The sequence below is a fragment of the Pongo abelii genome, chromosome 2, assembly GCF_028885655.2.
Source record: "Pongo abelii isolate AG06213 chromosome 2, NHGRI_mPonAbe1-v2.0_pri, whole genome shotgun sequence".
In the NCBI taxonomy this organism is placed as follows: Eukaryota; Metazoa; Chordata; class Mammalia; order Primates; family Hominidae; genus Pongo; species Pongo abelii.
The window spans coordinates 143,615,661-143,759,839 of NC_085928.1; the positions used below are offsets into that span (position 1 = coordinate 143,615,661).

The following is a 144,179-nucleotide window of genomic DNA, read 5'->3' on the forward strand; positions in this document are numbered from 1 at the left end:
CTTAAAACCAATTCATTCTCTGAGCAAAACTCCTGCTCAAAATGTATGATGAGTTGATGATTTTTACTAATTGAAATATAATGGGAGAAGGGCTTGCAATGGCTATTTTTTGTGTGCTGAGGCAATCTACAAAGAAACCAGTGGAACAAGTTGTTTTGCATTTTAATCCAAGCAAATGGACAACTTGTCATGCAATATGAAGCACTGTTATCTCTTCCTATAAGTGTGTGTGTAGAAGGGTCGGGGGTATCTAAACACTCTGGTAGAGGTTTCCTACTTTTGGAAGCTAGGGACAAATGTGGGCTTCCTGGTAGGGACCTGGACCAGTAGGAAGCAGGAAATTCTAGAATAGGCAAGAGAGCAGAAAAAAGCCTTCCCATAGCACAGGGTGTAATGGGCACTCAATGAATGGCAGTGACGATGATGGTAGTGCTGTGATGATGCTAATCAATGGTGGGGGTGTGGGAAGAGAAGAGAATTGGTAGAGATGATAGCAGCAATGGTTAACGGTGATAGTGATCAACAAAGTTGATCATGACAATGATGGCATGTTGTAGGAGTGGAGGCAAGTGAGGGCAGGTGGTTGGTGGTGATGGTGATGGAAAAGTCTTTACCCCTGGCGGGAAAATTGTGACTGGGTCCATCAAGGCCACAATGGCTAGGACAAAGAAACCCAGAGAGACCCATGCCACCCTGCCAGGGAGCTGAGTATAGGCTCTGTCTTAGTTCAGGCCTCACTGTCATTCACACTGGCACCCATCCCCTATGGTATCCCTCTGCTTGCATGGTCCATAACCCTCCAAACTGCAGTCCCACACAGCTAGGCATCCAACTATCTTAGCCAGGAGGCATTCAGAATCATCTGGAGAGTGAATGGAACCCCTGGCACTAGGGTCCTCTGACACTTGCCTGGGAAGAAACAAGAATGCCTGGTGCTTCTTCAGTGTCCCACCATGAGTCACAGACTTCATAGTACGAAGGGCCTTGGAGGAAGTAGTCTGAGACTCCAGGCCCTGGCTGGGCCCTGCCTCACAAGGCCATTACCTTGCTGTGTAGGAACACCTTTATACAAAACTGCATGGCCTAGCACAGCGTGAACCTAGCTCAGCCCTCCTGGGCTACGTGGAATTGGCCTGCTAATCCCACAGAAGCACACTGCTGCAGCTGAAAGGAGGAGGAGGGGTTCAGTCTTAGGGCTTGGTGCTGGCAGATGTGACATTCAGGAGCTGGAATTGCCAGGCTGCCCTGCATACCTGGCACGGCAAGGCTCTGTCAGCTCCAGGGAGGGCTGGGGGTCCTGAGTGAACAGAATAAGGAGCTCTGCACCATCCTTCAAGGCCTGCCCACACCGCCCAGGAAGTATCACTGATCTGTTCACCTGGGTCCTGTTCCACCTCTCAGGTAAAACTTGGCCAGTCTCTCTCTCTCTCAAACCACTCTCTTCTGGGTTGTAGCAATAAAAGTCAGTAACATGTATGGCGTTTTATGGCATACTAAGGCCCTCCTATCACTGAGCTCCTGGACTGGGCTGCCCACATCCCAGGGCCCTCCCCCAGCTCCGTGCCCAGAGCACTTTTAATTTTGACATCACTTTTTGCTCAAAGATTTGGGAGGACGACAAAGTTTTGTGACATTTTAATGTTAAATACAGATGTAATATAAAGTAAAAGCAAACTTCCTTAAAGCAGAGGCTTTGAGAATTCTCAAGCTTGCCAGGGACTCTTAGCTACATACCTCCTCACCCCCAAGGGCTTACCCCACTAGGTTCTTGGGCTGCTTCCAAGGAAAAGTATGACAGTGCTGTTTGACACCATCACACCAAATCCTATTAATAATCCAGATGATTTACACCACTATATCCATTCTCACAGTGAGGATGCTTGGGGTGGTCATGGGATTTGCCCAAACTCCCAGAGCCAGCAGAGAGTCATGACTGGTCTGCAAGCCTCCTCGTCCAGCCTCCTTCCAGGCTTCCGGCTGGCCTCCAGCAGAGCAGGCCCTCACCAGCTCCACCCATGGCTAAGTCCCACAGCCAACTCAGGAGCTGTCACATCTACTATCTTCAGGCCAAGGTTGGGCTAAGGGTCAGTGCCAAAGGGCAGCTAGATGGCCTCAAGCTCCCTATCTCCATAATGCCTCCCAATTCATCTCAAATAAAAATAATCATATGTGACAACGGATATTTTCTTAGTGTTATGGGCAGCATGAGATACCTTTAGGAATCCTGGCTATGTTTGTGGATCTGTGCTTCTTTGTGAATCAAAGAAAGAGAGTGCTGCTATGTGAACCCGGTTTCATGACCAGTCCCCCAGTCCGTTCAGATGCCACCCAGACCTTCTGTGCTGATATGGGTGAGTGAGATCATTCCATTTTTTGTCCTCAGAGCACTGCATACTTTTCAGTGGTGTTTATTACTTGTTATAATTAATTACCCCTTACTTTGAACAAGTGGGACAACACAGGGTACAAGCAGAAAACATTTTTATTCCTGCCCCTAAATCTCCAGTAGGTCCCATGGCTTTCCAAACCACTCTTGAATAAAAAGCCTTCCAGTCCCTTCTAGTCTCAAAATCCTACAATAAAGATGACCAGTCCAGTGCAATCATCAAAACTCCAAACTCTGTTAAAGGATAAGCCTTCTCTCCTCCTCAGCTAAGGCCTGCTGCAGCCTGAGGAGCCTGCAGTGGGTCCAGGTCTCTTTACTGTCAGCTTCTCCTACGCTGCCTGGCAAAAACTGGTGTTCTGGAAGTGTTTTGTGGGATGGATTCTCCATTCTCTAACCTGCAAAATGGAGGTATTACCACTTGCACTGCTTATCTCACAGGGTTGAGATGTAAAATAAGGAGGATAAAGTGGCTGAGCAAGTCATTTCCTGAATGTGTACCCTGCGGCATCTCTCCAGAATTCTGCAGTATGCTCTCCAGCTGGAAGACTACTTCCAAACCCCTTTCTCCTGGCCAACTCCACTCTCTCTAAAAATTCAGCTCTTGGAAAGCCTTCCTGACACTGACAACCCCATGCTGAGTCTGGAGCCCTGCTACCCACCATGCTGCTTGACCACTGTTTGTGCTTGTGTTTTCTTATTCTCTGAGATCCACCATCACATTCAGAAGTGGTGTTTGTTGAATAAAAGGAAGAAGGAAGGGAGGAAGGAAGGGTGGAAGGGAGGAAGGAAGGAAAAAAGGAAGGAAGAAAGGAAGGGAAGGAGGGGAGGAGAAAGGAGTATAATTGTCTTGTATCAATGGTGATGAGAATTTACCAATGTGAGGTTGGTATTATGTGCAATAAATAAGAAAGGGCAGAGGCAAGAAATAAAAGCAGAAAAAGGGAAGAGGCAGGGTAGGAGAGAAAGGGGAAGTGGAGAACCAGAGACGGAACCATTTTGTGCAGGAGAGATGAAGGGCAATCTACCAGGATCCACAAGCTTAAAGTGAGAATACAGTGAGCAGAGTGGGTGGGGACCAGCTGCTCCCTGGTTCTCCTAATGACCAGCAGTAGGAAAGGGGATGGAGAGCGGGGAAAGACAGGCTAGAGGGCTGGTCAGCTTCTTTCTTTCTCTGCTTCTCACCCTCCCTCTTGCTCACTGGCCTCAGTCCTTCTGGGGCTGGCATGTAGGCAAGTGGGTAGGAATTCAGAACAAGATTACCTCTAAAGAAATCCTCCAAATGCCTTCTTTCTCACCCTTCCCTCATATTCTTGAAATGGAACATTATGTGAACACTGTCTTGCAAATTCTACATGTGGTGATCTGTCTCAGACTTGCCTGGAATCTGTCACATTGCTGCTTCAGTCAAACTGAACAGGACAAGAAGAGTCCCATTTTAACATCTATTACACTAGTAAAGAATAGCAAAAGGAAATAAATATTATAGCACTAAGCGTGGGAGAGGGAACCCTCAGCAGAGTTTGATGGATATCAGATAGAACCATCCTAACGGACTAAGTGGGGCAGAGAAAGCAACAAGTAAAGGTACTGGAGGTGCCTGCAGGTGGTGAGAGCTGCTGCTCACCGAGGTCCTAGGGAGACTTCGTGGTCATAAGGTACAGGCACAGAGGGCAGGAGCCAGCAAGGAGGAAAAGTCAGGGTGAGTCCTGGAAGTGCTATATGCAAAGAGTTGTATCAAACAGCACATCCACGCTATGCTTGCCCCTCTCTTAAGGAGGAAGAACAACAGACTAAGATGGCATCTAGCCCAGGCCAAATCAGAGGGTGCCCTCTTATAGATATTTGACAGGATCCTCAAGGAAGACTAGGGCTTCTGATGCCTGTGTTGGCATCCCCAAAAAAGGCTTCTGTATTTTATCATGGGTGCATCAGGGGGTCCTGGCCATGGCCCCTTAATGGAATCCTGCAGGTCAAGATGCCCAAGCCTCCCACTTAGGAGAGAGGGCTGTTGAATCCCTCTCTACGTGACAATCCACATGGTGGTAGAGAAAACCAGCCATCTATATTAAACCACAAATCCTACAGTCACAGATATAAATGGACAGTCAAGGATCCTTAGATCTTTCAGTAAAACCAACAGCCCAACAAAAAAAGAATGAAATAGAAAAGTGAACTCAGGAGAAATAGAGATAGTTTAGGAAATAACTTTAAAAAAAACCTCCGTGTATCTTTAGTGAGATTCTAGGTTTTTCTTCCACAGACAAGAAAAAAAGAAATAAGAGAAAATAATAAAATGCTCTTAGAAATTAAAAATGTAATTGTCAACATTTAAAAAGCAATCAAAGAATGGAAGGACATATATGAGAACAGTGGTTCTCAAAATGTGATCCCCAACCAGTAGCATCAGCATCACCTGGGAACTTATTAAAATGAAAATGTCTGGGGTTCCAGCCCAGATTATTGCATCAGACACTTTGGGGTTGGGGCCCAGTGGTCTGTATTTTAATAAGGCCTCCAGGTGATTCTGATGCTCACTCAAGTTTGAGGATCACTGATCTACTTGGAAGGGAAAAAGGAGTTCTTGAGAAGGCAAGAGGGAGTGAGGACTAAAGAACAAATAGAGAGGCTGGCCTTTCTAAGACCAGGGACATCTTCCCATTCTAGCAGGAGAAAAGGCAAAAATGATAAAAAAATGGGTACAGATGGGTTTATAGATTTAATAGTAGAAAGGAAAAATAAGTTTCCTTCCTATGTCTTCTACACTATCCACAATAATAAGGTGAGGCTGAAAGTGAGGCAGAGGAGGAGAACTGTAAGAAAATGTTTGAAGAGAGAGATATAAAGTGTATTGAAATTGCCTAACAAAATGAGGGCCAATTTGAAGTTTGAGGTCTTGAATTAAAAGTGAAACCAACACCAAATAGGCTAATCAATCAATCCTTGGCAAAAAGAATACAACTGGAGGCATCACACTACCTGACTTCAAAATATACTACAAAGCTATAGTAACCAAAGCAGCATGGTACTGGCATAAAAACAGACACATAGACCAATGGAGCAGAATAGAGAACCCAGAAACAAATCTATGTATTTACGGCCAACTCATTTCTGACAAAAGTGCCAAGAACATTCACTGGGGGAAAGGATGGTCTTTCCAATAAATGGTGCTGGAGAAACTGGAGATTCATATGCAGAAGAATGAAACCAGACTCCTTTCTTTCACCATATATAATACAAAAGTAAAGTAAAAATGAATTAAAGACTAAAATGTAAGACCTGAAACTGTAAAACTATTAGAAAACATAGGGGATATGCTTCAGGACATTGGTCTGGGGAAAGATTTTATGGAGATCTCAAAAACACAGACAACAAAAGCAAAAACAGGCAAATGGGATGACATCAAACTAAAAAGCTTCTGCACAGCAAAGGAAGCAATCAACAGAGTGAAGAGACAGTCCAAAGAATAGCAGAAAATATTTGCAAACTATTCATCTGACAAGGGACTAATATCCAGAATATACACAGAACACAAACAACTCAACAGCAAAACAAACAAACAAACAAATAATTCAGCTTTAAAAAAATGGGTGAATGATCTGAATAGATACCTCACAAAGGAGGCATACAAATGGCCAAGTATATGAAAAACTGTTCAATATCACTAATTGTCAGGGAAATGCAAATCAAAACCACAATGAGATCTCATCCTAATTTGCATGGCTATTATCAAAAAGATTAAAAACAACAAATGCTCGTGAGAATGTGGAGAAAGGGGAATGCTTATATTCTCTTGGTGGCAATGTAAATTAGTAAAGCCATTATGGAAAACAGTATGGAGGTTCCTCAAAAAATGAATAATAGAACTACCATATGATCCAGCAATCCCACTATTGAGTATTTGTCCAAAGGAAAGGAAATCAGTATGTCGAAGAGATCTCTGCAGTCCCATGTTTACTGCAGCTTCATTCACAATAGTCAAAATACGTCATCAACCTAGGTCTTTTCATCAACCAATGAATGGATAAAGAAAATGTGGTATATATAGAGGAGTCCGTTCCAAGATGGCTGAATAGGAACAACTCCAGTCTGCAGCTCCCAGCATGATCAACACAGATGACAGGTGATTTCCACATTTCCAGCTGAGGTATCTGGTTCATCTCACTGGGACTGGTTAGACAGTGGATGCAGCCCATGGAGGGTGAGCTGAAGCAGGGCATGGTATCACCTCACCCGGGAAGCACAAGGGGTCGGGGGATTTCCCTTTCCTAGCCAAGGAAAGCCGTGACAGACTGTACCTGGAAAATCAGTACACTCTGCCCAAACACTGCACTTTTCCCATGGTCTTAGCAACCGGCAGACCAGGAGATTCTCTCCTGTGCCTGGCTCAGCAGGTCCCACGCCCATGAAGCCTTGCTCACTGATAGTGCAGCAGTCTGAGATCAACCTGTGAGGCTGCAGCCTGGTGGGGGGAGGGGCATCTGCCATTGCTGAGGCTTGAGTAGGTAAACAAAGCGGCTGGGAAGCTTGAACTGAGCGAAGCCCGTCGCAGCACAGCAAGGCCTACTGCCTCTATAGACTCCACCTCTGTGGGCAGGGCATAGCTGAACAAAAGGCAGCAGAGGCAGCAGACTTCTGCAGACTTAAACGTTCCAGTCTGACAGCTCTGAAGAGAGCAGTGGTTCTCCCAGCACAGCGTTTGAGCTCTGAGAACAGACAGACTGCCTCCTCAAGTGGGTCCCTGACCCCTGTGTAGCCTAACTGAGAGACACCTCCCAGTAGGGGCCAACAGACACCTCATACAGGTGGGTACCCCTCTGGGATGAAGCTTCCAGAGGAAGGATCAGGCAGCAATATTTGCTGTTCTGCAATATTTGCTGTTCTGCAGCCTCTGCTGGTGACACCCAGGCAAACAGCATCTGGAGTGGACCTCCAGCAAACTCCAACAGACCTGCAGCTGAGGGACCTGACTGTTAGAAGAAAACAAACAGAAAGCATCAACAAAAAGGACATCCACACCAAAACCTCATCTGTAGGTCACCAATATCAAAGACCAAAGGTAGATAAAACCACAAAGATGGGGAGAAACCAGAGCAGAAAAGCTGAAAATTCTAAAAACCAGAGTGCCTCTTCTCCAAAGGATTGCAGCTCCTCGCCAGCAATGGAACAAAGCTAGACGGAGAATGACTTTGACAAGTTGACAGAAGTAGGCTTCAGAAGGTAGGTAATGACAAACTTCTCCAAGCTAAAGAAGCATGTTCTAACCCATCGCAAGGAAGCTAAAAACCTTGAAAAAAGGTTAGACGAATGGATAACTAGAATAAATAGTGTAGAGAAGACCTCAAATGACCTGAGGGAGCTGAAAACCATGGCATGAGAACTTCATGATGCATGCACAAGCTTCAATAGCTGATTTGATCAAGTGGAAGAAAGGATATCAGTGATTGAAGATCAAATTAATGAAATAAAGTGAGAAGACAAGTTTAGAGAAAGAAGAGTAAAAAGAAATTAACAAAGCCTCCAAGAAGTATGGGACTATGTGAAAAGACTAAATCTACGTCTGATGGTGTACCTGAAAGTGATGGGGAGATTGGAACCAAGTTGGAAAACACTCTTCAGGATATTATCCAGGAGAACTTCCCCAACCTAGCAAGGCAGGCCAACATTCAAATTCAGGAAATACAGAGAACACCACAAAGATACTCCTCGAGAAGACCAACCCCGAGACACACAATTGTCAGATGCACCAAGGTTGAAATGAAGGAAAAAATGTTAAGGGCAGCCAGAGAGAAAGGTCGGGTTACCCACAAAGGGAAGCCCATCAGACTAACAGCAGATCTCTCGGCAGAAACCCTACAAGCCAGAAGACAGTGGGGGCCAATATTCAACATTCTTAAAAAAAGATTTTTCAACACAGAATTTCATATCCAGCCAAACTAAGCTTCGTAAGTGAAGGAGAAATAAAATCCTTTACAGACAAGCAAATGTTGAGAGATTTTATCATCACCAGGCCTGCCTTACAAGAGCTCCTGAAGGAAGCACTAAACATGGAAAGCAACAACTGGTACCAGCCACTGCAAAAACATGCCAAATTGTAAAGACCATCGATGCTAGGAAGAAACTGCATCGATTAATGGGCAAAATAACCAGCTAACATCATAATGACAGGATCAAATTCGCACATAACAATATTAACCTTAAATGTAAATGGGTAAATGCCCCAATTAAAAGACACAGACTGGCAAGTTGGATAAAGAGTCAAAACCCATCAGTGTGCTGTATTCAGGAGACACATCTCACGTGCAGAGACACACATAGGCTCAAAATAAAGGGATGGAGGAAGATCTACCAAGCAAATGGAAAGAAAAAAAAAAAAAAAAAGCAGAGGTTGCAATCCTAGTCTCTGATAAAACAGAGTTTAAACCAACAAAGATCAAAAGAGACAAAGAAGGCCATTAACATAATGGTAAAGGGATCAATTCAACAAGAAGAGCTAACTATCCTAAACATATATGCACCCAATACAGGAGCACCCAGATTCATAAAGCAAGTCCTTAGAGACCTACAAAGAGACTTAGACTCCCGCACAATAATAATGGGAGACTTTAACACCCCACTGTCAATATTAGACAAATCAATGAGACAGAAGGTTAACAAGGATACCCAGGAGTTGAACTCAGCTCTGCACCAAGCAGACCTAATAGACATCTACAGAACTCTCCACCCCAAATCAACAGAATATACATTTTTCTCAGCACCACGTCGCACTTATTCTAAAATTGACCACATAATTGGAAGTAAAGCACTCCTCAGCAAATGTAAAAGAACAGAAATCACAACAAACTGTCTCTCAGACCACAGTGCAATCAAATTAGAACTCAGGATTAAGAAACTCACTCAAAACCACACAACTACATGGCCGGGGAGAATGTGAGGTCACAGTCAAGCTTATGGACCATGTGAGAAAAGAGTCCACCATGATGAGAGTCAGCAAAAGCACAAGCAGCTTTAGAATTCCAAGAACTCGGCCAGACGCAGTGGCTCACGCCTGTAATCCCAGCACTTTGGGAGGCCAAGGTGGGTGGATCACGAGGTCAGGAGTTCGAGACCAGCCTGACCAACATGGTGAAACCCAGTCTCTACTAAAAATACAAAAATTAACTGGGGTGGTGGCATGCACCTGTAATTCCCAGCTACTCAGGAAGCTGAGGCAGGAGAATCGCTTGAACCCGGGAGGCGGAGGTTGCAGTGAGCCGAGATTGCACCACAGCACCCCAGCCTGGGCAACAGAGCGAGACTCCGTCTCAAAAAAAAAAAAAAAAAAAAGAATTTCAAGAACTCTAAGAAATGTAATTAACAGACTTAGATGACTTAAAAAGCCTGTTTACAATGATTAAAGAAACAATAAATGCTATAAAAACAAAAGCAATTACTGAGATTAAAAAGATAAATTTTAAAAGAAAACTTTAAGGAATGAAAAATATAGACATTGAACTTTAAACCCAAATGCATTAAACAGTAGAAAGACAAAACTGAAAAAAAAAAAAACTGAAAAATCAGAAGGTAGGTTGGAAAAAGTACACCTAGAATGCAGTACAGAAAGTTAAAAAGAGGAAAAATATTTTTTAAAAAGAGGTTACAAGATATGGAAGATAAAATAGGAAGGAACAATATTAGCTTTCAAAAATATTTTTCTCTCTCTTATTGTTAGACTTTAATTAACCCAACAATAAACTGTGATTCTAAACCCACAGCTTGACATTTTCTCTTAGACAACAGGAAGTGAATCAAATGCTAATTGTAGCAATGTGCTAGTTATAAAATAATATTTTCCTTAGATCTTCAAAAACACTTTCAGCGCAACTTCCTGGTATCCTGTGCCTAGATAAGACAGTGTATTTTTAACAAAGGCACTGTGTACTTTATAATTTTACTGCAAAAAATTTTTTTAAACTTAAAAATAAATCAAGGAACCTGATTCCAAAGGTGGGAAAGAATAACAGAAGTGTCATTTGTCATGAAATCACCTTCACAGTTGTTGGTACCTCCCTTTCATGGTAGGACAGCCAACAGTGTCAAACCTTCATAATGACACTCTAGGTGATGTTCGTGCTGGCGAAATAGAGTAAGGAGGGGGCGATTAGTTCATGCGTTACTTCCTTAGTGTCTCATGGTCACAGGCTGCAGCCCAACCCCAGCCAGTGCCCTGTGGTCTCAGGTCTGGGTCCAGAGGTCAAGGCCATTGGGCTGATGTTGTTACCACCACTAGAAAAGCAACTCTGGGACGCTGGCTGGATCATGTACATGCATAAGGGTAGGTTAAGTAAATAAACACTACAAGCCTGTGCACTGCCATGGGGACACAGCTGGGGGAAAGGCACTCCATCCGTGGGGCTGGTGTAAAAACTCCCAACACATGGCCATCTCGCCCTGTATGTAAACATTAAGGATATGTCCATGTCTGTATTTCTTTTGGGAATGTGTGTCTTAGAAAGTAACCCTGTCTCTGGCAGATCTTTCTCCAAGTCTTTTGAATGCATTTAGGCTTTTTCTCTGTCAGTAAGAACTCTTTGAATAACGAATTCCATATGTATATATTTCTGGGTAAGCTGTGGTAGGATTAGCTTTCTTTGGTCAGTAGAAGTACTCTCTCACTCCCAGAAATCATTATATTTAATAAAGCCTAAGTGCTACAGGAAGTCACAAAGAAGCGGGTGGAGTGGTCCGTGTTTCCTTGGGGAGCTTACAACATAAAATAGGCAAAAAACAAACAAACAAAAAAACCAGTCTTTTTCACATGATTTTATGCATCCACACTTGTTGAAGGAAAACCTTTCTCATGACAGTATTATGAATGTCTGAAATAAATGCTTGAGTGATATTCAAAACAGGAAAATGAAGGTAACTCTGGCAGGTAGTGTAGCATCGAGGAAAATGGGGACAGGAGGCCCAAACAGGATGTTACTGACAATGTCTGGGAAAGGGAGTGGAGAGGGTAGGAGAGGCTGGCCCCATCAACCCTGCAGGCACTCTCAAGAGGATTAGGGGCTGGACAGAGCTTGTCAGAGAGACCCCAAGCTCTACCCCAGATCACTCAGGAAACACAACGCAAGGAGTGAAGGTGGCTTCCTGGGTGGTCCTGGTAGAGGGCCGGGAAGGGAGAGGATAAGTTTAGCTGAGGTGGCTGTGTGACATCCAGGGGGACAATGTCAGGAAGAGATGTCCAGAGGTCCTGGACCACAGACCAGGTATGGGGTGCTGGGGACAGAGCAGTTATCGGAGCACAGTTGGAGTCACTGAGGGACAGATGTGAGGGAGAAGACTGGGATAGGGACCTTAGAAACCCCTGATATTTTGGGGAGTAGGAGAGAGGTGGAAGCCTGTGCATAAAGTGAGAAGAAGAAAAGCCCCAAGAGAGAGGCGTTGAAGGAAGAGAGGGTTTTAAGCAGGGTGATGTGGTCGGCAGTCAGGAGGATGACTGAGAAAAGGTCACTGAATCTGGTTAGCTGTAGTCTGGAGCCTGCAGAGGGAGCAGCTCCAGAAAGTGAGAGCACTGGCCCCAGGTCAGGGGAGTGGAGGGCAGGGGGCCATCACGGCCCCACTCACATGTAGACAAGAAGAGAGTGACCAAAAATGGGAAAATCACGGATAGAAAAGACCATAAATAGAACAAGGTCTGGGGAATCCAGGGTGGAAGGGGACAGTAGTATTCACAGGAGGGACACAAGGATGAGGACATTCTTCTGAAAGAGGGGCAGGCTGACTAGGAGCCCTGGATAGATTTGGAGCTGCTGACTAGAGCTGAGACAAGGCAGGGTTAAAGGGGAACGGGGGGAGGGTCAGAAAAGGAGGGTGAAGGTGACAGGAGAGGATGAGGGGGCCAGGCAGGGTGAAAGGGTGAGGGAGAGGACAAGGACGACAGTGATGAGAGTCTGTGGGATTGGATACCAACTGGACAGACCACAGCACAAACTCAAGAGGGCCCCTGGCCTTACCTGCTGCTTAGAAAATGAACCTGAGGTCACGCTGGGGTCAGCCCTCCTTTTTCTAGAGCCGTGGAGACCTTGAGGTCTACAGAGGCAACCACCCAGCTAGTGGCGGCTTTTCTGGGAACACTCCTGACAGCCCCCAGCCCAGTGAGTCCTTCTGGCTTCTTGGTTTGTTTCTGAGGCTTCCTCCCCTCACCCACAACTTCCAGGGCAGTGAGGTGGTTTCCTGTGCAATTCCTCCTGGAATTCCTGCCCTGCCTTGTGGGAGTTTCTAGCTATCCTGGAGAGTCAAGCTGTGCCATTCCTGCCCACTGTGATGACCTAGACAGGCCCTTGGATCCCCCCATGATGGGATGGCTCTGACAGCTGTGAGAATAGGCTAAAGTTGGGGAGGCTGGAGGCAGCCCTATGAGGAAGGGTTGTGTGGTCCAGAGGGATGGTGATGGAGTGAAGAGAAGACGGAGATGCAGAGGCAAATTTATAAGTAGTGGATTTAGTATGGGGTGAGAGAAAGAGAAAACAAGGCTGGTGTCATACCAGTGGCATTGGATGCTGTCATCTGGACGAGAGGCTTCTGAATGAGAAGTGCACTAGGTGAGCGTGTGACATCCGAGTGTGTTTTCTCCAAGCCTGGGAAATCTCAGGGAAGAGAGCAGATGTCTGCTTTCCTGAGAGAGGATGGAAGGTGAGCAGGGCCTCTGAACGACAGGATGGAGGCATGAGAGGGGCCACTTCTCAGGTCCAGTCTCTGCAGGGACTTTCCTGAGAGATTCGGGGCCAAAGTCTGAGCCCAGTTCTGGGGTGGCTCTAGGAGGCCCATGCTGGTTGGGACCACGTTGGTCCCAGCCCCCCATCTCCCAGCTCCTGCCCTGGAAGCAATGATAGCCATCTGGATCTGAAGGACTGGCCAGACCTCTCTCACTAACCCGAAAAAAGAAATCTCTTTCCCTGACCTAGTATGATTCAGTTTTCCACAAGAGCTTTTTTTTTGTTTTTACCTCTGCGAAATAAAGCATTTGTTTTCCAAGAAACTGATTCTTGGATTAAAAGACTGGGCTTTGCAAAAAGTTTTAATAAAATAAAACTTTTCCAGTTGATGCCAGAAGTGATCTCCTTACTCTCAGGCTGAGGCTCACTCCAGGGTGTGTGCAAAGCTGCAGTCACACCCTGAGACCAGGGCAGTATGAGGTTCAGAGATGCAATTTCTCACCACACTATTGTGTCCAATGAGAAAGCCATACTCAAGGACAGACGTGATGGCCACTTGCATGAAGATGGCCATGCATGTCCTGTTACAACACACAAACTCTAGCAGCACTCCCGTCCTAGAGGCAGCAGCTCAAGCAGTTCCCTCTTAGGGCAGGGGGCTGCCTCCCGTCCAGGGATCACCTGTGTTTCTGGAGATGCCCTCCCCATGTGCTTAGGCTTCCTAAGTTTTACCAGCCCTTTGGGGAAGGCTCTCTGGGGCTGAAACCCTGGGGGTGGCCACAGCTTCAGAGCGTCTCCTCCCACATACACTGTGCCGTAACTGGCTGGTTATATATCCCAAACCACCACCTTACTCCTCCCCGCCACCCCCACCAGACAGTGAGGACAGGATGGCCTCCTTGGCTTCTTCATTCCCAGGGCCTGGCAGAGCTCCTCAACTGTTCTAGTTTAATGAACAGACCGATGACTGAATTCTCAACCAGCTGATCAAATCCCTTTTGGTGTAGTATAAACTTACTGTTCCTGAGTGGCAAGGAGATACAGCCAACTTGCATCTCTCTAAAAACCCCTCCCACACCCAAGGGCTGGCAGAAAGATAAAGCAATGATAGGGCTGTATTCCTTTGCGCCTCTGCACCCACAGGGTCATAGGCTTGGCATTGAACCCAACATGGGGAGCAGCTGGGTTAGCAGCCATCTGCCCATTCTGTCCTGCCAGTGACCTGCTAGCTATGGTCCAGTGTGAAAAGATGTGATGAGTGGGGCCAATCAGATTGCCTGTCTTTGGGAATTTGGTGTGAAAATAAGCACAGCAACTGCCAGGTTGCAGCAGATATGTGGTGCATATGTAGTGGCTTAGAAAGGCCGGAACTGGTGGGATCGTTAATATTGAGTGTCAACTTGATTGGATAGAAGGATGCAAAGTATTGATCCTGGGTGTGTCTGTGAGGGTGTTGCCAAAAGAGATTAACATTTGAATCAGTGGGCTGGGAAAGGCAGACCCACTCTTAATGTGGGTGGGCACCATCTAATCAGCTGCCAGCGTGGCTAGAATATAAAGCAGGTAGAAAAAAAAAAAACGTGAAAAGACTAAATGGCCTAGCCTCCCATCCTACATCTTCCTCCCTGGCTGGATGTTTCCCGCCCTCGAACACTGGACTCCAAGTTCTTCAGTTTTGAGACTCGGACTGGCTTTCCTTGCTTCTCAGCTTGCAGACGGCCTACTGGGACCTTGTGATCATGTGAGTTAATACTTAACAAACTCCCCTTTTTATATACATATATATGTATATGTATGTATATGTATATAAAAGGACATATATATCTCCTATTAGTTCTGTCCCTCTAGAGAACCCTAATACAACTGGCCATATGTAAGCTTAAGTTACAAACTACAAAGAAGCAGAGAAAGATGCCAGCTGGTAGCCAGAGAAACAGAGTGGAGACTTTAAGAGCCTAGGGATCAAGAACAGTTTTGTGGGAGGTGGGTTTTGTAGGTGAGGAGGAGATACCCAGATGGACACGAAGTGGGGTGTGGTACAAGTATATGATGAGAATAGAGTATGTGTGTAGGCAGTGTGACTGCTGTGCAGGAACACCAAACATGCTCTGTGCCTGCTTCAACTCTGGAAACCTCCAGCTCACCATGGTTGGTTTCCCAAACCATGGCTTCACTCCAGGTGTTTCATCTCTCAGAACTATGCCACCTCTGGACTTCAACCCAGATCCTACTCTAGCCACAAATGACTAATCCCATTCCAACCACTTTCTCCCTTAGTCCCACATCTACTCTGCAGGGTTCCAGGTCCTCAATCTCCTGACCTAACTACCACGCCCAGTTGGAGCTCATGGCTGTCCACCTGAACTACATCTCACCAACACCCTAAAACTCTCTTGCCCCACTATCCTCACACCTGTCCAGAAAAACTCTAATCCTGCATTAACCCCACAGCCAGCCTTCTCTTTTGTAGCAGACAATTAGCTGGCCCCTCAAATCCATTATCTTCGTGTTCCATAGTAATAGTTTTAATTGGGAACCTGGATGCCAGCTAGACTCCTTTCTCAGAGGTCCTTGCATCTAGATGCCTAAATTCTTGACAATAAAATGTGAGCAAAGGTGATGTGTACAACATCTCTATTATTTGTGTAAAAGGAATTCACTTGCTTTTCACTTCTGCTCCTGCCCCCTCCCAGAAGCTGAGATGTGGTAGAGACTTAGCATTGGCCATGCAGCCACATTAACATGGCCTATGGGATGGCAGGACAAGATGGAAGGGAACTGGTATCCTGAATGTTTCTGGAACATGAACTACACCACCAGCCTGGGCCACTCTCCTCCCTTTGGACTCTCATATAAGAGAAAGAACATTCATCTTATTTAATCCACTCTGTTACAGCAGATTCCATTTCAGCCAAATTCATGGAGAAAAATGCCGTAACCAGTCAGGGCAGTACTGCTATAAATTCCTGTCTCTAACCTCAGCTGACCTCACTTGCACTGTTCTTGGTCAGCTCCCTTTCAGACTTCCCTTAGAGAAACCTTCGCACTCTTATGATGCTTACAGACTTCTATCCCACACCTCTCACTCTGAACCAACAATACCGTCTCTTATGTCATTAAATGTTGAGACCACCAAGTAGGCTCTCCTAACACATCCTTCAATTCTTTCCTCTCATCCTAACTGTACAGGTGTCCTGTGTGTGCTCTGGTCAGACTCCCTAGATGAGAATACAGCTCCACTATGACCTGTGCAATCTATCTCAACCTCCATTTCCTCAACTGGAAATTAGTAACAATTGTTACTAATGGAAATTAGTAACAATTGTTGTCAAGATTAAATGAGATCATGCATGTACAGCAATCAGTACAAGGCTGTATAGTAGGCAATGACCACCTGCTACTATCACTGCTAAAACAAATGTGACTGCATCACTACCTGATGAAAGCCTTTTACTGAATCTCCAAAGCCTCCAGAACAAAGTCTTAATATGTTAGGCTCTCACAGCATATCTGCCATTTACTCTTCGAATCTTCTGCCACCTCTGCTTTAAACACTATGCTCCAATACTACCAAACTCCACAAATCTATTACAAACTTCCACTTATTTGACAGACATATATTAAAATGCCCACTATTGGAGTGCTGGTAAGCACTCAACAAATTAATTTCCCTTCCTGGGGAGTTCCAACTACCTCCTAAAAACATGCCAACATGAAAAAAGGCCTATTTTCAGTCTCGTATCTAGGAAGTGATACAGAATTCAGTTTCCTTATTTGTAAAATAAAACAGGTAATCCTCCTTTCATCTCTAAAATGTGACGCCCTGCTAAGGTGGCTGTGGAAAAAACTAATCTTTATATCTACTTTAAGTCTTAATACGTTGTTTAAATGCACTTGAAGTACTACATTCTGTGGAAAGGGAATGAAGTTCCTTTAAGAGGGACATAAGGACAAGAGCCAGAAGGTGAGGCTGGCAACAGAGGGACACTAAAGAATAAAAGGTCCAGAGTGGACACAGAGGAAAATGGAGAAGGGGAAGCCCCTCATGGGAGCCAGTCCAGGTTTCCATGAAGCCTGGCAGTGCCAAGCTCCTGTCTCTTCCTCTTCCTGCCTTCCCAGAAGAGGTGAGAAGGACCCTAAGGGAGTACTTACCACAAGACAAGTCTGCTCAGCTGGCCAAGAATGCTTGTCAGGTCACATAAAGCTGCCCCTATCCTTTAAGCTAAGTTATCTGTGGGCCGTTCTGAGGACTGGGACAGGGGGAAGAGCAAAGGCCAGAGGGACACTGCTTAGAGATCCCAACACAAAACTTAAACACAGATTTATCAAGCACTGCACTTCCTGATAAAGAGATTATAGATAAGTCAAACCCATTCTGGCTTGAACCACATTGGGCTATAGGAACTTTTTTCAGGATATTAATTCTAGTGTTTTTCTAGAATGAGGGCCCACAACCAATTTGTCATAGAGTCTCCAGGACGGTATCCTGTTCTCTAAATTAGGCAATGTCTAAAGTGTTCTTCAGATGCCTATTAAGTAATGCTATGACCAAATAGTTATCAATTCAAAAGTCAAAAAACCTAGTATGAATGCAAGTATTGTCTAAATAAAGGCATATGAAATATAGTACAATAAATCTATGTAATAGATCATTAAATATTTTTTAAGCTCTTTTAATAAGACTTTCAGTGAACACACACAGCCAGTCTCTGGCTTACCTCTAAAGGCCCTAAACAGTCAGATCATGAAGCTAGCAAAAAGGTTCCTGGTGGTAGATACTGTATGCCAAATATTGAAGAAAATATAACTTTGCAAGCTCAAGTCCATAAAGTGGTGGCAGAATTACGAACAGGCGGAAAACAGTGGGCCAGAGGCCAAAGTAACAGCATTCACAATGGAATACAGCAGTAGAGTTTTCTGGTCAAAGACTTAGAAGCTAAAGGTGAGGTAGTAATTCCTACCAGGCTTTCGTCTCAAATAATGGCAGGACTCACCAACTTAAAACACCAAGCTGACTGGACACTCCCTACAGTCACTAAGACTCTTCACAATCACTGTACTTTGACAGAACTTTTGAAGCATTAAATATATTGCTGAAGGAAGCCAAATACCAGCACATTTCTGCAAAGGGGCAGACACTGCTAGCCGTTCCTCAAGAGCCATCGCCCTTTCCTTACCAATAGAAGCCCAATTTTGTCTACGACAAGAACGTGATCAACTCAAAACTCAATTTCTTCCAATATGCATTAACTGATGAATGGTTTATATCCATACAATGGAATATCTGTCAGTAATAAAAAAGAATGAAGTACTGATACATGATACATGAAGGAATTTTGAAAATCCTATGTGAAATGTAAGAAGCCAAACACAAAAGACATGTTGTGTGATTCCATTTATATGAATGGTCCAGAACAGGCAAATCTATACAGACAAAAAGTAGATTTGTGGTTGCCTAGGGCTGAAGGTGAGGGTGGAATTGGGAGTGACTGCTAATGGATATGGGGTTTCTTTTTAGGGTAATAAAAATGAATTAGATTGTGGCAATGATTATACAACTCTGTGACTACACTAAAAATCACTGAGAATTATACACTTTAAATGGGCAATACTAGAATTATATCTCAATAAAGCTGTTTTCAAAAAATAACAAAATCTAATTTCCTGGCATTACCTACCTGTAGCGCATGGAGTGCTCATGTGCGTTCAGGATATTAAGTTGTTGGTGGAAGCATACTACGGGAAGTTAGTGGTTTCCTCACAAAAAGGACTCAGCTAATTCATGCCTCTTGCTTTTTGCCCTTGCTCATCTTCCTATCTGGAGCAAGCTCTAGGCCCTTGGGGTCCCTAAGAACCACAGCATGCTAAAGATGGCAGAGCAGCAAAACAGGAGGAGACTGGCAATGGATGACACCCTGGGATCACTGCATTAGCATTGGTTTCTCTCTCTCTGGAGCTGTTATGGGAGAAAAATAGACCTGCATTTGGTTAAGTGATTATGGTTGAATTTTTCCATTACTTGCAGCTAAATGCTATCCCTAATGATACAAACCAATCTAATATCAGCCTATGCTTATTCTCAGAGCCAAGAAGGCAAAAAGCAAAAAAAGACTCAGAAAGATGTAAAAAAGTTTATTGCAAATGTAACCTTAAGGTACCATAGAGTTGATTTCTTTAAGGGTAAACAGTTATTTTATTTTCAAACTATATTTTTTTCCCAATTGTAATATACCCCCAGAGGAGTGCTCACCCCTCTAAAGACAAATCATTAAAACATGCTTTAGTGTTGAAATACTGAGAAACCAAGTATGAACAAATGATGTATTTGTTCAAAGAGAATAACGTTGAACATCATCAATCCCTATTTCCTTTTTTTTTAATAAGTTTTTATCAGTATAACAAGAACATCTGGTCTTTGAAAAGTTAGGAGACATCTCCCATTAAAACCTATAGAACTGGTTAGCCTTAATTTCTTAAAGAACAGCGCTGTCAGGGAGAAAGCAGAGGCTCACCCATACGGTTCACTTACATATAAAATGTATGTTGTCAATATACTTATACAGGATGTTTGTGTGTCTCAGAGAATTAAGTCCAATATTATCTTGAAATATTACAGGTAAAAATGAAGGTAGAAAAAATTATTAATTTAACAAGCAAGTATTTACATTTTTATTTTCTAGACCCATAAATTAAATCATCTCTTTTCTACTGTATGAGATGGGGGTGAGGCGCATGGAAGAATAACACCTGGAAAACAATCTTCCACTAAAATCAATGAATTACTTGACTTGGAATAATTATTGTAAAACTCCAAAAAAAGTTGACCTGTGGGAGTATGAAACAGAATTTACATCAGGCTTATTATTCCGGTGGCCAAAGAAAAAGCAGGTAGAATAAAGTAAAAAGGTGGTAGCTGGGGGCAGTGGGAGTGGACTTAAGCCAGTTTGGGGATAGGATATGGATGGTCTTTCCTACCAACCTGTCTCTTTTTATTTCAAACTTTATCAGTTTATGTTGCATCAAACTTGAACTCTTCAAATATGAGATAATGCTTTTAAGGAATTAGAAGACTTCCTTTCTGTTTAAGCCTAATTGCTCTCCTGTGCAAAATTTAGATATTTTCACTCATTCATTCATTAAATATTCACCCCTACCATGTATTGAACACACCACTAAAGCAATGGAGATTCAGATCTGAGTAAAACACAAGTTCCTATCCTCAAGGAGCTCACAGCCAAGTGGTGAAAAATAAACCTCCATCTTACCTTTGTTAAAGTTCAAACCCAGGGAAAAAGGCTGAAAAGCAACCACGAAGCCTGCAGGAGAGCAGTAAGGTGTGAGAGGCGCCTTCTTGGTCCCCGGGCGGCAGTGTGGGGAGTGCAGGGAGCACGTCATTCTCGGAGAAGGGGAAGGAGCATGCAGAGGGTGGGAAGCGTGCAGGCCCGAAGTGGGGAGCAGGAGAAACCGCAGAGCTGAGTGGATACTCCGCCTAGGTCTGAAGTCTGCTCTGAAGGCTCCAAGCAGGGACAGCGGCTCAGTTTTACAAAGTGTTACCTGGGCAGTTGTTGGCTAGAGGGGTTCAAGGCCAAGGCCAGGGAAGCAGCTATGGGGCAATCTGGGCAAGGAAACATGACAGCTGCAAGCACAATGAGGATGCCAGTCTGAAGTCCCAGGAAAGCCCCTCAACAGAGGCAGGCTGTTGGGTAATGGGACGGTGGCAGTTTTGTGTACCCCCTCCCTTATCTTACCTCCCTCACATTTCTCCCCCGACAAACACACAACCCTCACACAACAAAAGGGCTCGGGGCCAGAGTGAAAGGCTTTTATGCTTGTGGACCAAATGGCAAGGAAGAGCAGTGGCCCATACCCCAGAGGGATTTTTTCTCCCTCTACTGGATCATTCCCATGAGCCCATGAGACATTTTCTGGCACTGTACCTTCATCTGGAAAACACTCTTGTCCCTGTCCCTCTTCTCCCGAAAAACCCCCTTTGATCTCTAGTTATTGCTCCATTTCCCTTCACAGCAGGGCTGACAGTAGTAGGCCTTTACGTCCCCACCTGTGTCCACACTTTGACTTGCTCCAGTCCCCATGCTCCTGCCAGTTAACTCCATATTGCCAAATCTGATGGAGGCGTCTCCATTTTGAAACACGACCTTTCTTGGGCTCCTGCAACGCCTCATTTTCACTTTTTTGTTATTGCTTTTATCAATTACAGTGGCTTTTCCTCAGTCTTTGTTATCTCTTCTTCCTTTACTAGCTGGAACTGAAGGTTAGAGTGCTCAAGACTCAGTCCTAGGACCTCCTCTCCATCTATACACTCTCTCCCTAGCAACTCCATCCAGTACCATGGCTTTAAAAATAGTCTATATGCTATACTCCTACATTTGTATGTTCAATGAGACCTTCCCTGAGCTGCAGACTCTCATCTATCAAAAATCTCCATACAGATGATCAACTGGCATCTCAAACACAATCTACACCAAATTATGGATTTCTCTGGCCAATGCAAAATTCAGTTTCTCTTAGATTTTTCCCCATCTCAGTATATAGCTTGGCCATAAAACCAGACACTCAAGCACCAAATCAATTAGTCATTCCTGACCTCCCCGCTTCCTTCTTCACCCCACCATCAACATCCAATGGATCCAGGTCCTGGTGTATCTTCAAAACATATCTCCAATCTGCCCCTTCTCTCTGTATCTCCTCACTACTCAAAATGGTCCAAACCACTCTCTTTTCTTTCCTGAACTACGCAACAGCTTCTTAAAGGGTCTCATTACTTCTTCCTTTGAATTCTCACAATCCAATCTTCACAGAGAAGCTGGTACAACCTTTTCAAAATGACAAATCAGATCATATCGCTACTTACTTGAAAAATCCTCAAATGAATTCCCACTGTATTCAGCAAAAAAGATAAATGTATACCACAGCTTACAAAGACCTGCATCTTTGTACCACTCCCTTCCCTAACTATATTCTACCACGCTAGCTACCTTTCTCTTTTTCCAACAGCAGCAGCTAGAGAATGAATGGGAAGGGCTGAGATTGGAGGCCAGCTTGCTTCTGCTTTAAGGCTTCTGCAATTATGTGCCTTCTGCCTCTGTGTTCTCATGGCTGGCTGCTTCTTGCCATTCAGATCACAATTCAAATGCCACATAAATAAGATTAGCTTGGCAAATTATGACATCTAAAGTTACACTCTCTAATATCACTCTATTATTTCTATCATAGCACTTACCAAAATCTTATTTATGTTCATTACCTGTTTTTCCTAACTAGAATGCAAAATCTAGAAAGGGAAGAACCTCATCTATCTTGTTCCCTGCATTATCCCAAGAGCCAGGATACAGTGGGCACTCAATAAATATATACTGAATGAGCAACCCAATCCTCCTTCTACCAATAAAAAAAAAAACTTTCTAGAACAGGAGGATTACAAGAAAGAACAGAATAGAATGCACCTCTAGGTCACCAGAGCCAGCTTATAATACCACAACAGTGTTTTGTCAATTTGCTTCTTTTCCATAAAAATTATATTTTCTGCAAAATCAGTAAAATGTAAAACTTCAGTAACATTCACAATCTACAACAAAACTACTGGAAGAAGATGAGTCAGGGAAATCTTATAACTGCTCTTTCCTTCCCATGTCAAAGACTCCAAGTAGCTCAGCAAGAAAAATCCACTACAATAAAAATACATACATAAAATAAAAGTGCTCACAAACACAAAAGGATAAGGTTACAGGCACCACACCATCCACCAAACTGAGGACATTTCTTACTGTCTGCTAATTGGGGATAGAAGTCAGGTGTCAGCACTTATTTTTTTTTTTAATAGATCATGTACATGTTAATAAACTGTGATTTCTAAACAATGCACCCACTTGAACATGAAATAAGAATGCCCTGAATACTGGAAGGGACACTTGAGTTGAACCACTCCATGTGGAAAATACACAGTAAGTGCTGTAAATGTTGACTGAATGCCTTCTAAGAATGCAGGTTATGAATGAAAATATAATTTACAAATGGTTCAAAGGGACTTTTTAAAAAACAGTCCTCCAGGGACTGGCTTCATATGAGTATTTCATAAAACCAAAGAACTGTTAATAAATGTATACAGAAAATCATGCCCTTGGATTACTTGTGGAAAACGAGGTACTGTGTGAGCTATTTTTCCAGATGTGCTGCTGATTCATAAAGCTTTTTTAAAAGCAGCAAAAGCCTCCAACTGCTGCACATTCTCCCTTATATACCTGTGAAGATGGGAGCAGTGGCAGGTACCTGCAGGCCTAGCTATTTAGAAGGCCCATTCAACTCTGCTTTAGGCCAACTAAAACGGAGCATAAATACATACATAGCCCTTACTTGCTGGTTCTGGAGAAATGTTTCAGTGTTTTAATACTTCCTTATAACATTAATTTCAACTTTTTACTAGAACCTGGAGTCTGAGCCAGCTTAACTGTGCTAGGGCTTTGGAACTCGACTGGAACATCATGAAATAAAACACAAATGTCTAACTGTTGAATGTTCAAAGACTTACCAGACACAATAACCAATCATTCATTATGAAAAATAATTTCAATACTGTCATAATATAAAACAAATCCTTTAATTTTTCAAGTGTTTAAAAAACAATTTTATACTTAAGCCAGCCTTGAAGATAAGCACAAAATTTACCGTTTACATTTAAAAAAAAAAAAACAAAAAAACGACAACTCAAGCACCCGCTCTGTGCATAGCACTATTCTAGGTGCAATAAAAGGGAATCTTAACCTTAGAAATATGAGTTCACTTTCTGGAATTGTATTATCTCTTTTTCCAGAGAGTAAAAATAAATAAAATCACCATTGTTTACTACAGATCTGCCCCAAACCACGTCTGGTTCACAGAAAGGCTAATTTCTGCCAAATTAAAGACGTAATGAACTCAGTTCCTGCTTTCCCAAAAACACGAAAGCAGAATTCCTTTTCACTGAAAAAAATAAAGTTTTCCATGCAAGGGCAGTTTGCTTCTAATAAGTATTCAAAAAAAATTTTTTTTTCCTCTAGCTTTTCTTTAAATTTTCTTCCTCTAATATTGCCTTTTCTTGTACAAGGCAGACCAGGTACCTTTTTATGCTGTTTTTCCTTTACTAAGAAAACTATTGCATCTTGAAGACAAACCATTTCCCAGAGTAGTGATAAAAAATAACATTAAAAAAACTTTAAAGGTGAGTCACTTACATCACCTTGATGAAGTAAAAAAATAAAAAGCAGTTGGCACTAAGAGAGCTAATTCCAAATATCTGTGTCTAAACAATTTTAAAAACTGTTTATTTATTTTGTAAGAATGTACTCCTAGTCCAAAGTAACTATGTTTTAAAAAATTTTGGCCAAAAATTTTACAAAAACCCTTTCAGTTCAACCTAATAAAAGTTTATCTAGAAAATATGCCACATTATTAAGTCTGTCTTAAAAAGTTCAGATTCTAAAGCATTTCTAAGGCACAGTGTTCTGGAAGACAAATGTGCTTCTGTTGGCATTGTGTTAGATACAAAGCATCCATGACAGGCTTCAAGTGAGCCCCAACAGGCACCTTCCTCCTGATGCTGTGGGATTGGAGAGGACTCAGACGTAGGCCCCCAGGGCTGCATGAAACTCTGTTAGGCACTGTACCAGCTGCTGAAACTTGGGCCTCTCCTCCGGATCTAAGGCCCAGCAACAGGCCATCACAGCAAATCTGCAGAGTGACAAAAATGAAAATTTGGGCTAGTAAGGATACAGTATTCCTAAACTTTTGGTCAGTTTGATGCCAGTTATGTTGCCTGTCTAAAGGTGGGCATGGAGAGGATGATATATTAAAAATGGATCCATTTTACTATCTGTTGGCAGCTCTAGAAAGAAGCTAAAAGAAATTATTTGGATTACGTGTGAATTTCAATTCTTCAAGAGAGCATATAAAAATATTTCAGCAAATACAGAGATTTCATGTAAAAACCTAAAACACAGTAAGAAAAGAAGTAGTGTTTTCCTGTAGTTAAATTAAGAAAAAGAACTTGGAGGAAGAGAAAGTTTTATCTAAGTTCTATGAACCCTGGATCTAGAGTAAAATCAGTATAAAAGCTGCCACCTTGTCATGGTGCAGAAACCTTCAGGGGGTTCTGGAACTGAGAACATACTCATCTGTACGATCAATCACCCTGAATAGCCTCCTGTTTATCCCATTCTCATTACATGGTAAGATAAGCTATGTGATAGAAGCAGGAAACAGAAAGCAACTATTTGGCTTACTAGTCCAGATCATCTTCCCTGTATCAGCTGATACTAACTGACAAGGCAAAATGACAATGAGAAAGGTTTTTTATAACTACTACGTCCTTTATAACTATAGAAGTCAGGTATTCACTCTATATAGAATAACTGACATAGTACTCAATTTTCTTAGTACGTCCTCTCAGACTAATTTATAGTGCTTAGATTGTGCACTATAAAATAAAATGCAAGACGTTCTAATATCAAATGCATGAAAGAGTGAACGAATCTCCCTGACTTTGTGGTTTTTTATAAGAGTCTAATTTAAATCCAAAGAGTCATTATTCTCAAAAGGGAAGGCTCTGTGTGAATATGGAAACCTGCTTTTTCCTTTATTCCAATATAGTAAATGGAATAAAACTCGTGCCTTCAAGCTCAAAAAAACTCACAATTCATCAGGACAGTTGATTGGCTGGGCTATTCGGTAACCATCTTTCAGGTATGCGGCCATCTCGAAGGGGTCAATGTCCACGTAGGGCGTCTGGCCCAGAGTCATGAGTTCCCACAGCGTCACTCCAAAGGCCCACTAGGAAAGGAGCAGAAGCACAATGAGGGGACATTTAAAACAACAGTCAGGGGGCTAGTGCCCATAGCCAGCTACAGGACAAAAAATAACAGCTCAACTCATGCTTCAGAAAAGCGAAATGTTATTTACAAAAAGAAGTCTATCATACACAGTTAGTTTCCCTTGCTAAGATAAAAAAGAGTGCATCCAATATTAGTATTATAAATTCTAAGTAATCAGATCCATTGGAAGTAATAGTTTACTGTTGATTACAAGCTATGTATTATGAATTATGTCCAAGATTCTTCTAATATGAGAATTTGTAACTTTAAATATTATAGCTAGTCTGCATAATTGAGAAGTGGAAAATGAACAAAATTTTAGTTTAATTAAAGGGAAGAGCATCCTAAGTGAAATACGCAAATGAGGGAAAATATAAGAAGTCATGGATTTTTACTGTATTTAAAGTTTTAAATTAAAGGATTAAAAAAACTTCTAACCTTGCTTGAGTAAGCAATCAGGTTTATTTAAAATCAGCATGTAAACTACAGAAAGGAACAGGAATGGTAAACAGTGGCAACAGTGTCCATTCATGGTCCGTTCGGGGCTCCCCATTTTGGCCAATTCCTGGCTATACTTGGCTCCTGGAGAGTGTGCAGGGGACGGGGGACAGGCAACATGTCTACACAGAGCTGCTGCCACATGGCTGGGAAGGACTCAGATCCGGTACATCCACTGATCTGCCACCAAGTGTGAACCCTGAGGTCAGAACAACTGAACTTGGATGAGGAGGGGGATACCTGTGTACTGTAGTATCAGGTTTATGAGTACCTAAAAATTTGAGTCATTTTTGCATCCTTCAATACATTTAATTTCCTCAATAAACCTGTGAGAATCATTGGTAGCTCAATTTTACAGGTGAGAAAACTGAGGCTCAGAGAAATAGCTTGCCCCAAAATACATATTTTAATGAGTAAAAGAGAAAAAAGTGAAAAAAAGAAAAGGAAAAAAGAAAAATACCAAACGCAAGTGAAATACAAGTCTGTTTGTAAAATCTAAGCATGTTGCCTTAAATTTTAGGTTATTATTTTTCAATAACAACAAAATCCCAAAATACTTACTTTGTAAAATACACAGATTTTTTAAAAAGCCTTATAATAGTGAACAATAGCTACATTTCCCCCCAGAATCTATGCAAACGAGAAAACAATGAAATGACATATTTTAAAATATTTTAGGGCCAGGCACAGTGGCTCACACCTGTAATCCCAGCACTTTGGGAGGATCATCTGAGGTCAGGAGTTCAAGACCAGCCATGACCAACATGGAGAAACCCCGTCTCTACTAAAAATACAAAATTATCTGGGCATGGTGGCGCATGCTTGTAATCCCAGCTACTCAGGAGGCTGAGGCAGGAGAATCGCTTAAACCCGGGAGGCGGAGGTTGCGGTGAGCCGAGATCGCGCCACTGCCCTCCGGCCTGGGCAACAAAGCGAGACTCTGTCTCAAAGAAAGAAAAAAAAATTAAAAACTGTCATGGAAAGTTCTATATAGAGCCAAAATATACTTCAACAATGAAGATAAATACAGAGTTTTTCAGACAAATAAAAGCAGAGAGACTATGTTTCCAGCAGACCTGTAAGATGTATGAAAGCAGTTCTTCATGTGGAAAGAAAATATACCACATGGAAATCTGAGTCAACACAAAGAATAAAGAGTGCTGAAAATATATTAGTAACAACTGAACATATTCTCTGATGTTAAAATTTCCTTGACAGACTAAAGCAAAAACAGCTAACAATATATTGTGGGGTTTATAATATACAGAGAGGTAAAAGGTATGCCCACAAACAGTTTGAAGACTGGAAGGGGATGAGTGGAAACACTATATTAAACGTGAAATGATATAATATTTTTGGAAAATAGAAGGTTTACAATATAAAGCCTAGAGTAGGTTTTTTAATCTCACCACTACTGATATTGTGGGCTGGAAGATTCTTTGTTGTAAGAAGATGTCCTGTGCACTGTAGGATGTTTAGCATTCTCCCTGGGCTCTACCCACTAGATGATAGTAGCACATCCTCCAAGCTGTGACAACCCAAAATGCCTCCGGACATAGCCAAATGTCCCTTGGCACAGACAAATGTCCTTAACCAAAGCAAAACTGTCCCAGTTAAGAACCACTGTGTTAGACTGAACAACAACAAAAAATTTAAAATATCAGAAATAAAGGAGGGAACACCATCCTTTAAGACATCAAAAAATATTATGAACAATCCAATTTTATGCCAATAAATTCAGCAACTTAAATGAAATAAACAAATTTCTTAAAATACAAATTACCAAAACAGACACAGGAGTAAAGAGAACATCTATATAGCCCTACATCTATTAAAGATACTGAATTCACAATTCAAAACCTTTCCACAAAGAAAACTCAACATTGTTTGGTGAATTCTATCAAACTTGAAAGAAAATATAAATCTGTATTAGTTTTCTAGGGCTACCATAATAACATACCACAAACGAGTAGCTTAAACAACAGAAATTTATTGTCCCACTGCTCTGATAGCTAGAAGTCCAAATCAATGTGTCAGCGTGGCCGTGCTTCCCCGGAAATCTGTAGGGTGAATCTTTCCTTGCCTATTCCCAGCTTCCTGTGGTTGCCGGCAGCCCCTGGTGTGCCTTGGTTTGCAGCTGCAGCCCTGCAGTCCCTGCCTCTATCTTCACGTGACATTTTCTCCTCATGTGTGTGTCTCTTTTCTTAGGGTGGATCAGAGCTCATAGTAATTGAGTATGACCTCATCTTAACGTTACATCTGCAATGACCCTATTTCCAAATAAGGTCACATTCTGAGGTACTGGGGGTTAGGGCTTCAACCATTTTTTTTTTTTTTTTTGGTGGAGAGGCGGGACACAATTCAACCCATTACACACCCAACCCTACATAAACTTTCAGAACACAGAGGAAGGAATATATCTCAATCACTTTGACAGCGGCACTACCCTAAATACAAAACCAGGTGTTCAGCCTTTTGGAACCTATTATCTTTTTCATTAACAGTGATCATTAACATGGAGCAAAGCACAGCCTTGAAGTCTATGCTCTGGGAGGAGGAGGGGGCAGGGGACAGATGGAGAAGTGTGTATAGTTTCAAAATCTCCATAGAGTCTTGGAGGCTACTGAAATTTCCCTTACACCCACTGGGACATTCTATTCTGCTTAAAAATGGAAAAATGATTTCAAATTAATAAAAGTTAAAGGATGGTGCCTATTCACATATAGTTATTTGCCTATCTTTAAAACCTTACTGTATATGAAACTTTTTTCTGAGAAGCAACAAGATCTACATGAAATCTTAATACTGACAGTCATTAGTATGTGTAATGCTTTATATTTAAAATCATGTCCAACTTCCATAGAGAAGGTAGTTCCTTGCACAGATGGAACAGAGCCCAAAGAAATGAAACTGGTCGGAAGGGTGCTCCCATCCCTTCCTCCAGAGATGATATGATCCATTCAAACTAGATTTTGGAAGAAGAAACCATGGGAATTGGTGACAAGTGCATCCTGACCCTTTGTACACAGGGAATAACCCCATCCACTGACATTATATATAACACCTTCTGACTTTAAGGGACTTTGATATTAAAGTTGGTGGTATTTGAGATCTGGAGTTGAATGTAAGTATTACAGCGGCAATGTAGATAAGCTTTTAAAAATTACTCCCTTCCCACTGTTTTGTTCACATTATTGCCCAACATTTACCTAAGGTTTTCATATTACAACTACAACACTAAAAGACGCCATAAAAAAGAACAGTCAAGCCCAAGGGAACAATGCAGTTTCATTTCCTTAAAAACTAACAAAAGTGATTAATTACATGTTGGCAAACCAACCCTTAAAAAAAATAATCAAGACAAAATGGCACAGAGATGATTTGTGGAAAACTTGCTCTCTAAAGTCTTCTGATAACTGAACCATTTAAAATTTAGACAGACTTATTCTATAATTTCCTTCTGTTTGACGTCGGTGGAAAGGGGGCAATAAGAAGGTCATGCTGTTCTTTCCAGAGCTTTACGAAAGACTGTGGCTATCTCCATTTAAAGAACATTTAGATAATTACAATGCTATTCTATTCATCTTATTCCTCTCCCCAGAACATGTGTTATTTTACAGCTTCTATATATAAGATGTAAAATGGTTTTTCCACTAAAACATATATGAATGTGACTTGTCAAAAAGTATATAAGTAAAATTCCTTTTGTCTTTTAGTGCAGCATTAACTAAAGATGGAGCTACTGAATTAAGACAGTTCCAGTCATTACTTCAGGAACTTACAATGCAGGGCTCACTTCAGTAAACTATAAACTGAAAGGAAAATAATTCCATTCAATTGTAAATTATCTTATCTGACCACAGTGGAAGCATCATCAGGTGTTCCATGGCTAGGCCTTTCTGTTCATATTAGAAACCTAATATCACTTTCTCACATAAAGACATGGCTGCAGATTACTGAAGTGCAATTAAATGAACCTAGGTTAAGTGTTTTATAAGAAGGAGAAGAATTATCTGGGGTGCTTGCTAAAAAGTACAGTTCCTCTGTCCTATCTTAATAATTCTGAAGCCTGGATCACATTATTTTATTTAATTAATTATTTATTTGTATTTTTAGCAGAAATGGGGTTTCACCATGTTGGCCAGGCTGGTCTCAAACTCCTGGTTTCAAGTGATCCACCAGCCGTGGCCTCCCAAAGTGCTGGAATTATAGGCATGAGCCACCACGACAGGCCTGGATCACATCACTTTAAACAAAAGTCCTTGGTGGGTCTTAAGATCGGGCAAATTTAGCAAGTAGTCTTAGATTTGTTAGCAGCAGTGATCAGACAGTAAAGACAGTTTTCATTTATTTTTATTGTAGTACAGCTGACACATAAGAAACTGCACATGAAGTATTCAACTGGGTAAGTTCTGATATACATAAACACTCCTGAAACCACTGCCACAACCAAGATAAGGAGCGTATCTATCACTTCCAAATGATTCTGTTTTGATCCTTTCCTTCCACCCCTCCCTACCACCAGCACTACCATCCCCAAGTACCCACTAATCTGCTTTCTGTCACTAGATAGTTGGCGTTTTCCAGAATTATATAAATAGAGTTATTCAAGCTGTATACTGTTTTCCTAGCTTCTTTTACTCAGAATGATTGAGATTCATCCGTGATGTAGCATGTACCAACAGTTCATTCCTTTTTATTTAGTAGTATAGCTCATTATATGAATACTGCAGTTTACCCACTTACCTGTTGATGAGCATTTGCATTATGTTCAGCCTTAGCTATTAAAAATAAAGCTGCTATGAACATCTGTGTAGTGTTGGTAAGAACATGTTTTCATTTATCTAAGAGCAGAATGACGGAATATGGTACATACATATTTAACATTTTAAGGAATTGCCAAGCTGTTTCCCAAAGTTTGGAAATATCCCATTTTACATTCCTGCCAGCAGTGTAAAAGAGCTCTTGTTCTTTCATATCCTTGTCAATATTTGGTATGGTCAGACTTTTCAATTTTAGCCAAACCAAAAGTATCTCATTGTGGTTTAATTTTGCATTTCCCTAAAGAATGACTAATAATATTGATAATATTTTTCAAACTTGGAGAGAATATCTTGAGTTTTCTGACCAAGGCAAAAAGGGTGTACCTCTCCTATTGTGTATGTATTATTTAATTTCTCTCAGCCATGTATTGTATAGCTCTTCCACATTTTTTGTCAGACTTATTCCTGAGAACTTCTTATTTTTGATGTTCTTATAAACTTTTTAAAACTTTATTTTTCATTGTTAGTATTCAAAAATACAATTTATTTTTGTACATTGATCTTGCAATCTTTCTAAACTCACTTATTAGTTTTAGTAGCTTTTTTGTATATCATACTGAATTTTCTACATAAATGATCATACTACTCTGCAAATAGTTACTTTTTTCTATCTACTCTTTTCTTCCCTTAGTGCACTGGCTATAATCTTAAGGACAGTGCTGAGTAACAGAAGTGATATGGGCAACCTTGTCTTGTTCCTGGTATTAAATAAAAAGAATTCAGCCTTTCACCACTAAATATGTTAGCTATAGGTTTTTCTGTAGATGCCCTTTACCAGGCCTAGAGCAGATGTCCAGAGGGACATGCCTCCTCTTAGATGCCTCTTTAGGTCTGGTGTGCCCCAAGTGCCAAAAAAGGACCTCAGTGCCTCTGGGGTGGGGCCCTGGCAAACAGCCACTGAGGTACCTTCCCACCTAGCTGAAAGATGATGTTCCCACCCAGTGGACCTGAAAAGCAGAGTACTAAGCCAAAGTTAATTATTCTTGAGTCCTAAGGTTTAATATTGCTTGTTTGGTTAGGTTTTCAACTTATTTTAGATGCATTACTCCTTTCTTCTTTCCTATTTCTTCCCTTTGGAATGAGTATGTCTATCCATTACTTGTCCCACCACTGTATTTTTGAAGCACATAACTTGTTTGCTTTTATAGGTTCAGAGCTAGAGAGGAATTTGCCTCAGCATAAACTGTACCTTGAGGTTCATCCATATCAGATTTAGATGATATTTAAATGACACTTTGGAGCTGATGCTAGAACAACTTAAGACTTTTAGGGCTGTTGGGATGGAATGAATGTATTTTGCATGTGAAAATGACATAAATTTTGGAAGGCCAGTGGCAGAATGTGGTGGACTGAATGTGTGTGTCCCTGCCACCATTCATATGCTGAAACCTTAACCCCCAAGTGACGGTATTAGGAGTTGGGGCCTTTGGAAGGTGGTCAGGTCATGAGAGTGCAGCCCTCATAAATGGGATTGGTACTCTTATAAAAGAGACCACCAGAGAGCTCCCTCACCCCTTATGCCACATGAGGACCCAGAAGAGAGGATGGCCATTTATGAACCAGGAAAGGGGCTCTCAACAGACACTGAACCTGCTGGTACCTAATTTTGGACTTCCTAGACTCCAGAATTATGAGAATTCAGTGTTTGTTATTTAAGTTATCCAGTCTACGGCAGTTTGTTATAGTGGCCCCAATACACTAAGACACCAACTCAACTTCAAACATCAGCAATCTTTAAGCAGAGTGTTATACATGATTGAAAAGTGACTACTTCTGCTATGAATCTGCCCCACAATCTGTGATTAGGAAAGACAGAGGAGCCAACATTGGATGCTAACCAGGCCATTACACATATCTGTTATTTATGGCACTTTTTGCCACTGTATCAGATGCACAGACATTACTCCATCAGAACACTGGGGCTATCTGAAGGGAATATTAAACAGAATAAGGACAAGTCTCTTTAAAGGAATGTAAAGAGTTGTTTACAAGATTTTATCGGTAAATTATCCTGAGGGAGAGCCAACGACAGAAAACACCCAAGCCAACTACTTGATCACAGGACAGCAAGTGCTCACCTCTGAAAATACAGTAACTCTTCCTAAAGTAAATCCACTTATTCCTCATTCCAAGGAAATATTAGGATGAATAAAACAATACCATTAAATAAAACTAAACAATATCTTAATGTTAAATTTTAAATTTTTATTTCTTAAAGTCTGAAATAATCCTTGCACCTCTAGATTTTTCTTGTCTTTAGTATTTATTTCTCTTAATGTGAACTTAATACTTAAATAATTGTTCCAAGATTATTGTATATAAAATCTGCAACTATAAAGGAAACAAATATTAGGAATCTATGCATTACTCTAAAATTAATAATGAATAAAGTTTTCTATACTTTAAAAAATAATAAGCACTCCATGCTCATGGATAGGAAGAATCAATATCGTGAAAATGGCCATACTGCCCAAGGTAATTTACAGATTCAAAAACTACTTTAAAGTTCATATGGAAACAAAAAAGAGCCCACATTGCCAAGACAATCCTAAGCCAAAAGAACAAAGCTGGACGTATCATGCTATCTGACTTCAAACTATACTACAAGGCTATAGTAGCCAAAACAGCATGGTACTGACCAAAACAGAGATACAGACGAATGGAACAGAATAGAGCCCTCAGAAATAATACCACACATCTACAACCATCTGATCTTTGACAAACCTGACAAAAACAAGAAATGGGGAAAGGATTCCCTCTTTAATAAATGGTGCTGGGAAAACTGGCTAGCCATATGTAGAAAGCTGAAACTGGATCCCTGCCTTACACCTTATACAAACATTAATTCAAGATGGATTAAAGACTTAAATGTCAGACCTAAAACCATAAAAACCCTAGAAGAAAACCTAGGCAATACCATTCAGGACAAAGGCATGGGCAAGGACTTCATGTCTAAAACACCAAAAGCAATGGCAACAAAAGCCAAAATTGACAAATGGGATCTAATTAAACTAAAGAGCTTCTGCACAGCAAAAGAAACTACCATCAGAGTGAACAGGCAACCTACAGAATGGGAGAAAAATTTTGTAATCTACTCATCTGACAAAGGGCTAATATCCAGAATCTACACAGAACTCAAACAAATTTACAAGAAAAAAACAACCCCATCAAAAAGTGGGCAAAGGATATGAACAGACACTTCTTAAAAGAAGAGATTTATGCAGCCAACAGACACATGAAAAAATGCTCATCATCACTGGCCATCACAGAAATGCAAATCAAAACCACAATGAGATACCATCTCACTCCAGTTAGAATGGCAATCATTAAAAAGTCAGGAAACAACAGGTGCTGGAGAGGATGTGGAGAAATAGGAACACTTTTCACTGTTGGTGGGACTGTAAACTAGTTCAACCACCGTTGAAGACAGTGTGGTGATTCCTCAAGGATCTAGAACTAGAAATACCATTTGACCCAGCCATCCCATTACTGGGTATATGCCCAAAGGATTATAAATCATGCTGCTATAAAGACACATGCACACATGTTTACTGTAGCACTATTCACGACAGCAAAGACTAGGAACCAACCCAAATGTCCAACAATGATAGACTGGATTAAGAAAATGTGGCACATATACACCATGGAATACTATGCAGCCATAAAAAAAGATGAGTTCATGTCCTTTGTAGGGACATGGACGAAACTGGAAACCATCATTCTCAGCAAACTATCGCAAGGACAAAAAACCAAACACCGCATGTTCTCACTCATAGGTGGGAATTGAACAATGAGAACACTTGGACACAGGGAGGAGAACATCACACACCGAGGCCTGTCATAGGGTAGGGGGAGGGGAGAGGGATAGCATTAGGAGATATACCTAATGTGAATGATGAGTTAATGGGTGCAGCACACCAACATAGCACATGTATACATATGTAACAAACCTGCATGTTGTGCACATGTACCTTAGAACTTAAAGTATAATAATAATAAAAAATAATAATAATAATAATAATAAGCATCCTCCGTAACTCTAGCTTTCTCTTTGATACCACAGTAGTTCAGCAGACTACTCTTCATAGGTATATAATAAATGTCAGACTCTCCCACTCAGGTCGCTCAGGATACAAGCACTGGGCTCCCTCCACAGCACTGGGCAAACAGGGAGTTAAAAGAGTCATAAGTAGCAATGTGCTGCAGATGCAGTCTCTGGATAACTTCACATTTCCTTTTATTTTCGAGGTAAACATTGACAGTCACAAAATAAATAATGTAAAGGCACAAGCAACACATTTTGATGTGTCCTATCCCCTAAAAACTATTCAAATACTTTTAAAAGGATCACTTCATTGCCATAAACCACGCTGATAATATTTGGCATGGAAGTTATTTCCTTGACTTGTTTTTCTTAAGAAAATGCTTCTTAAACACAATGTAATACTATAAAGACAAGAAAACCAATAAGAAAGAAATTCCTGTGTACTCCTGATTACATTTAGTAATCTCCTAATAGAAGGTAGTTCTTAAGAGCAGAATTACGTTAGCTACTATAATTAGCTAAGTAATTCAAAGAAGATGTAAATCAAGAACTCTATTTTCAAATAAAGGAAAAGAAAGTCACATAAAAAAATTTATGGTGGTATCCACATCTGATGAAAACACAATAAAAACAATATCCAGAAATTCTTAAGAATGTCTACAATGATGTCATATCTTGGAATAATATTAGACATTTATAACTAGTCAAATCTTGATGTGCATAGTTCTTAAGCTCAACAGTTAAAAGTTGATGTTAACATAAGAATCTGGACATAATGAAATACTGAATCCTTTCAGTAAAAATTCTGAAAACACAACCTAGAGATGCAATGTATTATTTTTATGATGGAAAACATCAATGTATTTCTAAATAAATCATGTAGAATTTTTAATTATGAAGAATTGCAAAAATGTTAAGGATGTCTTAAAGGACCGAGAAAATGTTCCCTCCAAGGCAGCAGTATCATTTGTTGGGTGCTACATTTACATCTAAAAAACATATGTACTTCACATGTGTATAGACTCTGGTGGAAGTGTCCAAAAATAGAATATTAAATGTAACTTTTAAGCCCCCAACTTCACCCATAAAGAAAAAATGGTAACAGAACATAATGACTGTGTGTACACATTTCCAACCCAAATGTTAAAAAGCGATCTTCAACATGTGTGCTTTAAAATATTTTAAGAATTAAAAAAAATTCAATCCCAAAAAACTAAAAGGCAGGACTTTTACACGAACAGTCACATCATAGTCATGGAAAACAGAAGGGTGTTCCTAGTCCTTTCAATTCCAATTATCTAAAGCAAAGGCGATACATACATACATATGTGTGTGTGGGATTGTATATACACACATACATATATATGGAAACAAATTTATAATAATCTACAAAAGAAAAATGTGAGCATTTTCTAGGAGTTAACCACGTTAAATGCAAATCAAAGGATATTGTTAATATCACATGCTAAGTATAGCTCAGAAAATTTGGGTCACACAGCTATTTCAAGTAAGTTTATGCCAAAACACACTGAAAGTAATTATGATGTTAAAGTAATTCTCCTGTTGAGGTGCCTCTTTTGGAGGCAGCTAGCGTGAGGCTGGGGAATCACGAAGCTACGTGTCATGCCCTGTGCTGCCCAGACTCATGAACAATTCAGTCAGGGTGACTAAAAGCTACTCCACAAAACCAAAAGGCAAGATGTTTGCTTATGCCTTCTTTGTGCAGGCATACAGAGAACCTAAGAAGAAAAACCCAGAGATCCCTGTCAATTTTGCAAAATTGTCCAAAAGTACACTGAGAAGTGGAAGACAATGTCTGGGAAAGAGAAGTCTAAATCTGATGAAATGGCAAAAGTAGATAAAATATGCTATGATTCAGAAATGAAGCATTATGGACTATCTAAGGGAGGCAAAACAAAAAAAATAAAAAACAAAAAGGACCTCAATGTCCCCAGAAGGTCACTGTCCAGATTCTTCCTGTTCTGTTCAGAATTTTGCCCCAAGAATTCAGACCCTGGCATCTCTATTGGAGATGTGGCAAAAAAAGCTAGGTGAGAGGTGGAGTAATTTAAGTGACGCTGAAAAGCAGCTTTGCATCACAAAGGCAACAAAGCTGAAGGAGAAGTATGAGAAGGATGTTGCTAACTGCCAAGTCTAAAGGAAAACTTGATGGCGCAAAAGGTCCCACTAAAGTAGTCTGGACAAAGGTGGAAGAGAAAGGCAAAGATGACGAGGAGGAAGAGGCGGAGGAGGAGGAGAATGAATAAAAAACGTTATCTGTAATAACAAACTAAATAACTAACTAAAGTAATTCTCTTGTGAATCTGCTCACCATTAAGTTAATGGTGATATCTTAAAATAAAGCTGCCACATGAACAAGCAACTAAGTATTTGTTTTGGTATAACTGCATTCTGATGATGGCAGATTCTTACATAAAATGTGTGAACTCCTGCAAAATGTCATAACCATAAAAATAACCATCTCTGATATAATTTGAAATGTTCTGCCTAACCAAACCATGTATCCTCAACATGAACTTTGCCACCTAATACCCAGCTGAAGAGACTCAATGCTCTTGGAGCATCTTGCTTGGAGACTTATTATTAGCTATAGCCTCATTTGTTGAAAGTATATTATCTAACTTAATTTTCACTCTGTAGGTCCTACAAAATATTTAATCAGAAATATTACAAAAAAATAATTCCTATCATCGCTTAATTATACACTGGTATACCTACACAGAAATAAATATGTTAAATTAAATAATACAGGCTGGGTGCAGTGGCTCCCACCTGTAATCCCAGTGCTTTGAGAGGTCAAGGCAGGAGGATCGCTTGAGCTTAGGGGTACAAGATCAGCCTGGGCAGCACAGCAAGCCTCCATCTCTACAAAAAATAAAAGAATTAGCCACGTGTGGTGGCACACACTGGTAGTCCTAGCTACTCAGGAGGCTGAGGCAGGAGGACCACTTGAGCCCAGAAGTACAAGGCTACACTGAGCTATGATTGTACCACTGCACTCCCACCTGGGCAATAGAGTGAGACCCTGTGTCTAAGGAAAAAAAAAAAGTAATACATATTTTGGGGGCCTCCACTGTGCAAGCAAATAGCACTACTTGCCATCTTGCATACCCCTTTGAAATGCAAGCTATCAATGCTCCTTTTTCTAAGACAATAGTAAGATTTCCAACCTCTTCAAATTACACAAAATACTTATAGATTATCATCTAAGAATTATCTTCCATTTTCTGCCCATCGAACCAGTTTTGGTTCACCACAACTGCCATCTCATTTCAGCAAAGGCGACTATACTATATTTCAATAAATAACAAAATAAAAATTTTAAATCAACCACTGGAAATAAAAAAATTAACATTCCAAAGAGACGAGTGAATCCATCTTTTAAATCAACTATGGAATAAAATTTTCAAAGTAAACACTAAGAGAAGTTTACTTCACTTTTCTACATTTAAAAATGTTTAGATGTGAGCTTTTACTAAAGGAGTAAATTTGAGAATCACACTGCTCTAATTCAACTAATTTTATGGTTTAAAATTATGTTCTACAACCAAAGCCAAACCAACTCCTCCTGCCCCTTTCCCACTCCATGAAAACAGCTTTGCTTAATGTAGGGCTGGTAAACAGCTCCAGCTACAATTCAGAATTTCTCAATAAAGATTTGGCAACTCTAAAACCAAAAACCGTATCAAAGAGTAGAACTAGTCCTTACTGTCATTCACTACAGCAGCTGTGCATTGGTCTAAATCAAACTCTGCTTTCCCTTCGTATGTCATTTGAAAAAAATAAAAATCAAAACCAAAAACGTAACCCTTCTCTCCCTAAAAAAAAGCCCAGGTTCTCCTTAGGTAGCCGTTAAAAGAATATAACCTGCTTTGCATATTTGTACTGCTTTACTTGGTATGTTTAACTTCTAGACATTAATGCTAGAGAGAGATTTTTTCTTTATCATCAAAGCTCTGGAAAAACAGACCAGGACTAGTACCGCATTGTTCTATAAGCTGAACCCTGGGATTCAGTATCCAAGAGTCTGGCTTTATTTCCCTCATCCTGCCACCTATCACCCACCATGCCCCATGCCTCTCTGGCTAGGAGAGGCTGTGGACAACACGAAACAGGTTGTCATTCAGTGTTAGCTTCTGATCTGCTCTGTGAAGCAGATCACATCCCTTCTCATAATCATTCATATTTATTTTGTTCATCTCACAAATGTCAGATAAACTGTTTCTTTGAGAATAGTTTATCTTGAGTTAAAACAAAGTATTTTGAAGATATATACAATGAAAGACCTTGATTTTAACAAAATTAGCTAGGCATGGTGGTGCACGCCTATAGTCCCAGCTACTCAGGAGGCTGAGGCAGGAGAATCGCTTGAACCCAGGAGGCGGAGGTTGCACTGAGCTGCAATCGCGCCACTGCACTCCAGTCTGGTGACAGAGAGAGACTCTGTCTCAAAAAAAAAAAAAAAAAGTTTAAAAATTATATAAGTAGATTGCTCATTCACATTAAATGAACACATTTTATCAAAATACTTGGTATGTAAAAGGAGTGATATATCTGTATTAGTCCCTTCTCACACTGCTATGAATAAATAGCCAAGACTGAGTAATTTATAAAGGAGAGAGGTTGAATTGACTTATTTCTGCATTGATGGAGAGGCCTCAGGAAACTTACAATCATGACGGAAGGAAAAGAAGAAGCAAGCACCTTCCTCACAGGGTGGCAGGATGGAGTGAGTGTGAGCAGGGGAAATGCCAGACGCTGATAAAACCATCAGATCTCGTGAGACTCACTAAACAGCATGGGGGAACCTGTCCCCCATGATCCAATTATCTCCACCCTTGGTCCCGCCCTTGACATGTGGGGATTATGGGAATTACAGTTCAAGATGAGATTTTGGGTGGGGACATAGCCAAACCATATCAATATCAAATAGCACATAGTTTCTAAAAAGGAAAAAAAATTTATTTAGTAGTTACAGTTAATGAAAGCATTTTTCCCCTTTCTCAAATTATTCTCATTTTAAGGATTTTAAATTAGAATATCAGTTTTTCAGTAAAGAAATCTTAGATCATTTCAATTATTGACTGCAGTGAACTGAATGGTAGCCCCAAAGATATGCCCATGTCCTACTCCCTGAAACTTGACAAAACATGTGATTAAGGACCTTGAGAGGAAAAGTTTATTCTGGATTATGTAGGTGGGTTCTAAATCATATGTATCCCTTTAAGAGGGAGGCAGAGAGAGTTTGAAAGACGTATGTGAAGGAGAAAGTGGTATGAACTTGGAACAGAGAGATGGAACCACAAGCCAAAGAATGCCAACAGCCACCAGAGCTGAAAGAGGCAAGGACTGCTTCTCCACTAGAGCCTCTGGAGGGAGTCCAGCCATGCCTACACCTTGATTTCAGACATTTGGCTTCAGAAGTGAACCACGAGGGACTATATTTCTATTGTTCTAAGCCACCAAGTTTGTAGTAATTTGCTACAGCAGCCACAGAAAACTCATACACTGAGGAAATGAGTATATACCAATTAATATAATTAATTAGCGTACAGTAATACATGATTAAAAGATTAATCCTTAAAACATACTTTGAAACAAGAGTAGCCCTAAATTATAAAATATAGACACACAAAATACAATGATACAGTAAGCCCAATTCTTACAGTTGAAGCTTAGAAGCAAATTATTCTATAGGATTTTACATATAACACAAACAGATTATCACTGAGTGAACATATGTGGGACCCTATAAGCAGAAGTTTTACCTAATCCCTAAATATTCTGCAACAATAATAAAGTCTAACAGGCAAGAGACAGGAAAGTAAATTACGCTTAGTCTTCCAAATAAGACTAAGAAATCAAGTGACAGAAATTTTAAATGGCTGTAAAATATGAACAAGTGAACGTGGCTTCTGAAACTATACATCACAAAGGGCCCAACTATGATCTGGCTAAGTGGCAAAACCACCCAGAAACTTGACAAAAGGAAGAGGATGACGGGGGGAATTACAAATTTTACGGGCCATAACACTCAGAAGAGGTCATCTGAAAAAAAGAAAACATCTTTATGATCTGGCAACGATTTGGTCTGCCTCTTATATAAGAAAGAAATAATAATGAAATTACTGGAACCTGAGTCTCAAAATCCTCACCTTTAAAACTGGGATACCACAGCCTACCTCCTAGTGTTAACAGTGCTTCTGTCAATGGACGTGGTGGCTCACACCTGTAATCCCAGCACTTTGGGAGGCAGAGGCAGGTGGATCAACTGAGGTCAGGAGTTCAAGACCAGCCTGGCCAACATGGTAAAACCCCGTCTCTACTAAAAATACAAAATTAGCTGGGCATGTGCCTGTGGTGGCACACACCTGTAATCCCAGCTACCTGGGAGGCTGAGGCCGGAGAATCGCTTGAACCTGGGAGGCAGAGGTTGCAGTGAGCCGGGATTGTGCCACTGCACTCCAGCCTGGGCTACAAGAGTGGAACTCTGTCTCTATAAAAAAAAAAAAAAAAGTGTTTCTGTCAGAGCAGTACTGAGGATGAAATGAGATTACACACAGTGCTGGCCTATGGTCTGGGTCACAGCTCCTCTCCATAAACTGGTTGACTGGCAGCTAATTACACTTGCTTTCTGGATAAAAATTTCTGGGAACAGCTAGCAGATTTTTTAAAAACCCAAAAGACAAAAATAGTAAAACATTTAAAAACAGAAAGCTGTTTCTCTATTCTTTTCTATCTGGGGGTCCCGGCACTTACCACATCACTAGCGCTAGAGAACTCGTTATTAACCAGACTTTCAAGAGCCATCCAACGAACTGGCCTGTTTTCATTGTCCCCCAGACAGTGATAGTCCATGGGGAACAAGTCTCTGGAGAGGGCATTGTCTGTGATCTTAACTTGAAGTGTGTCATCAATGCTGAAAAGTAAAGACATGAACATCAAATGCAATCAGAGTATTAAAAAGTAGGGATCACCACCACCCTTAAATACAACACAAGTCCCACTGTGACTCGCAGAGAACCCCAAATCCAGGAAGCACTCTACATCAAGTGCAGCGTCAAGCTCATGGCACCTACACACAGTTCCTGGCAGCCAGGTCTTTGTGGATGACTTCCCTTCTGGCCAGGTAGCTCATTCCACAGGCAATCTGAATAGCCATGTGTACCAGGTCTTGCTGAGAAATTGCCTGTGGTAACAAAAAATAACATGGTTTGCAAATAGCACACAAATATGATGGCACTTTCTTACTTTCTTATTTTATTCCACAATCCTACTCCATCCAAAAATACTGCTTTAAACCTACACACAGAATTTTTAAAAGCTATTTCTTGACCAAGACTATGTTCCCATATATCCCTATACTTATATCAACTATAGTCCTTATTATTCTGTAATCTACCATTTACTCTCTGTCTCCTTTCATCTGTTAGATGTATCTCCCCAATATCCAGCACACAGAGCAGCTGCTCAATACATCTGTTCAGTGAATGCTGAGTTCGCAAGGTAATATTTCAAATGTTTATAATTCAGTAATCTTTTTTTTTCCCCAAAACAGTAGTTTTTATTAGGAGATTCTCTCCTTGGGATTATTTTCAAATTAACAAGTCTAAGCCTGGTGCAGTGGCTCATGCCTATAATCCCAGCACTTCGGAAGGCTGAGGTGGGAGGATCACTTGAGCCCAGGAGTTCGAGACCAACCTGGACAACATATTGAGGCCCTGTCTCTACACAAAATGATTTTTTTTTTTCAAATTAGCCAGGTATGGTGGCATGTTCCTGTGGTCTCAGCTACTCAGGAGGCTGAAGTGGGAGGATTTGCTTAAGCATGGGAGGTTGAGGCTTCAGTGAGCTGTGATCACACCACTGCCCTCTACCCTTGGTGTCTGAGATCCTGTCTAACGAAACAAAAAACAAAAAAACCCTGCGGCTGGGCGCGGTGGCTCACACCTGTAATCCCAGCACTTTGGGAGGCCGAGGCGGGTGGATCACGAGGTCAGGAGATCGAGACCATCCTGGCTAACACGGTGAAACCCCGTCTACTAAAAATACAAAAAATTAGCCGGGCGTGGTGGCAGGAGCCTGTAGTCCCAGCTACTCGGGAGGCTGAGGCAGGAGAATGGCGTGAACCTGGGAGGCGGAGCTGGCAGTGAGCTGAGATCATGCCACGGCACTCTAGCCTGGGCGACAGAGCGAGACTCCATCTCAAAAAAACAAACAAACAAACAAACAAAAAACACACACAAACCCAAAGTATAAGCTCCTAGCTTTTTCTGCTGATGGGTTCTTCTAGGTGTATGACAGTACTTGGGGCTGAGGAATAAAATCCTTCCCCAGGTAATGCACATGAGCCACAGCCTCTAACCACTTGTTGAGAATCCCAGCTTTAGTCTTGTCAATTTACAAAGCATATCATACATATTAAGCCAAATACTCAATGCAGCCTTTGAACCCACTTTCTCCTGGCAACTATAGTAAGTATACTATTATAAATCCTAAAGCAACTTAATGGGACAACAAGATACAGCTGACAGCAAAAAAACCCACTAGGCTTTACTACCACTACCATCATAATATGCTTGGTATCTGACCTTTGCTTTACAGTTATAAACACAAGCAGGGAAGAGAAACACTCTTAGACGACTGCCATCTTACAGCCAAGCATATTAACAATACATCCAATTAGCTCCCACAATCTAGACCTCCACTCATCACCAGCCTTTGGTATAGTATGAACCAAATGGCTCTAGAAAGTCTGTTTCCATTCCTAAGAGGAAGATCTAGTACCCTGAGTTATCAGGAAAACACCTAAGATGGTATTACAAAGGGTTTGAGTTGGTTATGAATAAGTACACAATGAAAATATAAGGAAAACTTCAGCATCAGCACAGTGTAAGCCTCAAGGCAGGAACATAAGCCAACATTTTCCTTTAAATCAACAGGTTATAAATACCTTGTAGTTCATTTTGAGGTTCTTTGTTGCAGGCCTCTAAACAGTTTATATTTAAGAATGTTAATATCTACTTTCAAAGACATTATCAGAAACTACTGGTAAATAATTGGTATTTGGGCAAATTTTTCTCACCTGTGGATTATTGGCCTCTACTAACTTGCACTGTCGTAAAAACAATTTAAGATTCCCCCAATTCATGTAAGGCAATATCACCATGGGCTTTTCTCCTTCTTCTATACACACATGAGTAATAGGAAGAAGATTTCTATAAAATAATAAAAAATTGGGAGAAAGACAAAGGAATCCAAAATGTTAGGGGCTTACTGCTAATAAAAATAATCTAAAACAAAACAAAATCCCCAAAATACTTAAAAACATGATTACCATTAAAAATGTAAAATTATAAGTGTTCTGTATTTTAAACCAGACTTAAGTGTTCCCCATATATGTGCATATATCCCCATATATGCACATTCTTGGTAGGGAAAAGTCATAAACTCAGAGTTGCTTCCTCTGGGCTGGATTCTCTGAAGGCACACTCTAACCACACTATATCTTTACTCCAAAGGGCAATTAATCAGTGACATCTAAAAACTGACTTGCCCATGAGTGTATTATGATAATAATATCCCACTTACTCCATTATCACACATGAAAAAAAAAAAGGCCCAATCCAGACTGTGGTCAAGAATATGATCACCAAAAAAGGTCTCTAAAAGGCTGAAACTGCCACAAAAGCCAAAAAGTCCTTAGCTGGTCACACTGGATTTAGAATCAGATTTTTGAATCCCAGATTTACCAATTACTATCAGAGTGACCATCTGTCTCTTGGCTTTGGTTTCCATTCTTATAACATAGGGACCCCACCAACCATAAAAGGTTGCTGTGATGTGCAAAATAAAACCAAGCATGTAGTGGACAATCCCGTTCCTATTTTAATTTCTATGGCATACATACATACATACATTTCATCCTATTGTCTAATAACACCTCCTCCACTGACATCTTGAAATAACTGCTAATTTTTCCCAAGGTTATGTAACTTTTTACATAATTATATCATCTTCCCCACTAAGCTAAAAACTGCTAGAAGACAAAAACTAAGGTACACGCAATTTTTACACCCAACACTTTGTATTCTATGCTATATAAAACAAACATTTAATAACAAATAACAGTAACAAATAGCCTTAAAACATTCCTATTCCTTAACTTAGCAAATCTTGCTTCTAAGGATGTTTAATAAGGAAATACATCAAACATCAAAAAGCTAGTTAATGAACAAAGATAGTGCAATATTAGTAAAAAGTAGCAAACAGCTTGAATGTTCAAAAGTAATGAAAGAATAACAGGATAATAAGTCACAATTGGTTACAATATGAGAATATGAGTAAAAGCTTATCTTACAAGAAAGTAAGATACAAAATTCACACTTGCAAGATAATTATAAAAATGGAGAAAAATAATAATAATACAGGTCTGCGTGGAAATATGCAAAGAGTTAAGAGTTGTCTTTAAGTTGTAAGACTATAGATAATTTCAGCTTTGTTTTCTGTATTTCCTAAAAATTGTCTTAATTGAGCATGTATCACATTTTAAACCCCAGTTATAAAACCGTGGCACAATCACCAGTGCACAAGTGGCAAAGCTGTGCACTCCCCTCATATTTGCAGGAGTTACTAACATGGAAAGCACTGACCCTGAGGAGGTGGGAAAATGAGGACTTAAAGATGAGTAAACCTGTAAGAGGCAACCTCTCTATAACTGCTCGAGTGGCAGCGATTAGGAGTTCCACTTTATATGCAAGGAAATCCATGCTGGGAGAGAAAGTTTAGGTAACCTGCCAAGGACAAAGAGCAAGTACACGGAGAAAAATATCAAATCTTCATCTGATTTAATACTCTGCATTCCCCTGGACCACTAGACTTTCTCTCCAGAGGAGCAAGGGAGATCACACGGGAGATTACAGAGCCTCCTTTCCACCAACTCCCATGAACACTAAAATGACTACAGGTTTACACTCAGGATTAACTTGGGCATACCATTAAACACTGTTGCCTAATCTATTTAACCCACCAAAGATTACTTCTGTTTCTTTCTTTGTGACTGAAATTCATTTAGCAGAGTTAAAGACATTTTATCCACTAGGTTTGCTGGGTGAAGTCACATCTTTTATTCCACTACCACAGGATTAAAAATCCACTGGTAGAGCTAACAAACTTCATGAAAATGTTTCAAAGTACAAATGGCTGTTTTTCATTCTGCCCATTTTGTAACGAAAAGGAGGAGAAAGGGGAAGGTCTGGATCTCTAAGAAGAGTGAATGAAAGCAGGAGATGCTATAGAGAAGAAAGAAGGTAGAGGAAGGGTAGGTTCTGTGGGGCTTGGCACAAGAACTGCCTCTAATTCTCAGTCTTGTTGAGGGCGCTTACAGAGGGAGAGCTGTGAGCCATTTGGCATAAGAAGTGTTCACCATCAGGCATCCTTGGGCCAATGAAGGGGCCAAACTATAAGGAGAAATAGCTCAAGAATACTTTGATATGAAGCACTTCTAATGAAATTAAAATAGGTAAATATCTTTTATGTATACAGCTATTTTAACTTATAATAAAATTATTTTCATAAATTCCAGTGGAAAAATGTGTGAAAAGAAAGGATTTCAAAATGCTTTAAAACACTTCAATACGTGTACAATCCGTAACCATGGATGTTAAAACATGAAGCAAACATGCTGTATTACATGCCACAACCAGCTAAAAAGGCAAAATCTAAAAACAGGTGTTTTTTCTTGCTGAATAAATTCTATATTCTATTGCTTGATAAATTCTATAATATGATCTCTGAAGATCATTTCATTTTCATTCTTTCTGCCTAACACAGTTCCAAGTGCAAAATGGGTACTGAATGAATTAAAGAATGAACAAACAAATACATAAGTATAGCTATGAACAGTCTACACATATCAGGGATCAAAACGAAATGTGTGATAGGCCCTGGTCACCTTAAAAATGAAATGAACTGCTACAGTGAATGGAAAGAATAATATACTTTCTACATGCTGACAATGTGTTTTATTCACTGTAACTAGGACTCCTGCTATCACCTCATAGAAGGAAGAACAATTAAGCATAATCAAGCTATAACCTACATTTACAAGACTTTCCTCAAAAGGACTGAATGCCCAGTATCAAATAACCCCAATTTAGTATGTCATGTCATTCAATTCCCTAAGGACCTCCTGAGACTGCTAATTCATCCTGGTGGGATGCTGCAAAACCTTACAATCTAAAACTGCATGAGACACAATACTGCAAATGCTTGCTCTGAGCATTTTTCAGCCAAGACATCTTTAAGGCTACAGTGAATATAAAACCGTTTCTTGGGAAAATCCTGGCTTTGTCTACATTTATCCCTGCTACTCACTTCTGTGCTGAAGTGATGCAAACCTTTCACTGGGGTAAGAACATTGGCTAGGTATCTAAGTAATAGGTTAACATTATATACTAAGATTAAACACCTTTGGCCCTTCTCCCTAGAGTCAGTGTAATAGACCATTAAGCACTTTCAACACTGCCAAAAAGGACAATATTCCAACTGTTTCTGTCCCTTCTGCTACTGAGATTATCAACTTTTAGCGTTTCCTTCACCCTTGGTTGCCCAGAAGCTAGGAGGTGTTTTATGTTCAGTCACAGTAAAAATATTTGTTCTCCTTACTGCTGGCTCATTTGTTTTCTCTTCTACCACCACAATGCCAAAAAACTCAGTTTCTTTTTCATTACCATTTTATTTATCTTACTGTGGCTGCCTTCCTTTTAGGTCCTCAAATCCTTCTGAATATGAACCAAAATATAACTAAATTTAAAAGTAAGGCTCTCGGTAGTCACCTTATTCTTCAGCAGAACTCAAGGAACTGTCTAAAGTATACAGAAACTATATTTTTTCAGAAGCCCATAAACATCTTCCAACAGAGATGACCAGTTCTTTTTTTAAACATATGTGATCAAATTTTCAGTAGACATACAAATTATGTTGACTCTATATAGTGCTTTAAAAAAAATTTGCTCTAATGTTGATACTGTCACACATTATGATGTTATATTTAAGTTGCTTTTCTGTCTCAAAAGGTAGAAGTTTTTGTTATAGTTCTGTGAACAGGACCAATACCAAGCTTTTAAAAAAGGTCTTCATGGCCGGGCACAGTGGCTCATGCCTGTAATCCCAGCACTTTGGGAGGCCGAGGCGGGCAGATCACGAGGTCAGGAGATCGAGACCATCGTGGCTAACACGGTGAAACCCTGTCTCTACTAAAAATAGAAAAAATTAGCTGGGCATGGTGGGGGGTGCCTGTAGTCCCAGCTACTTAGGAGGCTGAGGAAGGAGAATGGCGTGAACCAGGGAGACGGAGCTTGCAGTGAGCCGAGATCAGGCCACTGCACTCTAGCCTGGGTGACAGAGCGAGACTCTGTCTCCAAAAAAAAAAAAAAAAAAAAAAGGCCTTCATATAGAACTATAAGTAGTTTTTAAAAATCATGCTATGGCATAATGATTGTATACCAGAAATTAGTTAAATAAAATGTGGTACATCCATTCAGTGGACTGTTATGTAGCCTTTTTAAATGGCTACATGGATTTACAGTTGCCAACATCAGAAGTCAGATACATTGTTTTCTTAAATTAAGAAGCATGTTAACTTTGTCAAAGACAACAGTGATATTATGATTACAAAGAAAAATATCTTCTTTTTATTGAAAATACATGCTGGACATGCACTCAAAGTACTGAGATGTCTAATTTATTATAAAATATTTATATACTGTATCTAGAGATGTCTCTAGATACAGATGGATAAATACATAAACATACACAACACAGAAAATATGGCAAAATGTTAACTATCACTGAATCTAGAAGGAAGATTTATTCATGTTTATTATACTTGACTTTGAGGTCCTATACGTTTAAAAATCTCATAACAAATATTTTTTAACATATGTAAACCATCATCCTATTTTTTAAAGGGAAATGTGCACATAAATATGTATAAATTATTTCTGGAAAGATTAGCTAGATTAGCTATGATTATCCAGATGTGGGCTTACATACTATTCTTTGTTTTCTTTTATACTTTACTGTGTTTTTAAGTTTTGTGCAATGAGAATGCACTTCACTTTTATATTCAGAAAAAAAAATTAAGCTATTCCACAAAAGCTTTCAATTCAGAAGTCATCACAATGTTCTGCACATAAAAATGCGGCATCAAGTGTTGCCATGCTCAACACTGAAATGCTGCTGGTTTCTCCTCTCACCTGTGATGAAGACCTCGCAGCTTACAACTTTCAGTGAGCATCATTGTCACCTGAATTTCAGAAGCTTGATCTATAAATAAAGAAAAGAAAATGTCTTGAATAATAATACTACATATATGGCATTAACATTTTCTGCTATTAGTAAATAATTATCTTGAACTATAAGGTACATAGATTTTCATTATAAGTTACAGGTAAATCTAAATAGATCTAGATAAAAATTCTACTGCAGTCTCATTAAATAGGTCAATTTTCCCAGGAATTTTTATATTAAAATCAATTAAGTTTCCATAAACAAAGCAGAAAATGCAATAACAGACTGGAAAAATATATGCAACACATAAGGCATATATACTGCTAACTTCCTTTTTTCCTATTTAAATAGCTCATATAAATCAATAAGAAAAAGAGGCAGAGGATATAAACACACAGTTTACTGAGAAAATAAAAAACAAATGACACACAAGATTACAAAACGACTCACAGCCTCAGTCCTAAGTAAAGAAATGCAAATTAAACCAGTAGATGCCATTTCCCCTATCAAATTGAGACACAAAAAATTCCACTACCTACTATTAAGAGTTTGGGCAAGAGTGTGAGAAAACAGGTTCATCAATAGTAGCTTGGATAGATGGAGAAAGCAATATGTAACAAAATTTTGAAATGCAGATATACCTTGCATCATCAATCTCACTGCTAAGAGTCTCTGTTACAGATATAGTCACAAAAGCTCATCTAGGTACAATGTAATAACAGCACTGTTCAATGGCAAAAAACTCAACCACCAAAGTACCCACTAACAAAGAACGAATTAAATTGACACAATGGGATAATATGTGGCTACTTTTGAAAAATGAGATATGTACTGACAGAGGAAGATCTCTAAGGTATATTAAATTTCAAAAACAAGGTACAACTTGTGTTTACATATCCTAATATTTCTTACATATTAAGGAATTGTTTACATATGATGGCTACTTTTCAAGATGGGAGAATTTAGGTTTTGTACCTTTCTGTTCTATTTATACTTCCTAACCTAACAAACATTACAGGTATAAAATGACTACAAAAGTTATGACTGGAGATTATGGCCTATTCTGTTGCTTTCTTCTTTTTACTTCTCTGTGGTTAAAAACAAACAAAAAGAACTAATAATACAGTAGTAAAAATATACTTAACTTTCATATGATAACCAAAATTAGAATTATGCCATTTTAGTTTTAGTTTCTAAACTCATGGTTTTTGGTCCAAAGTAGCAAAACAGAACAAATGAACTTTTAGGTCAATGTTTTTGAAACAAAAACATGATAATGCAATTTACCAATATCTTTAAGTCTACATCTCCAAAGGAATTTTTAAGCCTTCAAATATTTGCACAAATCCACAAGGATTCCTCATCTTATAGGGACCACGACCTTAACAGTATAGAGGAATTTCTCCACTGCTTGAAAAGAATATTTCTATTATAAAATTGAAAATGCAGCCAGGTACAGCGGTTCACACCTGTAATACCACCACTTTGGGAGGCTGAAGCAGGGGGATCACTTAAAGCCAGGAGCTCAAGACCAGCCTGAGCAATACAACAAGACCCCATCTCTATTTCAAAAAGTGTTTTTAATTAGTTGGACCTGGTGGTGCACACTGGCAGTCCCAGCCACTGAGGGGGTTGAGGCTGGAGGATTGCTGGAGCCAAGGAGGCCAAGGTTGCAATGAGCCATGATTGCACCACTGCACTCCAGCCTGGGCAACAGAGCAAGACCCTGTCTCCCAAAATAATCATAATAAACAAATAAGAAATGAGTTTGAATTTTAAAAAATAGTTTTTAAATGTTAAAACAAACTTAATAGTATATTCTTAAAAACCCTTTCAAAGAAACCCATAACGAATTTTTACATCAGTAGTAAAAACAGCAATAATAATTTGTAAAGCTCAGGCTGGCAACATGGTGAAACCCCATCTCCACAAAAAAAAAAAAAAAAAAAAAAAATTAGCAGGGTGTGGTGTTGCACACCTGTACTCCTAGCTACTCAGGTGGCTGAGGTAGGGGGATTGCTTGAGCCCAGGAGGTTGAGGCTGCAGTGAGCTATGATTGTGCCACTGTACTCCAGCCTGGGCGACAGAGTGAGACCGTGTCTATAAATAAATAAATTAATTAATTAAATAATAATTTATAAAGCTTCGGACCAATGCAATAAGAGGAAGAGAGAAATGTAAAAGACTAGCAAAGCCAAGATTCATATTCTAGACCCATCTAGGAAAATGCTGAACCAACAATAAAACCCACCCCACTGAATTCAGATACTATGATTATCACATTTGGTCTTTAAATGTGGAACTGTCAAAGCTGAGAAATCTCAAATTTCATTTACTTCCACATCTACCCACTGGGATCTCATTCCTGCTTCACTTCCTCTTGCTTCACTTCCATTACTTGCTACTAAGTGTCCCCTTTCCAAGCAACTTCTCTTAGTTAAGACTTTTGTAGGAATGTAAAATGGGTAGACAAAAAGCCAAGGATCTGAAACATTCGGTACTTCTTTGGAAAAGGTGCTTCATACCAATGTCTGCCGGAATAAACTCTTAAGTGTCTACAAACTGCTTAAAATGTGGGATTTCTTAGTAAATGGCAGAATGTGCCTTTATCACTCTTTCTACAACCTAAATAATTTCTAATGAAATTATGGCCAGGACTACTGGAGGCTAGCAGGATCTTTGCAAGACTGAAAACTAGTAATAGTTGGAGGTCCCTGCCCAGTTAAAAAGACTTTTACCATTCCCTCAACTGGTAAGGAGATCTAAGTACAACAAACGGTAATTTCAGAATGTGTCATTTTGTACTTACTTTTTTGAAGTTTTTAATTTTGATAAGCATGTTCTATTAAAGCAAAGGACACTTGAATGATGATCTAAGAAAACTCAATTAAAGATAAAATAACTTTATCCATTTAGTAAGAAAAACTCATTTTCTTGGATTCCTTTCCCAGTCTCATCCTAGTCTTTTAATTTTACATAATGAAAGGTCTATCTTCAAGATGTACACATTTGAAAAGGGTACTATTAAATATATTCTAAAAGTTACAAGGATGCATAAAATGATTTTTAAAAACAAACACTTGCTTATTTACAAAACTATAAAAATTTAGTAGCTATAATAAAGAAAATAAGAACTTAATACCAGTAAATCCAAACTGATTCATTTCTTTTATGGAATTCAATTTCACAATATTTACTGTGTAAGATTCGGGTTGCTAATTTCAATCTCTGGAAATTTATACTGGAGTATCTATGAAGTCTCTGTATAAAATTATGAAAATTTTTAAAAGCCAAACTCCAATTTTCTGCTTATGCCTAAAGGCAAAGGTCAGTGCTTTCTAAAACACTTTTTTTTAATTTTATGCTACACTTCTAATTGTGCAACATGTAACAAAGCATACAGATTTGTGAAAGACCTTGGTCAGCTCTATGTGGCTACAACTAAAACCATAAAAACAGCATTCCAAAATAATCAACCTCAGAGACAGTCATGTGGCGCTCTCTCTCTAACAAATTTGAGGCAAGTATCCTGGTCAATGCACTTCCCCTCTGTCCCCGGTAAGGACTCACTGTGCTTTCTCTTATTTCCGCACAGCTCACAGAGAACATTATAATTACAGTGGTAAAGCAGAGGAACAACCAGTGACTACAAGTCAAGCATATACGGAAAGAGAAGCCTTATCTTGTGAAACAGTCCAAGTATACTCATTGTGTTTTCTTATCACTATTATTTCCTTTTATCTCCCCTTCCAACCCTAAATCAAACCAATTTTGTATAAAAACCTCCTTCCTTAATTCGGAACAAGTCAATAATAGCCCAGTTCCACACAGTCTATAGAATACTTACAAACCCTGGAAGAAATATTTGAATTAAGGAGTTTCCTTAAAAAAAAAAAAAATGAGAAAAGAGTAACAAAAGGCTGTTGTTTAATAACCTTATGGTTCAAATTTTACATTTACAAAAAGTAATATGTAAACTCTCCTAGTCAGAAAACCTACTGGGACCTAACTTACACTTGGTCTTAGCCAAAAGGACAAGAAAGGATGGACCTAACACATAAATATTACCCTTTAAAAGTGTTTTTGGTGCTGGGAAGGGGTGAATGAATAAAATAAATATTGAATGATACAGTAACTTAAACCACTTGTTTAGAAAATATTAAAGAGGTGTGTGTGTATGGATGTATTTGTAGCGGCCTTAAACAAACAATTTTGTTCAATTAAAAGCAATTCCAAAGATTTTTTGTTAGATTGGTACAACCCAACTTTTCACAACCAATAAACATAAACCCTTCATACTTTCCATGTATTCCTTTAAGTAAATTTAGAAACAGTTCTTATAAATTAACTTCATAAACTGTGTAAAATTTTATCACTTTCTACTCACAAAACTGAATTTAATCTTCCCTTCAGTTTCTGAAGGGAAAGTGCTAAATTTGTTTTTAGATATTATTACCATGTCTTCTCAATTTACATCAGACCTGATAGACATTAAGCACCCTATAAATTATAACATTTTTCTTTCTCTCTAGATAATTATAAGACTTACCTCAGAATTATTATTATCATTTTTAAAAATTAACACAGGATCTTGCTCTGTCACCTAGGCTGGAGTACAGTGGTATGATCAGGGGTCACTGCAGCCTTGAATTCCTGGGCTCAAGCAATCCTCCTGCCTCATCCTCCTGAGTAGCTGGGACTACAGGCATATGCTATCACACCCAGCTAATTTTTTTTTTATTTTTTGTAGAGACGGGGGTCTTGCTATATTGCCCAGGCTGATCTTGAACTTATGGGCTCAAGCAATCGTCCCGCCTTAGCCTCTCAAAGCATTGGGATTACAATTATAAGCCACTGCACCCAGCTGTTAATTCAGAACTATTTAAGCTTTCACAAGTATCTGTTGTAAGTAATTAAAATTCTAGTATTTTTTAAAGTCTTGCTAATCTACCAGTAATAGGAAATAAGCCATATGCCTGCATAAATAACACTGTAGTATCTTGATAGGGAATCTTTAATTAAATAACTTATACACATCAATAAATTAAAAATTAGGCATCACATTTCAAATGCTGGCCCAAAAGAAGAATATGTGAAAACAGTTATTCCATTCATGACAATATAAACCAGTGCTATCTTTTAGAGAACAATCTAACAATATTTTTTTTTTTTTTTTTTTTTTTTGAGACAGAGTCTCTGTCGCCCAGGCTGGAGTGCAGTGGCATGATCTCGGCTCATTGCATCCTCCGCCTCCCGGGTTCGAGCAATTCTCACGCCTCAGCCTTCTGAGTAGCTGGGATTACAGGCGTGAGCCACCACGCCCGGCTAATTTTTGTAGTCTTAGCAGAGACGGGGGTTTCACCATGCTGGCCAGGCTGGTCTCGAACTCCTGACTTCAGGTGATCTGGCCACCTCGGCCTCCCAAAGTGCTGGGATTACAGGCGTGAGCCACTGCACCTGGGCTCTATTAAAATTTTAAATGTACACACCCTTAGGCCAGCAATTCCAACTATGGCTATACCTGCAAAAGTATACCAACATTAAACATAGTAACAATGAAATCAAGTGGATGCAGTTTGACTTGCAATTAACTGAGTAATATCTAATAGATGTCTCATGTCTTAATTTAACAGACTTCTGTTTCTCTATACTTAATGAGAACAACCCAAATTTCCAAAACAATTAGGCTCATATAAGACAATTATTGTTTTCAGCTAAACTAACATGGACTGATTTTAAAGGTCTGGCACACACTGGGAAACTAAGACAGAATTTTGCTGGCATGAGCCACCTGAGACAGAAGAGCATCATGGAAATACTATGGAAAAAAGATCCTACCTTTAACTGTTTTGACAAATGCTTGTTTTTCTTTATTTGGATCTTTTTCATCTATTAAAATCCCATGGAAAATACGCCCAAAAGTACCTAAAAGGAGAAGTAATAATTAATGAGATCATACAACCTTCATAAAATTATAGTACCAAACTTTCTGGCACAATATGACATAAAACAAAAATAACAAGGGCATATGTGATCAACAACATTACTGTAGCCCTAGAGTATCCATGTATCGGGTTTCACTGTGGCCTAGAGACAGAGTAACTTGTATGCTCAAGGCAGAAAAGACTTTGGATAATCTTCATTTAAGACATTTTGCTTGAAGCTGAGTAAATATCTTCAAACACTCTAGTCAATACATAGAGCTACACATCCTGACCTCTCTTCCTCACAAAGGTTTTCCCTTCTCTCTCCACCCAAGTTCACCTTGTTGACTGAGCTTCTTAACTCTCTTGCACTGCAGCACTGCAAAACCTCCTGTCTCCTCTTCCCAGTACCTAGTCCCATTTTTAAATATTACTCCCAAACATAGATTTACATATACTTAAAAACAATGGAAGTAAGGAACATACACAAAAATATGTATGTACATATTACTTTACCACAATGTTACAGCAATTCACATTCCTACCAGCAATGTAAAAGAACGTGTGTTCCTCCATACCCATCAACCTAGAAATTATCTTTTTACTTTTTCACAAACTAACGTAAAAAAAAAAAATCGCATGTAACTATTGTTTTCTTTGCATTTATCAGATTTCCAGTGAACCTGACCACCTTTTTAAATGTTAATCAGCCACCATATTTTCTTTTCTGAAATCAAAAGAATTTAAAAATAAACTACTATGGGCCTGAAAAGACCAATAAAGAAAAACTCTACCTGGTTCAGAATTCCTTCTTCTCAAATCACACCACTACAACAGGTTGCCTATTCTAATCCATTCAGAGACCAAAAGAAACTGCAAATATAACATTATTACTTGATCTCTCTTTTTTTTATTCTTTAGAAAATGTTACCTGGTCTACTTACTCTCTTCAGATTGCAAAAAGATCTGCAAACTAGTTATGCTTAGAAAACAGTCAACTATTAACAAGTGGCAATCATGCATTTTAAGACATACCAGAAAATCTGCTTCCATTAATTACCATTTGCTACTGGGGACAGTTTAAGTACCTGACTTAGCTGTGATTGACCTAAATGTGTCCCAACCAGCAAAGGAATACATAAGGAGGACTCATAAGTATCCAAAGCATTCCAAACTGAATTACAGCAGAGGTAAAAAAGTAATTCTCTATTTAACAACATGAAGAGCTCAGTGCAGTATTTTATTATTAATTTCTGTCCTCTTCTTTCAGCATCTCCCTAATCAATACCCTCCAATTCAAAAAGGAAAGCAAGGCCCAGGGAGGGGGAAGGTAGGCATACTAATACCTGGCAAACACTATTATGTGTTCATTCATTTACTGTACCTAATTTCATCTCATCTTTATAACTAGTCTAAGAGATGACAACGCAGTCCAAATTTATAGAAGAGGGAACTGGAGACTGAAGACATTACGTGATTTCTCCAAAGTCACACAGAGAATAAAATGTGGGATTGGAACTTAGGACCAAAACCAAAGCCCATGTCCATTCCTTCCGCTACAACCCCCAAGTTATCCGTCAGAGAGAAAGTAACTTAGAATATCTCAGAGAGACCTGCCAGGTAGTGGTCATTTTAAGTAAAAACTAAACAGAGAATACACCTTAAATATAGCCAACAATAATATACATGCTTTAATATACTTGAAAATCAAGAACTGCACCAAAGTTGTACAAGGCCCATTCAAGTATAGGAGCAAATGAAAATAATTTTTATAAAAGAAAAACCATACACTGCTTCCTATCCTTATCTTAGACACAAAATGAGATGAAATTTTTTAAATTTTTGAAAAAAGTGTCTATAGTGGTAACATTAAATCATACTTAAAAAACTGACTTTGAGATAATAAATACCTTCTTGGAGTACATCTTTTAGAGTTATCCTCTCTCTGGATATTGCTATATCCTTCACTTTGGCTTTGGCCTCCAAAAGAGTGACACTTCTCAAGTCGTTCTTCTCTATCCGCAAGGTAGGATAACCTAAGGAGCCAACAAAGCCAAACCAAGCAATATAAATACCCTTATTATGGTATTGGGGTCAACTAGTTCAGTTAGAACCTCAGGACTCAATTCACAGGAATGAGTGTAAGAACCATAAAAGGAAACAAGCATATACATGAACTAGGGGAGTTATTTGAAGGCCACACTAAATGTTAAAGAAATGTCTCCTCACCCACCACAATGCTACTCCAAAATGTTAAAATTCTGAACTGCAACAAGAAATCCTAAAAATAGTATTACCAGGACCACCACTTCAATTGCCTTTTAGCCAAATGAAACAAGCTTTGATCTGTGAAATTTCATTTAATCCCTCTTATGGACAGTTTTTCTCCCAAAAGATTTTCTAATATAGTCTCATAACAAACCAACTTTTCAAATGAAGAGATGTTTGAAAATATTTTTTTCAAACATCTCTTCATTTGAAAAGTTGTTTTGTTTGAACAAACAAACAAAAAGTTTCAAACAAAAAGTTATTTTGTTTGAAAAGGCTTTTTTCAAACAAAATACACAATCAATGTAATTATTCTGGTATTACCACATCCTAGTAAAACCATTGTGAGATACAAATTTAATAAGTTCCCTTAATTCCCACTCATTCTTAATTCAATGACAGTAAGAACAGAATTTACAGCCACAAATTAGTTTTCACTTCAAGAAAAAAAATGTTAGAATAAAAGGAAAATCTGGTGTTAGCAAGTAGAAGTTGGAATGGCATCTCCAGATATTGGGAAGAAACCTCCCCCCAAAATTAGTGGACCTATCCAATGATCATCAATGGTTGCCAGGAGAACCACATGAAAAGTTTTGGGCAACTTTACAATGGATGTAGACTGACACCACCTGAAACCACTGATTGGCAGCAGTTTGACTATGACAGACTGTCTAGGTGTGTGAGTACATGTGAATGTTTATGTTTAATTCTACCTGGAGTTCTCTTAGTTTCCTGGATCTGTGAATCTGTTGTGTTGTTATCTTAGAAAATTCTTGGCTACTATGTCTTCAAATATTTTTTTCTTCCTCTTTTTCTATCTGTAAACAAAAGTATTGCTATTGACCTTTTTAAAAAGTGTTTGTTTTTAGTATATATATATGTAGTAAGTAAATTACCTAGTGCCTTAAGGTAACGGCCACAATTTCAAACAAGTAAATTTCTTATTGATGACAACAATTTTTAAAAGATAAATAAATTTATTTCCCTTGACTTTTTTTTTTTTTTTTTTTTTTTTTTGAGACGGAGTCTCACTCTGTTGCCTAGGCTGGAGTGCAGTGGCGTGATCTCAGCTCACTGCAAGCTCCACCTCCTGGGTTCACACTATTCTCCTGCCTCAGCCTCCCGAGTAGCTGGGACTACAGGCATGAGCCACCACGCCCAGCTAATTTTTTGTATTTTTAGTAGAGATGGGGTTTCACTGTTAGCCAGGATGGTCTTGATCTCCTGACCTCATGATCCGCCCGCCTCGGCCTCCCAAAGTGGTGGGATTACTGGCGTGAGCCACCGCACCCGGCCCCTTTGACTTTTTTAAGAAAGTATTTTAGCATATATAACAACAATTCCCTACCTCTTTGAGGTCACATATAACAATTAAGAATCCATTCTAATGAGCAAAGATTGATATTTAAACATTAAAAGCAATGATGTGCCTCTTCTGAGTGGCTTAAACTACTTTCACATCTATCGTATTTCCTAAAAAGCATATATTTCTTTCTTCATTAGTGGGAAGAGTAGCTGCTATTATTATTTCCCTTAAATTTTGTTTACTGTATAATGCCTTCTCCTCTCCTTTTTTCTTGCCACTGTCTTATTGAAGAAACTGGGTCGGCTACCCTGGAAAATGTTTGGCCTCTACTTCTTCAAGTAGTATTTCCCGTAAACTGTAAGTCAGGTCTATAACCTTGATCAGATCCAGGTTAACTTGTAGGGGGTGCAGCAGAGAGAGAAAAGAATGCTCCATGAATGGTACATCATATCCTTGGGTACGAAATACCTAGGTCCCCTACTTTTAGTAATGCTGAGTTCATCAGTGTATTCAGGTGGTGACAGCCTGATCCCTCAATGGCAGAGTTCCCCATTTTCCTTTTAATCACTGATGGTCTTTTTCTGAATCAACTATTTTATCAGGAGTTGCACATGTGATAATTATATAATTTCTTCCACATTTATTAGCTGAGAATCATCCGTAAAGAAAAATTTTCTCTCATCCACCACCACCATCTGGTTACCCTGAAATACAGTTCATGTAGTCAGTTGGTAGAGTAAGGTATTCATTGGAGCCTTAGTCACCTCTCATAATGAGCAATTTTGTTAAATAAGGTATTATTACAAATTTGTGGATTTTTACACATTTTACGTTTTAATTCATTATAGTCATTATTCATTTTGATGACCAAATGGTCCCATCTTTAGCCAGTGGAAGCTCTTCAAGTCTTAGCTATTTCCTTGATATCTGACTCAGCAACATGTCCCAGGCTTATCTTGTTCACTTCCTAACCCAGACCTGGAATCAGCCATTTCTCCAAAAAATCCTGGTTCTTTTTCATGGGAGACAGTACTGGAAAACCACAATAGGGCACTGGGTAAAGGACAGATATTCTTAATCTTATTTTACTAAAGAATAAATGCCAGTCCAAAAAAGGAAATCAGATCCGACATTCTCAACTCTCCAGTGGTAGCTAACTTCCTATTATGATAAAAAAAAACAATGTAAAGTCTTCACCATGGCCCATAAGACCATCAAACAATTCCTACAGTGTAAAGTCTCTGTCTTTATGCAGCTCAATAGTTAACTCCATATAGTTACCTGAAAAATCTTCCTTTTGAATTTCTATAGAAGTGACTTAGTAGCCCTTTTAGTATAATAAATCTACGGAAATCTCCCCAAAGCCACACCAATTCTAGCAAACTTAAATTTCATTTTTGATACCTCAATTTTAGAATGTTTCATTCAATGCTCTAGAAAGCCAAAGTTGAAGAGCATACCTAATTTTGCATACTTTAGATACGATTTACACAACATGTCCCACAAGTACACTAACCACGCAAGACCACTGGCAAGCAGCATAGACAACTTCAGTAAACTGGCTTTAGAATTAAATTAACTCTTACTGGTGATAGGAGTTGCATTGTTGGGCGTGTCAGCTCTCAGATACTGAGTCGTCTGGGTGGATGGCTGAGACAGCCCTTGGGAACTACTGCTGGCACTAATGCTGCAATTTTTGAGAGAAATATTTGACAAGTCAGTTTCAATGAGAAATTTCCTTTTTCCATACATACAAAATGCACATAGCCATTATAACCAGCCTAAAATCCTGACGGAGATCACAATAATTCATGATGTTCCATACTGAAATTTTAATCTAACTCCTATAGAGCTCTATTTTTTCTTTCATTTCTATCTCCAAAATCATTAAGCGGGTTCATCTTATTAAAATTATTCAGAAATGTAGGTACTAGTGCTCAGACACCTCAGCTAATTGTCCTAAACTTCACACAAAGATATGTTAGGGAACTATGCATCATCTCTCAAAAAAAGAGCCCATGTCATTCAATTAGATTGCTTTTTAGAAAAGAAGAAGGACAGGCCTCTTTCAGTGATGGCCCAATATCAAATGGCCTACAGATAAAGAAAAAGCAAACCAAATCAAATGTGCCAACATGCTCGGAGCTTAGAAAGGAGTATTGGCCAGGTGCGGTGGCTCATGCCTGTAATCCCAACACTTTGGGAGGCCAAGGCGGACAGATGACCAGAGGTCAGGAGTTCGACACCAGTATGGCCTACATGGCAAAACCCCGTCTCTACTAAAAGTACAAAATTAGCCGGGCATGGTGACGCATGCCTGTAGTCGCAGTTACTCGGGAGGCTGAGGCAGGAGAATCGCTTGAATCTGGGAGGTGGAGTTTGCAGTGAGTCAAGATTATGCCACTGCACTCCAGCCTGGGTGATAAAGTGAGACTCTATCTCAAAAAAAAAAAAAAAAAAAAAGTATCAAATTTGGTTCAAGTTTATTTAATCACAATACATTTTGCTTCTTCTACTTCCCCAATCCCTCCTTTTTATCCAACTTCTGGGAAATCTCTAGTACTTGAAACATTACACCATATTCTCTAAATAATACAGGACACTAAGAAGATGATAGGTTCAAATAATTGTAAACCTTGTGTTCAAGATTACTGCAAAGTAATGCTGCTCAAGCACGTAGTTTTGTCTTTTCAGTGGGGAGAAACCTTGTCTCTTGGGTACATTTCAGTCTCACTGCCTTAGTTCTTATAATTTTGCAGCAGTGGAGACGTGAAACAAATTCAGCATGAAGGGTGAAACTAGATGGCAGGATAGGTCTTTCAATGCCTCTCTTAGCTACAGGATCAGCAGTGCCCAATCAAGTCTCCAACTTTCCTTAACATGCAAAATCTTTTAACTGACCACTTCCCACATAATAATTCTGTATTTTCAAAAACTGGTGATTTTAAAAAATACATAATAAAGCTGAGTGTGGTGTGAAGCCTGTAGCTGCAGCTATTTGGAAGGCTGAGTTAGGCAGATCACTTGAGTCCAGGAGTTTGAGGCCAGCCTGGGCAACACAGTGAGACCCTCTCTCTGAAACAAAACACACACACACACACACACACACACACACACACACTGACAAAGGGCTGCTATGTAATCTATAACATTTATATAAGAATGTTTATCAATTTCAAGAGCCCATACACAAATCTGAAAAATGTAAATATATAACATCCAGGCAATGAGGACTGTAAGTCTTTATGTAGCCTTTCTATGGCCAATAATACAATATACTACTATCTGCTATTGTAACCAAACACCTGTAGAAAGTCATAGCAAAAATTAAGATAGAAATGTCCTGCAATAAACATTTGGAGAGCACTTATAATATGCAAGCCATTCTGCTCAGCACAACCATAGATCTCAAGATACATGTTTGCCTAATGAAATGCCCCCCCAGCATGCCTTCCCTGATGTCCATCATTTTAGGTTATCTATTAGATTGGTGCAAAAGTAATTGCAAATTGCAGTTTTCGCCATTGCTTTTAATGACAAAAACTGCAATTACTGCACCAACCTGATACTTCTTCTTGTGATGCTGCCGTTAGCCCTGTTTCCCCAGCAACTCTGCAAAGATACTTTGCAACTCAAAGAGACTATAATAAAGATTCATTAGGCTATCATCTGGTCAGAGTGCTGGAAGAGCTTCTTTGGCTCAACGTTATTACAGAATTGATCTATATGAGTTTATAATGCAGTGGGTATAGGTCAATATAGAAAAGAGATGAAGAGCATAAACCGTGAAGTCAGAACTGCCAGTATCATCGATTACTAGCTGTATGGCCTAGGACAAACTATTTAATCCTCTGGAACCTCAAATTCCCTGTGGACAGAGTGTGCATAACACTATCCTCTGATAAGATTGCTAAAACAATTACATGAAAAATAAATAAGTAAAGCATTTATTGCCTGGCCCTCAAACATATCTTTATAAATTATTGTTACTAATTTATAGTATACTACTATAGTTATATTAATTATGTGAATATTATGCATCTCCAGTCGTTAGAACAAAAAGGAATTACAGGACTCTCTTTTACAGTTGAGTACCACTCAAAAATCAAACCAGATATCAAGTCCAGACTTCAATAATGGGGAGGGAAGAGGAGCATTACCATCCTCAAAAGGGAAGGAAATAAATGGGATTAAGATAATCTACCTCACAGGATTTTTGTGAGGCTCAAATTGTATGAGATATGTGAAAGTACTTCTTAACTATTATCTGCAACCAACATCACTGATGACTAAGCACACAGACACAGTCTCTCCATTAACTGAACAGTAGGTGGCACTCTTGTGCTACCTCAGAATTTTTGAAAAGACTGTAGACACACAAAGGTGTTACAGGGACATCTATGTCAATTTTTCATTCCCTCAACAGATATTAAGTGGGTCCCTAAAATAAGCAAAGCACTATGCTAAGCGGTCAGAATGAAATTTTTTTTGAATCCACAACTTACTGTTATGAGAGAAGCAAGAAGCAATTAGGGACCTATCCCTGACATCCATTAAGGTCAACACCTACATAGCTGTATCACAAGAGGTGGAAAATGAGATTAAAATGTATATTTGCTAGCACTTAATAGCTTATAGCCAAGTCTAAATAAATTATCAATCTAAATAGATTATCTCATTTGATTTTCAAAAGCAAGTAAAATTATGTATGGAGATACTAACCCTGTCTTAGAATGAAGTCAGAACTTTGGGAAAGATCATAATTTTCCTTCAAAACACTTATTACAATTTGTACTTTTCTATTTTTCTCTGTAACTCCACTTCATCCATTCATTCCACAAATATTTATTAAGTATCTACTACATGTCAGGTACTGTACTGGGTGCTAGAGATACAGCAATGAATGCAACAGACAAAGATTGTGACCTCTACATTCCAGTAGGGATTTTTTTTGTTTAATATCTGTCTCACCCAACCAGACTATAAACTCCACAAAGGCAGGACAAGTGCCTGTTTATTCACCTCTCCTTCCCCAGCACTTAAGCCAGTACCTGGCACAATAAGCTGCAAGTGGGCCAGAGTGAGCCCCAGTGACAGCTCAATTAACACTGAGTCAATCAATGAACAGAGAAAACCACACTTCCCTGGGACAGAAAACATAAACCAGACAGAATGGTCATTTTTGACACAAACTGTTGTGAAAAAAGCAAAGAATGATTGGTAAAACAAAATGATTTTTTTCCTCCCTCTATTCATTGGTTATTCAACCAAATAGTTACTGAGTATTTTACTATGTGTCAGACAGTTAGGCATTAGATATAAAATCAAAGATTTTAAAGGGAAACTCTGTCACCAGTAATGGCATGGGGGCGGTGGTGGGGATAATGGAAACTGGAAAAGAAAAATGAAGATGCTGCCAGATAACAAGTTCAAGCATCCCACAAAGGAGTAATAAACTTTCCCACAGTCACAAACTAATAGGGAAAGACTACAGTAGAGACACGCTGCAGACCAACCCCTCTGCAGGACTTCAGGGTGAATCTAAAGAGAAGCTCTGCCTATCCAGGACAGACTCATCAGGCATAACACAGAGACTGAAAAGATCAATTTGCAGTGTTGGGAGAGGGAAAGCCACACACATGAGCTCCAACTGCCCTGGCATGAGCACATCTCAGGCAGTGTTAATTCTCTGCCTCTAAGGAGATCTGTTTATAACAAGCAGTGGCTCCTAAGTGCCTGGAATGGAAGAACACTATCATCCCTTTCTAACGAATTCCACGGAGCCATGGGCTCCATCCAACCTCACCAGACTGTGTGAGGATTAACGGAGTTCATGAACGTAAAGCACAGGGAACAGTGCCTGGCACACAGCAAGTGCTTTATACAATGACAATAGTGGATTATTAACACATAGTTATTACAACACTGAGTCCCGCCTGCTCTGCCCTGCTCCTAGAAGAGCAATCCTGAAAAAGTTATTTAATCTCTTCAAGCCTATTTCTAGGTGGCTGTGTTAAGATAATACATATAAAGTACCTGGTACAGTACTGGTAAACAGAAAACACTCAATAAATGGTAATCCCAGTGGCCCCTATGCAGAGAGAGAAGCAGCAAATGTCTCTTAAATGCTGTTGGATAACTGGATGGGAGCTTTCTGGTCACCACTGTTAGCTTGCTTGGCAAGTAATAAATAATTATTGATAGGACAGGAAAGGGCAGAAGAACTTTGTCCATCACTACTAGTGAGAGGTGAAGCCGGCTGGGCTTCTGGGCCGGGTGGGGACTTGGCGAACTCTTCTGTCTAGCTAAAGGATTGTAAATGCACCAATCAGCACTCTGTGTCTAGTTAAAGGTTTGTAAACACACCAATCAGTGCTCTGTGTCTAGCTAATCGGGTAGGGGACTTGGAGAACTTTTCTGCCTAGCTAAAGGATTGTAAATGCACCAATCAGCACTCTGTGTCTAGCTAAAGGTTTGTAAATGCACCAATCAGCACTCTGTAAAAACAGACCAATCAGCACTCTGTAAAACAGACCAATCAGCACTCTGTAAAATGGACCAATCAGCACTGTGTAAAATGGGCCAATCAACTCTCTGTAAAATGGACCAATCAGTAGGATGTGGGTGGGGCCAAATAAGGGAAAAAAAGCAGGCCACCCAAGCCAGCAGCAGCACCCCGCTTGGGTCCCCTTCCATGCTGTGGAAGCTTTGTTCTTTCGCTCTTCACAATAAATCTTGCTGCTGCTCACTCTGGGTCTGCACTATCTTTACGAGCTGTAACACCGCGAAGGTCTGCAGCTTCACTCCTAAAGCCAGCGAGACCACGAACCCACCAGGAGGAATGAACAACTCCGGATGCACCACCTTTAAGAGATATTACACTCACTGCGAAGGTCTTCGGCTTCACTCCTGAAGTCAGTGAGACCATGAACCCACCAGAAGGGAAGAAACTCCGGACACATCTGAACATCTGAAGGAACAAACTCCAGACACACCATCTTTAAGAACTGTAACACTCACCACGAGAGTCCGCAGCTTCATTCTTGAAGTCAGCGAGACCAAGAACCCACCAGAAGGAACCAATTCTGGACATACTAGCATACTGCAACTTTATTAAAAACTTCATAAAATGCCATTTACTATACGTAGGGCTGTTTTAAGAGCTTACTGTATTTCATTAAAACCTCACAACATACCTACTAGGTGTGTGTTTCTGCTTTACAGAGGAGAACTGAGACACACTAGGCTATATAACTTACTCCATGTAGCCTATAAAACTAGTAAACACAATAGCCAGGCTTCAAACAGAGATGGTCTGGCTCTAGACCACTAGACTATGCTCTGAAAACATGTGATAATATAAGCTGGTTTTACTCAGGTAATGTCTGGAAACTTTTGCCCGAAAACTACAGAGAACTGGAACACCAATTCATGGATGGTAACTAATTATTTCAGCAGGCAGAGGTAGACACCCCATGGAATCTGAAAGTTATTGCAAAATTCTGGCCTATGTGGGCTCACAGCCCCAGCACACATGCAAGCATTCAAGGAAAATGCAACTCTCTGGGTGTATTAAGACTGACTTCCAAATGTCATGCTCTTCAGTCACCTCTCTACCTGTATCCTCTCTCAAAGTCCTATCAAAATGTTCCCTCAATTGCTTCCAATGCCATTTCTTCCCCTGTAAAATCTGAACCTAACTTCACCACCACCATGTACACAAAACATATTCTGAAACAAATCATATATGTACTTCCTTTTCATTCGTATCCCTTTTCTCTTCTTTCTCCACACAGAAATAGAAAAAAAAACAGTGGGGACAAAGAGTACTAAGGGGGCAGGTACTGAATCCAACCAGCTCCCTTCCCCTTCATATTCTTATGCCACAAATATGCTTCCCAGCTGCATGTTAAGACTAATTAGGACTGGTGACTCAACAATGAGTAAGACACACTGCTCCCTAACTGGAAAAAGCTTACATTCTAAAGGTAAGACAATTACACAAAAAATTATAGAATAACAAGTGCAATAACTGCTACATGAGAGACAGAGACAAAGAGAAAGGGGTGTTTGGGAGGCTTAGAAAAGACTTCATGAAAGAGACAGCAATGGAGCTGGAATTTGAAGAACAGACCAAGTTTGGACTGGTGGAAAATGCATGGAGGCCTGGGGGAAGAAGAAAGCATGAACAGAAGTCCTGAAGGGGAAAGTGTGGGACAAAAGTGAGGAATAAGTAATCATTTGACTGGAGCGCAAGTAAGGATACAGCAATAAGAGGAGAAAAGGTTCAAAGAGTATGGATGATACATCTCCACATAAAGGAGGGCTTTCAAAGACGTCACAAAGCTGGGGCATGTCTTCAGTCAGCAACTGGGAATCACAGAGGAGGGAAGTAAGAAGTGTTTGTTATGAAAATAAACCTATCATTCCATCTGTACCTCTCACCCTAACTTGACTATAATGTCCTCCTTGTCATCTCTGACTCACTGAGGCTGGACAAGCACCTTTTGTATTCACACATTTTACTATACATATCACAGTCATCAAATTACATACTTTTATAATTACAGGTTGTAAAAGATTAAAATCTTGAAACTATGAAGTATATCATTATTTCTTTCTGTTCCCAGCACTTAGCATAGTATATAACCCAGTATATCTCAAACTGGCTGTACATTAGAATCATCCAGGAAGCTTTATGAAAAATACTGATCCCCAAATACTACCACAAACCAACTGCATCAAAATCTCTGGAAGGTGGACCCAAATACTAGTATGTTTTAAAAGCTTCTCCTTGACTCTAATGTGTAACCAGGTTGAGAACCAATGGTTTAAATCAGAGCAGGTGCTCAATACATGTTTACTGGATGGATGGAGGGAGGAAGAGAGGAAGGGAGAATGATGAAGGCAAGTGCTAGAAGGAAGAAACAGGGCTATTTTGAAAAGGCAATGGTCTGAGGTAGAGTCATGTCAAAGGGAATAGAAAAAACATACTTGTTCTCCACTTCTTCCCCAACAACAAAAAACCAATTTCTGACTTCTTAATTTTTAAAAAATAAAAATAAAATCAGAGAAACCAGAGACAGTGATTAGGTCATCTTATTTTTCCTTTGGCTGGGGCTTAGTCATCCTCCCTCCTTCCCCTGCACCACTGCGCACCGATGTGTATGGGCTCCCACATATATACAAATAACTGCTTTCATTTTTTTCTTTCCCAAAATATGTACAATACCTGTCATCCAGTTCAATCCTTTTCATACTATGAAGGTGCAAAACAGCTAATATTATTGCTACAAGAAATATTACTGCACAACAAACCCCTACACTAATATAAAACACACGCGTAGAAGTGGTTGGAGCTGCATGTACAGGATCATCTGAAATAAAAACAAAAAGCACATTTAGCTTTTTAAACAAATATGACTGCTTTGTGACCCAATATACACAAATAACTATTCTGTTCTTTCCATGTGCCCATTCTTTGGTAAGATCAGTTACCAGTAGCATATTGGTGGAAGTTCACATAATTTTTTTGATGTTTTTGTTGTAGTTTTAAAAAAATATTTTAGGCCAGGTGTTATGGCTCACGCCTGTAATCCCAGCACTTCGGGAGGCCAAGGCAGGTGGATCACCTTGAGGTCAGGAGTTTGAGACCACCCTGGCCAATATGGTGAAACCCCGCCTCTACTAAAAATACAAAAATTAGCCGGGCATGGTGGCAGGCACCTGTAGTCCCAGCTACTTGGGAGGCTGAGGCATGAGAATCGCTTGCACCTGGGAGGCAGAGGTTGCAGTGAGTCAAGATCGCTCCACTGTACTCCAGCGTGGGCGACAGACCATCTATGGACTATTCTTACCAAAAGAGTTGGTTCTAAATCTAATCAAGTACGAAATCTACCTGCCAGTTTAGAAAAAAAAAAAAAATGTTCAATGATTTCAGGAAGATGCAGAATGTGGGAAATTCTATGGGACAAATGATATAATTTCTTCAATAAATAAATAATTTTAATAAAAGGGTTGGTGGTTTCTGATTAATACAAAAGTCAACAGACCTTACTAATGGATTGTACCAAAGCAGAAAGAAAAAGAAGAATGAAAAGCTTTGGCTTAAGTGATAACTTGGATAAGGGTACCTTTACAAAGATTAAAAAAAAAAAGAAAGAAAAAAAGATTTTAAATAGAATCTTTGGCTAATGAGTATAATAGTCACTCACAAGTGGTATACATAAAACATACCAGTGCATAAAATATACTGCAGCAGTGCTGTCCAACAGAACTTTCTGCAGTGACGAAAATGTTCTCTAGAGTACTGTCCAATACAGTAGCCACTGGTCACCTGTGGCTATTAAGCATTCAAATATAAGTACAACTAAAGCTACTGAAATGTAGTTAGTAAAACTGAGGAAGTGATGTTTTCATTTTACTTCACTGTAATTAATTTAAAGTTAAAAAGCCACATGTGGCTAGCAGTTACCATACTAGACAGTGCAGATCTATATATTCTTCATATTTCTTCAACAACGATGTTTGGGTTAGAGGAATCAGACATCATTTTGTTGCCAGGGACCACTGACTCACAGAAGACTGAGTGACAGAAGGGTCCACAAGTTTATAAAAACAAACATTTATTCTTTTTTGAGAGGAACAGAAATTGTTTTGTTTTTCTGTTTTTAAAGGCTCTATTCATTAAATAAAATGATGCTCAGCTTTATATTATTATTATTATTATTCTTTTATTATTATACTTTAAGTTTTAGGGTACATGTACACAATGTGCAGGTTAGTTACATATGTATACATGTGCCATGCTGGTGTGCTGCACCCATTAACTCATCATTTAGCATTAGGTATATCTCCTAATGCTATCCCTCCCCCCTTCCCCCACCCCACAACAGTCCCCAGAGTGTGATGTTCCCCTTCCTGTGTCCATGTGTTCTCATTGTTCAATTCCCATCTATGAGTGAGAACATGCAGTGTTTGGTTTTTTGTCCTTGTGATAGTTTACTGAGAATGATGATTTCCAGTTTCATCCATGTCCCTACAAAGGACATGAACTCATCATTTTTTATGGCTGCATAGTATTCCATGGTGTATATATGCCACATTTTCTTAATCCAGTCTATCATTGTTGGACATTTGGGTTGGTTCCAAGTCTTTGCTATTGTGAATAGTGCCACAATAAACATACGTGTGCATGTGTCTTTATAGCAGCATGATTTATAGTCCTTTGGGTATATACCCAGTAATGGGATGGGTGGGTCAAATGGTATTTCTAGTTCTAGATCCCTGAGGAATCGCCACACTGACTTCCACAATGGTTGAACTAGTTTACAGTCCCACCAACAGTGTAGAAGTGCTCCTATTTCTCCACATCCTCTCCAGCATCTGTTGTTTCCTGACTTTTTAGTGAACAGGCAACCTACATAATGGGAGAAAATTTTCACAACCTACTCATCTGACAAAGGGCTAATATCCAGAATCTACAATGAACTCAAACAAACTTACAAGAAAAAAACAACCCCATCAAAAAGTGGGCAAAGGATATGAACAGACACTTCTCAAAAGAAGACATTTATGCAGCCAAAAGACACATGAAAAAATGCTCATCATCACTGGCTATCAGAGAAATGCAAATCAAAACCACAATGAGATACCATCTCAGACCAGTTAGAATGGCAATCATTAAAAAGCTTTATATTATTTTAAAAAGAGAGGCAAGCTGGGTGCCGTGGCTCACACCTGTAATTCCAGCGCTTTGGGAGGCCAAGGCGGGTGATCCCTTGAGGTCAGGAGTTTGAGACTAGCCTGACCAACATAGTGAAACCCCATCTCTACTGAAAAAAAATACAAAAAGTAGCCATGTGTGGTGGTGCGCACCTGTAGTCCCAGCTACTCGAGAGGCTGAGGTAGGAGAATCACTTGAACCCGGGAGGCAGAGGTTGCAGTGAGCCAAAATCACACCATTGCACTCCAGCCTGGGCAACAAAGCAAGACTCCATCTAAAAAATAATTAACAAATAAATAAGAGAGACAAACAAAAAGAAAGCCTCAGCAACAGGGAAAATAACCCAATGACACAGCCACAGCCACACACACACACACATACACACACACAGAAGCAAACTGAGAAAAAACACACAGAAAGATACAGATGACATAAGCAGGCAGAGTGGAAGATACAAACAAGCAGAACTGGTGTGACTGGAGATTCATGAAAGATTTGATCACGAGTACTCACATCATAACCCTACTGAACAAAACTTGAGGCATTTGGGGTTTATCCTAAGTGAGATGGGGGATCATTGCAAGGTTTCAAGCAAAGCAATTTCACACGGTCACTTAACAAAAAATGACTGCATGATGTGTGAAGAATGCCGTGTAGGGGAGCAAGAGCAGAAGCAGGGAACAAGTTAGAAGGTTACCAGAGTAATTCAGAGAGACGGCACTGGCTTGGACAAGAGTGTCACAGTGAAGATGAGAAGTAAATGGATTTGGGGACACAGTCAACAGACCTTACTAATGGATTGTACCAAAGTAGAAAGAAAAAGAAGAATGAAAAGTTTTGGCTTAAGTGATAATTTGGATAAGGGTAACTTTACAAAGATAAAAATAAGCAGGTTGGGGATGTGAAAATCAAGAGTTTTGTCCAAGTTAAATTTGGAGTACCTAGTCTACTAACTAGGTACCTCATATCTCCATGCATAGATGTTAAACTGACAGATATACAAGTTTGGAGTTCTGGGGATAGGTCAGGATAAAAGATAAAACTTACAGCTTTCAAAAACACATGGAAATAAGAAAAACAAAGCTTTTCTAAAATTTAAACTTTCAATCAACAAACAATAAATCAGAACAGATTAACGTAGAGACCAAATGACTTCTAGGGCAGCTAGACTTGGCTATAGCCTGAATGAAGACATGACTTTCATCAAGAATTACCTTATGCCATGGGAAAGCTATTCAATCTTGGGAGGGGCAGAAAAAAATTCTGAATTCTGGAGGCATATGTTAGCAGTGCTGTCCCAAGCACTTTCCAGAGCAGAGCCGAGGATACGGCTATGCTGGGCAGATCCCCCTAGATGCGCCCTGCTCAATTACCTCCAAATTCCAGGCTTTCCTATGCATTTTTCCCATTCCCTCATTCACCCTTCATCTGCCACCACCTGGTCACCCTTCAGCTCTCAGGAGAGCCGTCACTGTTCTCAGGAAGCTATCCTTGGGTTCCCAAATCCCCTGTGCTTGCCTTATCATAGCTTGCCATGCTATGTTGTTATCACTGCCTATATTGCCTTGTCTTATTTCTCCCACTACATTATAAACCCCCGAGGACAGGATCTATTTGCTCACAGTTTAGTCCTCTGCTTCAGTCATACCACCTAACACACCACAGACTCTCCATAGGTACTGGGTGGATGAATAAATAGAAAGGGCGGGAAGATGAGAGGGAGCAAGGAAGACACAGACAGAGGCCAAGAATATGCAATACTGCTCTTTGTGAGAAGTAATATCCTACTACCATAAAAGAAATGGGCAAAGTCACCAGAATTTTAAAAGTAAACTTTGGCAACAGTGACTTTTTTTTAATGTTTTTTTCTTTCTTTTCAGAAATATTCCAGCAAGTAGACAATATGTCACATTATTTTACAGGCAAAAAAATTCCCCCTTGGGACATCCAGATACTCTGTGCCTCCCAAGGTGATGAACAGACAAAATAGGCAGCACAGAGTACTATCTATGGACTATTCTTACCAAAAGAGTTGGTTCTAAATCTAATCAAGTACGAAATCTACCTGCCAGTTTACAGAAAAAAAAAAAAAACAAACAAACATGTTCAATGATTTCAGGAAGATGCAGAATGTGGGAAATTCTATGTGACAAATGACATAATTTCTTCAATAAATAATATTAATAAAAGGGTTGGTGGTTTCTGATTAATACAAAACATATATCACCCCAACAGTTGTGTAGGCTTCATTTGGATCTTGATTCAGGCGGAAAAAAAAGACATTTTAAAGACAATCAGGTTAATTTGAACATGGACTATCTATTGGAGATACTAAGCAACTGCTGTTAATTTTGTTATATGTGATAAATCAAAATGAATAGGTATTAGGTGATTGTGGGGTTTTTTTAAAAGGCCCTTTTAAAAGAGATCCACCCTGAAATATTTATGGGTGAAATAATCTGATGCCTGGGATGTGCCTGAAAATACTGTCCTCCACCCCTAACCAACCACAAAAGGAGGGAATCAATGGAAGAACAATGGCAAACTGTTGATCATTACTGAGGCTGGGGGATGGGCGCACGGGAGTTCACCAAAGCGTACTCTGAACTTTTATATACTTGAAGTTTTCAAAACCAATTTTTTAAAGTCTACTTGCATGAAGAGAATCTAGTATCCTTTTAAGATACTGCTATTAACACTACCACAAGAAGAGTAAGACCCAACAATGTCTTCATGTCAGAAAAAAAAAGAAGTTTGTAATAATATCTAAACACAACCAATACCAAAAAATAAAAATCTACTTTGCATATCTGCTCTGTAGGTTTAAGTAACATAATATCTTTAAGCTTACATCTTCACCTGGATGAAATTAGCTTAAGATTAGGTCCACACTGCAAGTCAGATTTTCTAACCCTCTGCTAATAAAGATCTTACACATATTTCATGGTCATACTTTAATTATGACTACTCAAAAATATATGATATTCTTGCTTATAAAACTTTTTAGCTTACTCGTTACAAAATACGTATAAATTTTAGTTCTCAAAATATTCAATATTCTAACAGTTTCATGACCTATCCACCAGTCTACAAAGCACCAGCAAAGTAACAGCATGGTGTCATTATCATTTGACAAACTGGAAACCATGAGGCCTCCAAGCTTCATGCAATCATGTTTATATGCAGACAACCATTTTTCATTTCTAATAATGGATAAAGATAATACAGTAACACTTACAAATAGTTCTGCTAGTGTTTTTGTCCAAGGCTGAAGTTTTTACTTCTTCAAGTTCTGAATTTAAAAGGAGATAAATGATGCTTTAGAAATTCTCTTTTCCATGAAAATCTTTAATTACTATAATTATCAGAATATTGCTGGAACTCAACAACAGGTATTTGTTGCAAGATAATGAAAGCTACATTACTATTCTGATAATCACCACTACAGTCACCAATCAATAATCTATACCACTGTTAGCCAAAGGGTGTTACTTCTAGATGCTCAATGAAAATGTTCCTATGATCAAGAAGTTCGGGAAAAGCCACATACTATAGGTGTCTCTTTGGAGCTTCACAGTGAGAATGTAAAGACTAAAAGGAGTTATGGGTCACAAAACTTGTCTAACCCATAATTCCCATCCTCATATGATAAAGGAAACTTTTCTTGCTAGTAACACCTACTAACATTCCATATAGTACAGATATGTTTTCTGTTGCAGACAGTTTTTGAAATATAGTAGGCTGGAAAACCAGATAAATAAATACATTAGGATTACATAATAAAGTAAGAGTCATGAGCCTGAACTGGGTGACTAGGGTGGCCAAAACCATGACCAACAAATACAGAGGGCCAGAGAAAAACTTAAGTCTAAAACAGAATAGAAAATTACTCCAACACAGAATTTTAATGTTAATTTCACACACATATTAAAGAAAATGGAGAAAGTATGTGACCATTTTGAGTATCAGCTGATCATTAACCTTAGCAGATATTAGCACTGGTGGGATCCAGAGGACACACCATGTCTGGTTATCATTCTGCCTTATTTAAGAGTAACAGATGAAGCACCATGGTACAGTCATGCCCATCTCTCTGAGGATAAGGAATTGAATGTTTTACACTCCTCACTGGCCAGCTGTGGTAGCCTAGGTGGCCTAGGGTCCAATCTCCTTATATCAAATATATAATGACTACATTGGAGTAGAGTCTCTGAAATCTCCTTTGTCTTTAACATTACATGGAAGTTGGTACATAACTGAATATAGTAGAATTGAAAATTGTACCAAAACACTAAAGCTGAAAGATGCTAACTTTTCTTTCTTAAAATGTCTATTCAAATGTAGTGCAGCTTTTTTATTGGCATGTACCCAGACATTAGCCATTACAACTCACTTGTTGGCCTTAGGTGTTTTCATAACACTCAGCACTGATTTCAACTGGGAAATTTATTAAAAGACAGTTTAACAAAGAGGCTGAGAGAACAGGTCTGCATCCTAGCTGCACCACTTAGCTATCTGATCTTGGCAAGCTAGATTCTCTGAAGCTCAGCTTCCTTTTCGGAAAATGAAGACAATGAGAGAACCCATTGCCTAGGGTTGCTGTAGGGATTAAACAGGTGTAATACCTGTCAAGCACTTAGAACACAGTAAGCACTCAGGGTTTGGGAGGTTTTTTTTTAAGGATGTTTCCCCCCCATCTTAGATACTAACCAATTCTACCTACGTGACCTTGTAAATTTGGGTCACTGTAGCTTTGTGGAACTTACAGTGAGTGGGTTGGACTAAACTTGTAAGGAGAACTCTAAAATTCTTTTGATTTATGACCTAGCATGCTGGAACTCTTTCATATCCACTCAATTTCTTCAGTAACAGATAATTCAAAACCAAAAAGAACTAACTTTGGTAAGTACCCACATACGGTATTCTAAGTTTTAGGCTAGATTTAATGAATCGTAAAAAACAACAAACCCGTGAAACAGGTATTATGCCCATTTTACAGATGAAAAAACTGAGCCTCAGAGAGGTTAAGTAACTTGTATTAATATCCTGAAAAGAGCAGAGCTGTCATTCCAACCCAGGTCTATCTCACCCGAGAGCAATGCTTCTGCATAAAAGTAACTCGATAAGGGAAACACAGTTAACATAGTTACTCAGAAGTCCCAACAGATTTTTCTTATTTCTTTACCTCTTCAACCATTTTAGCACTATTCCTAATGGAAAACATCTTAGCAATTCTGACAAAAGATTTGAGAAAGCATGGACTGAATGAGGCCTGAGTGAGATTCTTGGCTACCAACTATCTGGGGTTATCACAAAAATTCACCTGCCAGTGCTCTTTTCTCACTTGCAACTATAATCACGAGTTGGTCATACTTAAATCTGTGAAAAAACAACAAACTCTTTTTCACCTTCTCACAACACGTAAAACATATTTTGGTAAATAAATTCCTTACTTTTGTAGCACATTTTCCTTCGTTTAAAATTTAAGACGGTAAAATTTTTTGAAGAATTTACTGTCAAGTTGAGCTGCATTAGTATCATAACTTCAGAATCTACTTTGCCAGTACAGGAAAGCTCTACCCGAAACACTGTTTAAAAAAGATAAGAAAAATATTTTACATTTTCTAAAAATCAACATTAATGCCCCAAAATGATTCTTTTAAACATTTTAGAATTACTTATTTTTGCTGCAAGAAAACTAAAAGTAATACATTTAAATAAAGTAACTAAACAAAAGTTTTTAGAGATCTTCAGACTACCACACCTCTAGACATTAAGCATTTAATTCATTATGGATATAAAAGTTAGTATTAAAGAACAAACCAAGACATCAATGAAGAGATAACTGTTTTCAACTTTTGCTCATTGTTTTTAATATACCACTGTCTAATAAGTCCTGCTATTCCAGTACACTAAAGCTGAAGGATCATAAGGCAAACCTTAACAGACACATCAGCAATAGTAACAACAGAAATTACATGATCAAATGGAAAGACAACTCATTACCAAAATGCAAGTATATCTGCTCTTAATAAAAAGATTAAACATAAACCTGTAAATGAATCTGATAAATTGTCAGTTATCACCTTTCTCAACAGAAATTGATTTTAATCCATAATTGTAACAATGGGATAACAGACTTCAGTGCATATAATTTTTTTCCCCAATCTTTAAGATTCTTTTCCTACAAATTTAAAACATATCATTCTACCATCTGTATGAGTGCATTAAAGATACGGGCATTTCTAAATGCCTTTACTGCCCATAAAAATTTAAGCAGCCTTCCTGTGCTTTCTTTAAGCTTAATGTATGTCACTGATAACATGAATATGACTGCCAGAAAAAGTTTCACAACACTACTGTGGCTGATACTTTCAATTTTTAAAAATTTCCATTTCTTACAAATACCACAACTTCAACAGCCTAAGAAGTTAGCTCAAAAGCAGTTAAATTGGTGTAAATAAGACACTTATTCATTTACTCTGTACTGAGTGCCTATCCTGCACCATACTCTATGCTAAGCATCAAGGGAATTGCTAGATAATGTAATCAGTGCAAAAACAGTTAAATATAAGGTTCTAAGGGGTAGGAAGAATAGAAGTTAACAAATGAAAGAAGAGAAGGTGGCAGGAAAAAGTGCAGATCCTGAGTCTTGCAGAATGAGCAGGATGAATAGAAAGGAGTTCACAAGCAGAAAGAGGAAAAGATGATCCCAAATACTGAGACCAGCACATGGAAAGGCCTGAAGATCAGAACTGCATGTAGTCTGGAACTGCTAGAACTCCGGGGCAAGTGCAGCAACAAGGCTAGACAGGCAGGCAGCGGCAGATGGTAAAGGATCCAGGACACAAGGTGGTGAGTCTGGAATGTTCAGTTGATGGGAGTGGAGGGCACTGATGGGCTTCACGTCACAGGGTCAAATATGACCGTGCAAAGATCATCTGGGCCACAGGGTGAAATGCGGTGCCTAATCAAAGCGAAACAAGATCAGGCACAGGGACTCATGTGGAGGTTAAGTACCAGCAATGCAGAAAAGGAGACAGGGAGGGCGGAGCACAGAGAGTTCCAGAAGGACAGAAAAGAGAGAATGGTTTAAGAATACAGTGCAAATATTTACAAAAATTACTTTTCACAGTACTCATACATCTTATGCCTATCAAGTAATACACACTACACATCAGTAAACTTCTGTTTTGGGGCCATAGGGGATGCAGTTAAAAAAGTATGTTAACTCTGTCTTTAAAGAATCTTTCTTACCTGATAAAGTGCGTGGAACTTCCCCCTGAACAGAAATGTTGACCTGGGGCATGTCCATTGCCAAAACATTGTCCACTTGGAATCCCAGCTTATATTCAACCTGTAAAATAGACAAAAATAAACAAAATGGACGTGTGATAACAAGAAGGATACTATCACCTTGACTTCATTAATTAGCTCATTAATCAATGGATGAGACTTTCATATGTACAAATAATCTAGCTATAAAAAAATCCAAATTGTCAGAAACAGTCCTAAGAATTTTCAATTGGATAAAAATTCAACCTAGTAAGCCACCCTCTATTTTAAGTCCAGAACAGGACCACCACTCTTCCATAAAACCTGCCATCTAGTGTCAGAAATCCTGCTGAGGACTATGCAGCACTGACAGAGGCCATGGACAGCCAGATATGAAGAACCAAAGCGGTGAGATATGTAACTGACAGACCATAAATAGCTACCAATGCCTTCTCTGGTTGATAAATGAAAGCCAAGCTCGGAGGGCCTCCTTGTGGCTGGTGGAAGAAGGTCTGCTCTGCAGACCCACTCACACAACAAGCAGATTCCAAGGTAGATTTCTCATAGAATATCTAAGTCACATCCTCTAGTCTTGCTCTCACCAAAAAGAAAGTTCATGTTTAGATCCCCATTTGTCCTCTGGATCTACTTCTCAAGTGATTCAGAATCCAGAAGGGAAGACAGGCAACCCATGAGATGTCTCTAAAACACCAATATTATCTATCAATACTTGGCCTACCCAATGTGGCTTAACAGAACCAATCAGCATCAATAATTATGGCTCTGTTGCTATGGAGAGTTCACAAAAGAAGCAGCTCAAACTGCAAAGCAATAACTGAAATTCAGAATGGCTGCCAGCATCAAGACCTTCAATGAAGCCCTACAGTTCACATCACTCTCTGCCCTGCCCACAGGTTCTTGATAACTATGGTATCCCTCTCTCATTCAGTGGTCATAAAAGGTATCATTGGTGGCAGACTGAGATTTGCAGAGCCATGAGGCAGCAGGTTGGGAAAAGAGTGAGAAGAAAGACGTTCGATAAACCATTATTCAAGAAACTTAAATAGAAGAATGGGAGACAGATGGTGAAGTGGGGGGTGTTCCAAAGCTTTTCTTTCTTTGTTTTTAGATGAGATATTCAAATATGTATATATGCTAGTGAAAAAAGCTAATGAAATGGTACATAATAAAGATGAAAGAAAAGAGGGAAAGAGTATCATCCCAGATATAAGGGAAGGGATGGCCCTTATGCTTGGGCTAAGGTGGAAGGCGTTGTTACCCATGAATAAGAAGGGCTCAGTCCAGAATTTGATTCCCCTTGGGATTTCTCCTTTCACACTCTATTTAAAGTCTCTTAGCTAAACACTGTAGGGGTATGCAAACATTAAACTCTTCCTTTGCAGTTAAGATAGGTACATAAACAACTGTCAAAGGCTGTGTTTGATAAGTGCCACATTCCCAACAAAGGAAATGTTCTTGCTGCAGCACATCAGTGACTTCGAGGTACCTTGGCTAGGAAGTGTTCACACTCACCTTAGCATATCACAATACCATTGCTGCCACCAGGGGGTGCTAGCGAGCCACAGCCAAGCAAGTTTGGGCAGGGAATGAGCAAGCTTTCCAGCAACATCAAAGAATGCATTATACATCCCTACACCGATGCTATCTCTGAACAGGACCATACATGAAGGGTAGGTGCACAAAAGAAATCAGCACCGCCAGCAACTGGGTTTGGAACCATGAGACCATGTGACTCTTAGGTAAATTAGTAACTTCTCTGAGTTTCCATATTTTGTAAAATGAGGGTAATACATGTTATGAAGATCAAATAAGATCATTAATGCAATACACCTAACTGTTAGCCTGGCACAAGTCTCCTCTGACATCAGCGGCATCAGCAGTCATTCCAGAACAGCCACCTTATTGCCATGCTGCACTTCTCCATAATCATCAGCCCACTGCTGGCCCCAGGGATTCTGACACAAACCCTCCTGGGTCTGTCAAGAACATTGTTGCAGGCCTTCTGTTTTTTCCCCATTCTGAGAACCTCCCTATTCAGAACAGCCTCCTACACTCTCTGCCTCTTCACAAATGTCTTACCACCTTCTCCCACAACCTGGCTTTCCTCAGAAGTCATCTGTTCCCCTGCCTATCATTCAGTTCCTACAACACCTGACCCTCAGGGCCTAGACAGTAGGGTCAGCACTCTTTAGGATCACTAGGTCCTTCCCAGACCTCCCTTCCTCATGCACTCATGCAAATCCCCTCTACTTTGAAGCTCATAACTTCTTTTTTTGAGACCGATTCTCACTCTGTCACCCAGGCTGGAGTGCAGTGGCGTGATACCGGCTCGCTGCAACCTCCACCTCCTGGGTTCAAGCGATTCTCCTGCCTCAGCCTCCCGAGTAGCTGGTGGGACTACAGGCACACATCACTATGCCCAGCTAACTTTTCTATTTTTAGTAGAGACGAGATTTCGCCATGTTGGCCAGGATGGTCTCGAACTCCTGGCCCCAAGTGATCCACCTGTCTTGGCCTCCCACACTGGTGAGATTACAGGTGTGAGCCACTGCGCCCGGCCAAAGCTCACAGCTTCTACTCATAATGGCTACTTTTCATGCCATCAACACCAATGACCCACACAGGACTTGCAGAGGCCTTGGTCTCCTGCCATGTTCTCCCTGGCTTCAATATTCAGTATTCAATATCCTGACACACTAAAGAATTACTTCATAACCAAAACAAATGCAAAAATGCCATTCTATCAAAGATCCCATCACCACCTCTGATTCCTACAAAACCAGTTCTCTGATTCCACCACTCCAAGTCAGCCAACATTTATGAGGCACATTCATAAGCCAGGGGCTGTGTTCGTAGCAGGATGCAGCAGCCAGTTAAAGCCACTTCCCTTCTCTCCAGTATAGCCATGAACACCTAGTTTCATGTTCTCCACAGCCCAAGCCCTAAAGAAGGCAACATTACTGACAGTCATATTGGCACCTTCAGCTGGTTCACTCCTTCCAAACCCTCAAAGGGCAGCTCTAGCATCATGACCACCCCTTACTCTACTCCTGCCGCTCAGCACTGCTGAAGGAAATCCATCCTACAGAGAAGGAGCTCTTACACAACAATGACCTCCAGTCTCAGGGGAGGCCCTTAGTTCCACTCAGCAATCCCTTCCTCACTGACCCTCTATTCCCTAGTCTTATTCCAACCTTACAGGCCTTCCCCACCTCCTCACACTCAATGTTCTTGTCCCTTTCCACTAGCACAGAGGAACCCCATTTCTGCCTTTCTTTTCAACACCCTGGCAGATCTATTAGGGCATCTATTCTTTTCATTCTAGTCCCAAGGAAAGGTTCATTTTCCTCTCCAAATGTAAATCCTTCTCTCCTAGTACACTAGGTTCTAGCCCATTTCACCACTGATGGGATATCTTAATCGTCAATTTCTCTCACTCTCTTTTACCTTCAATCCCTCTCAAGTGTCCAATTACCTACTAGGCAAATCTACCTAATTATCCTACAGCCTTCCAACTTAACAAATTCAAAGCCACACTTACTATTTCCCCAGAAACTTGCTGTCTCCTTTATTCTAGGTCTCAGTTATCACAAGGACAGAAGCAGCAGAGCAGAGACCAGAACCCCAAAGTAAGCAGAGAGGGTCTGGCAAAGGGGTCCAGGGCCCTAAATGCAGTTAAAAAAGCGGCTAAGACTGGCACCTGAGCATCTCAGTGTGTCAAGGTGAAAAGGAGGAGAGAAGGGAAGGAAATGAGGCTGTGAGTGTAGCTGGCCAGTGAGGGCACAGGGAGAGGTGCAAAGGGCTGAGAAGGAGATTTGAGAAGGCAGCCCCTTTGGTCCTATCAGCAGCTTAGAGGCACATGAAGCATGAAACTGTGGAAGCTTGCTTGCTGGCTCCTTTTTTGAGGAACTGTCTAAAAATGGGAGGCATTCACAAGGTAGTCCTCTTTTCCCTCTGCAGTCTTTAGGATATAAATTTTAAAACTGCAGTTTCTGGGATTAGAGAATAAATTGCCAATTATTGAAGTCCAATTTTTTCTAGTTTGGCATGTATCAATCTGTAAGGACTCTCACTTGCCAATCATCCTTTAAAGAAACAGATCTGCTCAAAAGTTAAATGTACAGTCTACTGGGACAAAGAAATTTGAACAGCAGTGGTTTATCAGAATGTAGAGTGAGCCAAAATACTTCAGAAAAGAAACTACAGGCCAGGCGTGGTGGCTCACACCTGTAATCCCAGCATTCTGGGAGGTCAATGTAGGTGGATCACTTGAGGCCAGGAGTTCAAGACCAGCCTGGCCAACATGGTAAAACCCGTCTCTACTAAAAATACAAAAATTAGGCGGGCATGGTGGTGGGCACATGCTACTCAGCTACTCGGAGGCTGAGGCAGGAGAATCACTTGAACCCGGGAGGCGGAGGATATAGTGAGCCAAGATCACACCACTGCACGCCAGCATGGGTGACAGAGTGAGACTCAGTCTCAAAAAAAAAAAGGAAAGGAAAAAAAAAAAGAAACAGAAATTACCAAAAATATAAACATTTGAATAAACTGAAAAATAAACATTTTTGCTTATGTTCCCTTACTTGGAAACAAATGGCAATTACAAATAGGAAGCTGGTAAGTAAAGCCATTTCCTTCTGGAACACAGAGAGTACAGATTTAAAGTGAATACACTTGTCTACAGCCAAATAGCCTTTTAATTTCTCTGAACTTACTAGAAGTAATGCCTTTCTCATAGAAACCTCACTCTGCAAAGGACACAGCCGCTGGCCTCCAGCAGTGCCTGCTGGAACTCTGGACAAGTTCCCTGCAACTCTTAGAAAATGATGACGAATTCCTGAAAGCAGAGAACAGCCATGGGGTAAGGGTGGGTAGTGGGAATACGCTGCTACATTCTGGCAAATGTTTGCTTTTCAGATATCTAGAACAGCTACTGACGGCCAGGCGTGGTGGCTCATGCCTGTAATGCCAGCACTTTGGGAGGCTAAGGCAGGTGGATCACGAGGTCAGGAAATCGAGACCATCCTGGCTAACACAGTGAAACCCCATCTCTACTAAAAATACAAAAAACTTAGCTGGGCATGGTAGCGGGCGCCTGTTGACCCAGCTATTCGGGAGGCTGAGGCAGGAGAATGGCGTGAACCCAGGAGGTGGAGGTTGCAGTGAGCAGAGAGAGCGCCACTGCACTCCAGCCTGGGTGACAGAGCGAGACTCTGTCTCAAAAAAAAAAAAAAAAAAAGCTACTGACACTTAACAGACACAGTTACATGTTTTTCCTGGATATCGGGGAATGTTCTGGAATACAGAAGAAACTAATTATCTGTTAAAGCCTCTCAGTAGCCTGCTTTTAAGTGTGTAGTCTTGTGAAAAAGAAGCAATACCAGAGTTCTACTCCCAACTCAAAATGCAATTAACACAATGGTCTTTCCTGAGCACTCACTAAGGCATGTGTGACCTATGTGCTAAGAGTAAGACAGCTTCAAGCCTCTGAAGAGACCACAATCTGTGCGGCAAGACAAAACAGTGTAAACACTGAGAAACACTATTACCAGAAACTGTGATATGTGAAACTAATGTTAAAATATCTACGATGTTGAACTGACATATACCAGGGAGCCTGCAGATCTCTGGAAGCAAATATTTCATCTTCTGGCAAAACCTTAAAAAGCAAGAACCGACGGTTTCTGATAAAGTATTAGAGTCATGGCCTTCCTTCTGAAAGTTCATGATTACACCTCAGGGTTAAATGATCAGGTGACAAACCCTTCATCAAGCCTCCCCTGCCCTCACGTGTGACTTTCCCATTTCAGGTCATCTCTACCTTCTGCTTCCTCTAACCCTACTTCTCCTACTTTAAGCAAGTCCCTTTCCAAATCTGGGTCTTAATTTCCTCACAGGAACTGATCAATAACCAAAGTACAACCATATAATAGTAAGTAATACAGCCATTTGAAGGGGGAAAAAGTACAACTCTGTATCAAGTGACAGAGATCCTTGACCAGGATATTGTTCAGTGCTCTGCAAACTGCAGAAAAGTATGTGGTATGTTAGTTGTTGAAAGATGTATATATACATATATGCATGGATGCTTATATACACACAAACTACTTCTAAAGGAAAGACAAGAATCAGGCAACAGTGGCTGACTCAGGCAAGGGGAAATAAGTGGCTGGATTGCTCAGGGATGGTACTAGAAGGTGTAGGGGACTTATTTTTCACTGTATAACCTTTATGCTTTTTTAATTTTTACTACGTGCATATATTATCTACTCATAAGATTAATTTTTAAAATAAATAAACGTAATCAAATGTGCTAAAATCACCAGAGATTATTACCTAGAATTGGGAACTGCAATAGTGGCTGAAGCCTGAAACTAGATTAACACAGACGTATTTCCTTAGTTTTTTACTAAAAAAACATAGATGGTTACTTTCCTCTAAATTTTATACCTGTTACAGATGAACCTGTGAAATCAGTTTAGGTTTATATTCAACCCACTCATTTTTCCAAACTTATAACCTCACTCTATTACCAGTAAAATATCTGAAAAATCCCATTTGTGCAACTACTGTCGAGTGTACCCAGCCTATATGTTTTCACACTTCCAGAAATAGGAAAGTCACCACTCCTAAAGCCGCACATCCTAACTCTGAAAAGCCCTAACTGCTCAGAAGTTCCCCATTTGTTGAGCTGGGCCCTGTGGCTTCTACCTGCACATCTCTTCTGCAGTTAGTACCACATGCTATACCAAGCACAGAGGATACCCTTTAAGGTGCTCAGCAAGTAGGAGGGAGAAAGAAAAGAAAATCAACTATTACAATATTCTTAAAGTATAACCAGGGCTATGAGAGAGAAGGGCACTGTGCAGACAGAAAAGGGCACCTGACACAGCTGGAGGAGAGGAGACACCAGGTCACAGCTTTATGAGATAAACAGGAGTTATTCAGGTAAAGAATGAAGAAACAGCATTTGTGGCAAACAGCAGCACTGTGACAGATCACAGGGCATTCATGAAATTCCAAGACAGACAAAAATGACACTAAATGACTGGCTAGATAGGAGGCAGAAAAGAAAGGCTGAGACCAGATCATAAAGGCCTCCTATGAAATCGAGAGCTTTATTCCAGTAGCAACAGAGAAGCCTAAGGTGGCTTTGTGGAGGGTGCAACAAGAGGTCAGTCCAGAGGAAAGGAGACCAGTTAGAAGACCACTTCTGAATCCAGCAAGAAACAATGAAGGCCCAAACTAAGGGTGAGGCATTGGGTCACAAGAGAGGTCGGAAACGAATTCAAGATGTAATTATTACAGAGAATCAACTAGATTTAGAAAGTGCAGGAGAAGGAAACTAGGATCCCTTCTACATTTCTGGCCTGGACATGAAAATAAATGGTCATACCCTCCAAAAAAATCAGGAAACTTCTGCCTCACAAAGAGTATCTTACCAGCAGTGGCAGCCCAAATGTGCACTAATGATATTTATACCTGCCAGAGAGGTAACTTAGAAATTATGCTCTATAAAATAATGTGAATGATATGGGAGTACAGTTACAGCTATACCAAGGCTTCTCCTGACCCAAAATGTACCATGCTAACACTGCTTCCCCTTCAAACATGCATATTCACCTGAGTCCCTCCTACCTGCTCTCTCTCACTCCAACATACCCCTGTAACAGGCTCCTAAGACTCAGACACCCATTACCAGCAACATCAGGGCCCTGAGCTCACTCCAAATAACAAACAGTGTATTTTAACTGTTTTAAAGGAATCAGTAAAAGAAGGTTTTATTTTGTTCAGTCCTGACTGCCACTTCCCACATTGCCTTTGTACTCACAAATCACTACCCATACACTTGCCCAGGAAACCTTCTCATATCAGCATTCTTTTTTCCTAAGTGTGCCCAGAAATATTCACACTCTGTTCAAAGTCAATAGAAGTACCTAGAACAGAATTCTCTAATAAACCTTTCACCTTTTGAAATACATTTATTATTTGTTTTTATATGTATCAACATCAAAGATAAGAATAATAACAAAGAATTAGCTATCAACTTTTTGGAGAATATAAGAAGCTTCTCTGCCTGAAAGATGTTCACAGAAACACTGGACCTCAGAGTTGCAAGGGAACTTAAAATTCAGTAACAACCACTCCACAAATACTTGATTCCTTCTGTAACAGCCTTATTGAATGGTTATCCAGTGTAGGTCTGACCTCTTCCAGTGAGAGGAAACACACTACCCTCACCACACCTGACAGGCTGAAATACGAAACTAGTTCCAAAAACAGATGCAAAAAGTAGTGGTTGAAAGGATGATGAGGAATGAGATTTTTTTAAAAGATAGTTTCAAATTATCTCCCCACAAATTGCTTACTAACTATAAAATGAAAAACTTGACGGGAGAAATCTAGTCATGAGAGTGTTCAGAGTTACCACCACCAGTCATGGGCCAAATTGGTACCTTGTGCACTGGGAAGGACAGCACCTTTGTGGTATCACTGCCAAAGAGGTATTCCTGAGTCTAATCATGAGGAAACCTCAGACAACGCAAACTGAGGGGCATTCTACAAAATAACTGGCCCGTAAGTTTCAAAAATGTTAAGGTCAAAAAACACAAAGAAAGGCTATGGAACTGTTCCAGACTGATAGGGAACTAAGAGATATCAACTAGTAAAAAATTAGCTATGAAGAACATTGTTGTGATAATTGATAAAATGTGACTACTGTGGATTAGATAATAACATAATAATGTCAAATTTCCTGGTTTTGATCATTGTATTTTGGTTGTATAAAGAATGCCCTTTTTCTTAGAAAATACACACTGACATATGGGGAGGGGGAGGGAGGGGGAGATTGGAAGGCAAACAAGTATACTTAAAAGTTGGTATTAGGAAATGAAGATCAAAAATAAGCACTTATTCACTGGTACATTTGGCAGTATCTTTCAAAGTTTTAAAGACGCACACACATTGGCCTAGCCACTTGACTTCTCAGAAGTAATTTACTATTCAGAAATAAGGCCACAAGTGCATAAAAACTTCTGAACAAAGATGTTCTTAACATATTTATATACATACACACACATATATATGTACATGTATACACACAGGGATACACATTAACACATTTTTTTCTGTGTTTCTATATTTATCAAAAGCAAAGATTGAAAAATTTTTAAATAAAAGAAATAGCAAAGGTAGAAACATCAATAAAAGATGAACTATCAATTGTTTTCATCATCCCATTACCTGGATTTTGCCTATAAAATGAAATGAGGGAAACTGTGTAATGGTGAAGGGAAGCACTGTTTGAAATAATAAAATGCTATTAAAAATCCATGTGTCCCATCAACGAGGTACTTTACAGATAGCAATATAGCATACATCCATACAATATCATATTATAAAACCACTAAAGAGAATGAGTGAGAGAAAAACAAAGATGCCTAGATAAGTTATTCTGTAGGGGAAAAAGTACTGTTCAACATACATGTCTAAAAATCCCTTTTTTGTTTAAACAGGGAAAAAAGGGGACCTTGAAGAAGTTATACCACACTATAAACAATTACTTCTGAGTACAGAACTACAAAGTCTTAACAGTTCTTTTTCTTTTTTTTTTTTTTTGAGACGGAGTCTCACTCTGTCGCCCAGGATGGAGTGCAGTGGTGCGATCTCGGCTCACTGCAACCTCTGCCTCCCGGGTTCAAGTGATTCTCCTGCCTCAGCCTCCTGAGTAGCTGGGAATACAGGTGCGTGCCACCACACCTCGCTAATTTTCGTATTTTTAGTAGAGACGGGGTTTCACCATGTTGGCCAGGATGGTCTCGATCTCCTGACCTCGTGATCCACCCGTCTCAACCTCCCAAAGTGCTGGGATTACAGGTGTGAGCTACCACGCCAGGCCTAGTCTTACAGTTCTTAAAACATTTCTGTAATATTTGAATTTTCCCAATAATCACTGTTGTTTTCTAAGTAGAAAAAAATGAATATTTTTTAAAATCTATATTAAAATGGCCAATCTAAATAACTTGCAGCAAATATTATGACAGACACTACTCTATAATACTTTTAAAAAAAACTCTACAATAGGTATTCTTATTTATAGTAGCAAGACTATTTTTATTTCCTAAATAAAATCCTATTCAAAAGCCTACATACAAACCTGATAAAAGAAACTGAAGTTGGTTGGGTATGGCACCTCCATGCTCAGCCTCCGACTCTCTGACTTAGGAGAAAACTTACCATGTTTGAGGGACCCAGGCAGTCAGAGGAAATGTGAAGAATTCAGCAACAAGTAGCCCAGGCAAGAGATTCTTAAGTAATTGGGTTTAGCCCTTATGGGTAAAGAAGCCTCACCACAGGACACATGGGTGGCTGCATCTGCTGTACCTTTCTTACACCGTTTCTCCATGAGTAGGAGAACTGTATCCATTCTGTCCAACATGTCTAAAAAGCCTATCTTACCAATCTCCACCCCTACACCCATATCGTTTCACCACAGCAGCACAGGCATTATTGGGTCCATCCGTACCCTTTTCAAGCTAGGTCTGGATCTCTGTTTGAAGAGCCTAAAAGGATGTTAAGTGTTGTGTCATGTGCTAATCAATTAAATGATAGCCACCTTCGTTTTAAAGGATTTGAGAAATTTTAGAGGAATAGGCCAAATATTTGAAATATAAATCTGAAAAGACTCAGTACTATTATATCACATCACCTGCGGACCCTTCGGTACAGACAGCAGCCCAGTCCTCAAACACAGCCCTTGCCTCTGTGGCTGGGTGACCCTGTCATGATGTCTGTGGTTAGCCACTCTCTTACCTTGGACTTTGCATGCCAGGTGAAGTGCAGGAAATTTGTCTCACTCGGTACTAACAGATTAAAGGATAGAGCGTAGTGACTAATAAGGTCATTTCTCACATAATAAAGTTCTGCATCAAGACCTAGAAAAAAATAGGAAAAAAAATTATTAAACACTTAAAATATCCTCAAAATCATCCCTATCAGTATCTCAAATACAAATAATAGAATGAAGATAATATTGATAAGCAAATGAACATCACAAATGGCCCTAACATGGGCTGCCTTATGAAGCAAGAAAGACACGGGGTTTTATCATCACCAAGAAAGATGAAGAAATTGAGACTTGAAACAATTAAGCAGTTATCCAGCTGAAAACAGGTGTGCTAGAACTAGAACTCTGGCAGCCACTCTGTCTTCTGAGGGCCAGTGTGATGCTCTTTCTTCTGGACACAGTGCTTCTTAGAGGAACAGCTACAAAGAAATGCCCCTTCCCCAAAAAATTTACGTAGACTTAGGAAGGGAGATTCAAAATGAAAGGGAGAAAGGCGCCTCGGATAAAACATAAGCCTGAGCCAAGACTCAAGCCCCCAGCCAGAGATGACCTCCGCCTCCTCTGACAACACAAGGTCCTTGCTGTTCTGATAGCATTTACCATGGTACACACTTGCACCAGGTGTTTTGCAGGCACATCCTGTCTTCCCTACCAAGACTACAAAGGGAAGAACACTATGTTTTTCACGGTATCTGCAGGACACAGCTCTCTGCACAAAACACAAATGCTTGTTAACAAAGAGGTCAGTACTATAGACAAAACAAAAATAAATGAAAAGCCTGGAATGCCGGAGAAGTACCTCCGAAGTTTCACTCACTCCCATACCACCTTCTCAACCAGGGCACATACAATCTTCCATACGTATCAGGATCTCAATTTTGTCACACCCTTTTATCCTACCTGTATTTAATATTTTTCTTTAAAACTCATTGAATTTGTTAAAATAAAAATTTGTAAGGCAAAATTTAATCACTACTTTTCAGTGGCAAATCAACAGTTACTGTTAAAAAAAAAGTTATCAAAAAACAAAAGAAAAACAAATGTACTAAATTCTAGCTCAATTCTGGTGCCTACCAAGAAGGCAGTGAACTTGAGCCTAGCTCATTGTTTATAAAAAGGGAGGAGGGAGGTATAATCAAGTGTTTGAGAAATGTAAAAAAAAAAAAAAATCACACAGAGGATTTCTCCATGATCATCCAAGGAACTGAAAGACTAAAAGCAGGGAGTAACTTTCTCTTGAATTGATTTACTGTTATTTAAAATTCTATCCAGGTGTCCTTCTAGTAATACATGACATATATATTCCACAAGTTAGAGGGGGAAAGATACTGAGGAGAACAGCCAAAATGCAAATTTCACATTTACTGAGCCGGCACTATGGGGTCTGAAACCTCACAGTATGCAGAGAGGTCAAGATGGAGATCTCATACCTCCTAAGAATATAGACCTAGAAACAAATCACACTCCTATAGGTATTTATCCTGTAAAATTAGTTTTCTCGTTTCTGAACTAGATGTAATAAAATCATTAATGCAAAAATGAAATTTAAGGCACGCTACATAGGGGAAAGCTGCTGCACTTGTAGGGTCCAGCCCTACGGGGCCTGTGGGTTTTTCTCCTCATGTGCAGAGCCCAGAGATCGTAGAAATAAAGACACAAGACAAAGAAATAGAAAAAAGGTAGCTGGGCCCGGGGGACCGCTACCACCAAGATGTGGAGACCAGTAGTGGCCCTGAATGCCTGGCTGTGCTGTTATTTATTGCATACAAGGCAAGGGGGCAGGGTAAGGAGTGTGAGTCATCTCCAATGATAGGTAAGGTCACACGAGTCACGTGTCCAACGGACAAGGGTGTCCTTCCCTATTTGGTAGCTGAGGCTGAGAGAGAGAGGGGACAGCTTACGTTGTTATTTCTTCTATGCATTTCTCGGAGAGATCAAAGATTTTAATACTTTAACTAATTCTGCTACTGCTACCTAGAAGGCAGAGCCAGGTGTACAGGGTGGAACATGAAAGTGGACCAGGAGCGTGACCGCTAAAGCATAGCATCGCAGGGAGACGTTTAGGCCTCCAGATGGCTGCGGGTCAGGCCTTCCACAAGAGGTGGTGGAGCAGAGTCTTCTCTAACTCCCCCGGGGAAAGGGAGACTCCCTTTCCCGGTCTGCTAAGTAACAGGTGCCTTCCCAGGCACTGGCGCTACCACTAGACCAAGGTCTGCTAAGTTAACGGGTGCCTTCCCAGGCATTGGCGTTACCGCTAGACCAAGGAGCCCTCTAGTGGCCCTATCCGGGCGTGACAGAGGGCTCACACTCTTGTCTTCTGGTCACTTCTCACCATGTCCCTTCAGCTCCTATCTCTGTATGGCCTGGTTTTTCCTAGGTTATAATTGTAGAACAGAGATTATTATAATATTGGAATAAAGAGTAGTGTTAAAAACTAATGATTAATCATATTCATATATAATCTTATCTATATTCTATTTCTAGTATAACTATTCTTGTTCTCTATATTTTCTTTATTATACTGGAACAGCTTGTGCCTTCAGTCTCTTGCCCGGGCACCTGGGTGGCTTGCCATCCACAGCACTAGCTGGGTAGCAGTACTTTTATTTATCCTAAAAAAGATACTGAAAGCAGAGACAGAAATGTAGACCCTTCTGCAAAAGCCTCTCCCTGCTGGCAGGAGTGTTAGCAAATATCCAGGAATGGAAGATTGGTGGTGTTGGAGAAAGGGGTTAGAGGAAAAATTGTAAATAATTTAAATTTGCCTTTTTTCTTACGTCTGGGTCTTAGTCTAGTCTAGATAGCTGCTGTTTACTTAGAAATATATGTCAGATAAATAAAAAGAAGAAAATTACATGAGGCAGTATTGACATGAGACAAACTAGAACTCAAGTTGAAAGGATTTCAAACTAAATGTATTCATATAAAATTTATCAATGAGTTCATATTAATAAAAAACACAAGAAGATACAGTAGTACAACTGAAAAAAAAGGGCTTCAAATATAGAAAGCAAAAACCAACAGGACAAAAAGGCAAAAAGAAACATACAAATCCACAATCACAATTGGAAACTAACATCCTCTCAGAAATCAAAAGATCAAAACAGTTGGGCATGGTGTTACACCTGTAATCCCAGCTCTTTGGGAGGCCGAAACAAGAGGATCAGTTGAGGCTAGGAGTTCGAGACCAGCCTGGGCAACACAGCAACAACCCATCTCTATAAAAAACTTTTTTTTAATTAGCTGGGAGTGGTGGTACACACCTGTAGTACTAACTACTCAGGAGGATGAGGCGTGAGATGGCTTGAGCTCAGGAATTTGAGGTTACCATGAGCTATGATCACACCACTGTACTCCCGTCTATGTAACACAAGACCCTCTCTCTTTAAAAAATAAAAAGATCAAAACAGATACAAATTAAGTGTGGACATAGATGATTTGAACATATAATTATGGGACATGAAAAAGTGAGGGGGATTAATCATGAATTAGACCACATGCATTTAAAATTTTTTTTAATATAAAAACAGATTCAAACCAAAATCATACAGGCTACCTTCCCTGATCAAATACCATATGATAAAGATATCAACTATAAGGATGAAGCCAAAAGAGTATTATTTGAAAAGATTAATAAAATAGTTAAACTCTTCACAAGACTGATCAAGGAAAAAAGAGAAAAAACACCAAACACAAATTACCAATACTAGGAATGAAAATGAAATATTACTACAAATCCTATAGATGTTAAAAAGATAAAAAGATTATTGTAAACAACTTTGACAATAAAATCAACAAATTAGATGAAACAGAAGAACCCTGTAAAAATATAATTTACCAAACTAAAAGAAATAAAAATTTCAAACAATTAAAAACCTATCCCAAAAGAAAGCTCCAGGTTCAGATGGCTTCATTAGTGAATTCTATCAAACATTTAAGGGAAAACACAACACCAATCTTACATAAACTCTATCAGAAAATAGTTGAAGAGAATACTTCCTAACTCATCTGATGAGGCCAGCAGCATCATATTGATACAAAAAACTTACTAAAACATTATGAGAAAAGAAAATTACAGAACAACATCCCTTATGAACATAGATTCAAACATTCTCCACAAAATACTAGCAAATTCAATACAAGAATACATAAAAGGATTAACACATCATGACCAAGTATATATGAAAGGTTAACTTTTTAAAAATCAGTATAATTTACCACATTAACAAAATAAAAACCCGTATCATCTCAATAGATACAGAAAAAACATTTGACAAAATTCAAAGCCTATTAATGATAAAAACTGTCAACAAACTAGGAATAGACAGAAACTTTCTCAGTCTGGTAAAGAACATTAAAAAACCCCTACAGCTAATATCATACTCAATGGTAAATTATTAAATCCTTATTCCTAAGATCAGAAACAAGGCAAAGATGTCCACTTCCACAACTTCCATTCAACTTTGTACTGGAGGTCCTAGCCAACGTATTAAGACATAAAAAGCACAAGGATGAAGTAAAACTGTCATTGTTCACAGATGACATAATTGTATGTATAGAAAACACTGTGAAATCTACTAAAATACTACTAAAACCAACTAGTGAATTTAGCAAGGTCTCAGAATACAAAGCCAATACTTTAACATCAATTGTATTTCTATATTAGCAACAACTAGAAAATAAACTTAAAAAATCAATACTATAACATTAAAAAACACCAGGGACCTAGGAATAACTCTAAAGCTACAAGATCTCTACACTGAAAACTATAAAACATGGCTAAGAAAAATTAGAGAAGACCTTAAAAAGTGGAGAGACATACTGTACCATTCTCCTTAGATAAGCCTCAATACTGTTAAGATGTCAAGTCTCTCATATTGATCTGCAGATTCAAAGTAATCTTAATCAAAATCTCAATAGATTTTTTGAAAAAATAAATTAATCATAAAATTTACATGCCAACAACAATTTTGAAAATGAAAATGCCTTGGAAGAGTAACAAGGCAATTCAACTTTAGTATTTTCGACAAGCGATGTAAATCAACTAGATGCATAAATATACAGAGAAAAAAAAACCTTAAAATGAAAATTAAAACCACAATGAGATACCACCTCATTCCAGTTAGGATGGCTATTATACTGCTGGTAGGATTATAAACTAGTACACCATTATGAAAAAGACTTTGGAGGTTCTTTTTTTTTTTTTTAAGACGAGTCTTGCTCTGTCGCCCAGGCTGGAGTGCAGTGGCGCAATCTCAGCTCACTGCAAGCTCCGCCTCCTGGGTTCACGCCATTCTCCTGCCTCAGCCTCCCAAGTAGCTGGGACTAAAGGTGCCCGCCACCATGCCCGGCTAATTTTGTTTTTGTATTTTTAGTAGAGACAGGGTTTCACCGTGTTAGCCAGGATGGTCTCAATCTCCTGACCTCGTGATCTGCCTGCCTCGGCCTCCCAAAGTGCTGGGATTACAGGCGTGAGCCACCGTGCCTGGCCTGACTTTGGAGGTTCTTTAAAAAATTAAAAGTTAAGGCCAGGTACAGTGGCTCATGCCAGTAATCCCAGTGTGTGGGAGGCCATGACCAGAGGATCACTTAGGCCCAGAAGTATGAGACCAGTCTGGGCAACATTAGTGAGACACTGTCTCTACAAAAAATGTTTACAATTAGCCAAGCATGGTGGTGTATGCCTGTAGTCCTCACTACTTGGGTGGCTAAGATGGGAGGTTGGCTTGAGCCCAGGAGTTCGAGGCGGCAGTGAGCTATGATCGTGTCACTGTACCCCAGCCTGGAAGACAGAACAAGACTCTGTGTGTAGGGGGAAAAAAAAAGAACTACCATATGATCCAGCAATCGCACTACTGGGTATATATCCAAAGAAAATGAAATTAGTATGTCAAAGAGGTATCTGCATTCCCATGTTTATTGTAGCACTATTTACAATAGCCAAGATATGAGATCAACCTAACTGTCCAACAAGGAATGAATGGATAAATAAAATATGGTAAATGTACACAATGTAATATTATTCAACTTTTAAAAAAATGGACATTCTGTCATTTGCTACAACATGAACGAACCTGGAAGACATCATGTTAAGTGAAATAAGCCAGACACAGAAAGACAAATACCGCATGACATCACTCATATGTGGAATCTTTAAAAAAAAAAAAGTTGATATCATAGGAATAGAGCACAGCAATTATTACCAGAGACTGAGGAGGAGAGGGGAAAGTGGAGGATGGGGAAAGGTTAGTCAGTGGGTACAAACTTACAGTTAGATAAGAGGAATAAATTCTGATGTTCTAACGCACAGTAGAGTGACTAGTTAACAGTAAAACACTGTATATCACAAAATAGCTAGAAGAGAGGCTTTTCAAGGTTATTATCACAAAGAAATGATAAATGTATGACGTGATGAATACACTAACTACCCTGACTGGATCATTATACAGCAGAGATATGTATCAAAACACCAAACTGTACCCTATAAATATGTACAATAATAATGTGTAAATAAAAAATAAATAAAAATTTAAAAAATAAAATAAATGTTTAAAAAACTCTTCCTAGGGTTATAAGTTAAAAAAATAAATAAACCTTGACCCCATCTTACATATCATACAAAATCCAATCTGAGATATAAACCTAAATGTAAAAGCCAAAACTATAAAGCTTCTAAAAGAAAACATAGGATAGAAGAGGCCCTGTCTGCCAGAGCGGAGCGCTCCCTCTCTGGGGCTCTGTCGCTCTTGCTCTCTGGCTCCCTCGCCCTCTCTCTTTTTCTTCTTCCCCCTCCACCTCGCACTCTCTCTATTGCCTTCTCTCTCTCTCTTTTTCCCCCATTCCCTTCTGTCTCTCCTTCCCTCTCTCCCTTGCTCTCCTTTGAGCTGAAAAAAAAAAAAACGCAGGATAGAAAATTTTCACAACCTGGGGTGAGCAAAGATTTCCTGGACAGGTGACACAGAACATAAAGCAACCAGAAAAAACTGAAAATTATCAAAATTTTAAAACCTTATCAAAATTTAAAAATCATCAAAATTAAAAACTGAAGTTCATCAAAATTAAAAACTTCTGTCCCTCAAAAAACATTAAGAAAATGAAATTGAAGTCACAAACTAGGAGAAAATAGTCACAACACATATATCTAAGAAAGAACTCAGCTGGGGGAAGGGAGAGATGTTGGTTAATTTTTTTTAATGATTTGTTTCTAGAATATATAAAGAACCAAAATTTTTAACCAAATTAAATAAAATGGACAAAAGATGTGAGCGGACATTTCATAATTATATACATACCCAATAAGCATATGAAGAGGTGCTAAACATCCTTAATCATCAGAGAACTACAAATGAACACCACAGTGAGAGCCATTAGCACCCAAGAGAATAACATTGAACGTTGGCAAGGAGGTGGAGTAACTATTATACAACTCTTACACATTGCTAAGAGTGTAAAAAATGTTCAACTACTTTGGAAAACACAGTTTCTTATAAAGTTAAACATACACCTATTCTATGATCCAAGAATTCTATTTCTGAGTAATTATCCAAAAGAAAACATATGTCCACAAAAAGACTTATGCACAAATATTCATATCCCTCCCCCCAACGTTTTTATTTTTGAGACAGAGTCTCACTCTGTTGCCCAGGCAGGATCTCAGCTCACTGCAACCTCTGCCTCCCAGGTACAAGCTATTCTCCTGCTTCAGCCTCCTGAGTAGCTGGGATTACGGGCACCTGCCACCACGCCCAGCTAATTTTTGTATTTTTCATAAAAACGTGGTTTCACTATGTTGGCCAGACTGGTCTCCTGACCTCAAGTGATCCATCTGCCTCGGCCTCCCAAAGTACTGGGATTACAAGCGTGAGTCACCATGCCTGGCCATGTTCACAGCCCTTTTATCCACAATAGCCAAAACTGGAAACAACACAAATGTCCATCAACAGATGAACGGATAACCAACTGTGGCATATATATAAATGGAATGCTAATCAGCAATGAAAATAAGAGACTTTGTAACAATAGGGATGAATTTCATAGACTGTATGAGTGAAAGAAACTACACAAGAGAGCATATACTAATATTTCCACTTATATAAAGTTATAGAATAGGCAAAAGTAATTTATGGTGATAGAAATCAGGTCAGTGGTGACCCTGGAAAGGGGAGTGGAAGGGAAACTGTTGAATTGATTTCAAAGAGGCATCAGGGAATTTCTGGGGTGATGGAAATGTCCTATATCTTTGTTGGAGTGGTGGTTACATAGGTGTATGCATTTTTCAAAACTCAACCAACAGAACATTTAAAATCTGTGTATTTCATTATACGTAGTTTACCTAAATTTTTTAAAAGATGGAAAAAAGGAATTAACACTCAATGGTTTTTACCTCTCTGCTTATCTCAAGAAGCTTGCAAAATCATAGCACAGTATTTGTACTAACATAAAAAGTTTTAGAAAAAATTAATCTTAAGTGATCACCAACTTCCATATTTAAACTTCAAAACACCTTTCCCAGGAAAATAAAGAACTCTGTTCCTAATAACAATTTATTGTTATTACTGGTAATAATAATAAAAAATAATGTGTAAGTTAAGTTTTCCAGACACAGTTCAAAGTATCAAGGGCATCTAGGAGTTCTGTAAATTCAACTCCATGTTAAGCTAGATAAAAAGTACCTGTAAGCAGCCAGACAAGACAAAAAAAAAAAAAAGAAGAACAAAATGCAGGCACGTCCTCAAGTCATACATGCAGTCATTTGATAATTCATGGTTTTGTTCTACTAGAAATTTTATCTTATCTGTCAAGGAGACTGGTGGATATAGCCAATTCCTTCCCAACCTCCTGGGAACATCTGTTCTCCCCAAATTGCTCAAGGTCTCTCTAGTTTTACCAGCCCAAACAGAAACTACCAACTTCAACAGAAACCATGCCTCCTAAGTAGAGAATATTCTTTTTGAACATAACAGAGCAACTTCACAACATTTCAACTGAAGACAGGGCAAAGACTGCAGTCAGCCAACTTTCTCAGGCTTCTAAAACCTAGTTGGACTTCAACTTGTGCTAGTAGCTTAGCACCCTGGCCGTCCACCCCTTATCCCCCTTCAATGATCTGCTTCTATACTGTCACCCACTAATACCCCTCTGACTTCCACCAACCTCCTTATCCTTCTGAAGTACAACTTTCCCCTGGCCCTGTGGAGCCCAAAGGGCCCATTCTCTTACCCTCAGTGGACACTGCCCTGGGTCGCCATGGCCACTTCAGATGACTGCTTGAGCATCCTTACCAAAAGTTCTGTTTCTTTAGAATCATGCCATCAAACTATGCCACCCTCTATCCTTCTCAGTATCTCAGCTACCTCATTCACTGAGGATTCTGGGACCAGTTTATACAAGTTCTATACATCCCTCTTCTATGTCTCATTAGGGCAGACTCCCAATGTCCCTGAGACTAACCCACTTTCAATCTGCCCTTCAATGTCTCTTTTATTCCTCAACTCCAACAACCTTCATCCATACCAAAGAAACTCATTTCTATGGACAGCAGCAATATGCGAATTAGTCTGCCTCTAAAATCTTGAACTATAGTATCTCAACAGCTAGTAGTTCTTCAGCTCTTTCCTTTACTATTACAACAGCTGCTCCCAGGGTCATTCTATCTCCAGTATCTATAATCCTCTTGTTTCTCCCATTCTATTGTACCAATCATTTCCTCAGTTTCTTCTTACAGGCCTCAACCTCAATTACTTCAATTACTTTCTTACCAGTGGAGGTTTCCACTTTCTCCCACCACAGCCTACGTCAGACATACACAATCCGCTCAGAAAAAAACACCCAATCTTGAACTCACTCCTCTACTTCCTGTCCTCTCTGGTGCTATAATTAAATGCTGCATAATCCTGGATTAAGCCATTGCCACAAATGACTCACTACAAGATGATGCCTGTACCCTCAACAAATAAATATTTATAAGCTGCTGACAATTTAAAGCCCTGTGATCCAAATCTCTATGAACACCTAACGACCACCAAAATAAATTGTAAATTTAAAATTCACTACCATAGACTGAGGTGTTGAAATTGCAATATAATCATTAAACACAGTTGCTGTTTTCTGACAAGGTTTTGAAAACACTTGTTTTGAAACAGATACTCCATTCTTTATTAGCTAAGGTAGTTATTTCCAGTTTGAAAAGGTTTGAAAGAAACCAATAAAATTCTGTTCAAATTTTCACGCATCAAATTAGCAAATACAGTCTGTTATATTGTGAAACATGTTTCTGTAACACCAGCTTTTAAGTGGTTTCTAAGTAAGATCATTCCAGTATAACAAGTGGGTTCACATATTAATTTTCCTAGGCAAGGGGATCTGGAATAGCAGGAATAGAATTATAACTTTCAGTGAGAAAGAAAAAGATCCTCATTTAGCTCAGCTGCTGCCAAGCAGGAGTCCTCTCAGCTCTATTTCAAGAATATTTAAAATGAGCACCTGTACCCAGGACTCCCTGCTCAAAGGAGCATTCCCATCCTTTGCACAGCAAGCTGCACTTCTTCTGGTGCCCACCTTTATGGCAACCACATTGGCTAAGAAAATGACTTTCATCTGTACTGCTCAAGACCACACCCTATATGTTAATTTCTCTCACTCTCTTCTGAGGCAACATAAGCCATGCTAAGTGGTTTGACTGGGCTGCCCAAGTGATCTCACAAGGTACCAGTTATGCTTTTGTTGGTGCTCTGCTTTGAAAATTGCAGAAGTCTTGAGTGGCTGGCCCTTAACCTTATTTTTCTCATAAATCCTGTTATTTTTAGTGAATAGGTAAACTTGAAGGGTTTTTATGGAATGCATTTGATGTTATAACAAAAATGTTTATATTATTTAAAAATAATACTGACTGTTACACAGGTTATGACACGTAATTTGTGACTCTATACAAAGTTTTATAAATATTTATACTCTTTGACTCAATAATTCCATTACTAAAATCCATCTTAAGGAAACGAAAGACAGACACAAATTTTTATGTACAAATATATTAATAAAAATTAAAACTGAAGAAAAGTAATAATATAAAGTACCAGCAACAGAGCAATAATTAATAAGCTGTAATACATCCACAAGAGAGAACAACAGTTTTCAACAGTTTATCTTTCTTTGGAGGAGAGAGGTGATACCCCAAGTCATAATATCCTCTCAACTAAACCGCTCCCTGTTCATCTCTCTAACATATTGGGCTTCTTCTTTGAAGACAGGTTTTAATGACCAAATAAGTGACTAAAAAACACTGAAAAAAGACTATGAAGCCATGAACAAAACTGTTATAAATACTGTAGTAAAATGAGTTTTGCTTAGAATATAACAGTAAATGCAAATTACAACATACAAACTGTATACAGCGAATTTTCAACAATGTCTGGCACCTAGAATAGTTCATGCATGTAACAGGTATTCAATAAACATCCGGTGAATCAAAGTTAAATATATATTCATATGCATGTTGTGTTCCACTTTTTAAAAAAAAGGAAAATAGCAAAATATGTTAACAGCGGTTGAATATAAATGGTGGATTATGGATGATTTTTATTATATGGTTTTACTCTTTTTCTTCTCTTAAATTTTCTATGAAAGTTAAACTGGAAAAACAAAAGTGTTCAAAAACATGTTTAAAGAAATATGCATACAGCTGCAACAACTCATTAATACAAAAATACGACCAACTACTGTCTAAAATAACCCACGAAGGTTGATAAGAGATAGAGAAAAGGCCCTCAAAAATAAAATTCAATTAAAAAAATCACATTTGTAAAGACATTATCTTTGGTATATTAATGTTAACACTAGTAATGATAAATTATTAATGATTAAAACAACTTCCTCCAACTTTCCCTTAAAATACCCAGTCAAACCAAATAGCAAAATTTGGCAAAGTACTATAAACTGAAGAGAGAGACCAAAAGAGAAGACCAAAACTTGGAAAAAATTTCCACGTGCAACATTTGACAATGGGACTGAAATAAAATTATTGGGTTACTCATGCTATCTGAATGAGAATAACATGGAAAACCCTGAAGATGATAGGGAATGGAACAAAGCTTTAATTTTCAGGAGAAGAGGAAGCAGGCAAGGAATTCTATTTCTAGACAAACTCTCATCATATGCAAAAATAGTACTCAGAAGGCCTCAGGAAACACTGCAATTATGTATTCTTCCCAAAAAGTTTCTCTAAAACATACTGAGAGATTAATAAAACTTTTGTTTTTAATAGGGGATAGAGAACTGTTTTATACTGAGAAGAGGTATGCTTCAGGATGAAGGTATAATAATCATGAATCATCACTGTTCTGTGTCAAACTATAAAGAATTTTAAAAACCAAAATAGTAGAAATATGAAGAGAACCAAATATAAGTATGACCATGGTACAAAACTATCAGTCTATGACTGATAATAGTATATAAAAGATATAGTTTATAGGTATAGCCATAATTAATACATCCATCAAGATGGTACTCTATAGGAAATGTGACTTACTTCAAATCATCTGTCAGATATTTACAAAATGTGATCAGCTATAAGGAAAAGCATACTCAATTTCTTAAAGGAGAAAATGTATAGGCCACAATATGACCACCGGGCAATGGTAAGAAGGCAGGGAGTGAGGAAAAACTGAACATACACATTTTTAAGTACCATCTATCTCAAAGAGTTACCTATATTCTTAACCATCACAAATGGTTTCAACTACATAAAGAAAAAACAAGAACATGAAAAAAAACATTGAAAATACATTTATCAAAAATTGTCAATGCATGGTTAAATAATATACGGTATTTTTCTTCTTTACAAATATTTTCCAAATAGTCTATAATGAGTATATTTTCTAGTCTATATCTTTTCTTGTATATTTTCCAAATAGTCTATAAATGAGTATATTTTACCCTAATAATCAGGAAATAAAATTAATGAAATAGAAGAATTTTAAACAAATTTACTTTTAGAAAAAGATGAAATCTATACAGAATATCATACTTTATCTCTCAATTTTAACTCCTTTTTCTTTCCTTCCCCATCATATGCTTGAAAAAAATTAAAAGAGAAAAGCAAAAGACACATAAAGACAGGGGCTAGATAACCTAGTTGTTTCTAATTACTATTAATTATTAGTGTTTCAAATACGACAACAGCAATCAAATGCAGTCTAAAAGCAGGGACAGTGGACAGCAGGGGTTATTACTGTCAGGGAGTGTTAAGCATCACAGAGGTTAAGTGAGTAGTGAGAAATGATTAGAGAGGCAGTGAGGGAAACAATTTATTCAGTAATGCTTTAAGGAACCAGTTCTGCGGCAAGCCAGGAGCAGGGTAACTCTTCATGAGACTAGGAAACAGAGCCTGGTTCCAGTAGAAGGGAGTGACTGAGAAGGAAGGTAGGTGTGCTATCGTTAGGAAATTCCAAGGGCTGAGACAGATCACTTCTAAGGTGGTCATTCCAATGAGTGCCTTATTTGGGAAAAAAAAGAAAACTGGGAACTGGGACACCAGCATGGTCAAAGGAAAAAAAAATCAGGGTAGGTTCTAATATCCCTTTGGGATAAAGGGAGGGAATAAATGAAAATTACAGTCAGGGAAATAAAGTCACTGAGTATCATTTTGTAGAGGTCTGGTGACTCCAACAATCCTAATGAGTCAAAGGTTATGTAAGTAAAGATCATAGAAATCAAAAGGAAAGAGAATGCTGAGACACTGTCACGGGCAAAACAATCCAAGTAGGAAAGGGGAGGTATAATGCAATAAGAGCTGGTCCCTCAATGAACAATCCAAAAAGGAAATTGGAAAACAATTCCATTTACAATAGCATCCAAAAGAATAAAATACTTAGGAATAACTGTACACTGAAAACTACAAACATTGCTGAAAGAATTAAAGACCTAAATAAATGGAAAAACACCCATGTTCATGGACCAGAAGACTTAACATTGTTAATATAACAATACTACCCAAATGAGCCACAGACTCAGTAAAATCCCTATCAAAATTCTGACTCCCATTTTTGCACAAGAGGAAAAGCAGATCCTCAAATTAATATGAAATTGTGAGCAGGCCAAAATAGCCAAAACAATTTTTAAAAAGAACATAGTTGGAGGACTCACACTTCCTCGTTTCAAAGCTCACCAAGAAGCTACTTTAATCAAAACAGTGTAGTACTGGCATGACAGACATGTAGACCAACAGAAGAGAACTGAGAGTCCAGAAATAAAGTTATATATTTTGGGCTGATTAATTTTTGACAAGGATGCGAAGAGACAAGGGGGCTCTGCTGGAAAGCAGACAAGAACAAGAATGGACAGCCACGGACTAAAGAGGTAGCATTTTGTCATTAGAATGCATAGAATTTTTAAATTCTGATTTAGGATGAAAATACTTCAGCTGTTCAGTTACATTAACCAGACTTAAATTTCCCATTGGCAATTCCAGCAAAGTAAAAACGTTGCTCTCTTGTTAGAAAGCATGGCATTTTTTCATAATTTTATTTTTAAACAACGCAAATTCAAAGCTAAAAAACCAAAGTTATTTTTGCAAAACTCTTAAGGCTCATCAAAAAAAATTCATTTTTCCCTAGACGATTTTAAGTTCAAACTTATCTCAAGGTCTGTGATCCACATGAACTGGCCTGTCTAACTCAAGTTCTAATAATTCAACAGTTCAAAAATTTTTTCCAAATGATTTTAAAAGTTGACTACTGGTTTCTCAAAGCTGCACATATGGTTCATTCGTGCTAAATCAGCAAACCATCTCTCTTTATTTTAAAAGCCACCTTTATAGCACTTAACAATAACATATTTCAGGGAGTTGTTTCAAATGTCCATCTTCCTATTACCTTGCACATCTCACAAACAAGGCTGGGGTCTTAGTTTACTTGTAACTACTTAAATATTAGATGCATGAATGGCTGGCTGTCGATAAAAGTCAACTACATCAAAGATGGGTTTTAAAGAAAATGGGTTTTAAAGAAAATGATACTTTAAAGAAAATGTCAAGAACCATTAGTTAAGGCAAAAAAACAAAAGTGATGTCGCAGAAAGAGAACTAAAGCAGAGTTCACAGTTCTTGCTTCCCTTTCCCTGGCTTCACTAGTAGGTAGCTGAATGACCTTTGGCAACCAATTCTTTAACCGCCCTCTCTAGGCAACAATTTTCTCAACTACAAAACAAAAAAGTTAAACCAGATGATGTTAATGTCCCTCCTCAGCCGCAAAATTCTATTACTCTATGATATCATCCATGGTTTCCTAGTGTCAGCCAAAACACTATTATTTTATCATCCACAGTTTCCATATGCCATTTAAACCTTAAGTAAAAATTCATTTAGTCAAGATAATCTTCTAGATTCTGAGGACAGTGGTAATATGAGCCATTAATCAGAGAAAAAACCAATATCAGTTAACATGTATTAAACCACTGAATACACTTTAATGAATGCTAAAAGGAAAGTAAACAAGGAGCTCTTATTTCAAATACTCTTAGGTTATGGAAAGTAACAAGCTGAAATCGATAAAATAACAGTTTGTTCATCAGAATGTAATAAATCTAGCTGTGGTCATATTATACCTAGAAAATTAGCTGAGACCTAATGTTTAATTACATTATAAGACAAGGAATTAAAATATTAGACTGTAGAACAGGGGCATCTTTTCCTCATAATTGAATAAGCATGTAAATCTTCAATCCCATAGCTGTTCAAGCAATAATCTGTGGATTAAATATGATTTTTCATGTAATTCTCTGCCACATTCTTCAGCATTTCCTCATATATTTGTCCTGCAACCCTAAGTGTCTTGATAGAACTGTCTTGAGAGTGTATGTTCATACACAGAAAGGAGGATTAAACAGACCTTTCCAGAGAAAGAACATATGCATGATCAACAATAGCAGACAACATAAATATACCCCTTCTTCCCCTCCTTCCTTCAGACTGCCTTCTTTCTGCCTAAAGAAAAGCAGGTAGGCCCACCCTTTTGGTCCCGATAGGTGGTTTAGAAATCAGCTTTAAGAAGACATGGAAGGGAATCTCCTGTTCCTCCCAAGGAAAAGCCAGGAATCTGCAGGCACTAACTTTTCCTAACTGTGCCACTTCAGGAAGTAAACATGATATGTCGTCAAAATCAACACAGAACAGGCACAAATGTTAGAATACAAGCAAGGACACTGAAACAACTATTATACCTGTACTCCACATGGTCAAAAAGTTAAGTAGAATTATGGAAAATACAAAAAGACCCAAGTCAAATTGCTAGGGCTGAAAACTATACTGTATATAAGATGGAAAATAGACTGGATAGGACAGCAGGTTACACATTTTGGGGAAAAAAAAATTAGAAATTGTATTTCCTAGCTTTTCATTACTGATAAAGGCTTTTGCCAGAATCTCTCTTGAATACTTCACATCCTCCAATTGTAGTGTGGGCCAACAGTCTATTGAGAGACTGCTCTGTGCCAAGCCATGAGGTAGCCTCGGTGCAGTAGGGGAGAGACAAAATATGATGGGTGCAGTGATACAGGTCTGCTTATGCAGTGTATGGAGCTATGGAAGTCGACATGGGAGGCGCCTTACCCAGAGACAGCAAGGGAATAGGAGAGGCAAATTAGGCAACTCCAAAGAAAGTTAAGTTATCAAGACCAGGCATAGTGTCTCACACCTGTAAACCGAGCACTTAGGGAGGCCAAGGTGGGAGGATCCCTTGAGCCCAGAAGTTTCAGACCATCCTGGGCAGCACAGGGAGCCCTCATCTATACAAAAAAAATTCTTTTACTTAGTGGGGTATGGTAGCTCACACCTGTAGTCCCAGCTATTTAGAGGCTGAGACAGAAGGATCACTTGAGTCTGGGAGATCAAAGCTGCAGTGAGCCATAACTGCATCACTGCACTCCAGCCTGGGCAACAAAGTGAGACCCTGTCTCAAAAAGGGAAAAAAAGAAAAGGGCCCGGCGCGGTGGCTCACGCCTGTAATCCCAGCACTTTGGGAGGCCGAGGCGGGTGGATCACGAGGTCAGGAGATCAAGACCATCCTGGCTAACATGGTGAAACCCCCTCTCTACTAAAAATACAAAAAAAAATTAGCCAGGCGTAGTGGCGGGCGCCTGTAGTCCCAGCTACTCGGGAGGCTGAGGCAGGAGAATGGCGTGAACACGGAAGGCGGAGCTTGCAGTGAGCTGAGACTGCGCCACTGCACTCCAGCCTGGGCGACAGAGCCAGACTCCGTCTCAAAAAAAAGAAAAGAAAAGAAAAGAAAAGAAAAGCAGCTATAAAAAATTAACATATGTAAACTTCCATTAGTAAATATAGCTTCAGTCTAATTTCCCTTTTGGATAATAACTTAGCAGGCCATGGGAAATGATCAACAGAATGATGACTCCAGTAAGGCACAGGATAGTGAATTTTTTTGTAAGTATGATTCACTCGTTTACTCATTTGTTCCACTTTTAATGAAAACCTACTACATGTCAGGTACCGTTTTAGGTGCTAAAAATATAAAGTGGAACAACCTAAAAAGTCTCTATTCAAACAGAACTTTCACTAAAGGAGATGGAAACAACCAAAAAAGTATCAGATGCTTAAAACAGTGTGATAGCACAGAGAGGCACTGGGGATCAACCCTAGGAAGACAAGCCTCTCTGGGGAATTGACATTTTAAGTAGAAAGTATCAGCCATGTAAAGATTTGGGGAAAGAACGCAAGACCGAGGTGCCATCTAATGTAGACTCCAGGGTGAGAAGGAGTCTGGCACTAAGGGAACTGAGTGGTGGAGGGAGGGGCAGGGATAAGAGTGGATCCAGGTGGTAGGCAAGAGTCTCTACATACACATTTACATATTTATAAATCAGGAAAAGCTCAACAGCTTAGATATTTGATATTTATAAATTCTTAGTTTCTTAATAATGTGCAATAATGGTTATTTTAGATTTTTTAAGAATTTCTTTCAGATATACATATTGGAATATTTTTTATGAAATTATGTCCAGATTTGCTTCAAAATAATCTAAGTAGAGGATAAGGAGAGTGAGGGCAAATGAGTGACGTAGGGGTGAGGTGGTAGAGATGAAACAGAATTGGCTATGAGTTGAGAATTGCTGAAGCTGGATGACGGGTATATAGAGATTCATTATATTATTACGCCTTATTTTGAATTTTTGAAATTTTCCATAATAAATACATTTTTAAAGCATCTTATTTAAAATACAAGGGAGGGAGTATTTATAAATACAAATGCCCCATTCACAGGGGACTTTTTAAAGGTGCAAACTACTCTCTATGATACTGTAGTGGACATAGGACACTATGCATTTGTCGAAACCTACATAACTTTACAACAGAGTGAATCTTAATATATGCAAATTTTCAAAAAAATTCATGTAGGAGGTCAGATCTTAGGATGTAAAACAGAATATGACATATACCAGCTTTTGTGACACTCAGGTGTACCCATTAAGCTTTTCATCAGGAGTCCCTCAAAGGCCCCAAAAGTCTAGAGGTCCTAGCACAGTATACAAATTTTAGTATGTGTGGACATTCGTGCCTTTTTCCAGGGAAAGGGCCTAAGGCTTTCACAAAAAAAGGTTGAGAACCACTGACATTTCTCCTTGCCTGCAGCTTCTTGGCTGAAAAGTAACCTTGCTATTGCTCTTAATCTAATGACAATATCTCATTCATTTTATGGTTTCCCTGCAAGGGCATTACTACACAGCTATTGCCATAAGCAAATAATAAATACCACCAGTGAATTTTACAATTCTGAAAGTTGTGACAAACACATGCATACACACACAAAAAAGGTGGAGACCTGGTATGGTGGCTCACACCTGTAATCCCAGCACTTTGGGAAGCCCAGACAGGGTTGGTGGGGGGGGAATCACTTGAAGTCAGGAGTTCGAGACCAGCCTGGCCAACATGGTGAAACGCCATCTCTACCAAAAAAAAAAAAAGATACAAAAATTAGCCAGGCATGGTGGTGCACACCTGTAGACCCAAGCTACTTAGGAGCCTCAGGCACAACAATCGCTTGAACCTGGGAGGCAGAGCAGTGAGCTGAGATTGCACCACTGTACTCCAGCCTGAGAGAAAGAGCAAGACTCCATCTCAAAAAAAAAAGAAAGGTGACAAACTATGTATTTAAGTTCCCTTTACAGTATCACCTTTTTATAATATCATATTTCATTTAATCTAAAGTACATCCTTATTTTTTATGCCACTAAGAAAGAAAAAAGCTATTAACTGATGACTCTCCACTGATTTATAACATGGTTCTGATTTCAGAGATGTTCAAATGTGGAAAAACTGTACATCCTGTAATCAATTAAACATGGCATTCAAAACGTTAATTTACCTGAGCCCCATCTCAGATCAATTCAACAAATTGCTCAGGGTAGGTCAAGGAATCTGTAGTTTGTTAAAGCTTCTCAGATGATTTTGGTTAAAGACTAAGTAAACTGTTAACCTTCAAAGACAGCACAGTAGAGAAAGCACGCACTTTGGAGTCACATAGCCCCACACATCTGTGACCTACAGCAAATTCTGCAATTGCCCACAACCTCAGCATCTCAGCTTTATCTGTTTAAAAACAAACAAACAAAAAACAGTCAATGCCACCGACTTCCTATGGTTGATAAAAGAGAACACATGTAAAGTACCTGGCATATAGCAAGATATGCTCTTCCTCCTCCTCCCTAAATTACAGGTGATCCCTAACTAGAGACTTGTGTGCTGTCTATTCCAGCTTAACATTTATATAAGAATGAGAATGAGGCTGGACGAGGTGGCTCACGCCTGTAATCCCAGCACTCTGAAAGGAGGCCAAGGCGGGTGGATCACCTGACATCAGGAGTTCAAGATTGGACTGGCCAACATGGTGAAACCCCGTCTCTACCAAAAATACAAAAATTAGCTGGGAGTGGTGGTGGACGCCTGTAATCCCAGCTACTCAGGAGGCTGAGGCAGGAGAACTGCTTGAACCCAGGAGGCTGAGGCAGGAGAACTGCTTGAACCCAGGAGGCAGAGGTTGCAGTGAGCCGAGATCATGCCATTACACTCCAGCCTGGGTGACAAGAGCAAAACTCCGTCTCAAAAAAAAAAAGGTAAGAATGAGACCTATGAATCCACTCAGCACTATCACTGCTGAACACACAAAAAGAATTATTCAACAACTGTTTATTATGTAACTGAGCAATACACATGCGTTTATTTTGGCACATTTTAAGAGGACCTTCACAAATGAATGCTGTTTAATAAAATTTTTATTAGAAAATATTGTACTTGATTCACATCAACAATGCACAAAAATGTATACTTTTAAGTGTGACACAATTTTAGAGTAGCTAATGGTTCTGTTTCATGTACAAGTTTTTGTTTTGCTTTAGGATGTGTAGCTGGCAAGATTTTTCAGAACACTGGCATAACTGCATCAAAACACCAAAAGTAATGCTATGGAACTTCTCAACTCAGGTGCCTGAATAAATACTCACATGTTTGATTTGTCCCAAAAGTGATCCTTAAAATCCAAACAGCATTTTAGGCAGCACCTTTGGAATTGACCAGTCAACTCAGGATGTGACTCACAGGGGACAGGTTTAGCCGTAATTGGATAGAGTTCTCTCACATGTGTAGCATGAGGGAAAAAAAACAACCCTCAAACCCACAATTGCACAATGTCTCTGCCTGTCTCCCAACGAAGAACACATGGATTCAAATAAATACCAACTCCACCAAAACGCCTAGGGTTAAGGGTTTGCTGCAGAGCGCTAACCTCCCAAAAACCCACCCAGGATCTGGGCCCTCTGGCGGGTTATGCCAGACTCATGGGCAGAGGACGCCTTCAACCCTCCACCTCTCCTCCCCACCAAGCATGGGCTCTGAGATTTAGGAGAGAGGGGTGCTGAGAGGAGAGGAATACATGGTTCATCTCCTTTTTCTTTCCCTTGATCAACCACTTCTCCCAAAAGGAAAGGGTCCTTTGGTTCAGTTGCCCAAATCTGAAACCCTAGATTCCTCTGTGACTCCTCCCCTTTCTTTAGCCCTAAAGTCTTTTCTACTAAGTCTTCTCCAAACTCACCAAATTCCTCACAAATCCATCCCACCCCTTCAACTGCCTTAGTTGATCCCTCTTATCATCACAAGGTTGGCTCTATCCCATTTCCCAGATCCAGCATTTCATTCTCCAAAGCCATCCTTTTCACTGGGGCCAAAGCTATCTTCCCTATAACCCAGACCTGACTGCACACTCTCCTAGTCTGCATTCTTTAGCAGCTCACTGAAGAATTCACCTATAAGAGTTCAAATTCCTACTCTAACCTCAGCCTACCTTCCAGCTTTATCCTGTGGCGCTCCATGGCTTTGCTAATTTTTTCACCTCAGCCACATTAGATTTTTCCTACCCCACAATTTCACACAGCTGCTTCCACCCTCTATGCCTTTGTTCACACTACTTTCTCTGCCTGGTATGAACTGCTCTTTTCTGCCTATCAAATTCATCCTTCAAGATGAGGCTCAAATGTCTTTTTCTTCCCTGGGACAACTTTCCTAAACTCTCTAAGCCTCTCTCCCCTCCGCCCTTTCCACAGTCAAAAGTAAGTGCTCCTACAATAACTTATGTCAATCAGCAATATAACTCTTATCTCTGTTACAGTCATAAATGCAAGTCTCCCCTACAAAATTCTGAGATCTTCAGGGAAAGGAATGTAATAATTTTGAATTGTCATTTTCTACCACAATATACGGTACTTGGTTTAGCTTTAAAAAAATTTTCTCGACTGATTTGGGACACAGTGATCTCGACTAGTATTGACTTGATTTTAAATAAAATGTGAACATGCTTAACTTTTCCAGAAGATATTTATTTTAAAAGGAGAAGCAAGTTATCCAAAGTGAATTTCTAACTGGTGGGAGATGGGGTCTCTTCCCAAAAGTCCCCCTGACCCTTATCACCACCACCACAGTTGGCATAACCAGTTTATACCATTCCCCCCACCCACCAGCATGTTCTTCCCAAGCCTCTGGCACTGCCCAGCCATATGCCACCTTCACAGGCTCCAGAATTCCACAGAGCTCACTACTATGAAAATTATCAATTAAAGAACATGGGAGGATGCAAGAATAATTAGCATAATAATAAAGACCACAAACAAGCACCTGTGGCAGCAGGCTTGCAGTTCTACTCTTTTGAGTGTTTGGTTAATTGCACTCCTCCAGAGCTGATAAAGAGACAGTATGAATTCAGGTCTCAGGCAGGACTGAGTCAAGACCTGGCCTTCTACTAACTGTCAAAAGGCCCTGAATCAGGGTCCTCATCAGTAAAATGCAGAAATGAATGCCTACATTGCAGCCTGTTATGCAAGTAACAGGCTTGTAAATGCAAGCGATGAACCAGGGCCCAGGAACACAGGAAGGCCAACCAGAGTTTAAAAGCTCCTGAAGCTTCTGGTGTTTCAGAACAGATACACTTCCACCAGGACTGCGTGCCCTACTACTACCAAAAAACCAGGCTAGTCATTAATACATACCTACTCTAAGATTATTGTTTTCTCATTTCTCTGTGTCACCCCAAAATTTCTGTGTTGAAATCCTAACCCCTAAGGAATGGTATTAGCAGGTAGGGCCCTTTGGGAGGTGATTAGCTCATAGGAGCAGTCCTCATGAATGGGATTAGAGCCCTTATAAAAAGACCTAGGGGAGCTCGTTTGCCCCTTCCACCACTTGAGAACACAGGGAGAAAGCAGTATCCATAAACCAGGAAGATGGCTCTCAGCAGATATCGAATCTACCAAAGCCTTGATCCTGGACTTCCCAGCCTCCAAAACTGTGAGAAATAAATCTCTGTTGTTTACAATCCACCCAATTTATGGTACTTTGTTACAGCAGCCTGAGCAGACTAACACTCATCTATAAAATGGAAATGACAGTACATAACACAGGGATGACCTCTACGCCCCACACAGACAAAAGACAGCACTTTTAAAAGTGTCAACTACTACTACAACCACCACTAACTACTCGTAATACTGTTCATACAAAAAAACTGCCACACGTCATCTTTAATAGTTAAACCCAAACCCTAACTGCCATTTACACATTGTGGAATGACCATAATCCCTTACCTCCATTTCCTTCCAAAATTCCTCTAAAATGATAGTTTAAAAAAAAAAAATCACAAAGACATCAAACCACAAGGACAAACAGAAAAGGAAAGACAACATGCCTTTTTAAACAAACTTTTGCAAGATGGCAAAGTACTCGAAGGAATGGTCACTGCCCCTCAGGACCTCCAAGAGGCTCAGGTCTTGAGGCACCAAGGAGATGCCAAAGGCTGATGTGAGGCTCAGCCTAGACAAGGGGGGAGCCACTGAAAGAGGTGTTCAAAGCTTTTGGACCCCCAGTTCCAGCAGGAGACCCAAAGTTTTTTCGGAAGAAACTGAATCACAGTGACAGGAGAACTGTAGCCAGAAGTCAAAGGCTACAGCCTCCATCCCTCCCTCAGCCAGGTAATCCAAACCCTGGCAGCTGGCATATCACCAAGCATACCAGAGGCAGGAGATGACGGTTTCTTCATTGTGAACACTGGCCCCAAACGAGATGTAAAGGTGTTGATATTCGGGGCAGACTCCCAATGAAAAGTCCACCTGAACTCACAAGTCACTAGACCACCAATACACACATGTTCTCTCCTCTGCAATCAGCTCCTCAGGATCTTTCTCTTCATTATAGACAGTCAAGGATCACCAGATATTTATGACTTAAACAAACAAAGAAAAGATCCCTGAAATGAATAACCACACTGGAGGAAACAGAAGAAATATTAAAAATATATTAAACACAAAGAAAAAATAAAGATACACACATCAGAGATAAGTGAAGATAATACATCCATAAAATAAGATGCAATGAAATGGAAACAGAAAAAGATTCTAAAATTTAAAAACATGATCATTAAAATTGAGAACCATTCCCCCCCTCCCACTCTTTCCAGTACAAAGAAATACGTAAGAGGTGAGATTAGTTAAGAAAATTTGAAGATCACTTGTAGGGGGTTCAACAACCAAACCAACAGACATCTCAGAAAGAAACACACACACACACACACACACACACACACACACACACACACACACACACACACACACACACACACAGAGAAAATAAAGGGTGGGAATTATTTTAAAAAAAAGCATTTCTGAAACTAAAAGGAGTCTCTAGAATGAAAGGACCCACTAAGGTAATACAAGAAACAAAAGGAAGAAAGGAAGGAAAGAACCAACCAACCAACCACACAAAAACTTATAAAACTTCAGAATGCCAGAGGAAAAGAACCTGAGCTTCAAAAAAACAGAGAAAAAAAGAGGCATCAGAATGGCTTTGGATTTTTCATCAAAAACCCTTAAGACAGAAAACTGTGAACATGCCATCAAAATTATGAAAAAATGTATTTCTACTTAATATTTTAAATTCAGCCAAACCATCTATAAAGTATGAGGACAGGATAGACACATTCAGGCATTCAAGGCCTCAAGTAATTTATCTCCCATCATTCCTTCTTAAGAAGCTACTGAGGATACATACATAGTAGCAAAATGAAGCAAACCAAGAAAAAGGAAGACAGGAGATCCAAGAAACAGAGGTTCCAAGACAGGAAAGAAGTAACAGGAAGTCCCAGAAAAAATAATCGTACTATCTAGATTGGAGAAAGAGGATGGAATGCTCCAGACCAAGAAGTCTCTAAGAGGAAACCAAGTGGCACTGATAGATGATTTAATGTGCTACCTGGAAAAAAAAAAAAAAAATCAAAAGGCATTTAACATACTTCTTGGAGTAGTTGAGGGAACACAGCCAAAGATAAATAGGTAACGAATCAAAACGCAATTTTGATAAAATGCAATTATTTGCTGTGGGAAAAACAAAAATGTATAGAAAAAAACATAATCATAAGTCACTATTTGGCAATACCTGTGTACACAATAATGTAAATACTGCTATTTTTACAAAAAAGTTATGTAACTACATTGGAGGATTTAAGAGAGAAATGAGAAAGAGCTCAGTTATGATACTAGAAAATCAAAGACTTATTCTACATTGATTTAGAATTACGAAAGTAAAAAAAGAGGAAGAAAACATAAACAGACCTAGTTGAGGTAGTAGCTACCCCTGGAAAGTAGAGCCTGGGGGATAAAAAGGACAAAGGCAAGAGCCTGCTGTGTTTGCCAAAAGCCTTTTAAGCCGGATGCGGTGGCTCACACCTGTAATCCCAGCACTTTGGGAGGCTGAGGTGGGTGATCACCTGAGGTTGGTAGTTCGAGACCAGCCTGACCAACATGGAGAAACCTTGTCTCTACTAAAAATACAAAATTAGCTGGGCGTGGTGATGTGTGACTGTAATCCCAACTACTGGGGAGGCTGAGGCAGGAGAATCACTTGAACCTGGGAGGCAGAGGTTGCGGTGAGCTAAGATCATACCATTGGACTCCAGCCTGGGCAACAAGAGCGAAACTCCGTCTCAAAAAAAAAAAAAAAAAGCCTTTTAGTTCTCTTAAAACTATGTGCATATATTAAGTGGATTAAAACAATGTATTCTCACATCAAGGGTAATTAGTTCAATTTATAAAGTTGTCACTATCAACTTCACTTATAAGTTTCTTACTTGGAACTCTAAACTGTCTTAAAAATATTATAAAATAATGGTTCGTTTCCCATGCCAGTGTTCAGAAGGCACAAAATCTATAGTGATTCTAAAATACAGTGCAAAGCTACTACTCCAAGAAGCCTTAAGTACCATAACAGCTTCTGTGAGAGACTGCATTCTGAGAACTCAGAGTGCCTTGTACACATCTCAGTCCTACCCACTTGGCTCTTCCCTACCTGGAGGAGCCAAGGAATTATTTCAAAGGTAGAATGTATGAGGGAGATGGGAAGGGATGGAAAGAACGAAACTGAATCTGGCAGGATGGAGTGACTAGAGATGCTCTGTAACAGGTCAACCCTATTTGCACTAGAGAAAATACTACTAGAAGTCTCTTTCGCCCCCAGGGGTAGACAAGGGAGTTAATTGAAACAATGCTTCCTACCCTCCCAGCAACAGCATTTCTGGGCATAAATTGGATGTTCATCAATCAGGAGCTTCCTCTGCTGCAAATATTGCTAAGAAAATTAGTTCCAGGCCAACCTTTGAATAAGGTAACAAATATATAACTCAAGTGCTAATTAGCAATGATTTATTTTCCACCATGCCATAATCAAACTTCTACAGACAAAATCTTCATTTCATTCGATAAAACTGTGCAGCCTATGTCAACACTGTTCCATTTTTTTCAAAAATATGAACTAGGCCAGGTGCGGTGGCTCACACCTGTAATCCCAGCACTTTGGGAGGCCGAGGCAGGCGGATCACGAGCTCAGGAGTTCAAGACCAGCCTGACCAACATGGTGAAACCCTGTCTCTACTAAAAATACAAAAAATAGCCGGGAGTGGTCGCTACTTGGGAGGCTGAGGCAGGAGAATCACCTGAACCCGGGAAGCAGAGGTTGCAGTGAGCCGAGATCGCGCCACTGCACTCCAGCCTGGGTGACAAGAGCGAGACTCTGTCTAAAAAAACTGAACTGTGTGACCTTGAGCAAGTTACTTAAAAACCCCACTTTCCTCATCTCTACAATGGGAATAATGCCACCTACCTCACTGGGCCCCGAGAAAATTAGAAGAAATTATGTGTATAAAGCATGTAGGAGCAGGTATATGGCAGGAATTCAGTGTCAGTCCCTGGTTGTCTTCTGTCTCCTACCTACACCTCTGACTTTGTTTACCCATGTAAACAAACTCACAAGCTATATAAGTGCTTTTAACCAAAAAGCCTTTACAAAACTACGCATAATACGTTAATATTTCTAAAATTAATGTGATATGAGTCGTCTTGTATTATTTTTCCTAAGTCTTAGTCTTGTGTTCCAAGTACTACCCCAAGTAGCAGTGTTAATTCAGCTAAACGACATTCAGCTAACTCAGCTAGACTAAGAAGGATTAAGAATGAGCACGACTTCATAAAAACAGCATTCTTCTTTGGCTAAAAACTACAAATCCGTACACGTAATGTCTAAAGAGTCTGCTTTAAGTAATTCCATTTCTACATTGAGTCAATCTCAACACACCTCAACAAAGTCTTATTACTTAAAAAAAAAAAAAACAGAATACTGACAATGGATGCAATAGAGAATAATTTTTCCCCTCAAAACACTCAGAAGCACCACCTTGAGATGAAATAAAGATACTGCCATAATAACAAAAGAACGCAAATGTCTAGGTACCAAGGACTTCCTTTTTGGGGGTCGTTCCTGTCAGACCTTCCTCCAAGGGGTCATTTCCAGAATCCACAAAATCCTAACATAAGACCCCAGCAATTTTTCAAATTAATTCCCCAAACAACAAAGCTAAGCAAGTAAATGGAACCACAAACCGACCCAAGACTAAGTTCTTGTTTCCCTTCAAGATACTCAAAATAGGAGAGTGGCCCAGAAGTACAGAATCAGTCCAAACTCCCAACACACCCAATGCAAAAACCAAAAAGGCATTGAAACTAAAAAGGTCTGCTACCTGGCGATTCATTCACTAAAAATATGCTTAGAATCTAAGCATATGCTCCAAATCTACGTCCCAAGATTTGGAGGCTGCCACGAACATTTGGTGCCCTTATAACCTCCCCCTCTTTCTCTTTTTTTTTTTTTTTTTTTTTTTGTAAAAGGGTAAGCACAGAGCGTGGCCTCTACTGGGGCATCAAAACCACAGCAAACGGTTTGCAAGTTCAGTCTAAAACGTGAATTTCGAGATATTCCAAATCGAGGGCCCTAGAGTGACACACAGAAAGGGTCAAAAAAACTTCGTGCAGCAAGGAAAAAAAGTTGTAACGGCGACTGACTCTTCTAGGGAGAAGGGCTAAAGAGGCAGTGAGGAGGATGGGATGGGGTGAATCTGGGTCTGTCGCGGCGGGACAGCGAGGGCGGCACGAAGGCTGACCCGGAGCTGGGGACCGGGCAGGGACCACACCTCCCAGCCAGCAAGGCAGGCAGAGACCTGGCCGCGAGGCGAATCCGGGCGCTGGGGGCGGGGAGGGTACTCGCCCGCGGTCCACGGCGCGCAGACTGATCCGCCGGCGGCCGGAAGCTACCCTAGCCTGCCCGACCTGCCCGCCTCGGCCTCGGCGGCCCCACTCACCAATCAGCCGGCGCACCTCGTCCTCGCTCAGGTAGAGACTCACGCTGGGCCCCGCGGAAGCCGACTGCAGCTCCGGGGGCCGCGGGGCGGGGGCGGCGGCAGCGCCAGCGCCAGGCGCAGGCAGCAGCGGCAACAGCGCCAGCAGAAGCAGCAGCGGCGGCGGCGGCGGGGCCCTCAGGCCGCGGGCCCCCGGGAGGCAACTCCGGCCCGGCCGCCCCTGCCGCGCCGCCCCGCGCATGGCCGCCGCCGCCGCCGCCGAAGAGGAGCGTCGGCCGGCCGCCGCACCGCCGCCCACCCCCGGCCCCGAGCCGCTCACAGCCCCGAGCCGGGGGCGGCTGCCCAGCTCATCGCGCTGCCGGCCCGTGGCAGCCAGCAGTGGCTTCAGACCTCCAGAGCGCGCCGCCGCCGCCGCCGCCGCCTCCTCGGCGGCATCGTCCGGAGTAGGGGGCTGCCCGCGGAGTCGCGCCCGTGCGCGCCGCCGCCGCCTCCCCGGGAGCGCGCACGCACCTTTCGCTCTGGGCTGGGCGGGCCGGGCTGGGCAGCGCGCTGGGGTTTTAAAATGCCTCGGCGGGCGAAGGGCTCGGGTCACCCTCTCCCCAAGAGCCGGTCCCCGCTCCACGCGGTCACTGCGTCTAATGTTTGCTTGTCTATTGTCTGTAACCCTCCTTTCCCGACGGACGGGCCAGGCTGGAGCCACCAGCCGCGCCTGCAGCTCAGTGGGCGCCCCAGGTCCCCGGAAACGCCTGGATGCGGCCGTTCTGGTTGCGAAAGAGCAGCATGCTTTCCTGTTAGTGGGAAAACTCAAATAAATAGAAATCATCCTTTATCTTACCATCAGTGATCAACTTTAGCATTTCCGTATCTATTATTAGAATTTATACTACATATATTTGTTTTCCAGAAAGATCTTAGCACGCTTTAGTAACTCTATTTTTACGTTACAAAATTGTATTTATTTTTATATTTTTATTTATTTTGAGACGAAGTCTTGCTACGTCACCTAAGCTGGAGTGCACTGGCACGATCTCGGCTCACTGCAACCTCTGCCTCCTAGGTTCAAGCCATTCTCCTGCCTCAGCCTCCCGAGTAGCTGGGATTACAGGCGCCCGCAACCATGCCCGACTAATTTTTTGTATTTTTAGTAGAGACGGGGTTTCACCATGTTGGCTGGGCTGGTCTCGAACTTGTGACCTCACGTGATCCACCGACCTCGGCCTCCCAAAGTGCTGGGATTACAGGCGTAAGCCACCGCGCCCTGCCAAATTGTTAGTTTTTTATAATCGTTCTGCATCACTATAATCAACCTGCCTTTGGGGTTGTTAATCTGTGGTCCATACCAGGCTTCGACAGCCTTCCAATAATATGAAACTGTGTGCAAAAGTGTATGTGTCTCCATGTGTATTTGTGTCCACGTCCATGTTTCTGTGTGTTGTGTGTATGCTTGAGTGCGCACAGAGAGGTGGTATGTCATCATTTGTTCTAGGGAGTCCTTGTCCCCTCAAAGAGGTTAAGAACTGCAGATAGACCTCGTGTACTTAAAGGCGGTGGAGCCAGCCAGTGCATGGACTTCCGGGCCTCCTGATGTATTTTTGTGAGCCGCCCACCATCGCGGTCAAACTTGCACCAGTGCCCCCTCTCTTGGTGAGTCTCCAAGGGCCCCTGCCCTGTCCGGGGACACCTCGTCCCTGCGGACAGGCCCCTGTCCTGACCCCAAGGCTCTGGCGGGGCCGTGCCTCGGGAAGCAGCTGCTCTCACGCTAGGCCTTGGCGCACAGTTGCTCCATCGCAGTGAGGCCCTGGGAAGCGGCTATTTTTATCCTCAGGGAAGGGTAGGGAAAAAGAGAGGCTGATAACGAGGGAAGTGCTGGAACTTGATTTTCTCCCTCCCTAGCAAGATACACGGATTCCATTTAGAGATAGGCTGGCCTCAATTTGTCAAGCTTCAGCGCCTCAGCACAAAATCTTACACCCTTCATCCTACCGGAGGAGGCTGAGAAGAGGGAGAGGGAAGGAAGAGTGCTCCATCAGAGAAGGCTTTTAAGCCACAAAAGTCAGCAAAAATACTTCTGTTGGGACAGCCACTGCTACCAGGGTTCTGCCAGGAAGGGCTTGAGGCTCGAAACATGTTGTGTGAACAGGAATCTCAATTCAGATGGGAAGCATTTTTTTAAAGGATGGCATATTCTTTGCACTTTTAAAAAAGCTCACAGTCCGCAAAGAAAGAAACTTCTAGCTTCTCGAGGTTCTTTAATTACTAGGTCTTGTCAGTGACTTCTCGAGGCGGCTTATGATGTAAACAGCAGAGAGCTCTCACTCAGGCCTGGCTGGGTTCTGGTACTTGTTAATCCTGTGGTCTTGGGAAAATTAAACTCTCCAAGCCTTGGTTCTCTCATTCATAAAAATCCCGGGATAATGCCCGACTCCCAGGGCTTTTACAGGATTTAATTGGAGAGAGATACAAGTAAAACATCTAGGCAGACACTGGGTAGGCGTCACACCTGTTGTTATTGTAATTACAAGGAATCCTTTCCCTTTAATGACCACTTCCTGTGAAAGTTTCATCACCAGTTACCTCCAAACAGTTCAAACCTGGGACCCTCATGAACCTCATTCAGTAGCACCATGCCTGGCCCAGAGCCTGAGCTCGATGAAGACTCGTGCCAGGCATCACGCTAGACACTGGGGACACAGGAGCGAGCAATGTGCTTCCTTGAGAACTTTGATAAACAAATGTTTTCATCAATTCTACAAAGACAAGTTCTCAAAGTGTGGCCCCCAGACCAGCAGTATCATCACCTGGGAACTTGTAAATTCCTTGGACACCGCCCATACTAACAGGTAGCAGCTCCAGGGCTGGGGCCCAACAATCTGTTTTCCCAAGCCTCCTGGTGCTTCTGATGCTGCTGGTAACTCCATTAATATCTCCCAGCTCTCCTGTCTCTCTTTTGGTCAGCTGCAGTTGCCTGCTTTCTCCCTTACTCGCCCAGTCTGTTCCCAACATAGCAGACAGAGGCATTCTGCTAAACGTCAGCCTGATCATGTACTCTCTGGCTTTCAGACCACCAGTGGTTCCCAACTCACCTAGAATAAAAGGCAAAGTCTTTCCAAGATGTCAAGGTAGTTCTCACTCTCCACCTTTCTCCCTTCCCTCTGACCTTATCTTCTGCTCACCGCCTACTCCATTAGTTCCTGCCACACCACAAAGGCTTCCTTTCTGTTCTTCCAACAAACCAGACGCAATCCTACCTCAGGGCCTTTGCACTGCTGTTCCTTGTCTCTGGAATGCTTCTGTCTGACACCCACATGGCTTCATCTCTTACCTCCTTCAAATCTATACTCAGATGTTAACTTCTGAATAAGATTGCAAACTTCCCCACACTTTAATTAAACCCTTGGAGAAGGAATTGATTCCCAGTCTCTCTCTTGCTGTCTCTGCATGACGCTTGGTCTCACACAAAGGTCTTCCCACAATCCCCAACCCATCCTGAAGAGGAAGTTTCCTCTCCCTCCCCTAACAAGGTGTGGGTGGCAACTTCTGAAATTTCCCAAAAAGCCTCAGCATGAAAATGAGAAACCCTGACCACAGCCTCCTGAGGTTTCTTTGCCTTGGGGAAATGAAAGCCACAGTCATCAACACAATCCACACACTGGCCCTCCACTCTTGGTTTTGTTTGTCACAGTGGTTGACCTTATTCTCCTCCTCCAGGAGACAGATTTCAGCATGGCCAGGAAATACCATCAGCAGGACTTGTACTTTAAAAAGCCAGTCTTGGGCTTGAGATGCCATGGGGTAGATGGTTAGGTGGGAGCGTGGGTTCAAGGCTACACAGAGATGCCAGGTGTTCCATGTTTGACCTCTGGTGTGGGCTGAGAATGCCTGGTGCCTGCAAGGACAGACACCCAGAGACAACTTAGCAACATGGACCTGACCCGATCACTCAGCTGGGTGGGGGTGGGTGGTTGGAGAAGGAGTAGCTCCAAGTCCTGAAATCAGCCTCTTTTTTTGCCAGGAGCAGTTGGGAATGTGGCTCTCTCTGTAAACCTTCTCCTTCCACAAGTAATATATTAAACCATTTGCACTGTAAAAGAGTCAAGCAGCACAGAAGTATGTGAAGTAAAATATAAATATGTCCCTCCACACACACACTCATCTCTCTTACCCACTGCCCAGTTTGGTGTATGTTCTGAGAGTCCTTTCTCTAGGCAGTTACTCACACATATATGGGTTTAAACACACAATTGTATGTGTGTGCTCTTTTTCAATCTTATAGAAACGGACAACACAACAAAAAGTTGTAATCTACAGGATTTGCTTTTTTGACTGATCTAAGTAAGTTGAGATCTCGAGGATGTTCTCATGACAGGGCATACAGTGGCACCCCTATGGTGTTCTTTTGGTTGGGATGAACTGATGGATTTTACCAGTTCTGGTAATACACATCAAATCCTTGCACATACATCTTTGTGCATATGTATAAATATTTAGAAGAACAGAGTCTCTGAAATGGAATCTTTAAGTCCAAAGGAGTTATGTTTTAATTTTGATAGATTCTGCTGAATTGCCTTCCAAAAGATTTTACAAATATACATTTTCAAATTTGGCATAAATGAGAGACACAAGGTAATAGGCCACTGTTTTTCATTTTGCTTTTGACAGTCTAGCAAAGGAAAAATAGCTTATTGTTGTTTAATCTGCATTGCCCTCATCACTAGTGCGGTTAAGCATCTCATATACTTATTGCATATTCAAATTACTCTTTGAAATATCTACCCACCTATTCTATTTTTTAGTTAGCTTATTTGTCTTCTTATTGATTTATGGATGTTTTCTTTTACTGTATCCCTTGTCATTTAACTTTTCTTAAATTTTGGATTTCTATTTTAGATAAATCTGACAATCTTTTCCTTTATGGCTTCCGCATTTTGTGTCTTACAAAGGGCCCCCAATTAATACTTTTTGTATTTTGTACTTTTTTCTCTTAAAAAAATAGCTCCTTAATCTATCTGGAATTTATGTTTATGTATGGCACATGATACAATTTTATTTTTTCCATATGGTTAACCATTTGTACCAAACACTAGTTATTACATTTACTGAATGTTCCTTAGTGGCCATATCTAACTTTAAACAAAACAGGAATTTCAGCCTTCTTTCACTTCCCTCTTTCTTCACATACCTTTCACATTGAGATCATCTAGTTCTACACTGGCCAGTATAGCAGGCACTGGCCACATGTGGCTATAAAGTACTTCAAATGTGGCTGGTAGGAATTGAGATGTGCTGTAAGTGCAAAGTACACACCAGATATTGAAGAGTTGGTATTAAAAAAAAAAGAATGAAAATATTTCATTGATAATTTTTATATTGGTTGAATGTTAGAGTGGTAATATTTTAGATATATTGTGTTAAAATATATTATTAAAATTTATTTTGTATGTTTCTTTTACCTTTTTTGACTTAACTACTAGAAAATTATGTTTATGGCCTGACATTTCTATTGGGCAGTGCTGATCTAGATATTAGTTCCAGGTTGTTCAGCATTTCATTTTAAAAATTACATTTTTCATAGCACTTTAAACAATTGACAAATGGCATTAGCTGCAGTAACTGAAACTAAAATAGGCAAGTGATCCTATGAAAAGTCACAGTATTATAGGGGATCTTCACTTGTCATAAGCATTTTTTTAACCACAAACCTCAACGTTGAATTGTTTAGCTCAAATGTGCAGAATTTCATTCTCCCCAAGGTGAAAAAGAAATTTTGCAAAAATTATGTCTATCATCAAAGTAAATTTTATATTGGCATGTGAAATATGAGAAACATTCCTTGTTCAGTGTTTTGGGCTGAAAGCCTGGAGAAGCCTCTTTATTATCCCACAAGGGAGCCAGGGATCTTTGCTAAGTTGGAAGAAAGTGAGCATCTCACAAAAGAATCAGGTGGGTGGCCACCAGAACCTTGTAACGGGGATGCACAAAGTGGGGCCAAAGTGAAGAGACTTCCTTGGGCTGAGGGGACTTAAGAATCTAAAGAATGGGTCATGCAGGTGATGGACACAAATTGTCCCCTGAAATCTGTTCTCTCCTTTGTCCATACTCATAGAATTTTTGCTGTGCTAGTTTCACAGCCTTCCCTGTACTTCACTAAATTCTTTCGAGTAGAATGTGAGCAAAAGTGATATGCGCAGCTTCTGCTTCCTCACTTTCTGTGTGAGTGGTGATGGTTCACCGTGATTGCGGAGGTAAGCAAGGTGCCTCGAGGGAGAAGAGCAACATGGTGGACGAACTCAGAAGCCTCCGGGGCCACATGAGCACAACCTACTGTCAGCTGAGACTGGCCAGACTCTTACGTGACAGAGAAATAAACTTTTATCTTATTAAATCCATTGGGAGGTCTCTTTGTTACAATGGCTTTGTCTTAACCTAATTTAATGTATTTAGTCTGGCCTCTCAGAAGACAGGACCTTATTCCCGGAGAAAACCTAGGTGATGTTCTTTTAAATTGTGAGGAGGTCTCCACAGTTGAGGAAAAGGTACAACTGATCGAGGGCGACACCATCATTGGTTTTTTGTTGCTGCTGTAACAAATTACTACAGTCCTCATGGTAATAAGTAAGAGCTTATTCTAACACAAGCAGTAAGCCAGATTTCGCCAACCTTCTTATCGTGACAGCATATTTCTCTTTTTTCTCTAATTTATTTTGTGTATTTATCTATTTACTTTTGCAATTTCTGCTCAGAAGCTTTTAGGTCTTCCACAACTGATAATTTCTCTTCATTTCATTCTCATATTGGTTTCAAGTCACCTACATTTGCAGAGTCATGTCTTTCTGCTTAGAGAACATTAAATGTTTCTATTTTATGCTATAATACGTTTCAGGCATTTTCTTTTTTGTTGTTTTTGTTTTTGTTTTTGTTTTTTGTTTTTTGTTTTGAGACGGTCTCGCTCTGTCACCCAGGCTGGAGTGCAGTGGCGTGATCTCGGCTCACTGCAAGCTCCACCTCCCGGATTCATGCCATTCTCCTGCCTCAGCCTCCTGAGTAGCTGGGACTACAGGTGCCTGCCACCACACCTGGCTAATTTTCTGTATTTTTAGTAGAGACGGGGTTTCACCGTGTTAGCCAGGATGGTCTCCATCTCCTGACCTCGTGATCCGCCCGCCTGGGCCTCCCAAAGTGCTGGGATTACAGGCGTGAGCCACTGCACCTGGCCCAGGCATTTTCTTTGTTTAAAAAATGAGGGCTTTGTTGTTGTTGTTGTTGTTGTTGTTGTTTGTGTTTTTGTTTGTTTGTTTTTGAGGCAGCACCTCACTCTGTCGCCCAGGCTGGAGTGCAGTGGCGCCATCTCAGCTCACTGCAACCTCTGCCTCCCGGGTTCAAGCAGTTATCTGCCTCACCCTGCTGAGTAGCTAGGTTTACAGGTGCCTGCCCCCAAGCCCGATTAATTTTTGTATTTTTAGTAGAGACAGGGTTTTACCATCTTGGCCAGGCTGGTCTTGAACTCCTGACCTTGTGGTCCACCCACCTCAGCCTCCCAAAATGCTGGGATTACAGGCGTGAGCCACCGTGCCTGGCTCGTTAATTTTTATTTTTAACAAAATTATATACAAATATAGTTTAAAGAGTCAAATAAATAGTTTTTTTGTTGTTGGTTTATTTATTTATTTATTTATTTTTTGAGATGGAGTTTTGCTCTTGTTGCCCAGGCTGGCGTGCAATGGTGTGATCTCAGCTCACTGCAATCTCTGCCTCTCCGGTTCAAGCGATTCTCATGCCTCAACCTCCCAAGTAGCTGGGATTACAGGCGTGTATCACCATGCCCAGCTTTTTTAGAAGAGTTGGGGTTTCTTTTTTTTTTTTTTTTTTGAGACGGAGTCCTGCTCTGTTGCCCAAGCTGGAGTGCAGTGGCGAGATCTCGGCTCACTGCAAGCTCCGCCTCCCGGGTTCACGCCATTCTCCTGCCTCAGCCTCCGGAGTAGCTGGGACTACAGGCGCCCGCCAACACGCTTGGCTAATTTTTTGCATTTTTTTTTTTGTATTTTTAGTAGAGGCGGGGTTTCACCGTTTTAGCCACGATGATTTCGAGCTCCTGACTTCATGATCCGCCTGCCTCGGCCTCCCAAAGTGCTGGGATTACAGGCGTGAGCCACCGCGCCCGGCCCCGAAGAGACAGGGTTTCAGTATGTTGGTCAGGCTGGTCTCAAACTCCTGACCTCAAGTGATATGCCTGCCTCGGCCTCCCAAAGTGCTTGGATTACAGGTGTGAGCCACCGTTCCACAAGGCATATTACCAAGAAACAACATTACCACTTGTTCTCCATTCTCACCTGGCAGCTGCTTTAAACCCCTTTAGCTGTTTATTCACTTCTATCACTTGAAATAATATGTTTATATGACCGACCTGTTGATTTTTCTATTTTGGGCATTATGTATTAAAATGATTTGCTCCTGCAGAAAACTATGTATATTTTGCTCTCTTTTATACCCTCCAAAATACCACACACATGTAACTGCCTGTTCTCACTACCGTCATACCATAAACACTGTTTATATAGTTATGACTGTGTAAATGCTATTCATAGCTGAGCCATGTGACAATAATTTTTCCTTTCTTGCACAGCCCTTTTCCCCACTAAAGTTAGCATGTACTTCACTTGCTTAGGTTTCTATGTATTCATCAATAATTCATGCCCAACTCATCCCTCGGTTGTTTAAACCTTCTCTCAATGTATTCAAACACATCAGCTGATCCGTCAGTTTCATCATCTTGGACATTTGGATTAATTATTCCCTAGATGCTGCAAAGTAATCATCTTGCAATGTTCCATCATGCAGGGACCTCCCTGTGTAACTCTTTAGATTCCCTGTTTCCTGGACACCATCCTTTTTCTTGATTTGCCTTCTTTATATAGTGGGCACTTCTTCCAGCATTTCCCTAAGAAAGTGTACATGGAAGATAAGTATTTTGAGAGTTTGCATATTTGAAAGTCTTTATTCCAAACATCTTTATGAACACTTTATTCATAATACTGACTACGCATAGAATTCTATGTTAAAAATAACATTTCCTTAGAATTTCAAAGGTATTTTTACACTGTCTTCTGCCTTTCAGTCTAACTTTTGGAAAGTCAGATGCTATTATGATTCTTGACCCTTTGTATAAAACCTTCTCTCCCTCTCTCCTTTTCCTCCCCTTGCCCTCTGCCCTCTGGAAAATTTTGGAATACTTTATTCCTGATATTCTGAAAGTTTTTAATGTGCACCTTGATGTGTTTGTATTTTAATCAGTTGTCTAGAGTATTTTGTGTCAGTTCTAGGATGTTTTCTTGAATTATATCCTTGAAGATATCCACACTCTGTTTTCCATCTTCTTTCTAAAATTCCTATATTCCGGCTGTTAAAGCCTCTCCTTGCTAATCTTTCTAACTAATTTCTTTAATTTTATCTTATAACTCTTCTCGAGTTTTTCATTTCTGCTTTCATTTTTAATTTCCCAGAGCTTGTTTCTTCTCTTAAATGTCCTTTTTAATGGTGTGTATGTATATACGTATACATATATATATATTTTTTTTTTTGAGATGGAGTCTTGCTCTGTCACCAGGCTGGAGTGCAGTGGCACAATCTCAGCTCACTGCAACCTCCACCTCCGGGTTCAATTGATTCTCCTGCCTCAGCCTCCCGAGTAGCTGGGACAACAGGTGCCCGCCACCATGCCCGGCTAATTTTTGTATTAGTAGAGACGGGGTTTCACCATGTTGGCCAGGATGGTCTCGATCTCTTGACCTCGTGATCCACTCACCTCGGCCTCCCAAAGTGCGGGGATTACACGCGTAAGCCACTGCGCCAGGCCTAATGGTATATTCTTGCTTCATAATAATTATCTTCTCTTACAGCTCTGATAGTAATAATATATTTTTAAAACACTTTTTAAAAACTTTTGAAGAAATTTTATTTCTCTGTATAGTTTTAATTTTCCGTTTTCTTTTAAGTTCTTTGTTTTTAATCTTAGTCTTTATTGTTAGACCAGTTCCTGAAATCATCCTTGCCTGGTTGCTCATTGAAGAGAGGAGCACTAAAAATTGAACTGGAAACTGTATAGATATGGATGGAATCTGTTGACTATGAAGTTCTCAGTGGCTCATCTGGCCACTTATTTAGGAATCCCCAATGTCCATATCTTTCCACATATCTTTTGGGCTGGTCTAATTTCCCACGGAATATTTTCCCCATCTCTTGACCAAAGGGTAGAGGCCCAACTAACAGCATTCCAGCAGCCAAGGGAAAAGAAGGACCCATAATCCTAAAATCAATATGTAGATAGAATGTCTCAAAATCTTCCTATTTTTAATATGGTGTTCTTGCCTTCAACTTAGCCCTTAGTTTTATCCTCTCCAATATTTAAAACTCCAGTACTTTGCCAGATTTGGGGAGGTGGTGTGAGACATCTTGCTGTGCTGAGTTGGGGAGGTGTCTTAGTCCATTTAGTGTTGCTGTAACAGAATATCTGACACTGGATAGTTTATAAAGAAAAGAGGTTTATTTGGCTCATCATTCTGGTGGCTGGAAAGTTCAAGATTGGGCATCTGCATCTGGTGAGGACCTGAAGTTGCTTCAACAGTGGAAAGTAGAAGAGGAGCCAGCAAGTGCAATAGGGTCACATGGCAAGAGAGGAAGCAAGTGGGGGTAGGTGCCAGACTCTTTTTAGCAACCAGAACTTGAAGGAACTAACAGAGAAAGAATTCACCCCCAGGGAGGGCATCAATCTATTCATGAGGGATCTGCCCCCATGACCCAAATTCCTCTCACCAGGTGCCACTACCCAACCTTGCAACATCAGGAGTCAAATTTCAACATGAGGTTTGTAGGGGACAAACACCCAAACTATAGCAGGAAGGTATCTGGAGGTTTAACAGCCTTTTAGCTCTTTAATCTATTTAAACAACTCTTTTATTTTCAATACCATCTTCATTCTCACTTGCAAAGTTGACTGGTTCCACCAATTCCTGAGTCTTTTGGATTGATTCTCTGCTTTCCCTATTTCTGCCTTAGAATTCCTCTTTCTCAGATCAGCGAAATAAGTTACTACATGTCCTGCTTTCCAGCTTTGAACATCTTCCTGCTATTGTCTCCTCTGCCATATTTTTTGTCCTTGTTTGTTTATGCCTTTAAAAAATCTCTTAATGGTGGTTTTAAAGGGATTTTAGAAGGGATTGTAGATTAATGCATGTTCTTGCTCTACTATCTTTAATCAGAAGCTTCCGTATTTGCTTTCTGTGTTAGTCAGCTCAGGCTGCCATAACAGAAGACTATAGACTAGGTGACTTAAACAACAGAAATTTATTTTCTCACAGTTCTGGAGGCTAGAAGTCCAAGATCAAGGTGCTGCCAAGATGGGTTTCTGGTGAGGCCTCTCTTCCTGGCTTGTAGACAGCCACCTTCTTGCTCTGCCCTCACATGACCTCTACTCTGTGTCCCCACAGAAAAAGAGAAATCTCTGGTGCCACTTCCTTTTCTTATAAGAATAGAAGTTCAGTTAGATTAGGGCCCCCACTATTCTGATCTTATTTAACCTTAATCACTTCCCTAAAAAGCTCTGCCTCCAAGCACATAGTCACATTGGGAGTTAGAGCTTCAACAAATGAATTTTGGAGGGACATAATTCAGTCCATTACACTTTCCATTATAACTTTCTGGTGAATATAGCAAAGAGGTTCATATTGCAACTTTTCAATTTGTTCTTCCTCTTGTACCTAGCTGACATCTCATTATTCAGTTAGCATTGGAAAAGGTTTCTAATCACTTTCTGTTAGAGTTAATGGAGTTTGTTTGTTTGTCCATCAACTTTGAGTTGTTAATTTTTTTTACTCTGGGGATCCTCCAGTTCTTCTAATTGTGGAATACAATTAGTCCATATTTCAATTTCATTCTCTTCTTCTAAGCCTATAGGATTTCAGCTATTACATGATTAATTCACTGAGTGCAGTATGTCACTTTGTCATGTCTCCTGGTTTCTATAGTAAGTGTTCAGTACTCTTAAGTCTAATGTTTTCTTTGAGGTATTGGAAGTCAGACTTCTTTTTTTTCCCCCAAATACTTTAGCTTCATTAGCTCATATTTTCTTTCTGAAAGTTTTTAAAATTCCTCATAGAAACAGACAGGTTTCCATAGATTTCTAGCTTCTTAAGTTGATACATACGTAAACTTTATTGATATATAATTTGCATGCCACAATTCACCTAAAGTTAACAATTCGATGAGTTTTAGTATACTTATAGAGCTGTGCAACCACCATCACAATTCATTTTAGAACAGATCAGTACACCTTTCTAGGAATTCTTTAGTTGAAACTACTGAACTTTCCACAGCTCTGAGACATGGTAGTTCTGTTTTTGTCTCTAGGTCAAATTCTAAGGCTGGGCATGGTGGCTCATGCCTGTAATCCCAGCACTTTGGGAGGCCGAGGCGGGCGGATCACCTGAGGTCAGGAGTTTGAAACCAACCTGGCCAACATGGTGAAAACCCGTCTTTACTAAAAATACAAAAATTAGCCAGGCGTGATGGTGGGCATCTGTAATCCCAGCTACTTGGGAGGCTGAGGCAGGAGAATCGCTTGAACCCAGGAGGCAGAGTTTGCAGTGAGCCGAGATCACGCCAGTACACTCCAGCCTGGGCGACAGACCAAGACTCCATCTTAAAAAAAAAAAAAAAAAAAAAATTCTAAAAGCTTCACAGATATTAGCTTTGGGCTCAGATATTAATCTTTAGAAAGTTAGCCCAGCATGGTGGCTCACGCCTGTAATCCCAGCACTTTGGGAGGCGAGGCAGGCAGATCACGAGGTCAGGAGATCAAGACCATCCTGGCTAACACAGTGAAACCCCGTCTCTACTAAAAATACAAAAAAATTAGCCGGGTGTGGTGGTGGGCGCCTGTAGTCCCAGCTTCTTGGGAGGCTGAGGCAGGAGAATGGCGTGAACCCAGGAGGCGGAGCTTGCAGTGAGCCGAGATCCCCCCACTGCACTCCAGCCTGGGCAACAGTGCGAGACTCCATCTCAAAAACAAAACAAAACAAAACAAAAAAACAAAAAAATTAGCCGGGCATAGTGGCGGGCGCCTATAGTCCCAGCTACTCAGGAGGCTGAGGCAGGAGAATGGCGTGAACCCGGGAGGCAGAACTTGCAGTGAGCCGAGATCGCGCCACTGCACTCCAGCCTGGGCGACAGAGCGAGACTCCGTCTCAGAAAAAAAAAAAAAGAAATTTGTTAAAGCTGATTAATGGTGTAGCATGTCGTTTAATTCTCATAAATGTTTCATGTGAAAAGTATATATGCTCTACAATAGTTGCGAGCAAAGTTCTGTGTAATGTGCATTACGTCAACCCATCAACCTTTTTATTGTGTTGATCAAATGTTCTTTCTTTTTACTCTTCTGTTTTTGCCTGGCTCTTACTGTGAGAACTGTATGCAAATTTTTCCTTAAGATAATAGATTTATCTATTTCTTCCTGTAGTTCTGTCAGTTTGAGCTTTATATATTTTGGAACTATATTATTAGTGACACGGAAATTTTAAAGTGATATGTCTTCTGGAAAATTTGAGCTGTTTATTCTTATGTATGACTCATTTTATCTCCATTGATGCTTTTTGCCTAGAGTCTATTTTGTCCAAAATTAATAAAGCCATACCAGCTTGCCAGCTTTCTTCTTGTTAGCATTTGCCTGTATATCATTTTACATCCTGTCAGCTTCAACATTTCTGTGTTCCAATATGTTAAGTGTGGATTTTGTTTTATTATATATGACAATATTTGTCTTTAACTTGAGAATTTAGTTCACTACATTACTGGAGCTACAGGTATATTTGGATTTATTTCAACTATTTCATTACAAATTTTCTATTTTCTTTCTTATGCTATTCTCCTCCCATGCCCCCAACCAATTTTTGCCTTTTTTGGATTGATTTTCCTTCTCATTTTACTTTTTTGTCTCTACTTTTTTTGGAAGTCATATGCTTTATGGCTATTCTTTTAATGATTGTTCTAGTTATATTAAACTCATACTTAACAAGGTCTAAATTTAATCCATATATTTACCCTCCTCCTGAAGAACATGAGAACATTAAAACACTTTATGATCACCACCACCCCCACTCATTTGCTCTTATTGTCAACAATTTTAGTTCTAGCCTATACCTACATGTACAAAAGTTTAATGCTATTATTATTACTTGATTTTGTCGGTGCTTGCTTAGTTACACTTACAACCATTCCTTTTCGTATCTCAGACCTTCCATCTGGAATCATTTACCTTTTGCCTGAAGTTCATCTTTTAAATTTTCCTTTATGGTGATCTTTTGTGGTAAAATCTCTCCGCTTTTATTTGAGTAGAAATGCCTCATCTTATTCTAAAGAAAAAATAGTTTTGCTCATTACAGGATTCAGGGTTGTTAGAACATTGATGATATTTCACTGTCTTCTGGTTTCCATTATTCCTTTTGAAAAATTAATTGTAACTCTAACTGCCACTTTGATCACCTTGATACATTATCTGCCTCTTGTTTTTTGTTTTTTGTTTTTCTTTTTTTGAGACAGAGTCTCGCTGTCACCAGGCTGGAGTGCAGTGGCATGATCTCAGCTCACTGCAGCCTCCACCTCCTGGGTTCAACTGATTCTCCTGGCTCAGCCTCCCTAGTAGCTGGGATTACAGGCACCCACCACCATGCCCAACTAATTTTTTATATTTTAAGTAGAGACGGGGTTTCTCCATGTTGGCCAGCCTGGTCTCAAACTTGTGACCTCAAGTGATCCGCCCACCTCAGCCTCCCAAAGTGCTGGGATTACAGGCGTGACACACCATGCCTGGCTTCCTTATGGGTTTTTAAAAGGTTTTTTAAACTGATGTCTACAGTTTCTCTGGCAAGTATGAAAGTGGAGTTATTGAGATTCCCGGAACTGGTGTCTTTCAAAAATTCCAGGAAATTCTCAGTTTCATTTGTAAAATCAAGGAGAGAAAGAAAGGAAGAAAGAAAGAGAGAGCGAGAAAGAAAGAGAGAAGAAGGGAGGGAAGGAAGGAAGGAAGGGAGGAAGGAAGGGAGGAAGGAAGACATTATTCTGAACTATTTGAGAATAGGTTGCATACATCAAGCCTAAATACTTCATTGTGTATTTCATAAGAACAAGGACATTCTCTTTTATAACCCTAGTGCCATTATCAAAATTAAGACAGTTAACATTGATATAATACTATTTTCTAATCCACGGTTCACATTCAGATTTCATTAATTGTCCCAAGAAAGTTTTTATAGCTGTTTTTTTCCTGGTCCAGGATCCAATCCAGGATCATAAATTGCATTTATTTGTCATATCTTTTTAGTTGCCTTTAATCTGAAAGAGTTTCTTAGCCTTTCTTTTACTTGAATTTCTTGCCCTTGACCAGTTATTGTATAGAATGTTGCTCAATCCGTGTTACCTCATGTTTCCTTATGATTAGATTCAGGTTATACATTTTGGCAGGAATATTGTAGAATTGCTATTTTCTTCTCAGTGAATCATGCGTTATTGGCTTGGCCCATTACTGTGATGTTAACTTTAAATACTTGTTTAAGGTGTTCTCCGATACATTTCCTCACTGTAAAGTTATTTTCCCTTGTAATTAACAAGAAATTTGGGGGGAGATACTTTGAGATTATATAAATCTCCTGTTCCTCATCAAACTTTTATCTACGAGTTTGATTACCTACTGATGATTTTTTAACTTTCTAATTTCTTCCATATTTAGTTGGCATTTAACCATAAGGGAGAACTTTCCCTTTTCTTCCATTTATTGATTGATATATTTATATCAACTGAATTCATGGATTATTTTATTTGGTGGATTGTAATCCATTACTATCATTATATATATTTTTATGTTTGAATTGTCTCAGATTTGGCCAGTGGGTCCCCTTGCAGCTGATTCCTGGGTCCTTTTGATATGTCTCTAGCATTCACTGAGCATTTTCTTACTTTCTAGAAAAACAAAATATTTTTATCTCCTCTTGCACTTTTCTGCCCCAGCCCTGGAGTCATTTTTTCTTAGCAGCCCTAGTTCCTTTTCATAGAGAATGGTCTTTAGAAACCAAGATTTGGGAACTAGGTGTGCTCATTGTATATTGTTTGCAGGTCCTTTCAGGAGACAAAACAGGGAAACAAATGTATTTATGTATGTATATGTCTGCGTATGTATGTACACATATACATACATACATCTGTAACATCCATGAGTTCACGTCAGTACTTCTGATTCCAGTGCCACACAATTCCTTCATCATTTCCTATTTGTAACTCAAAAACCTGGCTCCCATTATCCTCAATGGATCGGCTTATTTGCTTGATCCTTCCATAGGTAAACAAGCTTCTGGCCCTGCCTACTGAAAGTTCAGCCCCAGGCACACCAATCTCTACCCCCACTTTCACCTGCAGTCATGTCAGTCAAAAGCTCTGCCTCCATGAAGGGAAAAAGGAAAGAAGGAAAGGCCAGTTAGAAACTTGGCCCCTCATACACCAACCCCCACCTCCTGGGCACATTAGCTAAAATCTCAGTGGCTAATTCACTTTTTTTTTTGAGACGGTGTTTCACTCTTGTCGCCCAGGCTGGAGTGCAATGGTGAGATCTTGGCTTACCACAACCTCCACCTTCCCAGTTCAAGCAATTCTCCTGCTTTAGCTTCCCGGGTAGCTGGGACTACAGGTGCGTGCCACCACGCCCAGCTAATTTTTGTATTTTTAGTAGAGACAGGGTTTCACCATGTTGGCCAGGATGGTCTCAATCTCTTGACCTAATGATCCACATGCCTCAGCCTCCCAAAGTGCTGGGATTACAGGCATGAGCCACTGCACCCAGCCCACTTTTTAATCTATTATGTGGTTCATTCATCTTTCTCATTTATAAATTTGCCATACATTGATTTTCATTTCTATATTCTCAAATTTTTGCTTCTCTACTGCAGCCAGTTCTTGCTTTTTAAAAACAATAATACAGTATCGAACATGTATTGAGTACTTATTATTGGCTCATTACTGAGGTTTGTTTTTTCATGATTATCTCATTTAAGTTTTAAAATAACCCTATGAGATTGGTGTTATTCAAATTCCCACTTTACAGATTAGAAAACTGAGGCACAACTTTCCCCAGTGCTATCCATACATCTTAGAGCAGGATAGAAATCAAAATTGATTTCAGGCAGTTTGTTTCCTGAGCCTATGTTCTTAACCATTCTGAAGCAATTGATTAGAGGTATTTGAACTCTTCTCTTTGCTCTTAGCTCTTTCCTCAGACATCAATCTTTCTGCTTGTTAGTCTGCTGTTCTCTTTTAGGGTATTGGTTTTCCTCAGATACTTCCTGACTATTGATCATCTGCTCATCCTTGTTTTTATAACGCCATATTGGTTTTTGTGGATGGTGGTGAGAGTGTGCCTCTGCTGAGTGTGGGAACCTCTGCTAGCTTATCTTTTGCCATGAGGTTTTTCTTGTCTATCCTGGGGGTGACTTGTTGCCAGGACATCACTCTGCATCTCTGGCCTCAGTATCCAAGTCACTGCTTTACCCTGGAGACAACACTGCTGCTAACCCCTGCTCAGCACAAGAGGAGCAGAGAAAAGGGTTTCACGTGGCCTGTTGCTCCAAATTGCATATCCCAGTGGTTGCCCCAGGGTACCATCCCTTTTTTTGGGTCCATTGACTCAACTAGGAGCTGTTCCAGAACAACTTCCATTCCAAAAGCAGGACTGAGGGTATTTTAGGCTGTGGTTTTCTCTAATCTTGCTTCTCTATTAATTTGATACCATCTGTTTTCTGTCTTTTAGAGGATGTCTTCATTTTTCTAATTCATTTATAGGAAATAAAATACTCCTGCATGACAAAACGACCATAAACAAAGTCAAAAAACAAGAGGCAAACTGAGAGAAAAATCTTTGCAATTCTTGTCACAGTCAAAGCACTGTGCTGTATGAAGAAATGCACTGCCTCTTCCTCCTCCTCCTTCTTTTCCTTCTATACCTCTTCTCCATTCTCCCCTTTCTTTTAAATGTTGTCCACTTTGTAGAATTTGGTGCTGAGGGGAGGAAAAGTAGATATGGGCACCTAGTTTGCTACCTGGTTCCATTCTCATGTCTTTAATTCTTAATCTCTAGTGGACAGTATAATATTCAAAATAGCATAAGCCTTTTTCATTAGTGACGATTCTCCCCTGAAACAGATCAATAGGAGATAGAGATTCATTTCAAGGAATTGGCTCATGCAGTTGTGGGAACTGGCAAGGGCAAAATGTGTAGGGCAGGCTTGCAGGCTAGAAATTCAGAGAATAGTTGATGTTGCTGTCTTGAGTCTGAGTCTGCAGGCTATAAGTTCAGGCAGAGTTTCTGTCTTGCAGTTTTGAGACAGAATTCGTTCTTCTTTTGGAAACCCCAGTTTTTGCTGTTAAGGTCTTCGGTTGATTAGATTGAGGCCCACCCACATTATCAAAAGTAATCTGCTTTACTCAAAGTCTGCAGATTTAAATGTTAATCACATCTTTAAAATACTTCAACAGCAACATCTAGACTGGTGTTTGACAAAACAATTGGGTACCCTAGCCTCGCCAAGTCAGCACATATAATTAACCATCACATGGGCCAGGCGCAGTAGCTCATGCCTGTAATCCCAGCATTTTGGGAGGCAGAGGCGGGCAGATCACTTGATGTCAGGAGTTTGAGACCAGCCTGGCCAACATGGTGAAACCCCATCTCTATTAAAAATATAAAAATTAGCAGGGCATGGTGGTGGGTGCCTGTAATCTCAGCTACTAGGGAGGCTGAGGCAGGAGAATCACTTGAACCCAGGAGGCAGAGGTTGCAGTGAGCTGAGATTGTGCCACTGTACTCTAGCCTGGATGACAGCAGGAGACTCTGTCTCAAAAATAAAAATTAAATAATAATAATAATTAACCATCACAGCCAGTCTTTCTGTTCTTTTCCTTTTTACTGGTCGTGATTATTTATGTTATTTATTGTTGTGGATGTCAAGTGAGTTTACAGCATGTTGACTCCTGTGCTCAGCTACACAATACTTCCCAGGCACCTGTGCTATAATAGTGATCACATTAGAGTCATTCTTACTCATGTGTCGGAATCACTCCAAGGTTTTTTCAACTCCACGTGGAGAGAAGCTCCACAGGGAGAAGGGTCTTATTGGAGTGAGTTTCCCTTCCCTGACTTCATTGCTTTACCAAATTTGTCTCTAACATTTTCCTATCTTTTACTGCAAATATAATCATAGCAAATATAATGGCCTTGCTTGTGTATTTGGTGTATTTGTAACATGATACATTCTTGAGAAAAATCTTTTATTTATTTATTTTTTTTTGAGACCAAGTCTCACTCTGTTGCCCAAGCTGGAGTCCAGTGGCATGATCTCGGCTCACCACAACCTCTGTCTCCCAGGTTCAAACGATTCTCATGCCTCAGCCTCCTGAGTAGCTGGGACTACAGGTGCACGCTGCCACACCTGGATAATTTTTGTATTTTTAGTAGAGATGGGGTTTCACCAGGTTGGCCAGGCTGGTCTGGAACTGCTGACTTCAGTGATCCACCCACCTCAGCCTCCCAAAGTGCTGGGATTACAGGTGTGAGCTGCTGTGCCCAGCTTTTTTTTTTTTTTTTTAATGGAACTGTTAGGAGTGCCTGCTGTGGATTCATTAGCCAAAGAAAGATGAGGCATTTTTCCTCCCGATTCAAGGGGATATTTAGCTCATGCTCTCCTTAAATGTGTAAGGTCAACCTGGCTCCCCAAATCCCAGAAGATCATTATCAGACCCATGCTCTCAGAGCTTGGTTAAAGAAGCTAAATTGGATGAATTGGGAGTGGGAGTGGGCCTGAAGTTTGGGCTTCCAGGGAAGGAGGGATGTATCCAGCTGCCAAGAAAACTTCACTGAGACTGGGAAGAGGAGTATCTCAGATACTGTAAGAAGGCTGGATGTCTGTGGACACCAAGTAGTGGCCCTGGTTACCACAGGGGTCTCTGTAGCTGATGCTTGTCTGTGATGAAACCCATGGGAGGGCCATTTTGGCGTCCTGCCTGGAATGGCAGTGCTGGTCCAAGCTGGAGTCCAAATTTGCACAGGAGTTACACTAGTGGTTCTCTTGGGGATCCACCATGACCAGAGTTGGCTCTTCCCCAGTTGTTCTGGCCTAGACAAGCTCCAGATGCTGGACCTGAAGGAAGGGGTAAGAATCACTGAAAATGGCCGGGCGGGGTAGCTCAGACCTGTAATCCCAGCACTTTGGGAGGTCAAGGTGGGCGGATCACTTGAGGTCAGGAGTTTGAGACCAGCCTGGCCAACACAGTGAAACCCTGTCTCTACTAAAAATACAAAAAATTAGCCTGCCATGGTGGTGTGCCCTGGTAATCCTAGCTACTTGGGAGGCTGAGGCATAAGAATCACTTGGGAGATGGAGGTTGCAGTGAGACACGATTGCACCATTGCACTCCAGCCTGGGTGACAGAGTGAGACTTTGTCTCAAAAAAAAAAAAAAAAAAAAGAAAAAAAAGAAAAAAAAAGGAGTCATCAAAAATAAAAAATGTCTGGTATAAGCCTTCTTGCCAATCACAGTGGGTGGGCCTCAAAGCCAGATCTATTTGTGAAAAATAAAGGTATATCATCCTTGTGCTTTGAGTACTATAAAGCAGCCTTATCTTTATCTTATCTGTTTACTACATTTTCTTTTATATCTGGCCTCATTCTCTGAATCCTTCAGCTAGATCTTGTCCTTTCTCCCAAAGCCTGTTCTGTGGAGTTCCTTCCTTTACTCAGAATATCCCTTCTACATGGAGTCTGTCTCTACTCATATCTACCAGGAAAAACGTGAGCTCCTGCAGGACTTCAGGAGTTCCTCATCCTTCCTGCAGGAAATATCATCTTTATGGGTGGTCAGTTTGCATTACTTGAAACCCTTGCTGAATGTAATGCCTGTATTTCCTCAGAGCAAGGATTTTTCCGCAAAGGAAGCCAGAGTTCCCAAACTCTGTTCCACAATACACCAGCTTGATAAGAGGCTCATCATTGTTCCACCAAACTCTTTGTCCAATAAGTTTGGGAAACAAGCATACCAACACCTGCTTTTGGAAAATCAAATGCACAGTAATATATTGAAGTTTGTGAGAAGCTCTATTTAACTTTAACTCAATAATGCCCAGATTTATTTAACTGCAGGATGCTTTTCTCATGGCACACTTATTGGCATCACCAGTTCTGCAGGCCCAGTTTGGGAAATGGGTGCAGTGGAAGGAGCATTAGACTCACAATGAAAAGAAACGTCCTTGTTCACTTGGCTCCCTTGATGTCCCAGTTCCCTGCCCTTCCTTGGAGCAACCTCTTCCAATTTGCAAAACGAGTGAATAGACCTGATGTTTTCATTCAGACCTGTGACTGGATCTGACATTTTATTTGACCACAATTAGAAAATTGGAGCCAATGGGGAAATGCTGAGAGTTTATCTAAGAGAAAGGAGTCAGCTCTGAATAACAGCAAGAATACATAGATCTGGTTTCAGACCCCAATTCCCTGACCCCTTCCAGCTCTGTAACTCCAGAGCTGTAAGTGGTAGGTCCTAAGTTGTAAATGGATCCAATAATGTCAACTCTGTAGCAGGCCTTAGGAGAGGATGGCATGAGATTGTGCATTCAAAGCAGCCAACCCGTTGCTTGACCCAGAGAAAACATCTGCCACATTATTGCCATAGTGATGAGATCATGCCAAAGAGCCTGGTGACACTTTTTGAAATTTAGGTATAATTGACTTGAACACCCACCTTTGTTTACATCAGGTCCTCCCCGTCCAAGCCCTTTGTTCCTAGGGTCTGCAGGCTCCAATTTCATCCTACCTGGAATTTCCAGAGTCACAGGGACGCGCTCCCACCTCTGCTCTCAGTTCTGTGTTCCTAGCAGATCCTCATAGAACATCACCCCTTTCCTCCATTTACAGGATCATGAGGGGCAGTGTTTATATAATAAACTTTATTAAAGATGTAGGGCAAAGGGCAGTGGGGTTGAGGGCATGCCTCCAGCCTCCCACTGAGATGGTGAGGTAGCATCCCTCCTAGGGCTTTCCTCAATTCTCTTCCCTCTCTAGATGCCTGCCAGCCCCCAAATCCCGATTTATTTCCAGCAGAGGAGTTTAGCTATCTCTTTGTTTTAAATTCCCAACTGTTCACCTTCTGTGTCCACCCAGGTGTTTTTTGTTTGTTTGTTTTGTTTCTTTGTTTGTTTTTTGAGATGGAGTCTAGCTCTGTTGCCCAGGCTGGAGTACAGTGGCGTGATCTCGGCTCACTGCAGCCTCCGCCTCCCAGATTCAAGTGATTCTCCTGTCTCAGCCTTCCAAGTAGCTGGGGTTACTACGCACATCACCACGTCTGGTTAATTTTTGTATTTTTAGTAGAGATGGGGTTTCGCCATGCTGGCAGGCTGGTCTTGAACTCCTGACCTCAGGTGATCCACCCGCCTTGGCCTCCCAAAGTGCTGGGATTACAGGCATGAGCCACCAAGGCCGGCCCCACCCAGGTGTTTTGAAACAAAGAGCTTTGTGCTCGGAGGCATGCAAGCCTTTGGGGATGATGCAGCTGCAGTCTGTTATGATTTTAAATATTAGTTTTTCTCCTCTCTGTTCCAATTATAATTGTTACTGAAATATGCCTGGGAGAGATGTGATCTGCTCAGACAAGCATGTTAGAGGATCATTTTGGAGAAGATGTAGGGAATGGACTGGAGGGGAAATGGTAAGGCCAGAGGCTGGGACACCAGGCAGTATGGCTTTCTGACTTTCAAATAGACTGGGTAACAGAGAATGGGGACTGAACAGGGCAGGGCAGTAAGGGTGGAAATGAGGGCAGGGGAACAGGTAGAGAGGGTCTGATCTGAGGGATATTTATGGAATAGGATCAATAGCTTGACGATAGGTTAAATAAAGTTTGGGGAAGTAGGAAGTGAGTGGCAAGGGCCAAGGATGAATCCCAAGTATTTGGACTGGAAATAGGTGATAGTGGTGCCATTCTGATGGATAGAGATTAGTAGCAATATTAATGCTAACCTTCCTCCCCCTCCTCTTCCTCCTGCTGCGACTACTAATGATTGGGGACATTTCTTGAACATGGACAGATGTCAGACACTCTAATGCATGCTTGACGTATGTCTTAGTTCATTTTATGCTGTTATAACAGAATACCATAGACTGTGTAAGTTATAATGAACAAAAATGTATTGGCTTATGGTCTGGAGGCTGGGAAGTTGAAGATTGAGGAGCTAACATCTGGCAGGGTCTTCTTGCTATGTCATCCCATAATGGAAGGGCAAAGAGAGGGCAAGAAAGAGACAAGATGTGGCCAAACTTTTCCTTTTATAAGGAACCCACTACTGAGATAATGGCACTAATCGATTCATGAGAATGGTGCCCCCATGACCCAAACACTTCTCATTAGGCCCCATCTTCCATCACTGCTGCATTGGGGATCAAGTTCCCAACATATGAACTTCAGGGACACATTTAAACCATAGTAACATGCATTATGAGATCTAATAAGGTCACGTAATCCTATAAGAAACTACAGAGAAGGAGTAACCAGAGAGTTAGGAGAAGCATGAGAGTAGTCATGGTGTCCAGAAAAAGAAGTGTATTAGGGAGGCGGTGGTCAATTGTGCTAAATGGAATGAGGTAAGCCATGAATGGAGGCATGCTCAATGCCTCTGCTGACAAAATGGGCATTGGTGAGGGAGACTCCGTGGGAAGCAGAAAGCTGACTGCAAAGGTCACAGAAGGAAGGAGAGGCAAGAAAGTGGAGACCATGACTTCAGAAGATGTTTGATATAGTTTGGCTGTGTCCCCACTCAAATCTTAGCTTGAATTGTAGCTCCCATGACTCTCATATATTGTGGGGTGGATCTTGTGGGAGATAACTGAATCACGGGGGCAGTTTCTCCCATACTGTTCTCCTGGGAGTGAATACGTCTCATGAGATCTGATGTTTTTATAAGGGGTTTCCCTTTTTGCTTGGCCCTCATTTTTTCTCTCTTGTCTGCTGCCATGTAAGACATGCCTTTTGCCTTCCACCATGATCATGAGGTCTTCCCAGACACGTGGAACTGTGAGTCCATTAAACCTCTTTTTCTTCATAAATTACCCAGTCTTGGGTATGTCTTTATCAGCAGTATGAAAATGGAGTAAATACAATGTTTTCAAGAAACTTGATGTAAGAGTAGGGAGAGATGGAGCAATATCTCCATAGGGATTTAGAGGGATTCTTTTAAGATGAAAAAAATCTAAGCTCTTCCTAAGCCAAAAGGAATGTGCCAAAGTGGCCAGGTCCAAAATGAGGATGCTCTTATAGAATATAAGAATATGGACAGTTTTCTAAAGAAGACATACATGCAGCCAAGAAGAATATTTTAAAAAGCTCAATATCATTGATCATTAGAAATATGTAAATCAAAACCACAATAAGATACCATCTCACACACTATTTAGTCATGGCTATTACTAAAAAGTAAAAAAAATAACAGATGCTGGTGAGGTTGCAGAGAAAAGGGAACACTTATACACTGTTGGTGGGAATGTAAATTAGTTCAACCATTGTGGAAAGCGGTATGGCAATTTCTCAAAGAGTTCAAAGCAGAACTACCATTCAACCCAGTAATCCCATTACTGGGCATATGCCCAGAGGAATATAAATCATTCCACCATAAAGACACATGCATGCAAATGTTTATTGCAGCACTATTCACAATAGTAAAGATATGGAGTCAACCTAGCTGCCCATCAAAGACAGATTTGATAAAGAAAATGTGGTACATATACACCACGGAATACTATGCAGCCATAAAAAGAATGAGATCATGTCTTTTGTGGGAACATGGGTGGAACTGGAGGCCATTACCCTTAGCAAACTAATACAGCAACAGGAAACCAAATACCACATGTTCTGACTTATAAGTGGGAGCTAAATCATGAGGACTCATGAACACAAAGAAGGGAACAACAGACACTGGGGCCTCCTTGAAGTGGAGGGCGGGAGAAAGGAAAGGAGCAGCAAAAATAATTTTGGGTACTAGGTTTGGTATCTTGGTGATGAAACAATCTGTACAACAAACCTCCATGACATGAGTTTACCTATGTAGCAAATCTGCACATGTACCCCGGAACCTAAAATAAAAGTTAAAAAAAAAGAATATAATATAAGATTATAAAAATAAGAGGGATAGCTGATGGAGCAATGTCCCAAAGAGGCAGGAAGGACTGGGACTGCAAAGCACAGTGTGGTCTGCATGTGGGAGAAACATCTCAGGCAGCTTCAGAAACAGAGTCTGTTACAGTGCTGGGGCCAGAGATTGCTGAAGAGGGCAGTCAGGATGGGTTCAGATGTAGACATGGGGTAGGGAAGGAGGAGAAAGAAGTTAAGGAAATCCACATTTTGTTGCTTCTATTCTCTCTGAAATATCAACAAAGGTCATTTCTGGGTGAAAGCACAGAGTAGTAGTGTAGAGTTGGAGACTGGATAACGGGGTTGAACATATGTAATTGTTGGTGAGGTGGACAGAAGGTGGTATTGACCAGGGCTCTTCAAGTTCTGGACGTTGTTGGGAGTGAAGCCAAAACTGATAAGTGAAGTCTCCGAGGTAACACCAACCTATGTGTTGAGCAGTTTGTTTGCAAAAGTAAAGAAGATGGCCTGTGGAATAATTCATATTTGCATGCAAATCCAGAGCAGTGGAAGGAAAAAGGAACAAGCTTGTAGAGGATGTTTAAAGTGACACATTACGGCATCTAGCCTGGATAGTTCCCAAATGAAACCAGAAGGGGCTAAAATAGAATGAGACATTTTTGCTTAAAGATGGCCGATTAAACACAACTTTTATCTCTGCAATTTCCCTAAACTCTACTCAATTGGCAGGAAAGGGATTTTTTAAAGGGCATAAGCCAAATGACAAAGGGAATGGGAGCAGAGACAACAGTAACTACATTTTGGAAGCTGAAAGCAGAAGACCAGTGTCAACTGACTGACTTAGCAAAAACATAAGTCAGGAGTTAGAGACACCAGGTATCTCTGAAAGGAGGAATGCAGGAAGGACTAAGGATAGAAGACATAATTGTCTCTTTGAGAAGCATACAGATGCCCAGCTTCTCTCCCCAGCCCAAGCATAAAACATGAAGTTTATGATCTGGAAAGGATAAAGCAGAAGTCTTTCAACTGGAGGACATGCCCATAGATAGAAAGGGAGGACACCCCTCGGCTGCAAGAATAATTGCCATGACTCTTTTTGTGCCTTTTTGCTAATAAACATGTGAACATTTGGCAGAATTTAACACTGATCGCCAAGCAAAGTATGGGAAGAGACTTTAATAGCTATAGGTCATGGATATTTGCCAAAATAATCTAAAAGATGTAAAATGCTCATTATCGATAGATATTGCCTAAAATGGAGAATCAAGCAGCAATATAATCCCATTAATCAGCAACGTAGATGAAAAGATCAAAAGAGTCAACTAAAGGAATATGGTGAGAATGGGAGGGGAGGGCAGGAGAGGAGACCAGAAGACTGCTGTCTTTCTAGCATTTCAGAGAGTAATTTCACTTCTTAAACTATATGTGTATGTATAACTTTGACAAAAATAAAAGTGACGTGCAAAGATTGGAATGGTAAATAGAAGGGTCCACTGGAGCACCATGAAGGGGCCTCTGCCCACTCCATGCACTGAGCAGCCTGGCTGACCTCTTTCCTATGCACTAACTTGGTAAACACCCACGTAACTTGTAAGACAGATGCAACATGAAGTATTCATTTATGGCAGACTAATAGCTGAGACCTAAAAAACACATTCAACCTCTCAGCATTCACAAATGGCCTGCTACTAACAAGAATGGCACACTTTCTTAGCTTCTCAATTCAAAGAAGTTTTGTTCTCTGGT

The 144,179-nt window shown here is 40.1% G+C and overlaps 1 protein-coding gene across 2 annotated transcripts; it reads right to left on the reverse strand.

Moving 5' to 3' along the window:
- Window positions 1-23,676: 23,676 nt before the first annotated feature.
- Window positions 23,677-117,667, reverse strand: RYK (receptor like tyrosine kinase). 2 transcript variants are annotated; one of them, XM_024245009.3, is made up of 15 exons: window positions 117,217-117,667; window positions 88,957-89,078; window positions 78,103-78,202; window positions 76,299-76,433; window positions 74,084-74,137; window positions 68,353-68,497; window positions 60,707-60,807; window positions 57,457-57,582; window positions 55,461-55,547; window positions 49,589-49,658; window positions 44,416-44,548; window positions 42,410-42,519; window positions 42,090-42,249; window positions 25,766-25,902; window positions 23,677-24,804 (listed from the first exon to the last, which is right to left on the reverse strand). In XM_024245009.3, exons 1-15 carry the CDS (start codon window positions 117,452-117,454, stop codon window positions 24,693-24,695), a joined length of 1,830 nt encoding a protein of 609 aa, XP_024100777.1. In that variant the 5' UTR covers window positions 117,455-117,667; the 3' UTR covers window positions 23,677-24,692. The 2 variants fall into 2 exon arrangements, with proteins under 2 accessions (XP_024100777.1, XP_054408632.1); XM_054552657.2 differs by having other exon boundaries at window positions 57,457-57,590; window positions 60,706-60,807; window positions 117,217-117,469.
- Window positions 117,668-144,179: the final 26,512 nt, after the last annotated feature.

Excerpts from the sequence above, each read along its gene's own strand:
- RYK (XM_054552657.2), bottom strand. The coding sequence starts at position 117,454 with ATGCGCGGGGCGGCGCGGCAGGGGCGGCCGGGCCGGAGTTGCCTCCCG. Across the intron at positions 49,659-55,460 it reads ATTTGTCAAAACAGTTAAAG|ATCAAGCTTCTGAAATTCAG; the intron begins GTAGGATCTTTT and ends CTTTATTTATAG. Across the intron at positions 42,250-42,409 it reads CTGGCTGCCAGGAACTGTGT|CATTGATGACACACTTCAAG; the intron begins GTAGGTGCCATG and ends TTTACTTTTCAG.